Below are 126694 nucleotides of genomic sequence, written 5' to 3'. Positions count from 1 at the left end.
GACCTCAGACTGGGGCGAAGGTTCACCTTCCAACATGACAACGACCCTAAGCACACAGCCAAGACAATGCAGGAGTGGCTACGGGACAAGTCTCTGAATGTCCTTGAGGGACTCGAATCCAATCCAACATCTCTGGAGAGACCTGAAAATAGCTATGCGGTGACACTCCCCATCCAACCTGACAGAGCTTGAGAGGATCTGCAGAGAAGAATGGGAGAAACTCCCCAAATACAGGTGTGCCAAGCTTGTAGCATCATACCCAAGAAGACTCAAGGCTGTAATTGCTGCCAAAGGTGCTTCAACAAAGTAAAGGGTCTGAATTCTTATGTAAATTTAATACACATTTTTTATGGGGTATTGTGTGTAGATTGGTGAGGGGAAAAAAACAAGTTAATCCATTTTAGAACAAGGCTAACATAACAAAATGTGGAAAAAGTGAAGGGGTCTGAATACTGCCTGTGTACTATGCTTGTGCATCAACATCTATTTGATAAGGAGGAGAGACTGAGGAGAGTAGGGTGAGTATCCACACAGACATGTAATACCCAGATATTATTCAAAAATCTCAAACAATTTCAAATGCAAATTCTCTCTCTCCTCTCTCTCTCTCTCTCGAGTTTTCTGCTTTTTAGTTCCACTTGAAATGGCAAATGACAAGCAATCCAAATCAATGAGGCGGTAGTTTACCAGCTCACAGAACCAGGAAGACAAAACAAACAAGATATTCAGTGAAAACTACACAATGCAGGCTCCCAGTGATCATGCTATACACCAAATGCACTTCTTGTTCAATATATCCTCCAAACACTTTCTTCGAGGGCATTATCACTTTTATACAACGGGTTACCAACATATTCAAATAATGATTGACATATTTTCATAAAAAAATATATTTTGATTGATTTGCATAAGCTGTTTTCTCGTGACATTTATTTGGATGCATCCATAACAATGAGCTATTGAGGCGTGATTTCGCCTGGCATAGAAAATGTGCTCTTTCGTCAGGACCAGTGGTGTAAAGTATTTAACCCTTGTATGGTGCTCATGTTTTTGTTATTCACCCAATGTTCGCGGGTCTGATGGACCCACAACATTAATGGGGTTTTAAAACAATTCAGGCATAACGATTTACGTAAAAATACTTAATACCTGATACTTAGATGTTGACTTATATTAATTACAAGCAATATATACAGCATACATGGTTAATATTTGCCATTTACCTCTGCTAGAGGTAAATGGCATATTTACCTCATATTTATCAATAAAAGCGCAATTCGTTTTTTGGGGATTTTTTATTTATTTTTGTAAACAAAATTATTTTTGTAAACAATTATAATCAAGACATGAGCGGAATAAATCATGTTTATCTTGAAAAAATATAAATGAAACAAGGTTTTCATCACTATTGATGTTTATTGCTTTGAACTGAACAAATTGGAAGGACAAATTTATATTATATGGAAATTATAAATGAGCCCCATTGATCATAAATTAAGGCCACATGAGGGACATAGTTTTACTGTGTTTGTTGCAAATGTATTTCTTGCAGTTGATGCATGTGTACTGTGTCTTCCTGACTTTCTTGGGTCCACACACATCACAGCACTTCTTCTTGTTGCTACCGGCTGCAATCTAGAATGATGAAAACACTTAGTTCAGGAATTTTACTAACATCTCACTCACTCACTCACTCACTCACTCACTCACTCACTCACTCACATATATAGTTACAGCAGGCCAAGGTAGGAGAGTCAGACACACACATGCAACAACATCACTCACTCTTACTTCCGGTATTCGAGTTGTTGGTTCTGTGGGCCGGGCGGATGGGGAACCAGCATCCTCCTCCTGAATCCTCCTCACGATGGCTGCAGAAGCTGTGGACCTTGGGATATGTTGCCTCCTCTGGATTTGAGGTCTTACCCATGCCTTGCCCAGCTCCCTGAGAAAGAGCCGTCTCCTCTGGAGCTTCCCTCTGTTCCAATCTGGGTTCAATTTACATTCACATTTACGTCATTTAGCAGACGCTCTTATCCAGAGCGACTTACAAATTGGTGCATTCACCTTATGATATCCAGTGGAACAACCACTTTACAATAGTACATCTATATCTTTTGGGGGGGGGGGGCAAGAAGGATTACTTTATCCTATCCCAGGTATTCCTTAAAGAGGTGGGGTTTCAGGTGTCTACGGAAGGTGGTGATTGACTCCGCTGTCCTGGCGTCGTGAGGGAGCTTGTTCCACCATTGGGGTGCCAGAGCAGCGAACAGTTTTGACTGGGCTGAGCGGGAACTGTGCTTCCGCAGAGGTAGGGGGGCCAGCAGGCCAGAGGTGGATGAACGCAGTGCCCTTGTTTGGGTGTAGGGCCTGATCAAAGCCTGAAGGTATGGAGGTGCCGTTCCCCTCACAGCTCCGTAGGCAAGCACCATGGTATTGTAGCAGATGCGAGCTTCAACTGGAAGGCAGTGGAGTGTGCGGAGGAGCGGGGTGACGTGAGAGAACTTGGGAAGGTTGAACACCAGACGGGCTGCGGCGTTCTGGATGAGTTGTAGGGGTTTAATGGCACAGGCAGGGAGCCCCGCCAACAGGGAGTTGCAGTAATCCAGACGGGAGATGACAAGTGCCTGGATTAGGACCTGCGCCGCTTCCTGTGTAAGGCAGGGTCATACTCTGCGAATGTTGTATAGCATGAACCTACAGGATCGGGTCACCGCCTTGATGTTAGCGGAGAACGACAGGGTGTTGTCCAGGGTCACGCAGAGGCTCTTAGCACTCTGGGAGGAGGACACAATGGAGTTGTTCACCGTGATGGCGAGATCATGGAAAGGGCAGTCCTTCCCCGGGAGGAAGAGCAGCTCCATCTTGCCGAGGTTCAGCTTGAGGTGGTGATCCGTTAATCCACACTGATATGTCTGCCAGACATGCAGAGATGCGATTCGCCACCTGGTTATCAGAAGGGGGAAAGGAGAAGATGAATTGTGTGTCATCTGCGTAGCAATGATAGGAGAGACCATGTGAGGATATGACAGAGCCAAGTGACTTGGTGTATAGCGAGAATAGGAGAGGGCCTAGAACTAAGCCCTGGGGGACACCAGTGGTGAGAGCACGTGGTGCGGAGACGGATTCTCACCACGCCACCTGGTAGGAGCGACCTGTCAGGTAGGACGCAATCCAAGAGTGAGCCGCGCCGGAGAAACCCAACTCGGAGAGGGTGGAGAGGAGGATCTGAAGGTTCACAGTATCAAAGGCAGCAGATAGGTCTAGAAGGATGAGAGCAGAGGAGAGAGAGTTAGCTTTAGCAGTGCGGAGAGCCTCAATGCCATCCAGATGACAAACGCGTTGTATGCCGAGATGTCCAAGATGTTGAAGAATATCACAAGTGGCCAGCGTAGCGTTCTTCTTTTGCAGCTGTAGCCAGTCACCAGCTTGTCTAAATTGTCCACCCCTCCTTTTGTAGCATTGTAATCCATTAGGATTTCTGTTTTTTGATGTTCCTGGCCACAGATTCTCCCATCCCTATGCAGTGTACTCATGAGTATCACATTTTTGCCTTTCTTTGGCACGTAGGACACTAGGGACATGTCGGCTGTGAACACAAACTTAGTGGAATTGATAAGCCTGTTCCGTGTATTCAACAGCTGAGGTGGGAGCTCTAGCTTGTTTTTTCATGCTGTTCCTACCATCGTCAGCTTCCTCTTGAGGAGCTTCTGTCCCAGCTTGTGCGAATTAAAAAAGTTATCGCATGTGATGTTGTGGCCACGGTGTCCCTGTGTCACATCCAGGACAACCCGCATCCCTTGGTTCTTTTCAGGGGTTCCTCCACCTGGCTTCCCTGTATACACTTGCAAGTTCCACGCATATGGTGAAGCAGCATCACAGGCAGCCCAGATCTTGATTCCATATTTTGTGGGTTTAGACGGTATGTACTGCCTGAAGGGGCAGCGGCCCCTAAATGGCATAAGCTGCTCATCAACAGTAACATTGGGCCCAGGGTTGTAAAACGGGGGAAGCCGGTCCACCCACTTGTCCCACACTGACCTGATTGAAGCTAGCTGCCGAGCTGGTCTGGTGTCTCGGTTATCGAAGCGGATAATCCTGGAAATAATGTAGAAGTTTTCCAGAGACATTATTGCACCCCATTGGATCTGAAAACACCAGCAAGGATAAGAACCCCAAAGTATGCATGTAAATGACTTTAGTCCATCTCCTTCCATCTCTCTCCAAAAACACGCCTTCCCTCCAAATGAGCGCAGTCCAGAATGATTTTCTGGATGGTGTCTGGGATGAACAGTTCAAAAGAAGACTGTGTCCTGCACATGAGTAACCGTCATCCGTGTCGGCCCTGGTTGCATCACATTGGCAGCCATGCGGGGTGACTCATTCCTTGGCCAAGAAGACCATTCAATTTAAAAAAAAGAATTACATCCATATATCTGCTGATGAGCTAGTTGCTGATGGGTTGGTCCTGGAGCAGTCTGAGGGTCAATATCATCCTCTTCTTCCAACTCACTGTCAGACTCTGAATTGACAGACATGATCCTCATATTCAGAAAATTCTTCATCTTCCAAAGTGGAAGACGCTCCTTCCACACATAGCTTCTCACTCTGCAAAAATGATTTCTAAGGCCCTCTGAGCAGAGATTATTTTGACCATACTGATTGATTGTGGTAAGGAGCAACACATGCAAAGCTATTTATTTGTTGTGTCCCTCCCCCAATTTACACCTGGCTAGGGTAGAGTGTGGGAAAATATTGCATTTTTTACAATGTATCAAAATAATGTATTGTAATAACATTGTGCAGGTTCCTGCCAGACATTATGTAGTGTCCCATACTACAAAGGGTAAAGAGTGCAAGAAAAGCGGGAGACAGGCAGATTACACCAATAACCTGTCTGTCTATGTTGAAACAGCAGACCCAGGGAGGAGGAAGACAGAGTGAAGGCACACAGCAAACCTTTTTGTTTCATTTTTACTTGTTTTCACCTACACACACACTTTTACACAATTTTATTACCCTCCGGTCCAGGGTACCCGAACACCACATATGTAATATAAATGTGTAGGCGGTGTAGTGTGCACTCAATGAAAATGTTTTCTTTTACATGTTCTTCACAGAAAATTAGCAAAGGCCAATGAGTCTCAAGTTGAAAAATTATTAACTGTAGAATTTTTATTTTAGTAGACATTGAAAATTGGTCCCACAGACCCGAACACCACACAAGGGTTAAGTAAAAATACTTTAAAGTACTACTTAAGTAGTTTTTTTAGGATATCTGTACTTTACCTTACTATTTATATTTTTGACTACTTTTACTTTTACTTCACTACATTCCTAAAGAAAATAATACATTTTCATACAATCCATACATTTTCTCTGACACCCAAAAGTACTCATTACATTTTTAATGCTTAGCAGGCCAGGAAAATGATCCAATTCACACACTTATCAAGAGAACATCATTGGTCATCCCTACTGCCTCTGATCTGGTGGACTCACTAAACACAAATGCTTTGTATGTAAATAATGTCTGAGTGTTGGAGTGTGCCCCTGACTATCCATAAAATAAAAAACAAGAAAATTGGGCCATTTGGTTTGCCTAATATAAAGAATTTGAAATTATTTATACTTTTACTTTTGATACTTAAGTCTATTTTTTAAATTACATTTACTTTTGATACTTAAGTATATTTAAAATCAAATACTTTTAGACTTCCTCAAGTAGCATTTTACTGGGTCACTTTTACTTGAGTCATTTTCTATTAAGGTATCTTTACTTTTACTCAAGTATTCCCAGAATGGTTATAATCTGGGACAACACTTCAGGACTGAATGAAACTGCATTATTACAAGCTGATTTAGGAATGTTATATGGGTTTGAGTGTACCCCAGCATTTGCTCTGGTACTTCTGCGCGAAGTAGGAACAGGCACTTCAATCTCTGGTTCATTCACAAAATCATCTGCATGAACTGGCTCAGAAACATCTTGTTCCTCAGCAACATCTTCATGTTCCTCTCTACCGGAAGAATAACTGTCACTATCAGCGTTACCCACAGGTTCTGTGTTTTCCTCTCGAGTTACCTTTGGATAGGAGACTTCCTCAAACACTACAAACTCAGGAGTAGAAGGCTCTGGCAAAGACTTAACAGGAGGGGTGATGGGGGTTACTGGCGCACTGTTCTTCACTAGCCTATGAGCAGGGACAGGATGGTCTCTCACACATGGCCTTAGATTAATTCTAGGAAGCGTTTTTACAGGCCCACCTTCTAAATGGCTCGAATGCATGTGTAGTACCCTGTACCTCGATCACTCTGTACACAGTAGGACCCCAAGCATCCTGAATCTTGTTTCTACCCTTAGGTCTCTGGCGTTAGTAAACCAGCTGGCCGACATCAACGGGTGGACAGTACACTGTCTTTGTGAAGTTCAACACTCTCTGCTGCTTTTTGTTCTGTGTACTCTCAGGCTCTTTCACTTGCCTCGTTCAAACACTCCTGGTGAACAAGCAACCAGTCATGTTTCTTGTCGAGCACCTGCTCTTGACTTAACAAAGCATCAACAGGAAGGTGTGGATGGACCCCGAAAAGCAGGTAGTACAGCAAGTACCCAGTGGTGAGTTGGGCATCACATTGCAGGCATACACCAACTCTGGTAACTGCTCGGGGCAATGGCGCTTCTTTTATGGAGGCAGTGTGAGCAGGAGATCATGAGCGTTCTACTAAACATGTCGCACTGAGCGGTCCCCTCAGGGTGATGGTGGGTCGTGCAGGTTTTCTTGACTCCATAAAGCTTACACAACTTACACAAGACTTCACACTCAAAATGTATCCCTCGGTCTGAGTGCAATCTCTCAGGCACCCAATACTTCATGAACCACTCCATGAGAAGGACCTTAGCTGTAGTCTCCGCTTTCTGATCACGAATAGGGAACCCCTGAGTGAACTCAGTGAAAACGTCCGTTACTACTAACACAATTTCACAACCATCAGACGCAGATTCAAGGATGGTGAAATAAATCCACTACAACAACCTCAAGGGGCCGTGAAGCTTCAAGGGGCCGTGAAGCTAGGAAGGGTTTCATTGATGCCTGTATAATGGGCTGTGGCATCTTTGTCAGAATACATCTCTGGCATTACTTCACCCACTGCTCAACATCTTCATACATCCCAACCCAGAAACATCTCTGTCTAAGTAGGTTCTGTGTGCGTTCTATCCCCTGGTGTCCCATGCAATCATGTACACTTTCAAGTACTGGTTCTTTCAAGCAAGCTGGCAATAGGAGCAGGTGACATTCACCTACATGGGTGTCCTCAATCACACAGTACAACAACCCACTTTGCTCTTTTACTCGATGCCACTGCTTCAGCGTGGACATATCTGGCTTAGTTAATCGTTACCTCTCCTTGTGAGTAGATTTTTTCTGTTTGTCCCAAAACTTCCTCAGCCCGCTGAGTGTAGGGTCATGAAACTTCGGTAACTCATCTTTTGAGTAACCAGGAAGTGTTGGTGAGTTACCCTGAGACTCACTACTATCAGCAGCCACCCTGGATTCTGAGGCACAAATCTGTCTGATTTTACAGCACTTGGCTCCTGCTGTCACTAAGTCTGGTTCTAGAGCTGTCCCCTTTCGAATTACATTGCAAATTGGCACACAATCTCCATACTTGGCATGATCATTACCAGGCTCAAGCTCCCGTGCAAACGGCTGCTTAGAGGGCATCTGCAGCTGCACTGTAGCATCCCGGGCGGTACTTGACCTCGAAGTCAAACACTTCTAACTGAGCCACCCATCTTTGCTCGATGGCACCTAACTTGACTGTGGCGAGGTGACACAGGGGGTTGTTGTCTGTTATCACAGTGAACTTAGAGCCCAAAAGATAACCTCAAAATTTCTCTGAAACAGCCCACTTGAGGGCGAGGAGCTCAAGTTTCATACTACTGTAGTATGCATTACGGAGCCTCCTGCTGGCATACGCTATTACTCTCTTCCCATCTCCTTGCTGCTGGTAGAGAACAGCACCTAATCCTAGGCCACTTGCATCTGTCTCTACATTGAAAGTATGAGCAAAATCAGGATAACTTAACACAGGAGCAGTGGTAAGTTTCTCTTTCAACAGCTCAAAAGCAGCCTGGCACTCAGATGTCCATGAACCATCAAACAAGCATTTAGCTTTTGCAGGGCTTGACTAGGTCATGGAGAGGGCCAGCCAGTTTGGAAAACCCCTTAATGAACCTCCTGTATTAACTACAGAAGCCAAGAAACAACCTCAAATCTTTAAGTGTACTGGAGACTAGCCACTGTTTTACAGAGGTGATCTTCTCTGGGTCTGCCCCAATACCCTCTGCTGAGGAAAGATACTTCTTGCTGAATGAAATGGCACTTCTCAAGCTTCACTTTCAACCCTGTCTCTTTCAGTCTCTTCAGAACTGTCTCAAGTCTCGCCAAGTGGTCCTGGAACGTCTGAGAGAACACGAGTATGTCATGCAAGTATACTAACAGTATCTAAAAGACTAGGTCACTCAAAGTAACTTGCATGAGTCGTTAAAACATCGCAGGCCCATTACAAACCCCAAATGGCATCCTAAGATACTCCCATAGGCCAAAAGGAGTTGTAAACGCAGTCTTGCGTCTGTCACGTTCTTGCAATGCAACCTGATGGTAACCACTAGCAAGATCAATAGTCAAAAATAACTTTGCAACGTGAAGGGCATCAAAACTTTTGTCGATGGGAGGCAAAGGAAAAGCGTCACGTCTGGTTTTTGCATTCAGTCACCTACAGACAACACATAGACAGAGACTCCCATCACTCTTACGGACTAGGACCACAGTAGAAGCGTATGAGGTCACCTGGATGACACCCTTCTCCAGAAGCTTGATGATGTGCTCCCTAAACTCTTTGTACTGTGTAGGAGGAATGCGGCAGTAGGGCTGTGTTTCTGGTGTGTCATCGACCAAATTAATCTTGTGCTTGACTTTATCAGTTTAACCCAGGTCCTCATCCCGGAAAGCAAACACGTCTGAGTAACTGGCCAAAAGAGCAGCTAGCGGGGCTTGTTCTTCTTGTGTCCCACCGATGTGTAGGCTGTCCAATATCAACTGAATGTCACTGTCAGATGTTTGACCTTCTTTTCTATATCCATACAAATTATGCCAGCTGATTCATGATTTCGACTGGCTGAGAAAAGCTTCCTGCCTGCCTGCCTGCATCTCGTCCCGACTCCCATTACTATGGGACTGTTGGAGATCGAATTTGAATATCGAAACAATGTCGCAAATGTCGGAGACAGACAGCAAGGTTTATACAAATCTCTGCTGTTGTTAACTAAATGTTAGTCTAAAAGAAATGTGAGATAATGTCTAGATGCTTTTTATAGTGGAGATAAAGTTTGGAACTTGCCTGGCTGGGCTGATGAGACAGCGGATTGCGCAGTCAGATGGAACAGAGTAAATTGGCATTTTAACATCATAGATTTAGTCGGTAGTAACTTGTGGAATAGACACCGGCTGGAATGTGTTGGAGATTTTCCATTCATCTGATGATTCTCAGTACCTATACTGTTCTCTTTTAAGTAGAAAGAATAATCAATATAAGCTTAAATATTAGACATGTGTAAGCAGAATGAAGTCTAAGCCCATGTGAGTGTACAAAGCTAGATCAACCTCGAATTGACCATTGGACATGTAAAAAACAGAACGTAAGCAGAATCTGTGTAGATGAGGCGAGGCAAGGTAAACTAACAAGACGTGACTGGTCTGGGCCATATCTGATATTGTGAAGGATACTGGGACACGCACATAGGTTAATCATAAATAAGACAACATCAGTCTGAACTTGTGAAGACCTTTGGACAGGAACATTAGCTAAGGGGTATGCATGTCATGCCACCAATAGAATCTATGCCCCAATGTCTGAGCCAATAAGAGGATGGTAAGACAACAAGATTTGGAAAATGGGGTGATGACGTTATGTAAGGATAAGACTGTATAAAAACCAAGCACTAAGAATGAAGATTCAGTTGTTTCATGAACTAACTCGGCTTTGTTGCTCTCTGTGATAAGTCTAATTGAATTCACAAGCTCTGGTATCTGAGAAGTATTTGATTCAATATTTTTCCACAACAAATGAGCTTTTAACCAATCAGCATTCAGGATTAGACCCACCCCTTGAATAAAATGATATAGACATGTTCGTGACCGAACACACAGACACCAAATTATATACAAATCAAATTGTATTAGTCACATGCGCCGAATCAACAGGTGTAGACCTTACAGTGAAATGCTTACTTACAAGCCCCGAACCAACAATGCAGTTACAAAATAATACAAAATAAATAAAACATTTAAGAATAAGAAATAAAAGTAACAAGTCATTAAAGAGCAGCAAATTAATGCAAAAAAAGTGTTTAGTTGAAAATCTAATTTATATTACAGGCACACTGAGATTGTCAAGTTTAAGTTCAGTTCTAATGCCTCACCACACACACGGGCGCACGTACACACACACACATTGCTCAACACACTTCCTTATTAAACATTGGCTGCCGGCAGTGTTTTATTGTTGTCACAGTACATAGATATGTCTCTCCTGGTGAGTGACCGCTTGGTTCCACGCATATCACTATCAGGAACATTGGAGGGAGGGAGGGGGTTGTGGGGTATGAGAGGGAAGGAGAAACACATCACTTTGAAAATGTGCCTCCAGAGCTAAACTTGACCAACACACTAGACTACACACAGCAGTAGAAATTAGCTGCAGTACCAACAGCCACACAAAGGAACAATGACACATGATAGCACCTGGCTGAATTAGGCCCGTCTGCCACTGATCAGCAGTGCCCAGACACAAATCCATAAAGATCTTTCACAAATGAGAGACACACACACACATGAAAAAACATGACAGCACACTGTGTGTGTGTGTATATATATATATACACACACACACACACTGCTCAAAAAAATAAAGGGAACACTTAAACAACACAATGTAACTCCAAGTCAATCACACTTCTGTGAAATCAAACTGTCCACTTAGGAAGCAACACTGATTGACAATAAATGTCACATGCTGTTGTGCAAATGGAATAGACAACAGGTGGAAATTATAGGCAATTAGCAAGACACCCCCAATAAAGGAGTGGTTCTGCAGGTGGTGACCACAGACCACTTCTCAGTTTCTATGCTTCCTGGCTGATGTTTTGGTCACTTTTGAATGCTGGCGGTGCTTTCACTCTAGTGGTAGCATGAGACGGAGTCTACAACCCACACAAGAGGCTCAGGTAGTGCAGTTCATCCAGGATGGCACATCAATGCGAGCTGTGGCAAGAAGGTTTGCTGTGTCTGTCAGTGTAGTGTCCAGAGCATGGAGGCGCTACCAGGAGACAGGCCAGTACATCAGGAGACGTGGAGGAGGCCGTAGGAGGGCAACAACCCAGCAACAGGACCGCTACCTCCGCCTTTGTGCAAGGAGGAACAGGAGGAGCACTGCCAGAGCCCTGCAAAATGACCTCCAGCAGGCCACAAATGTGCATGTGTCTGCTCAAACGGTCAGAAACAGACTCCATGAGGGTGGTATGAGGGCCCGACGTCCACAGGTGGGGGTTGTGCTTACAGCCCAACACCGTGCAGGACGTTTGGCATTTGCCAGAGAACACCAAGATTGGCAAATTCGCCACTGGCGCCCTGTGCTCTTCACAGATGAAAGCAGGTTCACACTGAGCACAAGAGGAAGGTATTGATGCTATGGACTGGCCCGCCCGTTCCCCAGACCTGAATCCAATTGAGCACATCTGGGACATCATGTCTCGCTCCATCCACCAACGCCACGTTGCACCACAGACTGTCCAGGAGTTGGCGGATGCTTTAGTCCAGGTCTGGGAGGAGATCCCTCAGGAGACCATCTGCCACCTCATCAGGAGTATGCCCAGGCGTTGTAGGGAGGTCATACAGGCACGTGGAGGCCACACACACTACTGAGCCTCATTTTGACTTGTTTTAAGGACATTACATCAAAGCTGGATCAGCCTGTAATGTGGTTTTCCACTTTTATTTTGAGTGTGACTCCAAATCCAGACCTCCATGGGTTGATAAATTGGATTTCCATTGATTATTTTTGTGTGATTTTGTTGTCAGCACATTCAACTATGTAAAGAAAAAAGTATTTAATAATATTATTTCATTCATTCAGATCTAGGATGTGTTATTTTAGCAATATACATACATACATACATACATACATACATACATACATACATACATACATACAAATTGAATCTAGTACTCTAAAGAAAACTTTATGCCACCTATGTACAGAGCATACATAGGTGGCATAAAAACTCTAAAGTTTTCTTTTCGAGACCAATTCCCAAACACGTAAATAAAATGCTGATACATATGCTGATAAATGCTTCCGACATCAGTCTTAAAAATACACGAACAAAGTCCTGAGTAAGAAAGGCCTTGAACGCCTTCAACACCAGCTTCAAACAGCTGAAAATACAACATTTTTGGTTATTGAAAAGATATTTCACAGCGGTTTAGATGGTAAAATGACTATCTAGACATGACTTGTTTTGTCACAAACTGAAATGAGGCAAACTATATTAGAATTTTAGCAACCAGGAAATGGCAGAGTGATTTCTGCACATTGCACCTTTAAAAGTTTGTTTCAAAGTCTTGGAGACTTGTTGGGAGTTGTGTAACGGCTGAGCAGAGCTGAGGAGATGCAGGGTGACAGGGAACAGATTGACTCTGCCCGGGGCACACCCTCAGGTTAGACTGGGAAAAGAGATCACTCCCTCCCCCTGATGTTTAGGTGAAAGAGGCGGGGACACAGCTGTGTGTGTGTGTGTGTGTGTGTGTGCATGCGTGTGAGCGACGCCAAGGCCCTACGGCTCTGAATCTGCTGTCGCTATGCAGCTGACATGTCTTAGCAAAAGAGTGACAGTCTCCGTGACTAATTTGACTCTGAATACTACGGGAGAAGATATTCTGGAAAGTTCGCCTCTACTTCAAAATGTACCTGCCAGCTTTTAAAACTAAGAAAGACATACAGCTGGAAATTACCCAAAGGCAGCAGCATAAAATAGCAGAAGCCAACTCAGTTTTAAATGCTTTTTCTATTGAGAAGACATTACATTTCTTCACCAACACAGTTGCCATGAATTTCACAGTAGTAAAACATACTTTCAATGGGCACAGTCCCCTGTGGCTCCCTGCTACTGCCATGTACATGTCTCCTAACCAAGGCCAATGTGACAGGAAGCAGTTGTGCTTGCAGTGCTGTAACAATTTACAGAACTAAATCATATAGTTTGTTTTGCATAGACAAACACAATGCGTGATACAGCGCCCTGTAACCACTAAATGGCCCTGTGCTGTTGTGAGTACTGTGGGTGTGTTCCTTTGTCGCACACGTCAACACTTTATATTGCAGTCAATTACCACAGCCTTTCATGGTAAGACACACACACACACACACACAGGATGGTGCAGAGAGAAGGGAGAGAACCCTCAAACCAGCACAAAGTGGAAAACACATTAATCTACTGTATATCCACCTCAGCATTAAGTCCTGAAAACATGGTCAATAAAAATTGACCTTGATGTAAATCTCATTAGCCTGAAGCAAGAGCTCTTATCTGGAAGTCTAGATACAGTAATTCACTTTGTTTCATAGAGATACTTCAGATAAAGCCGTCTACGGGGAACAGTCAAAGAGAAGGAAACAGGAAACTCTCCCCTCTTCTCCAAATTTCCATCTCACCTTCCTTTGGCATAGGGAAATGAACAAGCTGCTCCAAAGAGCATGATCAAAAATCCATAAAAGCCATCTGAGGGTGTAATGCAGTGCACCACTTCAAAGACATGGCCAAAATACTCCACCGAAGCAATTCGCTATTCACGGTTCACCCACCACCCCCACTGCGTTGTTTTGTACCCAGTCAGCGCCTGCTATCACACCGAAACTCACAGAGCAAGCAGGTTGAGGGGATGTTTACAACCCGCTTTTTTCAGCCTCAAACGAACGGCTCTAATTACCAACGGTCTGTGGCGTGGCGCTGCACACACACAGACCCCGGACCCAAGAATTAAAAATGGATGTTACTGAGAGAGAGAAGACCTTGATGTGCAGGTGTAGTTGGTGTGACGGGGAGTTGCTCGCAGCAATAAGTAAACACTCTTTTAATGGCAGACAGACACAGCAGCCCCAGTGACACCTGGCTACATCACACTACAAAGCAGAACCACACCAAACCCTGTCAAGCAAGCCTAACCCCATGGTCCAATCCAGCCTCATACTCTACAAAATACTACACAACCTCATACTCCCTCCCCTCATGTACCTCCATTACATGCCATAGGCCTACAGATGAGTTACCAACACAACACCACTGCAGGGAAGAAAAAAAAACTTTGTGTACAATCCAGAAAGACTGGCCGTTTGAGGATGTGGTCAATTCGTGTGTACTGAGAAGTTCACAAGGTCCTATTGAGAGCGTGGTCATTACGATGACACATACGTAGGCCTACATACAGCGGGCCAGGCTGACATCTTGTGAGAGAAAGGTGTAGTTGCATCCCTCTCCGTAAGGGAACCAAAGTCATCCTTTGAAACGTGTAGTTGTTTCGTTGAAATGTTTCATTCGGCTCAGGAATAGCGAAGGATGCACCTGTTGAAAATGCACCTGTCGAAACCCGGCGCAGTTCAAATACTTTGAGGCTTCTTCTCTAAATGACTTTCAACATTTACTGCTTCAAATGGCCTTTCCATCACCATGGTCTTCAAACGTGACTGATTTAACCACCTTTGCACACGCCCCCAACCTCCTCAGTGATCCAATCGATTTTTCCCTAAGGTCACGGGATTTCACCGTGGTACCACTAATGACTAGAAATCAGATTCGGTAATTGTTGCTACTTTTTCGAGACCTAGGATAATGGAGGAGCGTTCAAGCCAGGTAAACTGAAATAGCATAACACCGTTTTTGTTTTAAAGCGTTGTTTATGAACATGACACCGATAACTTGCCATGGACGTGTCTCTAAAGCATTTCACTAGTTGCTGGCCTTCATGTAATATGATTCACACACTGGACAATGGTGTGCAATTAATGCCGTTTTGCAAGTGAAGTTCTCGAAATGTTGCTTGTTTCAGAGAAAACATTTGCTCATACAATTCAACACCCTTAGCCTACTTATTTGTCAGTATCACCCGAAGTGTTTCTAGTTGTAAATAAGAGCCGTTCTCGGGTATTATAAAGGTCGCAAAATGTTAACTTTGATTCAGTAGGTTTGTTTGCAAAAGCAGTTAATTGGTTAGTATTGATCTACAAGACCCACATGTCAAGTGCAGAGGCCTCTCCGTTGGGTAACAAGAAAGCACATTTTCAAAATTGGACTATATATTGACAGATTAATAATACTCTCACGACATGTCTTCATAAAGTAGATTGAAAAGATAAACGTCTCAATCTTTCTGTTCTAGCAGGTGTTGAACCCGGAGCGACTGAAGGCGCTGGAGATGTGGCTGCAGGAGACTGACGTCAAACTGACCCAGGTCAATGGCCAGAGGAAATATGGAGGTCCACCTGATGGTATGTATGATTGGAACCAAATGGCCTATGGTGCTGTAAATGCTCATGTTTTCAGTGGTAGGTATCAGACAGTTTGTTGAGGTATCCAGTGGCGTAAAGTATTACTTAAGTCGTTTTTGGGTGTATCTGTACTTTAGTATATATATTTTTGACAACTTTTACTTAAATACATTCCTAAAGAAAATAATGTACTTCTTACTCCATACATTTTCCCTGACACCCAAAAGTACTCGTTACATTTTTAATGCTTAGCAGGAAAGGAACATTGTCCAATTCATGCACTTATTAATTGAACATCCCTGGTAATCTCTACTGCCTCTGATCTGGTGGACTCACTAAACACAAATGCTTTGTATGTAAATAATGTTTGTGTGCCCCTGGCTATCCCAAAAAATATGAAAATTGTGCCCCTCGTTTGCTTAATATAAGGAATTTGACATTTATACATACATTTGATACTTAAGTATATTTTAGCAATTACATTTACTTTTGATACTTTAGTATATTTAAATCAAATACTTTTAGACTTTCTCAGGTATTTTACTGGGTTACCTTAATAGAAAATGACCCATGTAAAAGTATCTTTACTTTTAATCAAGTATGACAATTGGATACTTTTTCCACCACTGGAAGTATCTATTCTTCAATGTAAGAAGAACTGTAGAGTTGTAGATACTATTGGCAAAATCTCTAAGATGATATGCCTACTCCATGTCCTGCATGGCAATAGCCATTTTACCTAATCACTCCCTAACGACACACCTGTTGAAGTGATCAGCTCACACATGGAGAACTTACTCATCTACAGTGAACAGACTGGCAAGCCAATTGGAATTAAGGCAAATTCATCAGGGGTGTATTCATTACGTAACCGTTTCAGAAGCAAACTAAAGCAAACAGTTTCTATTGAACATTCCGTTAGGTCCCTCACCGTTCCATTTGCCTCCACTTAAGAAACGTTTTGCAACAGAATCCGCGTAATGAGTAAGTCCCTGGGCACCTCTGATGTTTGCAGATCTGTAAAGTGGAAAAAGTTCCACCATTACACTGCTTATACTTATCCATACCCTTCAGATCTGTAAACATCAAAAAGTTAGGGGAAAGGCTAGGGAGAGAAACTTGCAAGTCAAAGCCAATCTAGTGAAGCCACTCCTGACTCCACTGCTCCCTCTGGTGGTTAGACTGGCTTGGCGCCCCCCCTGGGCCGGGCTGTGAGGTGTTCATCAGCCAGATCCCGCGGGATGTCTTTGAGGACCAGCTGATTCCGCTGTTCCGTGCCGTGGGCCCCCTCTGGGAGTTCCGCCTCATGATGAACTTCAGCGGACAGAACCGTGGCTTTGCCTACGCCAAGTATGACAGCCCTGCCTCGGCCGCTGCCGCCATCCGCTCGTTGCATGGCCGTGCCCTCGAGTCAGGGGCACGCCTCGGTGTACGGCGCAGCACGGAGAAACGTCAGCTCTGTCTTGGGGAGCTGCCCACCAGCACAAGGAGGGAGCAACTGCTGCAGGTCAGGAGGGTGGGGTGGGTGGTTCAGGTGGAGGGACTTGTGGGGTGGGAATGATGCATGTAGAAACAGAACATTACAAAAAGCTGAATTTAGTTTTCTAGACGTTTGGTCTGTGTGTGTAATTCTTGTGTCCCACCTGCAGGTGCTGCTGGACTTCTCTGAGGGGGTAGAGGGCGTGTCCCTGAGAGCAGGGCCTGGGGAACAGGGGATGTCTGCAGTGGTGGTCTATGCCTCCCACCATGCAGCTTCCATGGCCAAGAAGGTGCTGATTGAAGGTAGGCCAGGGTTCTCATGGAGATTCAGTGTACTGATCAGCGCACACAAAGCTTTCTGTTAGCAACTCTTACATTTGAAATGCTCCCATCTGACCTTCAATGTTTTCCGTCTGCCTTTCCTCCTCTCTCTCTACAGCCTTTAAGAAACGCTTCGGGCTGGCCATCACTTTGAGGTGGCAGTCCTCTTCTAGGCCCAAGCACGAAGAGCCTCCCAGACCCTCCAAAACCCCTCCTTCCTCTCCTCCCAAACCTCCTCGCTGCTCCCTCCTGGACAGCCCCCGGCCTCCCCTTCGCCTCGCCCAGCGTCAGCTCCCTGCCTTCTCCCAGGCTGTGAGGGCGCCCTCTCCCATGGTGCACGCTGCTCCTGAATCCCCCAGGGGGGCGACCATGGTGCCTCCTGTGGATGCAGCAGCCCTGCTCCAGGGAGTGTGTGAGGTGTACGGGCAGGGGAAGCCCCTCTATGACCTGCAGTACCGCCACATGGGGCCTGACGGGTTCCTGTGCTTCAGCTACCGGGTGTACGTGCCGGGGCTGGCCACTCCCTTCTCTGGGATGGTGCAGACTCTGCCCGGCCCCACCCCTGGAGCCATACAGGAAGAGGCTCGCAGAGCTACAGCCCAGCAGGTCCTCAGCGCTCTGTACAGGGCCTGATAGTGTTGAAGCACAGATCTCCTACTTTGTTTTAATTATGAAAATACTTAATGTTTTGCACTCTTTTATATTTAGTAAGTAGATGCATGATTTTACTTTTTTTTGAACCACTTTTGCATGTTTCTGCACCATTGAATTGTTTCTCATAATAAAATGAGATGTCAAATGTCTAGCAGGTGTGTGGTATACATCTGAAATATGCTCAACTGAACTAAGTTAATCAAGCAAATATCAGATGAATCACTTTATCGGTGGGTCAAAAGAACAGGCATTTTTCTCCTTAGTGCTCAGACTGAAGCTGTAATGCAGTGACTTGCAACAGTGCCTCTGTCATACTATTGTCTTATGTTCATTGTCCTTGAGGCTATGCAGGTGTCTGGGTAGTTGGCATGAAACCACTGCCTTTTTATTAAGTCCATTAATGAGAGAGGCCTGGATGAGTGGAACAAATTGCACAGTTGAAGGTTGGCATGTGGAGGGCTTTGGGTGGTCAGATCTGTGGTTAACTTTCTGGGCCTATCAGGTGATGAGCCGTGGTGCTGTCGTCAGGCATGACTTAGACGTCTGAGGTCCTTTTCTTGATTTGCTCTCAATACGTCAACCTGAGAACCAGACCAGAGAAACATGTTTGAGGGGTGGTGTTTTATTCAACCAGGAAAAGCCCATTTGAGACCTGGCCAAGGCAGCAACAATCAATACATTACATGATCTAGCCTAAAAAAAAAAAAGCATTTACACTCCCATCACTATTTTACATTCATTCCGTGGCACTAACATATGGATTGTAGACTATTCCATGCATCTGGTGCACAAGAAGAGAAGGCAGTCTTGCCTAATACTGTGAATGTCCTGGGGACTTTAAGTAGCATAACAGGTATGGTAACTGCTAATGGTGAAGGAGACCAGACAGAGGGAGTTTGGTGTGTGACTCTCACCTCTCGGCTGTGGAACGTTCAGAGTTTCACCACCCCGTCCTTGAGCTCCTGCGCCGCTAGGGGGATCCCAGAGTCCTCACAGTGCTGCAGCTGGCTCAGCAGCTTGGGGTTCTTCTTATACATCACCTCTGCCTGAACACACACGGTCATATCAGTACTATTAAAAGGTTCCTCTTACGAATAACCCCTACCCACACACAGCCTTTTCAGCAGTGGAAATTAACTACACACACATCTCTCACTCACTGTAATCAATCTTAGATCGAACACACATCTTGATCCCAGCGTTCAGTCTGAGTGTCTCATTTAGGAGGTTCTTCTGTGCCGAGGCCACCATGAACTGAGTCTCTGTGGTGCGCACCTTCTGCGCCGATGCCTGGGGGGCCAGACCCCAACACACCGGCTCTCTCAGGCACTTATATCAGACCGTTTGATAATGCCTCGTCCCCCTTCCTTACCTCAGCCTTCTGCTCCATGATGGAGAAGACCCTCTCGATGCCGATGCTGACACCTTCCTGCCCTTGGGGTCAAACATGCCCACCAGGTTGTCGTAGCGCCGGCCACGCTGCCCACGCCCTCCTCTGCCTTCTCACCCGCCCCATTCTGGGTCACCGCCACATTGACCGGGCCGGTCTGAGTCAGAATGGCCTCAGATCACTCCTGTGTAGTAGTCCAACCCACGGGCCAGACTTAGGTCAAACACCACCTGGGGGAGGAGAGAGAGGACAGATTGGGAGGAGGCGGGAGGAAGGAACACGAGATTAATGATATGGCAAAAGGACTGCAACATTTCCGGCTAATTTCAGCTGATCATATCTGTATAACCCCCAAAACTGTGTATGTTAAACTAAATGCCTCTACAGAGTAAGCTGTTGATGGACAGATTACCTCAGTCATATATCACCTTGGTCACCAGACAACCTCTCACCTTGTCTGTGACCTGGAAGAGCTGTAGGTAGCTGAAGAGCTGCTTCATGTCTGTGAGGCCAGCACACGCCTGCTTGCTCTGCGACATCTTAGCGTCCTGCAGCAGGCGCTCAGCTAGGTCCATTCCCCCTGGAACACACACACCAACCAGACAAGTTCAGACAGGAGAAAGGTCAAAGGTCAGTCTGCGTGTGTGATCTGTCCTCACCCTGCATACTGACATATTGTCCGATCTGATCAGCTGCCTCCTCAGACAGACCCTTCTCATTCACCATCTCACTCTTTACATCCTCCCACGACATCTTTAGAGAGAGAGAATAAAGAAACATTTTATCCTTATCAACTTGTTTTGCATATTAAAATATTGCTCAGGTTTATTGTTTAAGCATTCCATTTCCTTAACCACATAAGAGTTGGGTTGAGTGCAGTGGGTTTACCTTGTCCAGTTTGTCAACTGTGGAGCAGATGGTACGGAACTTGTCATCTGGAACACCACACACTGCAAACATCCCATCTAGAATACGTCTGCCGTTCACCTGCACAGAGAGGATATTATGGTGGGGAGGAGAGTTAGGAAGAGTATGTCCACAAATACACACCTTTCATGAGTTCCTTGCTTCAGATTGCACCTCAAGATGTTTGACCGGGGGTGCTGTATGTGTGGATGCGTTTCTGACCTACCTTGATGCGGAAGTCTCCCAGCTCCAGCTCACTCAGGATCTCGTGGACAATCTTCAGGCACTCAGCGTCTGGGATCATGGGGTCGTACTGGCCTGCAGTGTCAAAATCCTGGGAGGGGGAGAGACGCACACAGAGAGCTAGAAAATGGGTCATGTGTTTCCACAAACACCTGGATGTAGCAGAAACCAAGAACTATTCCAATGTTAAAGTTGAAAGTCTAACACCAGGGTTTGCGTTTCACCCAAAAACTCGATCGCTCAGATGCTTACACACGGATAGAACTCCCTGTAGCGGCCGCGGGTCATGGCAGGGTTGTCACGGCGATAGACCTTGGCGACGTGGTAGCGCTTGATGTTGGTGATCTTGTTCATGGCCAGGTAACGGACGAAGGGCACCTGGGAGGGGGCGGGGTCAAGGACTAGTAGACACCTGATTGGCTCACAATGTGGATAAAACCCATAAGGGGATATACAGCTGGTTTGCTTTAGAGGCATGACTATGAAACATTTTGGGAATTAATTTACCAATCTGCAAGCTATCCCACTTAACAATGTATGCATCAGGACTAATACAAGGATACAGTGAGATCATATCTAAGGGACAGCAGCTCTCCTCCTTGGTCCTTCAGGTCGTAGATGAGCTTAGAGTCCTCCCCGTACTTTCCCGTCAACGTTTCCTACAAAATCACAGATGGGAGAAAATGGTCAACCTAAGTACATTATGTATTACAAATCGAGGGGCTAGTTCATCTCTTTCTATTCTTCGTCGATGGTGTGTTTTGTGTGTGTATTTGCCACGCACACACACACCTTCAGCTCAAAGACGGGCGTGTCGATGGTCTCGGCTCCGTGGCGTTTCAAACAGCGAATGATGGTGTTGAAGACTCTCTGATGGCCATCTGCTTAGGGTTATAGTCCCTGGTGCCCTGAGAGAGAGAAGGAGATGAAGAGATGGGAGGGCGAGAGAGAAAAAGAGTGCATAAGCAATACATCACCTAGTGATTTGGACTTTCAATAAAGACAAGTCGTAAACATATTACACAACAAGTTCTCTTAATGATCATCCACTGCCTGTGAGGTGCACTCTCCATGGTGGCAGTCTATACCTTAGCAGTCTTGAGCGTGAATTGGTGTTTGCCTTCATCTCCTCCAATCTGAGCCTTCAGCTTTAACAATTTGGCCACTTCCTCATCGATCTAGGAAAGAAACAAACAAACAAACAAGGTTAAAAAAATCAGTGTTCACCAGGACCTTGAACCGATTCTCCCCATTCCACCCTCCAGAATATGGGTCTTACCTGAGACCCAGTCATCCCAGAAAGGGTGCGTAGAGAGCGGACACGCAATCGAGACCGACGGCCCGCCAACCCCGCACACACACGCAGGGATGCCATACCCAGGCTATTCATCGCAGCAGGAAAAAGCAACCAAAAAACAACAACCAAAAATGGCCGTTCAGGAGTGCGGCATCACATCAGCAGTACAGTCCAATAGAAAAAAAGGTCCACCAAGCCAGGTGAGGGGTTATCCAATTCAAAAGCAGGGTTATCCAGGAATATCCAGTGGAAGTGTTTGGATCCCAAGCAGTGACATGTGGAGGAGGTAGATGATGGGCGTAGATTTGGCCCCAGCAGGGTGGTTGGCATCGAGCAGGAAGAACAGGAGAAAAGTGGTGAGCAACCCTATCACTAGGGAGGAGGGCAGGCATGACGCATCATCACAACATGCGAGGACAAAACATGAGAGGCAGGGGTCAATCAAACCAACAAGCCTAATCACAGCCCAGAATCAAACCAACTAACTGGCCTAGCACAGCCCAGAGACATGGGTGGGCGCAGGACTTAACTGACCCCTGGAATCAGAACTAGGCCTATCTCTGGACCGGACAAGCACTGGGCCGTGTTCACCAGGAACAAATCAGGATATAAAAACGAAATAATTAAACTGTGTGACCTACTGAACACGACCTGACCCTGGCCTGGTGATGTAGGAAGGTCTGAAAAGTCAGTGAGCTCCAGCCCCTTGGCATTCAGACACAGGTAAATTAAAAACATATAGAAACACAGAGAAAGAGAAGCAGAGAGAAACGGTTAGGGAGAGGTAGAGAGAACTATACAGTTGAGGATAGAGAGACTAAAGGTGAAGACAGACTCAGTGCAAGAATCTCAACATTCTGCCATTGAAAGGAACTATGTATTCACACAGGCTGGAAAACAAATGTACAACGATTGACCAGCCCACTAACAATTGCGCATGTTATGACAGCTATCTTGCTAATTATGCCAAATAACAGGGAGGTTGCATCATCAGCTGTGATGCCTGACAGCTATTTTTTGCTGAATAATTTGGGTCACTATTATTAGCTACCTTAGCCACGTGCATCAGAATATAATTCATTATTTACTTCGCAATGGCCATGACATGAATGCCACTTCTGATTGAGCTAACGCTAGCTAGCTATTTTGCGATTCATTCATCTGATAGAGAACCGTCGAGGCCGGTGTTGTGGCACTGCTACCGCTAGCTTATCGCATATGGCACGAGAGTCTATGTTTCCACCAATTGTCAATAAAACTGAACGTCGTGAATACTGACCTGCTCTTTGCTTGCTTTCTCTGTCTTTAGGTTCCGCACGACTTCTCCCTGTGTTTTAATTGCATCTTGTATCTACGCTTTATCGGCCATGGTGTTTCATCTAATGTCAACGAAACTAGAAGGGATATATATGTGCTACTGCTGCTAACTCTTCCTCGAAGACCGGAAACTGAGATCCGATGATATACCTACACGTACCACACAGTCGCAGTATATTCAAGACTGCGTTTGTCAGAGCGTGATGAAACAATGTAGTAATTTAGCGCTAGTAAGTAGTACATACCAGATACATTATAACAACCATGTTTTAGCAGAAAGACATGGAATGGAAGGCACGCGCAATAAAAAGGTGCAAGGAGTTTCATACTTCCTACACTGACTATTAACTTTATCTTGTACTGAACTATAAATCTCAGATATTATATAGTATAACTAGTGTGCTTTTCACTAACAGTATATGTAGGGGATGTAGCTCAGTGGTAGAGCGCATGCTTTGCATGTATGAGGCCCCGGGTTCAATCCCCGGCATCTCCACACCTTTTGACAAAGATCTGTTTTCTGGTGTTAAAATTGTATTTAGCGGATGAAGTTGACTATAATGCACCATATACCCGGATATATGAAGAAATTCACCAATCAACAAAAATAGGTTAAATAGGAGATTTAATTTTATGGATTTCTTTGGGAAATTTCTTCCCCTTCCAGTAGGCTATTATTTGTTATCTACGTTCTCAGTAACCCAAGTTAATTCAAGAACTCAGATATACATGGCATTGGTTTAGCCTAATAGCCTAACTTAGCATATAGTACATTATATATTCATAGTATATTCTGTAGCCCTATTTTTCTTTAATATATCACGTTCTGTTACTTTTTACTACTTTATTTATATAGTATTTGTATTCACTTGTAGTTTGCTTACTGTTGGTTTTTTACATTAAGCTGTTGAATTTAATTGCACCGTTTACACTGTATCCTGTGCATATGACCAATCAACTTTAATTGGATTTTATTTTGTAACATTGTCACGACCATTTTATTATGTGATAGTCGAGGATTTGTGCTGCACTTATTCTTATGAACAAATGCCAACAGACAGTCTGATGTTGAGTTGTCTAGTCTCAGCTTTCTGCATGTGCTCACTGAGAATGTTTTGTAAATAAACATCAGTGTTTTGGTGTGAAACTTGATATATTTTATTGTTTAGAATGTCTCTCTGAAGGCATGAACAAGTCTGCTTAGGTTACACTTGTAATGTGTAGATTGTCAGCAATATAATACCCTATTTTAGCCACACACACACTTCTCAGCTCTGGCAGTGGTGTCTGTGCAACATCCAATGTTTATGCTCCCTTTAGACATTGAGTTAACAGAGGAATGTTGGAGGCACAGTAGTCACATTGTGACCTGCAGTACCCAGCTAACAGCAGGACCTGCATAGTCACTGTATTGTCCTCCAAGTTAACATTTACATTTTAGTCATTTAGCAGACACTCTTATCCAGACACTCTTTTTTTTTTCTTTTTTTTTCTCTGTGCTGGCCCCCCATGGGAATCGACCCCACAACCCTGGTGTTGCAAACACCATGCTCTACCAACTGAGCTACAGGGAAGGCTTAAATATGTTAAATATGGAGTTGGCCTCACTTGATGCCAGTTACTGTAAGTCTAATGCCAGTTTTCCTAGACATGATATCAGTCTTTTTCAGCACTGAGTTTCCAGCCTGTTTGCCAGTGTACCATACTAGTTTTACTTTAATTTAATTAAAGAGCCTCTACAGTGAAAAATGAAATCAATCAGTTTGTGTCAGTTGATGATCTGGTGATTTCAACAACCTTCCCAACCCTGTTCTTGTCATTTGAGCATACTGGCATCATGCAATGAACACCTTTCCTTGTAGAACTATAGGTATGTGACAGGATGTTACAATTAGCGCAGTGAATTCTTAATTTTTTTTAATTAAGATTATTATTATTAAAAAATGTTTTGTCATAATGGCGCCGAAGGAGATGGCCGCCGTTTTTTTACGATCCCATAACCAATTGTGCTATTGTTCACGTTATTTGTAAGTTATTTTGTACATAATGTTTCTTCCACCGTGTCTTATGACCGAAAACAGCTTCTTGATTTCAGGGCAGCGATTACTCACCCCGTACTGGAGGAATTCTTCTTCTTCAACGAGTCGGACGGGAGGGATTTTCTCAAGACACCCGACAAGGCCCACATCCCCGTTATTCGTAGGAGGAAAAGATGGAGATATCGTGGACGACGGTCCGGGTGCCTTGCAAGGATTCGTTGCCGAGAGGGTAATCTACCTTTACCATCGGTCCAATTAGCCAACATACAATCAATCAATAAAAAATAGACGAACTACGAGCACGTTTATCCTACCAACGGGACATTAAAAACTGTAATATCTTATGTTTCACTGAGTCGTGGCTGAACGACGACATGATTAAGATACAGCTGGCGGGTTTAAGCTTTTTTAGCAGGATAGAACAGTGATCTCTGGTAAGACAAGGGGCGGAGGGCCTATGTATATTTGTAAACAACAGCTGTTGCACGAAATCTAAGGAAGTCTCCAGGTTTTGCTCACCTGAGGTAGAGTATCTCATGATAAGCTGTAGAACACAGTATTTACCAAGAGAGTTTACATCTATATTTTTCATAGCTGTCTATATACCACCACAGTCCAATGCTGGCATTAAGACTGCACTCAATGAGCTGTATACCAGGACGTGTACTCTGAGCATGCCCTGACCAACTGGCCATTAGCAAACAGAAAAAACGCTCCATTACTTCTATGCTTGCTTCGAGGCAAGTAACACTGAAACATGCATGAGAGGACCAGCTGTTCCGGACGACTGTGTGATCACGCTCTCCGTAGCCGATGTGAGTAAGACCTTTAAGCAGGTCAACATTCACAAGGCCGCAGGGCCAGACGGATTACCAGGACGTGTACTCTGAGCATGCCCTGACCAACTGGCAAGTGTCTTCACTGACATTTTCAACCTGTCCCTGGCTGAGTCTGTAATACCAACATGAAGTGCTTTGAAAGGCTGGTCATGGCTCACATCAACAGAAACCCTAGACTCACTCCAATTTGCATACAGCCCCAACAGATCCACAGATGATGCAATCTCTATTGCACTCAACACTGCCCTTTCCCACCTGGACAAAAGGAACACCTATGTGAGAATGATATTCATTGACTACAGCTCAGCGTTCAACACCATAGTGCCCTCAAAGCTAATCACTAAGTTAAGGACCCTGAGAATAAACACCTCCCTCTGCAAGTGGATCCTGGACTTCCTGATGGGCCACCCCCAGGTGGTAAGGGTAGGGAACAACACATCCGCCACGCTGATCCTCAACACAGGGGCCCCTCAGGGGTGCGTGCTCAGTCCCCTCCTGTACTCCCTGTTCACTCATGACTGCATGGCTAGGCATGACTCCAACACCATCATCAAGTTTGCCGATGATACAACAGTGGTAGGTCTGATCACCGACAACGATGAAACAGCCTTTAGGGAGGAGGTCAGAGACCTGGTCATGTGGTGCCAGGACAACAACCTCTCCCTCAACGTGATCAAGACAAAGGAGATGATTGTGGACTACAGGAAAAGGAGGACCGAGCACGCCCCCATTCTCATCGACGGGGCTGTAGTGGAACAGGTTGAGAGCTTCAAGTTCCTTGGTGTCCACATCACCAACAAAATATCATGGTCCAAACACACTAAGACAGTTGTGAAGAGGGCACGACAAAGCCTATTCCCCCTCACGTGACTGAAAAGATTTGGCATGGGTCCTCAGATCCTCAAAAGGTTCTACAGCTGCACCATTGAGAGCATCCTGACGGGTTGCATCATGGTATGGCAACTGCTCATCCTCTGACCGCAAGGCACTACAGAGGGTAGTGCGTATGGCCCAGTACATCACTGGGGCCAAGCTTCCTGCCATCCAGGACCTCTATATCAGGCGGTGTCAGAGGAAGGCCCTAGAAATTGTCAAAGACTCCAGCCACCCTAGTCATAGACTGTTCTCTCTGGTACCGCACGGCAAGCGGTACCGGAGCGCTAAGTCGAGGTCCAAAAGGCTTCTTAATAGCTTCTACCCCCAAGCCATAAGACTCCTGAACAACTAATCAAAGGGCTACCCAGACCCCTCTTTTACGCTGCTGCTACTCTCTGTTTATAATCTATACATAGTCACTTTAACTCTACCTACATGTACATATTACCTCAATTACCTCGACTAACCGGTGCCCCCACACCTTGGCTCTGTACTAGTACCGCATGTATATAGCTTCGCTTGTTATTTTTCTGCTGTTGTTAATTATTTGTTACTTTCATTTTCTATTTTCTACTCATCTATTTTTTACTTAACACTTATTTTTATTTTTGTAAAGCATTGTTGGTTAAGGGCTTGCAAATAAGCATTTCACTGTAAGGTCTACACCTGTTGTATTCGGCGCATGTGACAAATACAATTTGATCTGAACTCATATATCCTCCATGTTCGATAGTGTAAAAAAACAGGACATCTGAAAGATGTCAGTTGTGAGGTATGCTACATGTTGAGTGAAAAACAAAGACTACATGCAATGCTGAGTGCCCAAAAAGTATCTCAGTTGCCTAGGGAACCACAAGTTCAGCCCCACAATTGGGGCATTCGCAGATTCCCAGACACACAACCCCATTCACACATTAAACCTTATACCCTCTTGCCTGTTTCAGGGGTCCAAAAATACAGCCTCCATGAATTGACCATCTCCCCCTCCAGCACATCACATTTGACCCCGCCCAACCACCACATACACTTATGGTCGGCCCCGTCGTCAAGACAGCAGGGTGAACTATTTTACTATATTTTTTTAGTTTGGCAGCCAACTCTATAGATTAAAGGAATTTGAATATTGTCAGTGGAGTTAAACCACAGACTAATGGGGTGGCGTTGGGGATGTTGTGTTGAGTGGTTGAGGTTCAGAATGAGGGGTTTTAACGAAGAGTGGTGGTGATAATTTTGCTGTTCGATCTGCATTTTATCCCTTTTAGTCTCTGCTTTGACAGGTTATGGTAAAAAATCAGGGGGATCAAGTTTCCTTGTAAAAAAAAATCAAGTCCTATCTATGCATGTTTTTTCCATCATACCTTTTCCCATGAGATAGAGAGAATGAATGAGAAAGAGAGAGACGGTGCATCTCTACTGGTGCATCTGGAAAAGTACTCTGTTCTCTAGCCGCCCTCTCCTGCATTGTCACTCAGATTTGCTTACTATCGTCTACTTTGTAGCTCAGTTGGTAGAGCTTGGTGCTTGTAATGCCATGGTAGTGGGTTTGATTCCTGGAACACCCATATGAGTGCATGCATGACTGTAAGTCGCTTTGGATAAAAGCGTCTGGTATATATTATTTCTCTCTTACTGTTTGGTGATTGTCTTTGGAATTGTCTGTCTTAATCAGTATTATTTCCAGAAGGAGGTCAGTTGGCTTCAATAATACCCCTGTAGAGGGCAAGAGAGAGTGAGTGAGAGAGAAATAGAGAGACAGAGAGCCAACGAGCGAAATAGAGAGCTAGATCTGTTCAAATCTTTGTCTTTAATTTTTTTAATCCTGTCGTTAAGAGGATTTCATCAAAATGTTACTAACCCCCCCCCCCCCCCCACACACACACACACAGTCAAACATGTGGACACACACACACACACACACACACACACACACACACACACACACACAATCTACGCTGTCTCATTCTCACTAATCCAACAGGGAGAGGCTTTAGTTACACATACAATACATTTTTATACGCAGTGCCAAACATGTTTCTGAGCCTAATTGTTTTATTTTAAAAACATGGATTCATTCAGAATGTGGTTTTCATATTGAACTTGCTATAGGCTACGTAGGAACTTCTCACCATTGATTAGGAACTGAACAGTTGGAAAGCACTGGCAGCCATATGGTGTGAGTGAGTGATAGAGAGAGCAAGGGAAACTGTCAATCTTCTTACGGGATGGAAAGAGGCTTTATCTCCATTGATACACACCACACGTACAAACACACGCACGCAGATTTTGATGTAGGGGTGGTGGGGGCTGTATGGAGGAAACTACTGTGAGAGCTCAGAAACATGAAGGGGGGGGTCGGGTTAGCATGAGGGATGAGAGAGGGACACATCTGCTCAGATTGAGTGCGAGTGAGAGAACAGAGAGTGCGAGAGATCAGCGAAAGAAGGACATAAGTCAGGGAAGAAGAGCTGGTAAGCATAGGATAAACTGCATTTTATCTTGTTTTGTCTAATGCTGCTCTGTCAATCATTAACTGTCATATGTGTGTACACACTTTGTTTCTGTGTATGCACTAGTTTGATATGTTTCCAGTATCGGTGTACAGATGTATTTAGCTTTAACTGGTATTATATGTTTCGCACCCTCTCTTCATTGGTAGATTAGCAGTATGTATATTAGCACGTACAGTATATTCTTTTAGCTAATGTGTTTCTCTGCCATATTGTCTGACAGTGGGTGTTAGAACCATTTGTGCGTGATGCACATGCACTGAACCAGATGCTGGGTCCAGGTCCAGAGTGCGTGTTTAGAACCCAACATAATTAAAAAATCCATTCATTATCAACCATTGACCCTCACTGCACTTTCATGACTCAACCATCACATGCCACCCTCCTTACTGTACCCCTCCCTTATTTTCTTATTTTCTTTCTTTCTTTCTGTGTAGCCTACCTTCTCTCTGTCTCTCTCTCTCTCATCCCTTTATTATCTCCCTTCATCCTTGAAACAAAGGCAGAGACACCACAGCTTTTATTTCCTCCCTTTCTCCTTCTATCTGTCCCTTGAGAAAAGGACTGAACCCCCATTCCACTTTGTCTCATTACTTTACAACTGTCCTCCACCATCCCTATATCCCTCCATCCATCCCTCCCTCTTTGCCCCCCTTCTTTAACTAAATGACGACAGCTAATTTAATTAAAGCACCACATTCTTCTCAGCCCCCCTTACACCCACCCCCATCCCATCCACTTTCCCTCTGCATTTAAATCCAGTGTCTTCTTGTACACACTAACACAACCCTCCCCTACTTATTTTATGTTAAATGTTCTTCCATCTCCTGATTAGCTATTTCTTGATTCATCTGCCTATTGAACATGTACAGTTAAAGTCGGAAGTTTACATACACTTAGGTTGGAGTCATTATAACTAGTTTTTCAACCACTCCACAAATTTCTTGTTAACAAACTATAGTTTTGGCAAGTCGGTTAGGACATCTACTTTGTTCATGACACAAGTAATTTTTCCAACAATTGTTTACAGACAGATTATTTCACTTATAATTCACTGTATCACAATTCCAGCGGGTCAGAAGTTTACATACACTAAGTTGACTGTGCCTTTAAACAGCTTGGAAAATTCCAGAAAATTCTGTCATGGCTTTAGAAGCTTCTGATAGGCTAATTGACATAATTTGAGTCAATTGGAGGTGTACCTGTGGATATATTTCAAGGCCTACCTTCAAACTCAATGCTTCTTTGCTTGACATCATGGGAAAATCAAAAGAAATCAGCCAAGACCTCAGAAAAACAATTGTAGACCTCCACAAGTCTGGTTCATCCTTGGGAGCAATTTCCAAACGCCTGAAGGTACCACGTTCCTCTGTACAAACAATAGTATGCAAGTATAAACACCATGGGACCACGCAGCCGTCATACCGCTCAGGAAGGAGATGCCTTCTGTCTCCTAGAGATGAACGTACTTTGGTGCGAAAGTGCAAATCAATCCCAGAACAACAACAAAGGACCTTTTTGAATATGCTGGAGGAAACAGGTACAAAGTATCTATATCCACAGTAAAACGAGTCCTATATCGACATAACCTGAAAGGCCGCTCAGCAAGGAAGAAGCCACTGCTCCAAAACCGCCATAAAAAACAGACTACTGTTTGCAACTGCACATGGGGACAAAGATCATACTTTTTTGGAGAAATGTCCTCTGTTCTGATGAAACAAAAATAGAACTGTTTGACCATAATGACCATTGTTATGTTTTGAGGAAAAAGGGGGAGGCTGCAAGCCGAAGAACACCATCCCAACCGTGAAGCATGGTGGTGGCAGCATCATGTTGTGGGGGTGCTTTGCTGCAAGAGGGACTGGTGCACTTCACAAAATGATGGCATCATGAGGTAGGACAATTATGTGGATATATTGAAGCAACATCTCAAGACATCAGTCAGGAAGTTAAAGCTTGGTCGCAAATGGGTCTTCCAAATGGACAATGACCCCAAGCATACTTCCAAAGTTGTGGCAAAATGGCTTAAGGACAACAAAGTCAAGGTATTGGAGTGGCCATCACAAAGCCCTGACCTCAATCCAATAGGAAATTGTTGGCAGAACTGAAAATGTGTGTGTGTGTGTGTGTGTGTGTGTGTGTGTGTGTGAGGAAGGAGGCCTACAAACCTGACTCAGTTACACCAGCTCTGTCCGGAGGAATGGGCCAAAATTCACCCAACTTATTGTGGGAAGCTTGTGGAAGGCTACCCAAAACATTTGACCCAAGTTAAACAATTTAAAGGCAATGCTACCAAATACTAATTGAGTGTATGTAAACTTCTGACCCACTGGGAATGTGATGAAATAAATAAAAGCTAAAATAAATCATTCTCTCCACTGTTATTCTGACATTTCACATTCTTAAAATAAAGTGGTGATCCTAACTGACCTAAGACAGGGAATTTTTAGGATTAAAGGTCAGGAATTGTGAAAAACTGAGTTTAAATGTATTTGGCTAAGGTGTATGTAAACTTCTGACTTCAACTGTATGTAGCCTCCATCTCCTGACTATCTTCATTGACATTTTCATTCATCATTATTTTCAGTATAGTATTGTATCTGTGCGTTATTTAGGCTACATATTTCAATTTTCTCAATGATAATGGAGATTTACTCACTTTTATGCTGAGTAAAAAACTAGGCTATACAGGTTTGTTGCGATACAGTGCTGGGCTATTATGATAATGTATATACCTCTGCATGTTTAAAGGATTTGCGACATATAGTGCAAAGGCCAAGCTTTGTAAAGCCATTTAAAGACTTTAACATGAAGTGTGTAATGTAATGACAGCATGATCAGAGATAGGATGAAAGTTTTCTTTGGCAACAACAGCAGAAAACTAACATGTAAACCGGTGCTCTCCCATCTCCAGAGCGTTTTACCAGCAGTGTCAAAACGTCCCGAGAAGCACTGGTCCTGTCACAGCTTATCTTCACTCCTCACGTCAACTCGACCATGAAGGACGGATGACACTTCGGAGACCCGGACCCCTCGTCTGGATGAACTGACCTAAGGCGATAAATGTTCACTCCAATTTTGTTTTGCGAGTTTCATTGGAATATGCGAGCGTCAGCGGGATGAAGGCAGCAGCGTGGAGTTTTCTCCTGCTGTGCGCGTGCACGCAAACCGTGTCCGTGGCCGGGGTCCAACGCTCGACAGTTGCCCCAACGGATACAACAGCATCCACCTCCTCTGCTCCTGTTACCCCCACTGACGACCAAAGCACTGGACTGGTGGTGAGGAAAAATGCGGAGGCGTATAATACCCTACGGCTATTTTATTATTCATCCAGCATGGATTATTTATTTCAGCAAGTTGCTATCATTTATGATGGCCTTTGAAGTGAAAATAGTTTTTTTTTTAAAAGAGTGAAATAGTGAATAGAAAAAAATATGAATACAAATTCACTACCAAAGTGATAAATCATATGCCCTTATCTGATTTTGTATCATACATTCTTTTCACTTGACATCGTTGCCTGCAAGGCCAGAGTGTTGAGCAAGCCTATATGTTTTATTGTGAAACTGGGCTCACATGGACATGGAGATGTACCTTCACAGGATTAGTCTAGATACTGTACATAGACACACTTTGAGGAGCAGTCAAACTCTGATTTTCACTTATCTAATCTTCACTTAGCTTAGTGATCTCTTTACCCTCTCAAAACGTCCACTTCAGCTACTCTACATATGTCTCTAAGCAGCACAAATAACGTTTTAGGACTGACCTACTATAATGCCTCTCAATGCAATGCCTCTGTTTCCTGTCCCAGGATTGGCTGACCAGGTATGGCTACCTCCCGCCCCCAGACCCCTCTACTGGACAGCTACAGGCCTGGACAGCTGTCACTCATGCTGTTAGAGCCATGCAGAGGTTCGCAGGCCTCGAGGATACAGGAGTTGCAGGTGAGAAAATAGACATAGGGTTGGGAAAATTAGGTTGATTATATACATCCTCTCTGTGTTGCTCTCTCTCTCACACCTCCGTCTGTCTCTTCTTCTCTCCCGATCTCGCTTTCTCTCTCTCCCTCTCTCTCTCTCTCCCCCTCTCCCTCTCTCCTTCACTCCTGTGTTACTGACCTATTGTTGACCTCCTCTCTCTCTGTCCTCTCTCAGATGAGGAGACACTTGCTCTGATGCGAGCCCCACGATGTTCACTGCCAGATGAAGGGGAGGAGCCAAAACCACTGGCCAATCAGCTCCAGGAGGGGCAGAACCTGAGGAGAAAGAGGGCTGTGACCACATGGACACGAAGGAACATCAACTGGAGGTTCATTAGACTACTGCTCACTATTCCTCCTTCATCTCTGTATCTCACTAATCAACCCATTGTCACTTTCACTCTCAATACCTCTCTAATTCTCCTTAGGTTGCATTCATACCCCACCTCCTCCTCCCTCTCCCGTGAGACGATTCGCTCCCTGGTGTTTTACGCCCTGAGGGTGTGGGCTGACCCAACCCCACTGGAGTTCCACGAGGTCAGTCTCTTTCCCTGGATGTGTTAGTTGAATACAAAGATGACCCCCTCTTTCTCTCTCTCTCTCTCTCTCTCTGACCTCACTTCCTGTTTATCCTGTTACCAGGTGGGAGGCTCAGAAGGGGCAGACATGCAGGTGGACTTCCTCCACGGTTTCCATGGTGACGGATACCCCTTCGATGGGGCAGGGGGAGCTGTTGGCCACGCCTTTTTCCCCTCTGACCCTGCTAGAGCGGGCGGAGTACACCTGGATGCTGAGGAGGAGTGGGCGTTCCGCCAGCCAGGTGAGTGACAACAAAAAGACCCAGAGACAGCAGAGAGAGGTACTGGGGGATTCAAGGGCCCGATTCCAAATCAAACAGTAGATCTGAAAGTTAAGGATAGGTATTCGTATTACACTGACAGCCCTCTGGTAAGGTAGGTGGAATTTAAGTTTGAGTCTCCACTGAGGTTCACAATAGAAATGGGTTTGGATGTAAGTTTTCAATTTGGAGAATGTTATGGACGCAGTCAACACACTACTAACAATCGCCCTAACCTGAACCAACCCCCCTCCCCCGCATCACCCCAGCCTCTGAGGGTACTGACCTGTTCACGGTCCTGGTGCATGAGTTTGGCCATGCCCTGGGTTTGTCCCACTCGTCTGCCAGGCGCTCTGTGATGAGACCCTACTACCAGAGCCCCGTAGGAGATCCTCTACACTACCGCCTGGGCCCCCACGACCTGGAGCACATCACCAGGCTCTACGGTCAGTCACTGTGTGTGTGTGTGTGTGTGTGTGTGTGTCTGTTTGTGTGTACATGTGTGTGTGTGTGATTGGTTCTGAAACGACGATGTTGTGTTTGCAGGTAATAGAAATCATCTCATGGTCACAGACGTTCCCCGGTTGGCCCCTGAACCTCAGCTGCGGCATCGCGACAGGCACGGACACCGACACAGATACAGGTACTGACACACTTCAGACACAAGGACACAGACAGGGAAACAAAAGAGGAGAAGGGTTAGCCACTCAACAAATAATACTCTCTCGGCCTTCCCTCCTTCCCTCCCTCCATTTCACTCCTGCCCTCTCTGCTGCTCGCTCCTTCTCTTTCAGACATTCTGTAGACCGCTGTAACACTAGCTTTGATGCAGTGGCCAACATTAGGGGAGAGACGTTCTTCTTTAAAGGTGAGTGTGGTGTAGGTAGGCTGCCTGTTGGTTGGGTTCTTGCTGTGACTATTGTCCCCAGGTTCCCTCATTATTCTACTGGCATCATCGCCCCCCGGTGGATATATCCACGATTACAGGGCTGTGTGCTGAACTCCTCTCTGTCTCACCTCTTTTCATCTTTCCTTCACCCCATCGTCCTTTCTCTCGTTCCACCTTTCCTACTGTGCCTTCCTCCTCTCTGTTCCTCACCTCGCTCCCGCCCTCCTTCACCTTGTACATTTTTTTTCTTCCCTTTCTCATCTGTCACCTCCTGACCAACCTCCCTCTCTGGCAGGGCTGAGTATGTGGCGGGTCAGTACTGGGGGGCTGGTGTCGGGCCGGGGGGCCTCGGTGAGGAGGCTGTGGGGGGGTCTGCCCCCTAACCTGCCCCATCTGCAGGCTGTGTTGGAGAGACACTCGGACCACGCCATCATCTTCATCACTGGTAGGTAACCTCTGACCCCAGCCACCCCACACACTAGACCTCCACACAGATAGCTCTGGGTAGAAGTTGTCCTAAGCCACAGATCTAGGATCAGTATTCCATCCCCGACTCCTAACCTTAACCATTTAGAAGGGAAATTATAAACTGACCTTAGATTAGTCTGATTATTCTACTCCACATAGCATCACAATGCATCAGTGACACATTATGAACAGAGGAGAATTTGTGCTACTCAACTGACTAAACTGTTCAAGTTTCTCGATTTGCTTGAAAACATTAAATACATTACACAAAATCAACTACCTCCATCAAAACATACAGCCTTTTATGTCATGAAAAGTTATTCATTGAAAAGTCTACACCTGCATTGCTTGCTGTTTGGGGTTTTAGGCTGGGTTTCTGTACAGCACTTTGTGACATCAGCTGATGTAAGAAGGGCTTTATAAATACTTTTGATTGATTATTTCAATCAATCATTACACAATGGCCCAATAAATACTGACTACAACACATCCTAACATGTTTTTTTTACCCTTACTTTACATGGAAAATGACTTGGGGAATAGTTACAGGGGAGAGGAGTAATGAATGAGCCAATTGTAAACTGGGGATGATTAAGTGAACATGATTTTGAGGGCCAGATTGGGAATTTATCCAGGACACCAGGGTTAACACCCCTACTCTTATGATAAGTGCCATGGGATCTTTAGTGACCACAGAGAGTCAGGACACCCGTTTGACGTCCCATCCGAAAGATGGCACCCTACACAGGGCAATGTCCCCAATCGATGCCCTGGGGGATTGGGATATTTTCTTAATCCAGAGGAAACAGTGCCTCCTACTGGCCCTCCAACACCACTTCCAGCAGCATCTGATATCCCATTCAGGGACTGACCAGGACCAACCCTGCTTAGCTTCAGATGCAAGCCAGCAGTGGGTCACAGGGTGGTATGCTGCTGGCCAATGGTTAACCCTCTTTTGTAGGTCTGTGACATTGGTTGATACTATAATTATAGTATGGACCATAAAAGGTAAGTGAACATATTATCACAGCATGGGCTGTATTCTTTTTTCCTAAAAATGATTTGACCAAAGATGACCAATTGTAAAGTAGATGCAGGGAGCCAGGAAACAAGTGCAGTTAGTGAATTTAATTACGAAGAACATGGAACGATACAAAACAAAGGAAGCGTCAAACATGGAAACATAAACAATACTGCCTGAGGGGTGAATACGATGGAGTGCTTGATAAAGGGTGAGTAATCAGGGAAGTGATGAAGTCCAGGTGTGTCTGATGATAAAGCACAGAAAGGTGTAATGATGGGTTGCCAGGACCGGTGGTTAGTAGACCGGCGACGTCGAGTGTTGGAGAGGGGGAGCAGACGTGACACCAAAGCAGAAACAATGTCACTCAAGAGCATGAATATCCAGAAACAAACAGCTTTATTTGACCTTTTTCCATTTTAACTGAGAGCTGAACTATCTTGCTTTATGGGCCCCTTTACCGCTCCTTTGTCCTTGCCCCCAGCCTCTTACTTGGTCCATGCTTGCATTCAGCTACTCAGAGGTAACCTCTTTAATACATGAATAAGGACTGATTGCAGATTGAACAATTGTGCAAAGAAGGTTTGCACCCGTGCAGAAGAGGTGGACATTCATGGGAGTAATTTGTATCAGCTGTGACCAAATGTTTTAATTTTGTTTGTCATTATTTCCTCAGCTGAGTTTTGTGTCTTTTGTAGAGAGTTGTGTTTGTGTTTACTGTTTTGCAAAAATGTGCTGAGCTTTTGCAATGTGAAAGCAATGAGAAATGACTTACTGAAGAATACTGTTGTGCTCATTAGGTTATGATGGAGATCAAATCAAATGTTTCTTTATTTTATTTTTTGATTTAACCTTTATTTAACCAGGTAGGCTAGTTGAGAACAAGTTTTCATTTACAACTGCGACCTGGCCAAGATAAAGCAAAGCAGTGTGTCACAAACAACAACACAGAGTTACACATGGAATAAACAAACATACAGTCAATAATACAATAGAAAAAGTCTATATACAGTGTGTGCAAATGAGGTAGGATAAGGGAGGTAAGGCAATAAATAGGCCATGGTGGTGAAGTAATTACAATATAGCAATTAAACACTGGAGTGATAGATGTGCAGAAGATGAGTGTGCAAGTAGAGATACTCGGGTGCAAAGGAGCAAAATAAATAACAGTATGGGAATGAGGTAGTTGGATGGGCTATTTACAGATGGGCTATTTACAGATGGGCTATGTACAGGTGGAGTGATCTGTGAGCTGCTCTGACAGCTGGTGCTTAAAGTTAGGGAAAGAGATATGAGTCTCCAGCTTCAGTGATTTTTGCAGTTCGTTCCAGTCATTGGCAGCAGAGAACGGGAAGGAAAGGCGGCCAAAGGAGGAATTGGCCTTGGGGGTGACCAGTGAAATATACCTGCTGGAGCGCGTGCTACGGGTGGGTGCTGCTATGGTGACCAGTGAGCTAAGATAAGGCGGAGCTTTACCTAGCAAAGTCTTGCAGATGACCTGGAGCCAGTGGGTTTGGCGACGAATATGAAGCGAGGGCCAGCCAACTAGAGCATACAGGTCGCAGCGGTGGGAAGTATATGGGTCTTTGGTGACAAAACGGATGGCACTGTGATAGACTGCATCCAATTTGCTGAGTAGAGTGTTGGAGGCTATTTTGTAAATGACATCACTGAAGTCAAGGATCGGTAGGATAGTCAGTTTTACGAGGGTATGTTTGGCAGCATGAGTGAAGGCTGCTTTGTTGCGAAATAGGAAGCGATTCTAGATTTGATTTTGGATTGGAGATGCTTAATGTGAGTCTGGAAGGAGAGTTTACAGTCTAGCCAGACACCTAGGTATTTGTAGTTGTCCACATATTCTAAGTCAGAACCGTCCAGAGTAGTGATGCTGGACGGGCGGGCAGGTGCGGGCAGCAATCGGTTAAAGAGCATGCATTTAGTTTTACTTGCATTTAAGAGCAGTTGGAGGCCACTGAATGAATGGAGGTTAGTTAACACAGTGTCCAAAGAAGGAAGTATACAGAATGGTGTCATCTGCGTAGAGGTGGCTCAGAGAATCACCAGCAGCAAGAGCGACATCATTGATGTATACAGAGAAGAGAGTCGGCCCGAGAATTGAACCCTGTGGCACCCCATAGAGACTGCCAGAGGTCCGGACAACAGGCCCTCCGATTTGACACACTGAACTCTATCTGAGAAGTAGTTGGTGAACCAGGCGAGGCAGTCATTTGAAAAACCAAGGCTGTTGAGTCTGGGCCGAATACAATAGGTGTAGACCTTAGTCACATGCGCCAAATACAACAGTGAAATGCTTACTTATGAGCCCCTAACCAACAATGCAGTTAAAAAATATATATATGAGTAAGAATAAGAAATAGAAGTAACAAAAGAGAGCAGCATTAAAATAACTATAGCGAGACTATACTCAGGGCCGTACCGGTACAGAGTCAATGTGTGGGGGCACTGGTTAGTTGAGGTAATATGTACATGTAGGTAGAGTTATTAAAGTGACTATGCATAGATGATAACAACAGAGAGTAGCAGCGGTGTAAAAGAGGGTAGGGGGGGGGGTCAATGCAAATAGTCTGGGTAGCCATTTGATTAGATATTCAGGAGTCTTATGGCTTGGGGGTAGAAGCTGTTCAGAAGCCTCTTGGATCTAGACTTGGCGCTCCGGTACCGCTTGCCGTGTGGTAGCAAAGAGAACAGTCTATGACTAGGGTGGCTGGAGTCTTTGACATTTTTTAGGGCCTTTGACACCGCCTGGTGTAGAGGTCCTGGATGGTCAGGTCTCTGACCTTTTCCCTATAGGCTGTCTCGTTGTTGTCGGTGATCAGGCCTACCACTGTTGTGTCATCGGCAAACTTAATGATCGTGTTGGAGTCATGCCTGGCCGTGCAGTCATGAGTGAACAGGGAGTACAGGAGGGGACTGAGCACGACACCCCTGAGGGGCCCCTGTGTTGAGGTTCAGCGTGGGGGATGTGTTGTCATTAAAAGTGTCTTAGCAATCTAGAAAAACAAACATGATTCTAGTTTCTCTCTCCGCCCATATTCATATAACCTTATGAATTGTAAACCAAACCTGAACCTTGAGAAGACTCTTTAATGCCTCTTTCTGTTTTGTGTTTTAGAATCCCAGTTTTGGCTGTTCAATGACCTCTCTCTCCAGGAGGGCTACCCCCGCCCCCTCTCAGCGCTGAGGAAAGGGGGAGAGACAGAGGGAAAGGGAGGAGAGGAAGGAGAGGAGGAGCAGGGCCTGATGTGGGACCCAGAGGAAGGACCAATGTGGGGGGACATTGGAAAAGGGGAAGCAGGAGGAGAGGAAGAAGAGAGTGAGACCTGGACCGAGCTCATCAGAGGAGGAGTGAACGGGATTACGACAGAGAGAGACGGTGAGTGTGAGAGAGAGAGAGATGAATGAGGAAAACAGAGACTGTGAGATTCTATGAGACTGACTGTGAAAGATTATGTGAGACACCTCACATAATGTACAATACTGTACATGTGTGAATGTATGTAAAGAAAAATTAGGCCCCATGCTATATCACTTCCAGACATGGGTTCAAATACATGTGTATTTGAGTATTTATTTTCTGTGTATTTTAGTCTTTTCAAATGCACAGCCCAAACCAGTACTTTTATTTTAATATTTTAATGGTTATTTGTAAAAACCAAATAGTATACCAAAATCTATTTCAAAATACTTATTTCAAATACTATTTTGAAATACCTGGTTTAAATGTATAGGAGTGTATTTGAGTCAGTGTATTAATAAAGGTTATCAGAATACTTGTTTTGAAATGTATTGAAAAGTAATTGAAATACCAGGTCTGATCACTTCCTCAGGCTCCATCTACCTCTTCAAAGGAGATTCATATTGGAAGTTCCCCTACCCAGCCTCTGTCCCAGAGGTAGGATACCCTCGATCCCTGGCCACCGATTGGTTGGACTGCCCTCACCCCTCCGCACCAGTCCTGGACAACTTCTCTCGCTCTCTGTCTCCCCCTACTGGACGACAGGAGCTCCGTGAGAGGGGGAAGGAGGAGAGGGGGAGAGAAGAGAGGGGAGGCCAGAGCGGCCATGGCCTCGACACAGACAGAGAGGGACTGCAGCACTGGCCCTGCACTTGCCTGAATGGAGCAAAAGTTAGCAGCGTGAGCATGACTTCGTTCATATGTGCCCTGCTGTTGACTCTCCTCTCCCTGATAACTGTGTGATGTTAGGCTACGTCCCAATACTCTCGACGGAGTCCTCATCTCACCCCCTTCTATCCCATGGCTACGTCCCAATACTCAACAATGGCCTCCCCCTTTCTCTCTCCCCCCCATTCCCTCCAGGTTGTGGCTGCTGTTGTCAATGGTGCTAGGCCCTTTCTCACCTTCCACTATGACACAGTTTGCCATGCACCCTTACAATCTATTCCACATACCTACCCTTAGGGCTGTGATATAGGGGTTGGGCTAGGAGAAGGTGTGAATTTGGGACACAACCAAGAAGTCCCTACACCCCAAAGGAGGAATGTGTGTCCTGGACATTTCAGATGAATTATGAACAGTTATCTGCTGCTGGTCTACCTCTTTGTCTGTCTGTGAAATGTATCCCTTAGCACCTTGTTGTACAGCCTACACTTGATGATTTCAGAACATTTTATCTGACCAAATAAAATAAAACAACTCTGTTGCCTTCAGTTTTCATTGTTAAACCATAAACGCAGATGACTCATTTATATTTTGATACCATTAGCAATAAACGTCACCATTAGGTTCATAGTCACCGTCAAAATGTGCCTCTTGGGGTGCTGCCCTATAAGTCCTTGACCAAACCAAACAAACTATAAATAATTAATAGTTGTAGAGGTCCAGTGGTTTAATCTTGCTGTCACTGGGGCAGTTTTGGAATTTCCCTGCACCCTAGCATTCAACCACATGCCGATTTGGGTAACTTCAGTATTACTTAACTTGGGGAGAAACATTATTTTAAAACACTCTTACCTCTGTATAAATTGGTGTTTCAGCTCATTGACAACCAAGGCTTCATTCTTGCTAAGAACTTACTTCTCTGAAGGCTCAGTTTACCTTGATCTACACGATGTGTGTCCTATACTTGGCCCCTCTCCTTGCTCTGTTGTCAGTGGGAACAGCAGTACCGGCACCAAAGGATTGTGGACATCTGGTGAAACTGCTCGCACCGGAAGACCAACATAATGTGAGTACATCGCCTATCTATAGAGTGGACCTCAATAGAGGCCCACAGTGGTATTGGGGTATGTTAGAAATAGTGATGATTTCCAATATGTGAACTGTGTTCTATTGACTCTAATGGAATTTAAAAGGCGTTTGACTCCAACTTATAGGCAGAATAGAGCCTCTGCCCTCAAGCACTATGCTTCACAGACAAATAGTGCTATAAAACGGAAATGTGTGAAATGAAATAACAGACAAATACATTTTCCCACAGGTCTTTGGGGAGTGGATCTTCATCGAGGGTTTCTCGGACCATGAGATGTTCAACGCAATATTGAGAAAGACCAACAGCTCATGGATTGAAATCCTTCCCACTTCACACACCGAGACGGTCCTTTTGAACCAGGGAAACTTGATGTAAGTGATAGTAACTCTCCACAGCCTTGTCTCTAACCACTTGTGTCGTTAGACACAGTCGCTATGCTATGTGTATAGACATTCTACAGCTCTAAGAAAAATATCTTTCTAATGATTATCTCATTTCCTCTGCCAGTGATGGAAAATGTCTTGGCTCCTCTGTCAACATGACCTTTTCCAAAAACATTTTGCAAATCTCACGTAAGTCAAACATTATTGACTGGCAGGCCATCCATGATCTGATAGAAAATATGCTGTTAAATTACTGTGAGTTACTGTGTTTTTTTTCATACATAGAGAATAATGTAACTTCCACTGGACGCTTCCTACTATCCTGCCCTGACTGTCTCGTCATGGACTTCAATAGCACCATGGACGAAGTGCACATCCGATCTCTCTATATCTTTGGTAGGTGTGTGTGTGTGTGTGTGTGTGTGTGTGTGTGTGTGTGTGTGTGTGTGTGTGTGTGTGTGTGTGTGTGTGTGTGTGTTTTTGAGATCCCTCCAATGGCCAGAACCAACATTTACCCAACAAAAATGTGGAAACCTTGGTCAATCAAGTCATGGAATCAACCAGTTTCTTTCTTCTTCTATTTCCAGGGAAGACCAGGACACTGCTGGAGGCAGAGCTGAAACAGTTCCGGAAGCAAGCAGAATGCCTCCAGTATCCTCAGCCTGCACAGTATTCCTATGATGGAGTTACAGGTCATTATTAACCCTAACCTACTCATCAAAAGAACACCAGGCAACATTTAGTATTATGGTGGTAGGGTTGAAGAAAAATATATTAAAAATATATACTGTATATTTAAAATAATATATATATTTACCAAAAAATATATATAGGGGATTGGAAATTATGCAGACAATTACATTGATAGAAGCCACATTCTATCTGCAATATTAAAGCTTAAAAAAAGGTTAGTATTAATTTATGTTGTCATTCATCAGTTTAGAATAGATCCCTGTTGGCTGAGTCCTGTGTTAATTTAAACCTTGTCCAAGTTCTCATTAACGTCTCCTCTCTCCTCTCTGCAGAGTTTTGCGCTGAGAAAAAGGAGAGCTCACACATTGTTGCGTCACAAGATGAAAAGGATGGTTCACAGTGATATGGCTACTGAGGATGGAATGGTTGCATTAATAAAATGGTGTACTCTCATACTGACTGCTTGTTTTGAAATGCATCGTCATCCATAAACACACTAAAGCACGCACGCAAACAGGCAGACACACACTCCCTGTTCTACCTCCTTAAATATGTAATATATCATCAGGGACCAGAGTGAACAACACCGGACTCATCACACTTTCCTGAGGAGTACCATTGTCAACTTCAAACCACATTGACAATTCTGACCCCACCCTCACCCATATGACTCGATCAAACAGGAAGTCCATGATCCAGTTATACAGACGTCCCCCAATGAACGCCAGGGTTGGTAATTTACCTGTCTTATATCAGCTCACTTGTGCTGAGGTGGTAGGGCTGGAAGTATTCAAGGTGTGTCCTTAAAAACCAATGTGCCAATTTCAATCAGCACTACTGGTGATATTAAAGACGCACCAAAAGCTGGTCTCAGTGTCACGCTCTGACCATAGAGGGCCCTCTGGGTTCTCTATGGTGTAATAGGTCAGAGCATGACTAGGGGGGGTTTCTAGTTATTATAGTTCTATGTTGGTGTGTGAGTATGGTTCCCAATTGGAGGCAGCTGAATATCGTTGCCTCTAATTGGGGATCATACTTAGTGTGTCCCTTTTTCCCACCTGCGTGGTGGGATATTGTTTGTATGATTGCCTATGTGCACTACGTATTGCACGTTCGTTAATTCTTCGTTTTTTGAAGTTTCAAGTAATAAATATGTGGAACTCTACTCACGCTGCGCCTTGGTCCGATTATTTATATAACGATCGTGACACTCAGTGGTAACGCAATAGGTTATGGCATCGACTTTGCCAGCAGAGGCGCACAGTATCCTAATCAGTAGCCTATAACCAATACTTGATTAAAATATCACACGCAGCAACAAAAAAAAAGCCAACAGACAGTTTTTTTCTTTATATTGAACATTATTTTTCTCCATGCAGCTTGTGTGGACTCATTGGGCCTACGTGTTTGTTATAACTAGGCCTATTGTAGGACTGTATACTATTCAGTACATGAATAGGACAAACACCCATGCGCATCTCCAAGGCATTCTTAACTCAAATACTTCTGCTAAGTATCAGAACTCAGGATAAGACCCAGATGCAGACAGCTAGAATCACAGATGTTTATTGACTGAAACGGGGGGCAGGCAAAAGACAGGTGGAGGGTAGGCCGAGGTCCGTAATCCTTGGCAGAGTCAGTAAGGCACAGAATGGCAGGCAGGCTCGGGGGCAGGCCGAGGTTCGTAATCGGGTCAGAGTCAGGCAGGTACAGAACGGCAGGCACGCTCATGATCAGGGCAGCCAGAATGGTCAGAACCGGGGAAACTAGGAAACAGAAACTTGAGAAAATAGGAAGACTGGAAAGCACACTGGTAAGACAAGACGAACTGGCAAGAGACAAACAGCGAACACAGGTATAAATGCACAGGGGATAATGGGGAAGATGGGCGACACCTGGAGGGGGGTGGAGACAAGCACAAAGACAGATGAAACCGATCAGGGTGTGACACTAAGTTGAACTCAAATTCAAATCGAGAGACTGAAAAATAGCTTCTATCTCAAGGCCATCAGACTGTTAAACAGCCATCACTAACACAGAGAGGCTGCTGCCTACAAGCAGACTTGAAATCATTGGCCACTTTAATAAATTGATCACTAGTCACTTTAATAATGCCACTTTAATAATGTTTACATATCTTGCATTACTCATCCCATATGTATATACTCTATTTCATACCATCTATTGCATCTTGCCTATGCTGCTCGTTCATTGCTCGTCCATATATTTATATGTATATATCCTTATTCCATCCCTTTACTTAGATGTGTGTGTATTAGGTAGTTGTTGTGGAATTGATAGACTACTTGTTAGATATTGCTGCACTGTCGGAACTACATGTCCAAGCATTTCGCTACACTCGCAATAACATCTGCTAACCATGTGTATGTGACCAATCGAATTTGATTTGATTTTGAAATCACGCAGTTCAACAATTGCCCAGTAGGTGGGGATGAGACCGCGCTGAGACAGGCGCACCTCAACTGTCGCATCACCTTTTCAAGGAAATGTTGTAGGCTAACCAGGGGTTGTCATGTATGTCAATCTATTTTATGAAGAGATAAGGAAGTGACTTTCAGGCTTTTCATCATAGGATGTCCTTGGCGCTGTCATGGAGTAAACGCGAGAAGAACCTGAGTGGACTATCACCTGTGGATTCATTTGAACGGCAGCACTGTTTTCAGCATAAACCGAAGTCAGACGGAAGTTTTCTATTGACAGTTTGAGAGATGAGATGAGGCTCACCCATATAAAACTTGGATGTATTCTGGCTTGTGCTTTTCTTTCTCTAACCTGGTTTACCGCTCATAATGGAAATGGTAAGGTGTCGCACGTCACACTGTTCTGTTTACATTATGATGTATTAGGCTACAAACTTTTTTCAAAAGGTAAAACCTTGTACATTACTGAACTCACTTTTCTATTGTTTTCAAATGGTAATACTGGAAGCTAAATACGTGATAAATTGAAAATGATAAACTGGGTGGTTCGAGCCCTGAATGCTGAATATTTGACAGCCGTGGTAGGACAAAACATGTATTTTTACTGCTCCAATTACGTTGGTTACCAGTTGTGTTATATGGCCAATATACCACGGCTAAGGGCTGTGTCCAGGCACTCCGCGATGCATTGTGCATAAGAACAGTCCTTAGGCGTGGTATTTTGGCCATATACCACACCCCCTCATGTCTTATTTCTTAATTATACAATGGGTGGGTCTAATCCTGAATGCTGATTGGTTAAAACTGCATTCCAGCCGGTGTCTATTCCACAAGTTACCACAGGCTAAATCTATGATGTTAAAATGCCTATTTACTCTGTTCCATCTGACTGCGCAATCCGCTGTCTCATCAGCCCAGCCAGGCAATATAAAGAGCATCTAGACATTATCTCACATTTCTTTTAGACTAACATTTAGTTAACAACAGCAGAGATTTGTATAAACCTTGCTGTCAGTCTCTCCGACATTTGCAACATTGTTTCAATATTCAAATTCGATCTCCAGGATGAGACAGATAGGCAGGCAGCGTTTCTTAGCCAATCGAAATCATAAATTGTCTGGCATCATTTTTATGGATATATACAAATTGAAAAAAGGTCAAACGAAAGAAGTGCAGCTAGTTTGCAGTCTTTTCAGCTTCAGTTTGAAGTGATTGTGTTAGCTGTGTTGTTGGCTAGCTCCTCTGAACAACAGTGTCCTGACAAGTGAGCACATTTTCTATGCCAAGAAAAATTGCCCCTCATCAAATCAAATTTTATCGGTCCCATACACGTGTTTAGCAGATGTTATTGCGGGTGTAGCGAAATGCTAGTGCTTCTAGTTCCGACAGTGCAGCAATTTCTAATAAGTAATATCTAACAATTTCACAAAAAATATCTAATACACACAAATCTAAGTAAAGGAATGTAATTAAGAATATATAAATACATGGATGAGCAATGTCAGAGTGGCATAGACTAAGATACAGTAGAATAGTATAGAATACAGTATATACATATTAGAAGAGTAATGCAGGATATATAAACATTATTAAAGTGAATAGTGTTCTATTATTAAAGTGGCCAGTGATTTCAAGTCTGTGTATGTAGGCAGAAGCCTCTCTGTGCTAGTGATGGCTATTTAACAGTCTGATGGCCTTGAGATAGAAGCTGCTTTTCTCTCGGTCCCAGCTTTGATGCAGCTGTACTGACCTCGCCTTCTGGATGATAGTGGGGTGAACAGGCAGTGGCTCGGGTGATTGTTGTCCCTTGATGATCTTTTTGGCCTTCCTGTGACATCGGGTGCTGTAGGTGTCCTGGAGGGCAGGTAGTTTGCCCCCGGTGATGTGTTGTGCAGACCACACCACCCTCTGGAGAGTCCTGCGGTTGTGGGCAGTGCAGTTGCCATACCAGGCGGGGATACAGCCCGACAGGATGCTCTCAATTGTGCATCTGTAAAAGTTTGTGAGGGTTTTAGGTGACAAGCCAAATTTCTTCAGCCTCCTGAGGTTGAAGAGGTGATGTTGTGCTTTCTTCACCTCACTGTCTGTGTGTGTGGACCATTTGGTAGTCAGTGATTTGTACGCCGATGAATTTAAAACTTTCCACCTTCTCCACTGCTGTCCCGTCGATGTGGATGGGGGGGGGGTGCTCCCTCTGCTGTTTCCTGAAGTCAATGATCATCTCCTTTGTTTTGTTTACGTTGAGTGAGAGGTTATTTTCCTGACATCACACTCCCAGAGCCCTAACTCATTGTTATGGATGTATCCAAATAAATGTCACTAGAAAACAGCTAAAACTAATGCAAAATCAGCTACTTTGCTGTTATTCTCGCTGGACTTTTTGACGTGACTGTAAGTTAGCCGTAGTTGGCTTGTTAACAAGCAAGGGATAAGAACGTTGCCAGCCAGTATGAGACTGAATGACTGGGTCGCGTCTCTGGCAACCAAACCGATAGAACGAACGACCAACTGGCTTGAGTAGCAACCCTAGATTTTTGTCGGGACCATATCTTGTGGAAGGATGAAATAGTATGAATAAATAACATTTTTATGAAAATATGTAAATCATTATTTGAATGTTGGTAAGCCATTGTATGAAAGTGATTATGCCCTCGAAGCCTTTGTTTGGAGGATATATTGGCACGGTTTGCCAATATAACAACAGCCGTGCCATTATATCCACCAAACACCGGCTTCTCGGGCATTATCACTTAATTGTAAATTGGGTCGTTCAAGTCCTGAATGCTGATTGGCTGACAGCCATGGTATATCAGAACGTATACCACGGGTATGACAAAACATTTATTTTTACCGCTCTAATTACGTTGGTATCCAGTTTATAATAGCAATAAGGCACCTTGGGTAGTTTGTGGTATATGGCCAATATACCGCGGCTAAGTGCTGTGTCCCGGCACTCCTTATTGCGTTGTGCATAAGAACAGCCCTTAGCCGTGGTATATTAGCCATATACCACACCTCCTCGGGCCTTATTGCTTAGTTAATCATATAGGTCTACCTAGAATTTGAATGGTTCTCATCTAGATGTATTGCCATGATTCTGCAACACCAGGCGCCGCGTTTATAAACATTGTATAAGTACAAAATATACCCCAAAATGTGCGTGCGCAAGTTTTAATGCAAAAGTTGGCATTTATTAAAAAAACTATTTTAATGTGAGAAGGTGTTCACCTCCCTGCAAACCGTAGACCATGTGTAAACACAGCTGTTAGTGATTGAAATCATTTTTGTATTGCAAGCTGGCAAGTAAATAAAAAAAAATAAAAAAACGAAAAACATATATTAACAATGCAGCCATTAGTGAGAAAAGCGACAATCTGTTTTTTATTTTTGGAATATAAAATAATTAGACATAGGAATCTTTTTTTCTATTTTATTTTCATAACCAATGCAGAATATATTCTCACCTTTTCTGGCCATGATGTTCCCCAAGCACCCATACAACAAATAACCATGCGCATCTCTCATTGGACCTAGTAGCCTGGTAAATAGATAGGCTATATGTATTTCAAGTTTTGCAATATCATAGGCAGCATGGTTTATAATACCGGTATAACAGTCTAATTTAAGAGCTGATATTTTATATTGAAGTATGCCTATGTATCAAGCATACTATTTACCAAGAGAGTTTTCATCTAGATTTTTCCTAGTTGTCTATTTACCACCACAAACCGATGCTGGCACTAAGACCGCATTCAACAAGCTGTAAAGGCCATAAGCAAACAAGAAAATGCACATCCAGAGGCGGCGCGTCTCTTGGCCGGTGATTTTAATGCAGGGAAACTGAAATCCGTTACCAGTATTTCACATGTGCAACTAGAGGCATCAAAATTATAGATCACCTTTACTCCACACACAGAAATGCATACAAGGCTCTCCCTTTGGCAAATCTGACCATAGCTTTATCCTCCTGATTCCAGTTTACAAGCAACAACTCAAAAAGGAAGTACCAGTGACGGAAGTGGTCCGATGATGCTAAGCTACAGGACTGTTTTGTTCCGGGATTCATCCGATAACATTGAGGCGTTTGCCACATCATTCACCGGCTTCTTTCATAAGTGCTTTGACGACGTCTTTCCCACAGTGACCGTACGTTTATATCCCAACAAGAAGCCATGGATTACAGGCAATATCCACACTGAGCTATTGGCTAAAACTGCCGCTTTCAAGGAGTGGACACTTATGCGGAAGCTTAGAAGAAATCCCTCTACGACCTCCGACAAGCCATCAAACAGGCAAAGTGGCAATACAGGACAAAGGTGGACTCCTACTACACCGGCTCTGACACTCGGTGGATGTGCGCAAGCGAAATGCCTTGTATGCTCGCTTCAAGGCAAGCAACACTGAACCATTGTTTACGGGGACGCATACTTGGAGCATGCGCTGACCAGCTGGAAAGTGTCTTCACTGACCTTTTCAACCTCCCACTGACCCAGTCTGTAATACCTACGTGTTTCAAGCAGACCACCATAGTCCCTGTGCCCAAGATAACCTGTCTAAATGACTATTGCCCAATAGCACTCACATCTGTAGCCATAAAATGCTTTGAAAGGCTGGTCACAACTCACATCAACACCATCATCCCAGACACCCTGAACCCACTCCAATTTGCATAACACCCCAACAGATCCACAGATGACACAATCTCCATTGCTCGCCACACTGCCCTCTCCCACTTGGACAAGAGGAACACTTATGTGAGAATGCTGTTCATCGACTACAGCTCTGCGTTCAACACCATAGTGCCCTCCAAGCTCATCACTAGGCTCAGGACTGTGGGACTGAACACCTCCCTCGACAGCTGGATCCTGGACTTCTTTAAGTTTAGTGGTGTGGCAGTGTGGTGCCAGGACAACAAGCGCTGCCTCAACGTCAGCAAGACAAAGGAGCTGATTATGGACTACAGGAAATGGAGGTCTGAGCACATCCCCATCCACATCGACGGGGCTGTAGTGGAGCGGGTAGAGAGCTTCAAGTTCCTCCGTGTCCACATCACTTAGAAATGAACATGGTCCATACACAACACAGTCATGAAGAAGGCACGACAAATTCTTCTTCCCCCTCTGGGCTGAAATAAATTGGCATGGGCCCTCAGATCCTCTTGACTGACTGCATCACCGCTTGTTATGGCAACTGCAAGGCACCCGACCGTAAGGCGCTACAGAGGGTAGTGCGTACGGCCCAGTACATCACTGGTGCCCGAGCTCCCTGCCATCCAGGACATCTATACCAGGTGGTGTCAAAGGAAGGCACTAAAAATTGTCAAAGACTCCAGCCACCCAAGTCAGACTTTTCTCGCTGCCACCACATGGCAAGTGGTACTGATGCACCAAGTCTGGAACCAACAGGACCCTGAACAGCTTCTACCCCCAAGCCATCAGACTGCTAAATAGTTAACCAAATAGCTGCCCGAATTTGCACTAACTCTTTTGACTCATCACATATGCTGCTGCTACTGTTTATTATCAACCCTGTTGCCTAGTCACTTTACTCCTACCTATATGTAAACATCTACCTCAATTACCTCTTACCCCATACACATCGACCCGGTCCTTGAACCATGTGTACTGTATAGCCAAGTTATCGTTACTCATTGTGTATTTATTCCTTGAGTTATTATTTCTCCATTATTTTTCTATTTCTCTCTGCATTGTTGGGAAGGATCTGTAAGTTAGCATTTGACTGTTAGTCTACACCGGTTGTTTTACGAAGCATGTGACATCCAATTTCACAGATTTTGATTCAATGACTTAAAAACCACTAGCGTGTGAGTTCCTTGTTGTCTGGGGGAACACCATTCCTTTTCTGCTTCAGACAAGTAACCCAGTAACTAAAACACAGGGTTTGTTCTTTGAGGAACTATGTGGTATGAATGGGGTTGTCATGGAAATCACAGCAGTGGAACGGGACTATGGGAAGATTAGCCTATACCTTTTGCTGTCCTGCACCCAACTACTCAATATATTTGCAAATTTAATGTCAATGGAGCTTTTTCAAATACATACTTTCAAAGATTGACTTGTAACTGTTATACTCTCTCTATCTCTTCTTATCTCTTTCTGTCACTCAACTGTATGGGTGCGTGTGTGTGTGTGTGTGTGTGTGCCTGTCGGTATGTGTACACGCGTGCGTGTATGTGTAGATGAGGATGAACCCTCCCACCACCCAGATATGATCCAGCTGTATGAACGTCTGCTGGCTGCAGAGTTCAGGGGGGAGCTGCTGTCCAGGGAGCTCAGCAGTGTTCTGACCAGCCTGAGGAACCTCACCACGCCTAACAACAAGTCCTCCACTAATACCCCAGGTGAGGGGACAGAGTTATCATGTTATCATCAGCGTACAGTCGCATCGCAGGTGATAGTACAGCCATCCCACTGGGCACGCACAGGTTGAAACAACGTTGTTTCCACGTCATTTTAATTAAATGACGATGAACCAACAAAATTTACAGTACCAGGCAAAAGTTTGGACACATCTACTCATTCCAAGGTTTTTCTTTATATTTACCATCTTCTACATTGTGGAATAATAGTGAAGACATCAAAACTATGAAATAACACATATGAAATCATGTAGTAACCAAAAAAGTGTTAAAGAAATCAAAATATATATATATTTTTTTAGATTCTTCTTGCCATTTTCTCAACCAGCTTTTTTATGTATTTATAAAAAAAATTATTGAACCTTTTATTTAATTACGGAAGTCAGTTAAGAACAAATTCTTATTTACAATGACGGCCTACCAAAAGGCAAAAGGCCTCCTGCGGGGACGTGGGCCTGGGATTAAAAAAATAAATACAACAATTTAACAAGGCAGCAACACATGACAACACAGCATGGTAGCAACACAACATGACAACAACATGGTAGCAACACAACATGGTAGCAGCACAAAAACATGGTACAAACATTATTGGGCAAAGTCAACAGAACAAAGGTCAAGAAGGTAGAGACAACAATACATCATACAAAGCAGCCACCACTGTCAGTAAGAGTGTCCATGATTGAGTCTTTGAATGAAGAGATTGAGATAAAACTGTCCAGTCTGAGTGCTTGTTGCAGCTCGTTCCAGTCGTTAGCTGCAGCGAACTGAAAAGACGAGCGACCCAGAGATGTGTGTGCTTTGGGGAACTTTAACAGAATGTGACTGGCAGAACGGGTGTTGTATGTGGAGAATGAGGGCTGCATTAGATATCTCAGATAGGCGGGAGTGAGGCCTAAGAGGGCTTTATAAATAAGCATCATCCAGTGGGTCTTGCGACGGGTATACAGAGATGACCAGTTTACAGAGGAGTATAGAGTGCAGTGATGTGTCCTATAAGGAGCATTGGTGGCAAATCTGATGGCCGAATGGTAAAGAATATCTAGCCTCTCGAGAGCACCCTTACCTGCCAATCTATAAATTATATCTCCGTAATCTAGCATGGGTAGGATGGTTATCTGAATCAGGGTTAGTTTGGCAGCTGGGGTGAAAGAGGAGCGATTACGATAGAGGAAACCAAGTCTAGATTTAATATGTGCTGAGAGAAGGACAGTGCATCCTCTAGCCATCCCAAGTACTTGTATGTGGTGACTACCTGAAGCGCTAAACCCTCAGAGGTAGTAATCATACTGGTGGGGAGAGGGGGCATTCCTCTTACCAAACCACATGACCTTTGTTTTGGAGGTGTTCAGAACAAGGTTAAGGGCAGAGAAAGCTTGTTGGACACTAAGAAAGCTTTGTTGTAGAGCATTTAACACAAAATCAGGGGAGGGGCCAGCTGAGTATAAGACTGTATCATCTGCATATAAATGGATGAGAGAGCTTCCTACTGCCTGAGCTATGTTGTTGATGTAAATTGAGAAGAGCGCGGGGCCTAGGATTGAGCCTTGGGGTACTCCCTTGGTGACAGGCAGTAGGGCACTCTTTGAGAGGGGTAGTTAGCAAACCAGGCCAAAGACCCCTCAGACACCAATACTCCTTACTCACAAGAATTGAATGGTTCATGCGGTAGTCACCTGGAATGCATTTCAATTAGCAGGTGTGCCTTGTTAAAAGTTAAATTGTGGAATTTATTTTCTTCTTGAGCCAGTCAGTTGTGTTGTGACAAAGTAGGGTTGGTATACAGAACATAGGGCCATCTATTTTGTAAAAGGCCATATTATGGTAAGAACAGCTCAAATAAGCTAAGAGAAACAACAGTCCCTCATTACTTTTAGACATGAAGGTCAGTCAATCCGGAAAATGTCAAGAACTTTGAAGGTTTCTTCAAGTGCAGTCACATAAAGCAAGAAGCGCTATGATGAAGCTGGCTCTCATGAGGACCGCCACAGGAAAGGAAGACCGGGTTATCAAATTTGACCACAATGTCTGACCCAATGCCTCTCACGTTTGGGGGTCTTTTAAAGACCATACATGGGGGATATTTAGGTCAGTGTCAATAATATACCAGTGCTTTCTGATAATGTTCTTAAATATATTCCCCAATGGTGAATTCCAAGAGCTCTTCCTGAGTCCCTGTATAGATCAGGAAAATATCATCCAAATATATCCGAATGAGGAGAATATTGGGGAGAAATGGGTTACGGTCTGGATTCAGCACCACCTGTACCACAAACATTTCTAGATACAGGTTAGCATAATTAGGAGCCATAGTGCTCCCCATCGCTGTCCCTTTGGTCTGGAAGAAAAAGTCTCCTCTGAAGAGAAAATAGTTGGAGGTTAGTACCAGTTCAGTCCACAATACAACTGGTGCTGGGGAGAGCATTAAGGGGACGTTCATTAAGGTAGAACTTGAGGGCCTTAGATCTTAATGGATACATGCTTTTGATCAATGATGGTATCTTCCCGATTTCTCGTTGTCTCTCTCTCTCTCTCACCCCCTCTCTCACCCCCTCTCGCTGAACTTTTGAGAAGTCAAGATAAAACTGTAAGCAGTGTCAACAAAGCTAAATGAATTACCTCTCTCCACACTAAGTACTGCTGTAATATAAAGGATTGATTGTTTTATGTCTGACCGTTACTTGTGTGTTTGGTTTGGTTTCTGGTGGCGTGGAGTGTAGAAGGACGGATAAAGAGAAATCTCAGTCTGCTGTCCTCCAGACTGCCCAACGCCTACCTCTACCTGCCCCACCTACGGGACCACCCAGACAGCCTGATTCCTAACGTGGTCCTGGGACAAGGCCGAACTGGAGGTGAGCGACGAGTCATGTAAAAATGTCTCTGGGTAAACGTGTCCTCTTTGACAAACCAGAGGGGTGTTAAAGTGAGAGGCTACAAAGCTTGGTGTGGTTTGCTAGTGTCAGTCTGTACTGTAGCCCGCAGCCTGTAACCCCTATCCTGCCACCTCACCCACCCTGCTCAGTGTTGACTTTATTCCAGTGAATGATTTACTTTAGCGTGTGTGTGTGTGTGTGTGTGTGTGTGTGTGTGTGTGTGTGTGTGTGTGTGTGTGTGTGTGTGTGTGTGTGTGTGTGTGTGTGTGTGTGTGTGTGTGTGTGTGTGTGTGTGTGTGTGTGTGTGTGTGTGTCAGTGTCCCTGGTATTGGGGATCCCTACAGTGAAACGTCAGAAGCAGAGCTACCTGGTAAACACCCTGAACTCCCTCCTCTACGACCTTTCACCTTCTGAACGGAACGACACCGTCATCATCGTCTTTGTTGCCGAGGTAACTTGCTCAGATACCCTGATAGGGGCGTATAGAAACACATGGGATGGTCTTAGCCAATCAAACTGCTTTTAAAACAAAACACTTGACAGTAACAGTAGGCCCACATCATGTCACTTAAAGTGTCTTTTTTAGATGGTTATCATAAAAATAATTAACTTTTTAGATGGGGTAATGTAGCTTGAGGTGGTAAGACTACGGTCTGGTCTCTGCCTCGGGTCAAATCGACCTATTGTTATTAACGCAGAGTATCGACTGATTATGATGAAAAAAATGTAGTGATTCATTTTCAAGGAAAGACCTGCTAAACCTGTTGTGTGACCGTGCCTTTCAGAAGCCTAGGTACAGTATGTATGTTATAACACTACACACCTAAACTACAGGAATGGACGAGCACATTACGAGAAATGCCTGTTCTAGATTTCCAGTTAAGTAACTCATTCTAAAGACCTCAGATCAAACTATATAGCCCAAACCAGATGTCTATCTAAGCACATGGCTCTTCTTTAGCCCTCATATTCAAATTTGTACTTTGAAGCCCGTTGCAGTGCTTTTTTTCCATTATTTTTCTAATCAGGGACTGATTTAGACCTGGCACACCAATTCATTACCAGGTTGAACAGGAGCAGTAGTCTGGAACTCGTAGGGTAGGATTTGAATACAGGGCAAGTCAGTTAAAAACAAATTCTTATTTTCAATGACAGCCTTGGAACAGTGGGTTAACTGCCTTGTTCAAGGGCAGAACAACAGATTTGTACCTTGTCAGCTCGGGGATTTGAACTTGCAACCTTCCGGTTACTAGCCCAACGCTCTTACCACTAGGCTGCCCTGCTACCCCTTTTGAGCTAAGTCCTGTGATGGACAGGCGTGTATGATAAAATCAACAGTACCAAACCAAAGATATGAATCTGTTTTAATGCAATCAATTTACTGTGCCTTTAGAAAGTATTTTCACACCCATTGAATTTTTAACATTTTGTTGTGTTACATCCTGAATTTAAAATGGATTAATTTCAGATTCTGTGTCACTGGCCTAGACACAATTTGATTAAAAATGAAAAGCTGAAATGTCTTGAGTCAATAAGTATTCAACCGTTTTGTTATGGCAAGTCTAAATACGGTCAGGAGTACAAATTGCTTAACAAGTCACATATTAAGTTGCATGGCCTCACTCTGTGGATTAATAGTGTTTAACATTAAGTTTTAAATGACTACCTCATCTCTGTACCGCACACATACAATTATCTTTAAGGTCCCTCAGTCGTGCAGTGAATTTCAAACATGGATTCAACCACAAAGACCAGGGAGGTTTTCCAATGCCTTGCAAAGTAGAGCACCAATTGGTAGATGGGTGATTAAAATTTTTAAAAAGCAGACATTGAGTTTCCCTTTGAGCATGGTGAAGTTATTAATAACACTTTGGATGATGTGTCAATACACCCAGTCACTACAAAGATACAGGCGTCCTTCCTAACACAGTTGCCAGCGAGGAAGAAAACCGCTCATGGATTTCACCATAAGGCCAATGGTGACTGTGATAGGAGAAAACTGAGGATGGATAACCAACATTGTAGTTACTCCACAATACTAACCTAAATGACAGAGTGAAAAGGAGGCAGCCTGTACAGAATCAAAATATTCCAAAGCATGCATCCTGTTTGCAATAAGGCACTAAAGTAAAACTGCAAACCATTGATTCTACTGCACACACACACCCCTCTAGTAACATTACCTCATGTTTCATCTACATTGATTCTACTGCACACACACACCCCTCTAGTAACATTACCTCATGTTTCATCTACATTGATTCTACTGCACACACACACCCCTCTAGTAACATTACCTCATGTTTCATCTATATTGATTCTACTGCACACACACACCCCTCTAGTAACATTACCTCATGTTTCATCTACATTGATTCTACTGCACACACACACCCCTCTAGTAACATTACCTCATGTTTCATCTACATTGATTCTACTGCACACACACACCCCTCTAGTAACATTACCTCATGTTTCATCTACATTGATTCTACTGCACACACACACCCCTCTAGTAACATTACCTCATGTTTCATCTACATTGATTCTACTGCACACACACACCCCTCTAGTAACATTACCTCATGTTTCATCTACATTGATTCTACTGCACACACACACCCCTCTAGTAACATTACCTCATGTTTCATCTACATTGATTCTACTGCACACACACACCCCTCTAGTAACATTACCTCATGTTTCATCTACATTGATTCTACTGCACACACACACCCCTCTAGTAACATTACCTCATGTTTCATCTACATTGATTCTACTGCACACACACACCCCTCTAGTAACATTACCTCATGTTTCATCTACATTGATTCTACTGCACACACACACCCCTCTAGTAACATTACCTCATGTTTCATCTACATTGATTCTACTGCACACACACACCCCTCTAGTAACATTACCTCATGTTTCATCTACATTGATTCTACTGCACACACACACCCCTCTAGTAACATTACCTCATGTTTCATCTACATTGATTCTACTGCACACACACACCCCTCTAGTAACATTACCTCATGTTTCATCTACATTGATTCTACTGCACACACACACCCCTATAGTAACATTACCTCATGTTTCAGGTTTGCTTTCACTGGATTTCCCCTTCTCTCATTTATTTCCCCTTCTCTCTGTATCTTTATTTCAGACGGATGCAGAATACGTCAACAGTGTAGCAGAACTCCTAGAGAAGAAGTGAGAAGTTTTGGTAGTTTGTGATTGAAATTTGACTGTTGTTGGCTATGTTTTGTCATTTGACTGTTGTTGGCTATGTTTTGTCATTTGACTGTTGTTGGCTATGTTTTGTAGTTTAAAAATGTTTTGCTGTGTTTTTTGTAGTTTGACTGTGTTTTGTAGTTGGTGTGTTTCTTCACGGTGTTTTGTAGTTTACCTGTGGTTGTGTGTGGCTGTAGTTTTCCTAAGGATGTGCACTCAGGCCTGTTGGAGGTAGTGTCCCCTTCTCAGTACTTCTACCCCAACTTCAGCAGACTCAGGGAAACCTTCGGAGACTCCAAGGAGAGAGTCAAGTGAGAAACGGACTCATGCACAACCCAACACAGTCCAACACATACAGACACGTGGTCTTACAATCATGGAAACAAAAACAAAAAAATGAAATCGAAGTCTAACACGTCACATCATGTGCACCTGCAGTAAGTGGTTTGGGTTGTGGTTGTGGTTGTTTTCAGATGGCGCACAAAGCAGAACTTGGATTATAGCTTCCTGATGCTCTACGCCCAGGAGAAGGGAACCTATTATGTACAGGTGGGGTCAGAGTTCCACCTCTCTGATTGGCCAGTCAGTCTGAAATCATATTCATATATTAACACATCCTCATAAAAAAATGTGTGTTGTCAGTTGGAGGATGACATCGTGGCTAATCCTGGTTACTCTCAGACCATGAAAACATACGTCAGAAAGCTGGCCACCGATGACTGGATGTTCCTGGAGTTCTCTCAGCTCGGCTTCATCGGTGAGTCTATGCTCTTCTCTGAAAGTGTCTGTTCTCAGGGCTTCTGGAAAAGGAGGGCGTAGTTAGTAGTAAGGCAACTGTGGGAACTAAAGCAGATGAACACACCATTTATTTATTACCTTTATTTCATGAGGGAAGTTACTGAGAAAAACACACACTCACAGATGGGAGTATGTACACGTGTATGTGGATAAAATACACTCATGACTCTCCTTTCCGGGACAGATACAAGGCCCTCTCTTCGGCAAATCAGGTCACACACACCACCTGCTCCTCCCCACTTATAGGCAGAAACTTAATCAGGAAACACCCATGGTAAGGACTGTTCATCGTTGGTCTGACCAATCGGAATCTATGCTTCAAGACCGTTTTGATCACGCGGACTGGGAAGTGTACTGGGTCACCTCTGGGAATAGTATCGACGTATACACTGACTTAGTGACCGGGTTCATCAGGAAGTGCATAGAGGATGTTGTTCCTACTGTGACCATTATAACTTGGATAGATGGCAGCATGTTCCTACTGTGACCATTATAACTTGGATAGATGGCAGCATGTTCCTACTGTGACCATTATAACTTGGATAGATGGCAGCATGTTCCTACTGTGACCATTATAACTTGGATAGATGGCAGCATGTTCCTACTGTGACGATTAGAACAAAAACAGTGGATAGATGGCAGCATTCACACAAAGCATTAAAAAACGCGAATCACCACTTTTAACCACTTCAAGGTGACTGGGAACATGGACTTGTACAAACAGACCGGCTATGACCTCACTTTGGTTATTCTCCTCACAATGTCTTAAGTCATTTTACTTTATTTATTGTGTGTGTGTGTTTTATATCTTTATCAGGCAAGATGTTCCGAGCCCGTGATCTACCAATGATAGCAGAATTCTTTCTGATGTTCTACAAAGACAAGCCCATTGATTGGCTGTTGGACCACATCCTGTGGGTGAAGGCTTGTAACCCAGAAAAAGATGCTGTGAGTTGTGCACAACAAAAGAAAGTATTTTGCTCAAGAGAATAAAATGAAAGAGATTATAAAATGTAGAGTCCAAACTCGTCAAACTTGAGTTTGTGAGTGAACTATTCCTTTATTCAATTGAGAGTTGATGGGTTTTTCATATTTTGTCCCGTCCAGAAAGACTGCAACCTGCAGAAGGGCCTGCTCAAGCTGAGATATAAACCCTCTCTGTTTCAACATGTAGGCCTTCACTCCTCTCTGCCTGGGAAGCTACAGAAACTGAAAGTAAGCACTTTCTCCCTCTCTCTCTCTCTTAACCCTTCTCTCTCTCTCTCTCCCCCTCCCTCCCTCTTGTTCTACCCCCTCTCTGGTGTGTGTTTGTGCAGGATAAAGACATATAGTGGAAGTTATAATTAAAGTGTCTGTTTTGTCCAGGATAAGGACTTTGGAAAGGTGCCACTGTTCGCTGCCCACACTAACCCTCCTGCAGAGCTGAGCAGTAGTCTGAAGCACTACCAGCAGCACACCCTGGAGAGGGCCTACAAGGGCGAGGACTTCTTCTGGGGCTTGACCCCTACCGCCAAGGACTTCATACTGCTCAGCTTCCCACAGCCACGCACTGTCACCAGGTCAGTAGACACCACAGGTCCACAGGTTGCCGGTGACACCTCAATTGGGGAGGACGGGCTCATAGTAATGGCTGGAATGGTATCGAACAAATCAAACATGTTTTCCATGTGGTTGATACCACTCCGTTCCAGCCATTATTATGAGCTATCCTCCCCTCCGCAGCCTCCTGTGTTGGACACACACACACACACACACACACACAGGAATTAGAACTCCAACCACAGGTCACATTTGAAATATTGCCTACTTGACGCTGACTCCAGTTCCATCTGTGTACCTGCTTGTATAAAGGTTGTTGAACAGACTTTGTGGGTTGTCACTGTGGTTTCCCACTTGTCACAGTCATTATCAAGATGGAATCCAGATGGTCATGTTTGCCCTGCCCTAATACCACAGAGCAATGTTGTTTCCTAACCCTCTAGACCATGGGTGTCAAATTTGGCCCGCGGGGTAATTATATATGGCCCGCGAGACAATACCAAATTACTACTAGAGCTGACCCGCCGGTATTATACAGCGCATTCACCGCTAATACTACGAATCCCATAATGCTCTGCTGTTGTTTTCGCGCGCCAATCAGGACAGGACCCAGAAACGCCCTCTCCTCTGTGACAGTAGTCATAGCAACATAGACGCTACAACTGTCAGCGCGCTATCCCTTCCCAAAAATGGCGAAAAGAAAGGCAGAAAACAGGAGCTTATCTGTTTACATATGTAAAAGACAAACCTGTTTGTCTTGTTTGTGGAGTCAACGTGGCTGTAAGTAAGGAGTACAACATTAGACGACACTATGAAACGAAACACCATGACAAATACAAGGACCTGGACATGACTCAAAGGAGCCAGAAAGTAGAGGAGATGAAAAGAAGTTTGGTTTCACAACAGAATATGTTCAAAAAAGCCACATCACAAAGTGAGGCTGCTGTAAAGGCTAGTTATATAGTGGCAGCAGAGATCGCAAAATCAGCCCGGCCCTTTAATGAGGGAGAGTTCGTGAAAAAGTGCATGATGAAAGTTTGTGACCTCGTATGCCCAGAGAAAAAGCAAGCATTTTCAAACGTGAGCCTAAGCAGGAACACAGTAGCTGATCGCACATGTGATCTTGCCACCAATCTGTATGACCAGCTGATGGAAAAGGGAAAAGATTTCGTTGCGTTCTCCCTCGCTGTGGATGAGAGCTGCGACGCATCTGATACTGCTCAGCTGTCAGTCTTCATCCGTGGAGTGGACTCAAATCTGTGTGTTACGGAGGAGCTATTGGGATTCAAATCAATGCATGGCACAACCACAGGAAAGGAAATCTTTGAGGAGGTTTCCAAATGTGTAACTGAAATAAAGCTGCCGTGGGATAAACTCGTTGGATTAACGACAGATGGTGCGCCAGCGATGTGCGGTAAAAAGAGTGGACTGGTGGGCATGGTTCGGGAGAAGATGCGGGAAGAGAACTGTGCAGGTGAGCTAACTGTTTACCACTGCATCATACATCAGGAATCACTGTGTGCCAAAGCCCTAAAGATGGAACATGGTATGACCACAGTAACACAGGTAGTTAACTTTATAAGAGCCAAAGGTCTGAATCACCGCCAGTTTAAATTTTTTCTAGAGGAGTGTGGTTCGGAATACGCAGACGTGCCGTATCACACAGAGGTGAGATGGCTAAGCAGAGGAAAAGTACTGAACAGATGTTTCGAGCTGCGTGAGGAAATATGTCAATTCCTGGAAACCAAAGGGAAGGATACAGCAGAGCTCCGGGAGCAAAAGTTTCTGTGTGAGCTGGCCTTTCTCTGTGACATCTCGATGCGCTGAACCTGCAGCTTCAGGGGCGGGGGCGCATCATCATAGACATGTACGCTGCAGTGAGGGCCTTTAAAACTAAACTGTGCCTGTGGGAGAATCAGATGCTGCAAGGAAACCCTTGCCATTTTCCCTGCTGCCAAACCATAAAAGCGCAGATCTCTACCGCCGTGTTCCCATGCGCACAGTTTGCTGAAAAACTCAGTGTTCTCGCCGCTGAGTTTAGCCGGCGATTTGCCGACTTCGATGTCCAGAAATGTAGGTTTGAACTGCTGAGTAATCCCTTCGCAGTTGATGTGGAAAATGCACCAACCAACATCCAAATGGAGCTGATTGAACTCCAGTGCAACGACACGCTGAAGTCAAAGTATGATGCTGTGGGCGCCGCACAGTTTCCACGGTTCATCCCTGACACAATGCCTCAGCTCCGCACCCAAGCTGCTCAGATGCTCTCCATGTTCGGCAGCACTTATCTATGCGAGCAACTTTTCTCCTCGATGAAGATGACCAAAACAACTCACAGGAGACGTCTGACTGATGAACACCTTCGCTCGATACTGAGGATTTCTTCAGCTCAGAGCCTGAGCCCAGACATTGATGAACTAGCATCCAAGAAGAGATGCCAGGTATCTGGCTTGGGCACATCAGATTAGATCAGTGTGCAATAATTAATGTTTTCTTTGTGCACTTTTTCTTGCTACAAGGTTGATTGGTTGATTGATTTATTATCATATTATTTGCCAGTGGAAAAAGTTTATTTTGGTATTTAAATCAGAAGGCTGCAAATAGAAAAGAGGCATACGATTTTTATTTACATTTTATTTATTTAATAAATGAATGCCATTGATGTGTTTTTTCATTTGAAATTCGATTTTGCATGTCTCCACTATTAAATTATATATTGTCTGGTAATAAGCGATGCTTGTTCCATATTCAATGTTAAAGCAAAACTTGTTTGGGTCCATATTAAAAGGTTCATTTGTTCAATGTTGGCCCGCGACTTTGTTCAGGTTTTACATTTTGGCCCACTGGGTATTTGAGTTTGACACCCCTGCTCTAGACTAACACGTTTGGCCGTGTGTGATCGTCATCAACATACTGTGATTAGACACACAGTGAGTCTCTTCATGAGCATGTTCAAAGGCAGCAGCATACCACCCTGTATCCCACCGCTGGCTTGCTTCTGAAGCTAAGCAGGGTTGGTCCTGGTCAGTCCCTGGATGGGAGACCTGATGCTGCTGGAAGTGGTGTTGGAAGGCCAGTAAGAGGCACCCTTTCCTCTGGTCTAACAAAAAAAAGAAATCCCAGGGCAGTGATGGGAGACATTGCCCTGTGTAGGGTGCTATCTTTCGGATGGGACGTTAAACAGGTGTCCTGACTCTCTGTGGACACTAAAGATCCCATGGCACTTATCATAAGAGTAGGGGTGTTAACCCTGGTGTCCTGGCTAAATTCCTAATCTGGCCCTCAAAATCATGTTCACTTAATCATCCCCAGTTTACAATTGGCTCATTCATCTCCCCTGTAACTATTCCCCAGGTTGTTGCCGTAAATGAGAATGTGTTCTCAGTTAATTTACCTGGTAAAATAAGGGATAAATAAAACAATAGAGATTAAGGTAATGACTTGACATTTAAAAGGGGCGACTTAGCGTAAAGCTCTCCACTTCATTGTGATGATTTAAAGCACGAGAGGGATATTCTCTGTTGGCCAAACCAACTGGTAATAAATAGGTGATTCTGTCTCTCCAGGTACCTGTTTCGCAGTGGAAACATCGAGAACAACGGAGACCAGTTTTATAACACCAGTGTGGCGGTGCTCCCTAGTGATGTGAGTGCCACGGAGGTCACACTAACTGCCAACAGTGTTTGTGTGTGTGTGTGTGCGAGTGTGTGTCATGGAGCTGGTCTAAGAGACTCTGGCTCCCAGGTGTTAGGTCCTGGAGACTAAGTAACAAGGTGAGAGGAAACGCCAACCACGACATGCTATCTGCTAACACGCTGAAGGCCTGTGTGTGTAACCGGAATTTCCAGGTGAACAAAAAGGAGAGCAGTCATTGATTAAATTCAGTACGACACTCCCAGAACAGAAGCATAGAAAATGTCTAACAGCCTCTTGGAGACAGGCCCTTTATATCCTAATCAGACTGTACCAGAATGTTCTGTAAACATCAGCCCGGGAGGCTGCTACGGAATCACACAGTGTTCATAGTGTCATCAATAGAATAATAATCAGTGTGTCCTTAGTACCTTCAGTAGCTCTGATGTCAATCACTATCAACAGATATGAGAACAAACCATAACGCTCAGTAACTAGTCTAGGCACCGTCAACCCACACACAAATTAGTGTCACAAATAGAGCATGGGAAATCATGTATAAAAGTGCTAAGCACTGTGTTAATTACTCTTAACTGAATGTGAACTTTATTCATCTTAAATATTCCCATTAGTAATCTTAATGTAAACCTATGCAATCGCCGTATGCCTTTGGAGGACAATATACAGTAATGCTAGTAGATACAGGTCGTGTCACAAAGTGCTAGGGTTATATTGGATGTGTTCCATAGACCTCTGTTCACATTGTGGTTGTGTGGCTATTTCAATGGAAAGTATGCTAATTCAATGACTGTACTCCCTAGAACTTTGTCTTTCTTAATGGTTGTTTTCCATAGAACTATGCAATTGTTGCAGATCTAGTCCATATTTCAGTGATTATGGACATTGATTTTGCATTCTCAAGCTCTGCTGAATGTGATCTGAGATAGTGAAGAAAATACACTGTAACCAATGTTCCCTCTAATCTTTTTCAGCACCGAGCAAATTTCAGGTCTGCTCAGCGCAAATGTGAAAATGGTGAAAATTCAGTGCAACATCCAGCGCGCGTTTACTCTGAACACTGAGGCTCTACCCGCTTTAAGTTAGTTTTAACAGTTGTCAAGTAGGCTACTGTGACTATTTGATCATAATGTAGGCCTATCAGAGTGGCCTACCATCAAAAACAATTTGTTCTACAATTTTAACATGGAAATAGCTGTTCTATCATTCAGCCTACAGTAGCGGCTAATGTGTGGTGTTCAATGTTGGCCTACATTCCATGAGACTTAAAACAAAAACATGCAGGTCTTGACATCCTTCAGACAAGGTGACTGAACATGTTGTTGTGTTGTTTGATGCAAGAAACCACTTTACTAAATAAAATGCATTATTATTCCCATAGCATTATTAAAGAGAATCAGATAAATTATGCTACCCTCTGCCTATTGGCTTATTCAAGCCTGTCTGAAAATACAACACTGCCCCTTTAAGACCAAAAAAAATGCTCTTTATCTGACTCGCTTTTCAGATGTCGCTTTTCAGATGTCTAGATGTCTAGAAATGTACATGTTTTGGGCACTAGTAGAAAGCAGTCACTCCCCTATTGCTGACTACAAATTATCTATAACTGGGCTAATAACTCACTAACTATCAAAGGATATGAACAAAATGTGCAACGTGGCTACGTGCAGCTCTAGCTTTGATCCCAAAACAAGCGCATCTATTCACGACCGCTCATGCTGTAAACACAGTCCAGTTCAAAGTAAATGGCACAGATCCATTTATGGCAATGGTCTAATTGCATATAGGCCTACTGCAACTCTGATTTGTTTATTCCACACCGGTCTGTGTAGAGTACAGGCTGAGTAGTGCGTGTCAATGCAATAGAATCCTACGCCGATGTGTTCTGCCTATAACAAAATCTTTTGAATAGGTAGTTTTGTTTCGGTATGTTGCATTGAAAGTGGCTAATATTGCGTTGATTCGATCACAATTGCCACAGTAAAAGGAAACATTAATAGTGTTAACAGGGAAAACTCTAGAACATTGGTCACCAACCTTTTCTGAGTCAAGATCACTTTGAATAAAAATGCAAGCTGTGATCTACCGCTCTTTTTTTTAACATTACTTAAAAAAATAGAAGCCTATGCAGCATTATCCGTACAGTAGCAATGAGGTTTGTGCAGTAAGCTTTAGGCACAATACATTATCACCGCATATTGGCTTTGCTTGAATTGTCCTGCCAATGCATTGTTGTTCGGGACATTTAAAAAAAATTATATTTCAAAACTTGAGGTAGGCTACAGTATATGATCACACTGGTAATAGATTCGTTGTTGTATTACTTGTGAAGCACAGCTGAGTGAGCATACATTTAAATAATTTGCTTTTTATTTTAATGTGCTGATGGTGCCTGGATCTGATGGTCAGTCTCAGCGGAGGTAGAGAGCAGCAGACTGAGGGTTCGGCTCTCAACAGCCCTCTGCTCTCCCTTTCCTCCACTGACACTGACCAAAAAGGGACACTGTCTTCCAGCTGATGGCAAAACTCGAGTCACACCGCATTATTTCTGCCTCATGCACAAATTCATGTTGTTACTAATAATAACAACGCTAATAATAACTAATAATAACAACAACGCAAGCCTATAGATACACTTTCCTATTCATTTATTACGGCTGCAGTGCTTGTTGTAGCGCTGAGTGGAAATAGCAAGAACACTCATTTTATGGCTTATAAAAGTGTTAACTACAAATTGTTGACAGTGCTCAGTAAGAACTTAAACATGAACTCAGTCATAAAAACAGCATCTCTTAGCTGTGTTCGTTGACAGTCTCTCTCTAGTCAGGGTTTAAAACGTTTTGAAATCTCACTGTATCAACTTTACTGTAGCTTTCTTTTATGCCTGCTACGTTACTGCAGACAGACATAGTCATCTGAGCCATCCGATTGGCCAGAGGTACAGTGCCTTGCAAAAGTATTCATCCCCCTTGCCGTTTTTCCTATTTTGTTGCATTCAACCAGTAATTTAAATGGATTTTTATTTGGATTTCATATGATGGACATACACAAAATAGTCCAAATTGGTGAAGTGAAATTAAAAAAAGAACTTGTTTCAAAAAATTCAAAAAGGAAAAGTGGTGCGTGCATATGTATTCACCCCCTTTGCTATGAAGCCCCTAAATAAGATCTGGTGCGACCAATTACCTTCAGAAGTCACATAATTAGTTAGATTGCACACAGGTGGACTTTATTTAAGTGTCATATGATCTGTCACATGATCTCAGTACATATACACCTGTTCTGAAAGGCCCCAGAGTCTGCAACACCACTAAGCAAGCGGCACCATGAAGACCAAGGAGCTCTCCAAGTCAGGGACAAAGTTGTGGAGAAGTACAGATCAGGGTTGGGTTATAAAAAAATATCAGAAACTTTGAACATCCCACAGAGCACCATTAAATCCATTATTAAAAAATGGAAAGAATATGGCACCACAACAAACCTGCCAAGAGAGGACCGCCCACCAAAACCGGGTAAGGAGGGCATTAATCAGAGAGAAAACAAAGAGACCAAAGATAACCCTGAAAGAGCTGCAAAGCTCCACAGCGGAGATTGGAGTATCTGTCCATAAGACCACTTTAAGCCGTACACTCCACCGAGCTGGGCTTTATGGAAGAGTGGCCAGAGAAAAGCCATTGCTTAAAGAAAAAAATAAGCAAACACGTTTGGTGTTCGCCAAATATATGGAAGAAGGTACTCTGGTCAGATAATACTAAAATTGAGCTCTTTGGCCATCAAGGAAAATGCTATGTCTGGCGCAAACCCAACACCTCTCATCACCCCGAGAACCTTATCCCTATGGGGATGTTGTTCATCAGCAGGGACTGGGAAACTGGTCAGAATTGAAGGAATGATGGATGGCGCTAAATACAGGGAAATTCTTGAGGAAAACCTGCTTCAGTCTTCCAAAGACTTGAGACTGGGACGGAGGTTCACCTTCCATCAGGACAATGACCCTAAGCATACTGCTAAAGCAACACTCAAGTGGTTTAAGGGGAAACATTTAAATGTCTTGGAATGGCCTAGTCAAAGCCCAGACCTCAGTCCAATTGAGAATCTGTGGTATGACTTAAAGATTGCTGTACACCAGCGGAACCTTCCAACTTGAAGGAGCTGGAGCAGTTTTGCTTGAAGAATGGGCAAAAACCCCAGTGGCTGGATTTGCCAAGCTAATAAAGACATACCCCAAGAGACTTGCAGCTGTAATTGCTGCAAAAGGTGTCTCTACAAAGTATTGACTTTTGGGGGGGTGAATAGTTATGCACGCTCAAGTTTTCAGTTTTTTTGTCTTATTTCTTGTTTGTTTCACAATAAAAAATATTTGTAATCTTCAAAGTGGTAGGCATGTTGTGTAAATCAAATGATACAACCCCCCCCAAAATTATTTTAATTCCAGGTTGTAAGGCAACAAAATATGAAAAATGCCAAGGGGGTGAATACTTTCGCAAGCCACTAACTCAATAGTGCACTTGATTTGCTCTCAGGGCCCACCGGGAAGGCAGAGTTCAGACACATGAAATAGTTCAAAATGGAAACAGGTAGTGGTGCGCAGGGCAGCTGAATCGGGTGCACCTATCACCAACAGCCCGAGACGAAAAAAACAAAATAAGAACATAAGGCTTTATTGTTGAGTTTTTTACAGAATTGTTTGGCGATCGACCGGTTGGTGACCACTGCTCTTGAAAGTTGAGTGAAGTTCAATCTCGTGCTTCTCTCTGTGGGCTGATATTCTCGAGGGAACTGAGCAGCAATCTCTGGGCTACTGCAAGCGTGTGCAGTTTAGAGGGAACATTTATTATAACATGGTGTAACGTGTGTTTTTCCTCTCCAGAGCTCAGTGAGAGACAGACTGGTGGGTGGCCAGTCTCCTCAATACAAAGGATCTTATGGAGGCTTCATAGTGATTGGTACATGAGTTTCAATATTCTATATCATTACAAGAACAGGAGTTTTTACTGAACATATGACGTGACCAGGAAAAACTATTTAGGGCCCAGAATAAGGGGAAAAACTCCCATCTCATATTATTACCCAAACACTTGTCAGAGGCAGACACAGCTCCATCAAAGTGTTGTTCTGTGTATCAGGATGATTCTGAATCATAGAAATACAATGACTAGAATGATCACTCCCCTTCAAGTCAAGGTACCATGATGTGTGGATCAGCAGCCATAATGAGTGTACCAACGGGCTATGTCCCACTGTGGGCTGTTTTGTACATGACTGGTTATACTGTTATAATATACTGTATATTCTGCCAGGTTGTTCAGAATAATGCTACATTCAGGTAACTGATATGTTTTAAATGTTTGAGTCATGTTTGTAGGTTGTTTTGTGGATGGAGTGGCTGAGGGACAGATAGACGCACAGATGCAGCCCATCTCTGCATTACGTCTACTGGTACATAGCGACTCTGACATGTGGGTCCTGCTCAGCGAGGTGAGCTGTGTGTGTGTGTGTGTGTGTGTGTGTGTGTGTGTGTGTGTGTGTGTGTGTGTGTGTGTGTGTGTGTGTGTGTGTGTGTGTGTGTGTGTGTGTGTGTGTGTGTGTGTGTGTGTGTGTGGAAGTGACAGGAAATAGTTTTAGTTTTATTAGTCAGTCTCAATGATTGAATAGATTTAAAGGTGTTTTGAAACCGCTTCTAGGTGCTCCACTGAAAGAGGAAGAGGACTTGTTCCACTAGAAAAACATGTCACATTCCTACCTAGTTCCCTCTCTAAACTTAGAGGCGACTCTGTGAACTTATTCACAATAACAATAAGTGTCCTTGGTACCTTCAGTAGCTCTGACGTCAACCGCTATCAACAGATATGAGAACAAACCATTACATTCAGTAACTAGTCTAGTGACCACCCGTACACAAATGAGTGTCACCAGTAGAGCATGGGAAATCACGTTATTACAGAATGGGAAAACATAAATATGTTAAGCATTCATTATGTTCATTAGTAATAACTTGGGGGGGATTAGGGATGCGTACAAGAGTGTGTCTGTACTTATGTAATGAGTGATGACAGTTTGAATTGAACACACTGCAGGATTACATCAGCTAAGGTTTGCTTAACGCTCATGCTTCCCTCTCTGTCTGTCAGATATTTATTCAACTTTAAGGGGAAGAGATAGGAGAAACCTTGGAGGGCATGCGCTGCTCGCCTGTAACTCCACACCTGGATGAACAGTGACCTCTATTGGACATAGACAGTCAATGCAGTTCCTCCAATCACCTCATCTGCTACTGTATGGAAGCACACACACACTGTGGATGTTCTCTTTATGCACAACGGAGAATTGTTCAACCTTAGACTATAATGTGAATCTGGAGGAGAAAGTGTGTTTTTCTGTTGCTAAATGAGTTTGTCAATCAACTTGAGCACTTCTACATTTGTGGAAGACTTTATACTGGGCACCAGCTTTCAGCTGTGGCTTTAGTCTCAGTTCTCTAGAGGGAAAACATGATTAACATGTACAGGGCTATGATAGTGTAAGAACGATAGGTTCAGTGAGAGGTGAATGGATTGATACCCTCGGTGAGTAATGGATGCAATGTACTGTGTTGTGTGTAAGAAAAAATATGAACCGATGCAATTGTTTGTATTAGTGTATTATTGACACTGTTTGAGCAAGTGTGCGTGAGTTCATGTCTCTGGCCAAAATGCTGTAGATCAGGTTCATTCCTCAAGTAGCTTTTTTGCCATAGGTGGATTTCTATGTAAATCTTCTGTTGTGTTTCTGGTACTGAACTGCTAGTTTCAATGGGGATCACTGGAGAGCAGCCACTCCACGTGTATATACAGTACATGTGTGTTACTATGTGCTGTAAATAAAGAACAAACATGAAAGCATTCTTGAATGTGTATAACAATTGAACTGCTTGGCAAATTCTAATTTTTTCCCAACCCTTACAGTAGATAGAAAACACAGGTTACCTCTACTCTCTACAAACAAGAACATTGTCTGACATTACAGTACTTACTTATATTCACAGATGTGACCAAGTTGATGAGTAGCATTTGCTCAGTCAGGTCACAGCTAATGTTCCCAGCAGGGGGCACTACTACTGCACAAGTCTAGCAGCTGGGTCAACTCAACAATCACTTCTGTGGAGAATATATGGGGAGATTCTTAATTGGTTTTCCTCTCCTCCGGATTTGAAAATACTTCCTAGTTAGCCGGTGGGAGAATATATCCGTGTATCATCGGCTGGAGGAGGCAATCAAGGAGAAGGGCAAACTCCTCCTTTCGCCTTAAAACGAAGACACTCCTACATACAGCGACCACTAATCAGTTTCCATCTCACGGAGGACTGAGGATTCAAGGACAGACTTTTTCCAAATTGAGAATCTCCCAGAGAAATTCCTCTTATCCAATTCAATGGATTGACCTTAAAAAGGGAATGACCTTCAATCTAAGGATTTGTATGTCAACTGAATATCAGGCTACAACAGGCCCCAGCAGTGTGACAGAATTTGAAATATAATGTTAACTATGAGAACATGTTCCAGATTGTTGTGAGATACTGAGCCTTGTTAGCTGCTGACATACAATACCTTTACATTTCAACAGATACATTTACAGCATGACCTCACAATGAGATGCAGAATGTCAAAACTCAAAAGGTGGCTGTGCCTCATTTGTCCATCCGGGCATCCTTAGAGCCCCTGTGGAAGGGTGGAAGATGGAGATATAGTTTAGTGAGAGAGGACTATGAAGAGACTACACCAGGGGAGAGGAATACCACCACAGACACTCAATCAAAAAGGCAAATAAAACCGTTTTATTATAACAAATGTATTTGTAAAGAGTAACATGACGGTCAAATGTACACACCGGCGACGTAATGCATACACGGCAGGTTTAGGGTGACTTCCACTGGATCACAAATGCAATGAATTAACTTTATCCACCAGTGACGCATATTAGCAAGCACCAAATGATTAATTCAATGACAATATATATGACATAATACAAGGGCTGAGTTCTGCTTTAAGAAATTGTTTGAGGAAAACTTTGGCATTGGAGAGAAGTAATCATCATTGCAATTGAGCCTAGATCTAAAACCATAGTCTAATAATATTGATGACTAACCATATTAAAACATGACAATCTAAATTAAATGATTTAGCCTTAGGGTTGCAAAATTTCAGTAACTTTCCCCAAATTCCCTGGTTTTCCAGAAAAAGATTAAGCAGGAAATCTGGGAATACTCCAACCGGAATTAATGGAAAACCTGAGAATTTGGGGAAAGTTAACAGAATTTTGCAACCCAAACTACAAGGCAATCTGAAATGATACAGTTCCCTTGTCTCTTCCTCCAGGTGAGGTTATGTGTAGTAACAGATAATAAACGTATACACCACAAAATAACATCATTTCGGATACAACAACTGTGCAACAATGACAGCAATACTGTAACAAATACAAAAGGGAAAAAGTAACCCAACATAAAAATGGAAAATTGAGCTTCATTGAAAAAATCTTAAAGGTGGCGAAGTGAGGGAAGGGTCTAGGGTTGTCATGATGACAAAGGCATAAACTGTACCAGCTGTAGTTCGGGGGCAGTCATGGAGTGGTATATGGGTTATGAGGGATTTGGTTGAAGGTAGAGGGGGCCAGGGGGCCAGGGGAGGTGGGTTGGTTAAGGGGGGGGGTTCCTGGTTGGTCGCTTACTTTCGTTTGCTCTTGGTGTCAGTGGTCTGGAACACGCTGGAGGCAGACATGAGGTTCTCGATATACTGACCCAGAACCTGGTTCTCAGACTTCAACTTCAGGTTCTCCTCCTTCACTGCGTCCACACGCGACGACAGGTCTGACAATGACAACAATGATTTTCAAGGAACTGCAATAACTAACATTATTTACTGCTGCTTTCACCTGTCTGTCTGCACACATCCAGCTGTCTCACCTTCTAGAGTGTGCTGAAGCTCCAACACCTGGTTTATAAGCCTTGTCTTTTCTTCCAGCTCAGCCTGATTCTCCATGTCACCTACAAACACACACACACACACAGTGAATTTATTTGCAAACACGTCCACAGGAATCACATGCTGCTGGCATTGCACATTTCCCAGAAGTCTCTTACTGTCCCCATCGGAGCTCATGGCGAAGTACTCGTCTTCCTTTTTGGAATGCAGGGCTGCGACTTACAAGGACACTGGAAGTGGACAACAAAAAATGTGAAGGAATGGGACACAAGGCAAGGGTCAATGACCCCATGACTGACCTCTTCAACTCTATTATGTAGTTCAGAAAAGTAGAGGTTTGTGACAACATGGCGCCTGCATGTGTGGATTGATTAATAACAGTTTTAGGATTGATTGACTTGCTGTAAATGATTCAATACAATCAATTCAACGGTCTCTACTGGTAGGCCTGCATTTGATGGCACTGTTCCCCCACTGCTCTGTTCAATTTGCCAGCCAAGTGGTACACTTCCACTTGTGATTAAGTTAGTTGTAGGCAACATTTCAACATTTCCCTTCAGTGGCTTTAAAGGGGCAATCTTGGGATTGCTACATCAATTTGGGGATTTTAAAATGTAACGATATAGCTATAACCTTTAACTATTGGACGGTCAGTCCTTGCATTACATTTACATTTTAGTAATTTAGCAGATGCTCTTATCCAGAGTGAGTGCAAACATTGATGCTTCTTTCGTACTGGTCCCCATGAGAATCGAACCCTCAACCCCGGTGTTGCAAGAGCCATGCTCTACCAACTGTGCCAAGGATATCATGGATGGTCAGTCCTTGCATAGCTCCGTCTCTGAATATGAGAGTGGTTACATTTAACCAGCCTCATCCCTCAGCTGTTTACCAAAACAGTGGCGGGGACACGATTTGTTGTTGTTTGAACTGCAGATGTCTCCTTTAATTTCTTTACAATAATATACACTTGCTGCCTACAAGACTATTAACGTTACCCTATTATTACCCTAGCTTTGAACAGAGATAACGAGATATCTAGGTAACGTTAACTTAGCAAGTATAGTAGCTAGCTAGCTAGCGTTAGCTAAAGAATGGTCTTTCGTCTACACGCAATCACAAAAAGCTAATTTAGAAACACTTGTCCACCCAAATGTGTTATGCTACCGGTAATGTTATAAATCATGTTCCTCTACCAGCGTCCAGGCTAAGCACCAAAGTTAGCCACGTTAGTAGGCTAGCTAGCCGGTTAGATAATCTTATTAGCTACGCCGACAGAGGCCAGCTGGCGAAACAATAACAAACCCTGACAGACCTCTCTTATTTGCTACCCAGAACAATACTTTCTACAAAACCATTAAAACAGCACAAGTCGACATTGACAGAAAATATGTTACTTACTTACCCTCAAAGACCAAGAAAATTATTGAATGTTGTTCTGAAATGGAAAATGACAGCTAAAATACAACAATCCTGTTCAATGCGTCTAGCGCCTCATTCGTGTGATGACGTGCCACGTGTGTCCGCTGGGGGATGACGTAGGACTGATTATTAAAACCAGAGCATAATTGAGCTACAGTAGATACAAATGTCTTTGCATTTTGTTGTTGCAAAGTTACGCATCGAACACACCAAGAGTTTTGCGCACAATAAATAGTATGCAGCATCATCTGGATATGTATGCAACAAAAGTTCAACATTCACCTTCTGCTACCATTTCTGTCAAGCGGTCTTCACATACAGTTTGAGCATACTTCGATAAATCCAATGTATGCACCACACCGAATGCACTGAAACTGCCTCTGCAATGCAATGCTGCAAGGCAAACTCAGCGTTTCATTGGAAATGAATGTGATTATGGTGTACCAAAATGCCATAACACTGTCGGTGTGTTCGAAGCGTTACAATATTTGCTATTGCTCTGCTTTGACTAGACAGTTTGACACAGACTGGAAAAAGCATGGTCAAACACATTTTATTTAGGAGTTTCACAATTATATAGCACAAAACAGAAATGTCACCACCATGGCATTTTCCCCATCCATTTGTTAATATTCATTGCTAATGTGTTACCATCATAGAAACTATTTTGTAAAAGTATTCAAGGAGAATGCCATGAAGAATACCGATGGTGCTGAGCACAGACAAGCAGAATAAGGCACCCAAAGTCAGGTAAAACCCAGGCAACCTAGAAATACAAAGAAAGCCGCATTAGAGTCCAGTTCACATATTCATTAACAGGTATGGTACAGATTAAGCCATGTTCACTTTTTCAAGCAATCCTACCTTTTTTTAGTGGACATGATGTATCCATTGAAATACATGTGTCGAGCCACCATATACACAACACCTCCGAGAACAGCAAGCACTAGGAAGACACAAATGTACAGTATGTAAGGGTATTTTATGGTGCAAAATGTTAGGAATGCTCTAAAACATTCTCGGACATACAGAATTACCTTCACTGAAGAGCAGTCCAGAAGTCCACAGCACCACTAGGAAGACTGGGTACAACTCAACATTGTTCTGACTAGGGATGCAATAGGACACACACACATCAGCATTGAGATGCAGACACAACATTTAATCTAAAATTTATGAAGTTTACAAATCTTACTGTGCCCGGAATGTTCTCTCAAACTCCGGTGGTCCAGTGACAGTGGGTGGTATGACCTTGTGTGTCATTCTCGCCAGCCCCACCCGTCTCGCCAGGTACCCTGAAGAAGATGCCCCAACAACACTTCAATCTTACAAACTCAAAATTATATTTACACAGTGTCGGCCTTCATGGTTCTGTTCCCATAAGCAGGGTCATAGATATCCGTATAGTCAACCATATTACAGTGTAAGGCCTGAAAGTTTAGTTTGCTTACCAATTTGAAGGGCAGAAAACAGAGACACGGCAGCCAGCAGAACGGGTATTTCTGTAGTCATGATTTTAGTATAGTTTTAGCCTAAGAGAGATACGGTTTGCCCACTGTTATAACTCCAGGTTGGTTTGCGTAACTTCCTTAGGTAAAGTCAAGTCACACCCATTGTCAACAAGTATGTTGTTTTAGGAATGCCCCAGAGCTACATTTTTATAACCCGCCCATAATATTGAGGAGAGGTTGTTTTAGGAAGCTGGGTGAAAACAGGTGGATGTCCACTTCTGATAGAAAAAAAATATATATAGTAGACCTATATACAGTACCAGTCAAATGTTTGGACACACCTACTTATTCAAGGGTTTTTCTTTATTTTTACTATTTTCTACATTGCAGAATAATAGTGAAGACATCAAAACTACGAAATAACATGAAATCATGTAGTGACCAAAAGAAAGCGTTAAACAAATCAAAATATATGTTATATTTGAGATTCTTCAAAGTAGCCACCCTTTGCCTTGATGACAGCTTTGCACAGTCTCACTGGTTCTGTACATTATGTATAATATTCAGTATTATATACAGTATGCAATGCTATAGTCATTCAGTGTAGTAGGCTATATTGTCAGAAGAACTTGGATAATGTTGGAGGTGACATGATGACCTCACTGTGATTTGATGTCCTTTAGATCTTTGCCCAGTGACCCCACTGCATGCTTTGGTTGTATAGGGATCGACAGGCACTATGCAGCTCAATATCGGTGATGTCAGAGCATCTTAAATCCAACGTCTGCATTGCCGTGCAGAATTTGCAGTGATACAGCCCTGCAGAAGACAGGGCATTCATACTTCCTGCGCTTTGCAGAGCAGTACAGAGCTGTGTGATGGAAGTTGTCAAGGAAGTGAGTTTGTGTTTATACAGGACCTCCCGCCCCCACCTACCATCAACCAATCATGTCAATGCCGCACTATAAAGCGGACCTCCGCATTGTTACAAAATTTGAGAGGCGCACGGCGGTGCGGTACAGAACTTCATTGGACTCTATGTAACTGGAAACCAGATATCCTGAGGCTGAATTTATTGTAGCTGGGGATTTTAACAAAGCTAATCTGGAAACAAGGCTCCCTAAATGTTATCAGCATATTGAATGCGCGACCCGGGCAGGAAGAATTCTGGATCAATCCTTGCTACTCTAACTTCCGCGACGTATACAAAGCCCTCCTTCGCCCTCCTTCGGCAAATCTGACCACGACTCCATTTTGTTGCTCCCAGCCTATAGACAGAAACTTAAACAGGAAACGCCCGTGCTCAGGTCTGTTCAACGCTGGTCCGACCAATCTGATTCCACGCTTCAAGATTGCTTTGATCACTTGGACTGGGATATGTTCCGGATAGCCTCAGACAACAATATTAATTTATACGCTGATTCGGTGAGCGAGTTTATTAGCAAGTGCATCAGTGATGTTGTACCCACGGTGACTATTAAAACCTTCCCCAACCAGAAACTGTGGATTGATGGCAGCATTCGCGCAAAACTGAAAGCGTGAACCACTGCTTTTAATCATGGCAAGGCAACCGGAAACATTACCAAATACAAACAGTGTAGCTATTCTCTCCGCAAGGCAATCAAACAAGCTAAGCGTCAGTATAGAGACAAAGTAGAGTCGCAATTCAACTGACCTCAGACACGAGACGTATGTGGCAGGGTCTACAGTCAATCACGGATTACAAAAAGAAAATCAGCCCCGTCGCGGACACCGACGTCTTTCTCCCAGACAAACTAAACAACTTATTTTCTCGCTTTGAGGACAATAAAGTGCCACTGACATGGCCCGCTACCAAAACCTGCGGGCTCTCCTTCACCGCAGCCAATGTGAGTAAAACATTTAAACGTGTTAACCCTCGCAAGGCTGCCGGCCCAGACAGCATCCCTAGGCACGTCCTCAGAGCATGCACAGACCAGCTGGCTGAAGTGTTTACGGACATATTCAATCTCTCTCTATCCCAGTCTACTGTCCCCACATGCTTCAAGATGTCCACCATTGTTCCTGCACCCAAGAAAGCAAAGGTATCTGAACTAAATGACTATCGCCCCATAGCACTCACTTCTGTCATCATGAAGTGCTTTGAGAGACTAGTCAAGGATCATATCACCTCTACCATACCTGACACCCTAGACCCACTTCAATTTTATTTCTGCCCCAATAGATTCACAGACGATGCAATTGCCATCGCACTGCAAACTGTCCTATCCCATCTGGACAAGAGGAATACCTATGTAAGAAAGCTGTTCATTGACTATAGCTCAGCATTAAACTCCATAGTACCTTCCAAGCTCATCATTAAGCTTGAGGCCCTGGGTCTGAACATCGCCCTGTGCAACTGGGTCCTGGACTTCCTGACGGGCCACCCCCAGGTGATGAAGGTAGGAAAAAACACCTCCACTTCGCTGATACTCAACAATGGGGATGCATGCTCAGCCCTTCCTGTACTCCATGTTAAGCCATGACTGCGTGGCCTCGAAAGCCTCCAACTCAATCATTAAGTTTGCAGATGACACAACAGTAGTAGGCCTGATTACCAGCAATGACGAGACAGCCTACAGGGAGGAGGTGAGGGCCCTGGGAGTGTGGTGCCAGGAAAATAACCTCTCACTCAACGTCAACAAAACAAAGGAGTTTATCATGGACTTCAGGAAACAGTAGTGGGAGCACCCCCCTATCCACATCAACAGGACTGTAGTGGAGAAGGTGGAAAGTTCCTCGACGTACATATCACTGACAAACTGAACTGATCCACCCACACAGATTGTGAGGTGAAGAAGGCGCAACAGCGCCTCTTCAATCTCAGGAGGCTGAAGAAATTTGGCTTGGCACCTAAAACCCTCACAAACTTTTACAGATGTACAATTGAGAGCATCCTGTCGGGCTGTATCACTGCCTGATATGGAAACTCCACAACCGCAGGGCTCTCCAGGGGGTGGTGTGGTCTGCCCAACGCATCACCGGTGGCAAACTACCTGCCCTCCAGGACACCTACAGCACCCGATGTCACAGGAAGGCCAAAAATAACATCAAGGACAACAACCACCCGAGCCACTGCCTGTTCACCCCGTTATCATCCAGAAGGCGAGGTCAGTACAGGTGCATCAAAGCTGGGACTGAGAGACTGAAAAACAGCTTCTATCTCAAGGCCATCAGTCTGTTAAATTCTGTTAAATAGCCATCACTAGCAGATTAGAGGCTGCTGCCCTATATACATAGACTTGGAATCACTGGCCACTTTAATAATGGAACACTAGTCACTTTAATAATGTTTACATGTTTTGCATTACGCATCTCCTATGTATACACTGTCTTCTATCCTATTCTACGGTATCTAAGTCTATGCTCCTCTGACATTGCTCGCCCAATATTTATATATTCTTAATTCCATTCCTTTACTTTAGATTTTTGTGTATTGTTCTATATTTCTGTTAGATATTACTGCACTGTTAGAGCTAGAAACACAAGCATTTCGATACACCAGCAATAACTACTAAACGCGTGTTTGTGACAAATATAATTTGATTTGGGTTTGATTTGATTTGAGAGTCTGAATACTAATGTAAATGTAATATTTAAAAAATATATATTTTTAAAAAAATGTCTAAATCTGTTTTTTCTTTGTCATTATGGGGTTTTGTGTGTGTATATTGAGGGGGGGAAACAATGTAATCTATTTTAGAATAAGGTTGTAACAAAATGTAGAAAAAGTCAAGGGGTCAGAGTACAGTCGTGGCCAAAAGTTTTGAGAATGACACAAATATTCATTTTCAAAGTCTGCTGCTTCAGTTTGTATGATGGCAATATGCCTATACTCCAGAATGTTATGAAGAGTGATCAGATGAATTGCAATTAATTGCAAAGTCCCTCTTTGCCATGCAAATGAACTAAATCCCCCAAAAACATTTCCACTGCATTTCAGCCCTGCCACAAAAGGACCAGCTGACATCATGTCAGTGATTCTCTCGTTAATACAGGTGTGAGTGTTGACGAGGACAAGGCTGGAGATCACTCTGTCATGCAGATTGAGTTCGAATAACAGACTGGAAGCTTCAAAAGGAGGGTGGTGCTTGGAATCATTGTTCTTCCTCTGTCAACCATGGTTACCTGCAAGGAAACATGTGCCGTCATCATTGCTTTGCACAAAAATGGCTTCACAGGCAAGGATATTGCTGCCAGTAAGATTGCACCTAAATCAACCATTTATCGGATCATCAAGAACTTCAAGGAGAGCGGTTCAATTGATGTGAAGAAGGCTTCAGGGCGCCCAAGAACGTCCAGCATGTGCCAGGACCGTCTCCTAAAGTTGATTCAACTGCGGGATCGGGGCACCACCAGTACAGAGCTTGGTCAGGAATGGCAGCAGGCAGGTGTGAGTGCATCTGCATGCACAGTGAGGCGAAGACTTTTGGAGGATGGCCTGATGTCAAGAAGGGCAGCAAAGAAGCCACTTCTCTCCAGGAAAAACATCAGGGGCAGACTGATATTCTGCAAAAGGTACAGGGATTGGACTGCTGAGGACTGGGGTAAAGTAATTTTCTCTGATGAATCCCCTTTCCAATTGTTTGGGGCATCTGGAAAAAAGCTTGTCTGGAGAAGACAAGGTGAGCGCTACCATCAGTCCTGTGTCATGCCAACAGTAAAGCATCCTGAGACCATTCATGTGTGGGGTTGCTTCTCAGCCAAGGGAGTGTGCTTACTCACAATTTTGCCTAAAAACACAGTCATGAATAAAGAATGGTACCAACACATCCTCCGAGAGCAACTTCTCCCAACCATCCAGGAACAGTTTGGTGATGAACAATGCCTTTTCCAGCATGATGGAGCACCTTGCTATAAGGCAAAAGTGATAACTAAGTGACTCGGGGAACAAAACATAGAGGTTTTGGGTCCATGGCCAGGAAACTCCCCAGACCTTAATCCCATTGAGAACTTGTGGTCAATCCTCAAAAGGCGGGTGGACAAACAAAAACCCACAAATTCTGACAAACTCCAAGCATTGATTATGCAAGAATAGGCTGCCATCAGTCAGGATGTGGCCCAGAAGTTAATTGACAGCATGCCAGGGCGGATTGCAGAGGACTTGAAAAAGAAGGGTCAACACTGCAAATATTGACTCCTTGCATCAACTTCATGTAATTGTCAATAATAGCCTTTGACACTTATGAAATGCTTGTAATTATACTTCAGTATTCCATAGTAACATCTGACAAAAATATCTAAAGACACTGAAGCAGCAAACTTTGTGAAAATTAATATTTGTGTCATTCTCAAAACGTTTGGCCATGACTGTACTTTACGAATGCACTGGATGTAGACAGGAGGAGTATTTATATATCAGCTGAGACAAAATACTGCAATTGTGCTGGTGAACATCCACCCAAATTTCTGAAGTGTGCTGTTAGGGAGAAGGAGATGGAGGTGGCAAGAATTAGGGCTGTCTAGAATGTCTCCCATACGTAGGCATTGAGAAGAGTGGAAGAAAGGCATGAAGTTGAAGATGTAATGGTAGTAGGAGTAGAGACACAAGATATGTTCCTTGTCAACAGAGGGATCCTAACATGTTCCATGTTAAGAAGGTGAACTTTGTAGCGTTTACTTTGGTTATCAACTGCACAGAGCAAACGAGAGACAATCGGAGAAAATTGGCATGATTGTGAGTGCAATTGAGCGTTTTGGGGGACTTGGGAACTTTTCTGAAGAGGCATTACAAGGAATCTTGTTGATGAATGCTCCGTCCCCCGCAATGTAATATATTATTTTTGTTTTCTTTCAATACCCGGTACAGTAGGTGGCGGCAATACACCTATAGGTGTATTCTGCTTAACACTTTAAAGAAGAAGAAGAAAAGAGCTGAGTGAAGCAGTGTAGTGATAGATGAAGTGCAGAATATTACAAAACCGACCGCCACACGTCAATTCTCTGCGCGTGCCATCCACGGCAAGGGCCACTATGGACAGCGATGATGATATGGAAGAAGTCGTTGAAGGTACGGAAAAGGCTGGCAAACGCATATGCGTCGTTTTTTGTGTATTTGTTACATATTTTCCGTTAAACTCTCCGCATAATATATGGTGAACAAATTGATATTATGGTTTTTGACAGGGGTTGTGGGCCCGTCGCACCCGGGACTTTATTTCCGATGGAAGCCCACAATTCGGGCGAGCGAGGCAGCAGTAGCGACACAAAAATGGGCTGATGTGCTTTGACACTCTTGAGTTAAAATGCAGTTTGAAAAATGATTACATTGTATTGTAAACGATTTGCGTGCGCTCTGGACACGTAGGCTAGGTCGATACGTGTGCCAAAATTGTAGACTTGACCTAAAGTTTGTCATATTAGGTGCTGTGCTAAATCCGTGGCACTTTATTAACCGTAGGCCTACTTTATTTTACATCACACAATTGTTACTTTTAGAACTTATTTTTGTTATTCACAGCCAACATGTGTTGACGCAGTAACATTGTTTTTAGGGAATATCAGGGGTAATTCGATATGCATAGGGTCGGACGACCGTGTGTGTGCGAGCGAGTTCTTGTACATGTTGACAATTCCATATGTAGCTGCTGGCACCTGGTTACTTACATTTTGTTTAGGGTTGAGTTAAACTAAAATAATTAAATACAGCTGACAACCATTAGATTCGGCTGCAACACCCTCAGAACCAACTAGTCTTAAAGCTCCCACTCCATGGCCCAAATAGTAATTAATATCAGTTAATGTGGTCCTGATAGCTCGCAAAAAAAGGTGTTCGGGGGGCATAGGCTACTCATTCAGTTAAAATGATCACAAGAGCAGAGAAAGGCCAGTGCATTTCGCAACCCACACATTATTTACTGCACACACTCTATGTAATTGTTTGAAACCTGGACGTTTTACCAAATGAATAAGGCATGTCTTACCTTGCTTCATGGTAGCCTAGCCAAAATCCGACCATAGTAACGTTGAGGGAATTATTACTCGTATGCCATTGAAACCAGCATTTCTCTTGGTTTACAAATCAACATTTCTTTCACCAGCCAGAAGCACAAACCTAGTCATATTATATGACTAGGATTGTGCCTTTGGTTGATGAAAGAAAATGTTGCTTTGGAAACCAAGAGAAGCAAGGTATAGTATTACCAACCCTGAAGTGGTGCTGCCATGGCACACAAGTGGTCAAGTTGCCTGAATATTATCAGACCTTGATCTGGATCAGTACAGCAAGCACAGTAAAGGGTGCATTTATCATCTGGACTCAGTTTTTCAAAAGTTATCTGGTCATTTTTGCCTATTGGATAGGATTAAATGCATAGGAGTAGAACAGGTGTCCCCATTCAAGTCGATGAGTCGTCTATTCATTCTATGCATTTAATCCTATCCGATAACTTTTGAAAAACTGGGCCCAAATACAGGGAATTGGCAATAATGCAGACTCCTAAATGTGTGGTTCTATTTCTGAAATGATTTGTAGCAATGGAGACTGTTGAACTCCAGTGTAAACTGTCTTGTGCCTCTGTACAATCCTGATGTGTGTGCGTATCCAGGCCCTCTGGATGAGGATGACCAGCCTCACGGGTTCTGTACAGTCACCTTCTCCTCCAGTGATCGCTTTGAAGGACATTTTACACATGGAGAAAAGAATGGGAAGGGCAAGTTCTTCTTTTTCGATGGCAGGTATGACAGAGAAGCATACACAGTCCACGTGTGACTGATCTCACTCGCTCGATCAGGCTCTTATCAAGCTACGCTGCCTTGCCTTAATTAACCCTCTCCCTTCCTCCCCTCCACAGTACCTTGGAGGGGTTCTATGTGGACGATGCGTTACAGGGTCAGGGGGTGTACTCGTACGAGGATGGAGGGGTCCTCCGTGGGACCTATATGGATGGGGACCTCAACGGCCCTGCACAGGAGTTTGACTCTGAGGGTCGGCTGATGTTTGAAGGCCAGTACAAAGACAACAGCCGCTGTGGGGAGTGTTGGATCTACTACCCTGTGAGTCATCATACTCACCTGTAACTTGTTATGTTACGCTACACAAGTTACATTGATGTTATAGGGAGTAGAACCTACCACTAAAGTTGGTTGCTCTTCCATATTCGATAATGAAGAATGAATTGATTGAACACTCAACTAATTGCTGTCTGTGTGTGTGTGTCCAGGACCGTGGCAGTGTATTTGGGCAGGTGAACGAGGATGGCGAGATGACCGGTAAAGCGGTGGCGTATGTTTACCCTGATGGCCAAACGGCTCTCTACGGGAGCTTCGTGGAGGGGGAGCTGATCGAGGCTCGACTCGCCGCCCTGGTTTCCATGGAGACCGCCAGACCACACTTTGATGTTTCATCTGACAGTAAGTGACATGACACACAGCACAAGTAAACTGGTAATCAAATATAATGCTATATGGTTTCTAAAATTTCAGCATTTCCTGTTCTTTCTTAGGCCCTGTGTACTCCTATGATAAATCCACTTCCACCTGTATCGCTACCCACACTCTTCTTCCAGACCCCTATGAAAGCAAAAGGTAAGTACAGTGCATTCAGAAAGTATTCAAACGCCTTGACTTTTTCCACATTTTGTTACGTTAGTCTTATTCTAAAATGTATTAAATAAATAAAAAGTCCTCATCAATCTACACAATACCCCACAATGAGTGAAAACAGTTTAAAAAAAAAAAACATTTTTGCAAATCTATATGAAAAAAAAAAAAAAACATACCTTATTTACATAGGTATTCAGACCCTTTGCTATGAGATTTGAAATTGCACTCGGGTGCATCCATTGATCATCCTTGATGTTTCTACAACTTGATTGGAGTCCACCTGTGGTAAATTCAATTAATTTGATATGATTTGGAAAGGCACACACCTGTCTATATAAGCTCCCACAGTTGACAGTGCATGTCAGTACAAAAACCAAGCCATGAGGTCGAAGGAATTGTTCATAAAGCTCCGAGACCGGATCGTGTCGAGGCACAGATCTGGGGAAGGGAAGCAAAAATTGTCTGCAGCATTGAAGGTCCCCAAGAACACATTGGCCTCCATCATTCTTAAATGGAAGAAGTTTGGAGCCACCGAGACTCTTCCTAGAGCTGGCCGCCTGGCCAAACTGAACAATCGAGGGAGAAGAGCCTTGGTCAGGGAGGTGACCAAGAACTCGAAGGTCACTCTGACAGAGCTCCAGAGTTCCTCTTTGGAGATGGGAGAACCTTCCAGAAGGACAACCATCTCTGCAGCACTCCACCAATCAGGCCTTTTATGGTAGAGTGGCCAGACGGAAGCCACTCCTCAGTAAAAGGAACATGACAGCCCGCTTGGAGTTTGCCAAAAGGCACCTAAAGGACTCTCAGACCATGAGAAACAAGATTCTCTGGTCTGATGAAACCTAAATTGAAATCCTTGGCCTGAATGCCAAGCGTTACGTCTGGAGGAAACCTGGCACCATCCCTACGGTGAAGCGTAGCGGTGACAACATCATGCTGTGGGGATGTTTTTCAACGCCAGGGACTGGGAGACTAGTCAGGCTCGAGGGAAAGATGAACAGAGAAAAGTACAGAGAGATCCTTGATGAAAACCTGCTCCAGAGCTTTCAGGACCTCAGACTGGGGTGAAGGTTCACCTTCCAACAGGACAACAACCTTAAGCAAAAAGCCAAGACAACGCAGGAGTGGCTCCAGGACAAGTCTCTGAATGTCCTTGAGGGGCCCAGCCAGAACCTGGACTTTCTCTCATTCTTCTTTGGAGAGACCTGAAAATAGCTGTGATGCTCCTCATCCAACCTGACAGAGATTGAGAGGATCTTCAGAGAAGAATGGGAGAAACTCCCCAAATACCGGTGTGCCAAGCTTGTAGCGTCATATCCAGGGAGGCTCTAGGCTGTAATCAATGCCAAAGGTGCTTCAACAAAGTACTGAGTAAAGGGTCTGTATACTTATGTAAATGTGGTATTTCCGTTTTCCATTTTTAACACATTTGTTTTTGCATAGACATATCCTATGGGTTTACCTTCGACTATCGCATAAAAGGGAGAAGCTGATCTGAATTCAGTTTTTCTGTTTCATTCCCTGTTGTGTCACAGGGTATTTGTGGCAGACTCACTGATCTCAGGAGCAGGAGAAGGCCTGTTTGCCAAGATGGATGTTGAGGCCAATGTTGTAATGGCCTTTTACAATGGAGTACGCATCACACACTCAGAGGTAAGAGGGAGACAGAGCTGTGTTTGTGTGTCAAATCAAATGTTACTTGTCACGTGCTTTGTAAACAACAGGTGTAGACCAACAGTGAAATGCTTACTTACGGGACCTTCCCAACAATGTAGATGGGGGGGGGGGTGGATGGAGAGAAATAATAACACAAGGAAATAATAGACAATGAGTAATGAAAACTTGGCTATATACATGGGGTACCAGTACCAAGTCAATGTGCAGGGGTACAAGGTCATTGAGATAGATATGTAGAGTGGTTCCTCCTTTAAAAGTTGCGAGCGTACACCGTGGGACTTAGGTAATTTTTGGTTTAGTACGGTACCCTGCGTCACCACTTCATTGCTCCAGACAAGGGGGAGTTGGAGCACTGATTATGCTTTTCGGTCCTACGGTGTCTCTGACAATGAATGGGTGACACAAACCTAAATAGAAACTGATAATTGTGCACGACTTCAGTATTACTTACTAAAACTGTTGTTACACTAAGGTTTATATTCTTTTATTTTGTTAGAATTAGAATTATTTTGCTCTTACTGTAGGCCACTCCCGACCGGTGATGTTGTACAGCGCCTGAGTGGCGCAGCGGTCTAATGCAAGCTGTGTTGCTACAGATGCTGGTTCAATACCCGTGCCGGCCTCGACTGGGAGACCCATGAGATGACTGTAGGTTTTTGGTTTCTCTCCCTCTAAAAACAGAAATAAATAATTCTAAATAACAAACTGGCTTTATTTACGAATTAGTAACAATGTCTCACCCCATGCCCAAGAATGGCCTTTTTCTCGCTCATTTTAGGTTATTTGAAAATGAAATAATCTCCAAAATATTTAAGGGGCATTGCACTAATAATGGCACTGACTAGGGAAAGGTTCCCGCTGTTCTGTTCTTAGTGCCAGTCTGCACGTTCAAACTAAAACAATGTAACTAATAAGGGCATCTTTATGCTTTCATTAATAAAATAATGATAAAAATACTCTGGCATTTTGAAAATGTTTATTTAGTTATGTATCCATAACAATTTACTATGGGAATAAATATCACTGAATTACAGAAATATCCTCATCCTCTATATGTAATTGTTGGCGGAGAGTCACGTCATATATTTCGATATACTGGAGGCCTACCGTAGAAGACATGAGTCTCACTAGTGTTGAGTAATGTGCTGTTAAAAGTGGCGTAGGTCTTATTTATTTAAAGAGCATATTGACGTTAGAAGCAATAGCCTACAACTATTTTAGTACCGTTTTGCGCTGCTCTGAGACAAGCATGGGGACTGAGAATTATTTTTCACTGAATCTCCGTTTGGGTGTTGGTTAGACTAGAATTAGAAAATTAGGGTGTAGAAATGTTATGCTCTTAGTGTAACATTTATTTAACTAGGCAAGTCAGTTAAGAAGAAAATCATATTTACACGGACAGCCTACTCATTCCTCCCCATCGGAGAATTGAACCCCGGTCTCCCACGCGCGTGCCCTGCCCGCACGACACGGATTCTTTAGCTAAATAGCCCAGTAATGTACTCCTGACCGTCACATTGTACAGCGCCATATTTTCCGTTCCATCCTAGAGGGTTTTTCTTGGAATAGAAACACCGTAATATTAATTAAGCAAGTACTGCGTTCATCCACCTCTGGCCTGCTCGCCTCCCTACCTCCTGAGGAAGCACAGTTCCCGCTCAGCCCAGTCAAAACTGTTCGCTGCTCTGGCACCCCAATGGTGGAACAAGCTCCCTCACGACGCCAGGACAGTGGAGTCAATCACCACCTTCCGGAGACACCTGAAACCCCACCTCTTTAAGGAATACCTGGGATAGGATAAAGTAATCCTTCTAACCCCCCCCCTCCCTTTAAAAGATTTAGATGCACTATTGTAAAGTGGTTGTTCCACTGGATATCATAAGGTGAATGCACCAATTTGTAAGTCGCTCTGGATAAGAGCATCTGCTAAATGACTTAAATGTAAATGTACCAGTCAAACGTTTGGACACACCTACTCGTTCCAGGGTTTTTCTTTATTTTTACTATTTTCGACATTGTAGAATAATAGTGAAGACATCACAACTATGAAATAACACATATGGAATCAGTTAAGAACAAATGATTATTTACAAGGACAGCCTATTCCTTCCTCCCCGTCGGGGAATTGAACCCCGGTCTCCCGCGTGTCCGCATTCTCTACTCAAAGATGCCTTCTGGTGGTCAAACTAGCATAAATGGTACCAGTGGTTCACACTTAAATAATGTGCCATAGAATCCTGTGGCACCATGCAAGTTGCACCGCGGCACGCTGCAACTTTTAAAGGAGGAACCACTGTTGGTAGGGGTAAAGTGACTAGGCAACAGAATAGAAAATAAACAATAGCAGCAGTGTATGTAATGAGTCAAAATAGTTCATGCAAATATGGTCAATGCAGATAGTCTGGCTAGGTATTTGGTTAACTATTTACGTGTGTGTGTGTGTGTGTGTGTGTGTGTGTGTGTGTGTTCATGCAAAACCAGCTTAAGCTCTAGGCGATGTGTTATGTATAATTTTCACAAGGTATGAGCAATAATCATTCACATGGCAAACCAAATACTGTGTATATAGATGTCTATGCTAAACAAAACTTAATTTTCAAATTAAATACTTGTTTTTTTTTTGTTGTTGTTTGTGGCGTTGCCAACGATGCTTCCCAGGTAGACACTAGGGATTGGTCCCTGAACGGGAATACCATCTCCCTGGATGAGGACACGGTGATCGATGTTCCCCAGCCCTTCCACCAGATGGACAGATACTGTGCCTCGCTGGGACACAAGGCCAACCACTCCTTCACCCCAAACTGCAAATACGACCCGTGAGAATAATCCAAGCATAGCAGGAACAAATATGACCCAACTTGAGAGTAACATGATGTTCAGGAGGGTACAATGTTCTGAAGAGTAAAGATGGAAATGTAATGTATTCTAGGGTTGGACGGTATGCAGATTTTCATACCATTTCTGTACCAGACCGGGGTATACAGTGTTACTGATAGTGCACACAAGGTGTGCTATTAATAATAAAAAAATAATAATTAAACGCAACAAACAATTTAGGCAACAGGGATCTTGAGATTGAATGTCTGCTGTAACCATGAAGCTTGATCTTTACATCTAACCACTTAGCTAGTAAGGTAGCAAACCAAATTCATAGCTGGAGCCCTGTGCTGGATATATTTTATTTCTTAGTTATACTTAACTTATAATTAAGAACAGTGGCGTAGCATGCAGCCCCCGCGAGGTGTGGGTGCCCCAAACCCCCCCCCCCCCCATTTTTTATTTTTTGTAAAAAAATTTTTTAAACAGTATTGAAAATCATACCGTTGGTATAAACGATATATATCGTCCGAGCCTAATGTGTTCTATTCCAGCATATGTTCCATTATTAAAAACACGTCTGTCTGTTGTTCATTTGTTTTCTCAGATTCGTCCACCCTCGTTTTGGACCCATCAAGTGCGTCCGCACCCTGCGGGCGGTGCAGAGGGATGAGGAGCTGACTGTTGCTTATGGTTACGACCACGAGCCATCGGGGAAGAGCGGTCCGGAAGCACCAGACTGGTACAAACAGGAACTGCAGGCCTTCCAGCAAAGACAGGCTACCAACGGGCAGTAAAACAAAACGCATTACTACTCCACTCAATCTACCCAAACAACTACTACAATTAAGCATCTACTACTCCAGTCGTATAACTGCTACCCACCGCCCTGCCCTTTGCACAGGAGCAATAAGTCCCAAAATGTAAAAAATAAAATGTATTCAAAATACTGACCCGGTTGGGGGAACTTTCCCGACCTACACTAATGTTACCCAAACACCCACTACCTTAACAGTTCCCTCAATGAAGCCCTGCTTCAACCTCCACCTACTCATTTAATAACTGCCCTCCTCTAGACTGAACCCCTCTGCCTGAGCCCCCAGTCTTGCTACGGCTGCTCCTTGAGGACAAATGGCACACTCTTTCCAAACATTGAAGGATTGTTCCAGAGCTTGGCATCACAGGTGGAAGGTGTGATATGTCGCTTTGTACGGAATAGGAATGGGACACTGCTGTACGTGGGTGAGGATGTTATGGTGCTATGGAGATCAGCACTAACCCGGCCACACTTGCACTTAAACACAGGAACCTATGGTTCACGTCAAGAGACCAATCAGATGTAATGTACAAGGTTTACTGCTGTATTTGCTGCTTTGTGAGTCTTGTTCTCCCCAGCCTGTCTTTTATACAACCAATGGACATGAACTGGTATGCGGAGTGTCCTTGATATTAATTTGGTAATTGTGTTGAAGTTAGACCCCTATTCCTTTTACTCTGCTGTGACAGGGTGTGTACTGTCTGTTTAAACCTTGTTCCTGTGTGAATCTGAATAGGTTTCAAGACATTGGCATTGCCAAATAATTTCCCCAACATCATCTGAATATAGTATAAATCAGGATCTAAATGGCCATTTACAGTAAATTGACATGGTTGACCTTCTAACCTTTTTTTTGACATGCATTAAATACTAACCAATGATGTCTATAGTTTATTAGTTACATTTATTTATCAACACTTTTCTCACCTTTTGGTTTGTGTTATTGTCAACTCTGCACATGATTCAGACCAATAAGTGAGCTCAACTTTGGAGACTGCTTCTCTTTTGGATAAAAAGGTAAACTGTGATGGAAATAGCAACGGTAAACTCGTAAGTAGCCCAGACTAAACACAAATAAAGACAACATGAACCATCCCACTGTGCCTTGCAAAGATTTCTTTATTCTAACGTGCTAGTTTAAACAAAGATTGTGTAAATGATTCATTTATTGATAAATCTCTATTGGCAATAGTTTAGTATTCAAAACCAGATTTGTGTTAGCTCATGAAACGCAACATCACGAGAAGGAACTATCTCCTACCTACCAGAATGATGGCAGAGAAGGGGTTAAATATTTGCATTGTATTTCTTTGCTGTGCACCTGCGCGTGGGCGGGTTAATGGTTAACGCGCTGAAGTTCACCTGTCGTGCGTGAGTCAACAGAAACCAACACAACAGCCCGGAAGAAAGTCAATGAGCGGCAGGGTGAATGGACAGTTGACCTATTTAACAAAAGTATAATAAATTATAAAAATGTTGCAGTGAGAGAACTTATTGTCGAAGTCGGACTGGGTGTTTTTCTGTCAACTCGATAAGGATAAAGGACTTTGGAAGCGCCAAAGTGTAAGTGTGTTGTGAGATGGACCGCTACCGGTATTTCATCTTTAACCAGCGCGGTGTCGTCGTTCTGGGCATTCTGCAGGTAGCATGTGCGGCGCTGTGCTTGGTGTGCGGATTCATTGATGCGTTTTTTCGGAAAAACACCACACTCAGTGAAACTAGGGCACCTGTGTGGGCGGGTTTGGTGAGTATGAGTGTATTTTCATATAAACCGATTTAATGATTCATCAAAATATAGAGGATGACACTGGACTATGTTGATTTTGTGGTGACACGTTGGACTGTGCCTGTTTGTCGTCATTCATAATTACTTCCTCCAATAGATTATGGCCTGCCCAGGTGCGCTGGCGCTCTTGGCTTCCCAAAGGAAAAACCCAGTATTGGTAAGTGTGATAAAGATAGCCTTGGCTTGATGCTACGTTCCTCCTATTGAATTATAATTAAAGCACACCAAACATGACTGTTAATTTTGTCTGACTGAATGCCACAAAGGTGACAAATAATGTTAAATCCTCTAATAGCGTGGTTTGACCCTGTTCAGGTGAATGTAATGATCGTGGTCTCAGTGTGCTCCTGTGTTTCCGTGGTGATGGTGTCAGGTTACGCATGCCTAACTTTGACCTATGGCGAGAATGACAACGAGGTGTTCCACCATCACAACAACCTTGAAGTGGTAATACCCGACCCCACCACAAACGATCAACACAACGATCTCTTTCACACACAGCCCCAAGTCTGGTCTGTGTGTCAGTTAGTTTCTGTCACAAAGGATTTAGTCTGGTATATCCAACCTGGTCTCACAGCATTTTGTATAATTCTGTACGTAAATCCGAGGCAATCTATTTTAGCCAAACTCAACTGCAGAAAGAAACAAAGATTCGACTGCCGGTTCAACTGTAAATATCACAGATAGGAGCTTAGTTATCAGTGTCTTTGTTAATATGTCTTGTTCAAAAAAAGAAAAGTTGACCCTGAAAACCGTATTTTCAAAGACGAGTGGACGGAACAGTATTTATTCATTTTCCCCGCAACTAGCACAAAGCCAATGTGCCTGATATGCAGTGAGTCCGTAGCTCTCGTGAAAAGTGCCAATGTTAAGCGCCATTATGACACCAGACATAGTAAATTCGATCAGACGTATCCCCTGAACACAGAGGTGAGAACAAAACAAGATTAACCAACTCAAATCCCAATATGAGAGGTCCACCAAAGTCCTTGTCAATTCACTGACAGCCCAACAATGTGCAATGGAGTGTTCACCGAGGAAAGCTTGAGTTTTGGGAAAAAACTATTTTCAGATGCTGAGATGGTAGAAGAATGCATGTGTGAAGTTGCTGACACCTTGCTTGAAGGTCAACAAAAAGATGAGCTCAGGGAAAAGATCAAACAGATCCCACTGTCAGATTCCACAGCAATGAGGAGAACTGGAATACTAGCTGAAGATTTAACTTCACAAATTGATGAGGCCATTCAGAATGCACCATGCATTTCATTAGCTGTGGATGAATCAACAGATAACCATGATAATACCCAGCTTCTGGTGTTTGTCAGATTTTATAACGAAACAAAGAAGGAATTCTGTGAGAAACTGTTGGGCTTAACAAATCTAGATGCACACACACACACACACACACACACACACACACACAGTGAGAGGATATCCATGAGGTCATCAAAGGGATGCTGACAAAAATGGGGAAAGATCTGAAGTCTGTGGTCTCCATCACCACAGATGGAGCTCCAGCCATGATAGGAAGAGGGAGGGGACTGGTTGCACGTTTTGAAAGAGGACCACCCTGACCTGAAATATCACCACATCATTCATCAATCTGTCCTGTGTGCCAGTCTGGGAAAAGAGTATTCTGAGGTCATGACAACGATGATGAAACTGATAAACCTTTTTGAGAGCAACATCATTCCTACAACGCCACTTTCTACGAGGCATTCTGACAGAGGCCGATGCCAGTTTTGATGATTACTACTGCACAACAATGTCAGATGGTTCAGCAAAGGCAGGGGTTTGGAAAGCTTTTGGGCCATTCAGGAGGAAATCAAAGCTTTCTTATCAGAGCAAAAGAGTGACATGGCAACTCAGTTTTTGGAAGATGAGAAGATTGAAACAGTTGGATTTTTGACAGACATCAAATTTATTTGTCACATGCACATGGTTAGCAGGTGTTAATGCAAGTGTAGCGAAATGCTTGTGCTTCTAGTTCCGACCATGCAGTAATATCTAACAAGTAATCTACCAATTCCACAACAACTACCTTGTACACACAAGTGTAAAGGAATGAATACGAATATGTACATAAAAATATATAAATGAGTGATGGCCGAACGGCATAGGCAAGATGCAGTAGATGGTATAGAGTACAATATATACATATGAGATGAGTAATGTAGGTTATGTAAACATATATAAGTGGCATTGTTTTAAAGTGGCTAGTGAAACATTTAATTACATCAAGATGGCAAGATGCAGTAGATGGTATAGCATACAGTATATACATATGAGATGAGTAATGTAGGGTATGTAAACATATATAAGTGGCATTGTTTAAAGTGGCTAGTGATAAATTGATTACATTAATTTTCCCATTATTAAAGTGGCTGGAGTTGAGTCAGTATGTTGGCAGCAGCCACTCAATGTTAGTGATGGCTGTTTAACAGTCTGATGGCCTTGAGATCGAAGCTGTTTTTCAGTCTCTCGGTCCCAGCTTTGATGCACCTGTACTGACCTCACCTTCTGGATGATGGCAGGGTGAACAGGCAGTGGCTCGGGTGGTTGTTGTCCTTGATCTTTTTGGCCTTCCTGTGACATCGGGTGGTGTAGGTGTCCTGGAGGGCACATTACATCACACCTTAATTAACTGAATGTTAAGCTGCAGGGACAGGACAACACAGTGTGTGCTATGATAACAGCAGTCTGGGCTTTCCAGAAGAAATTGGAGCTTTTCAAGAATGACCTCCAGGGAGAACTTGTCCACTTTCCCAATCTTCTGGTGCAAACGCAGGGAGACAAAGATGTTCCCAACCTTGTTGATCGCATCCAGAAGCTGATGTATAACTTCAAGGCTTGCTTTGATAACTTTACTGTTGGAAGAGTACTGCTGCTGCTCATTCAGAACCCCTTCTCAGTCACAAATGTGACAAAGTTGTCAGAAGAAGCAAAACAGATCTTTAAATGGGTAGATGTTGCATCACTGCAAATGGAGTCGATTGAGCTGCAAGAAAATGTGGCTTTGAAGGAACAGACTGGTGATTGTGACCCTGTCACATTCTGGGGAAAGATGGTGCCAGCAGCTGATGTCCCTGTTCTCAAGAAACTGGCACTATACATCCTGACCATGTTTGGCTCCACATACAGCTGTGACTCAGCCTTCTCCACAATTAAGTTTATTAAAAACAAATACTGCACCAGGCTCCCCAATGAACACTTGCACCAGTGTCTGAGTTTCTCTCATATCATTTGCACCAAAGTTCAAAGCAGATTATTTTTGTTAAAATCTCCTTTGTTCTCCAGAAAACATGCACTTTATTTTATTTAAAAAAACATTTAATTCAAGGCCCTTGTACAATGGTTCAAATAGTAGTTGAGTAACCCTGCTCTATTTAGTATGATATGTTACGTTTTGTCTGGTGTTTATTAATTTGTGGATGTCCATCACCCATTTCATATGATATGTTACGAATTTGCCAAAAGTATTATGTTACGAATTTCAGCTAGGTGGCTAACGTTAGCTAGCTCGCTAGGTTAGGGTTAAGTTTATGTAACCAGTGTGAAATGGCTAGCTAGTTAGCGGGGTGTGTGCTAATGGCGTTTCAATCGGTGACGTCACTCACTCTGAGACCTTGAAGTAGTTGTTTCCCTTGCTCTGCAAGGGTCGCGGCTTTTGTGGAGCGATGGGTAACGGTGCTTCGAGGGTGACTGTTGTCGATGTGTGCAGATTGTCCCTGGTTCGAGGAGAGGGACGGAAGCAATACTGTTACATTTAGAAGTTAGGTTAAAGGGTTAGAGGAAGGGTTAGCTAACATGCTAGGTAGTTGCAAAGTAACAAAGTAGTAAGTAGTTGCTAAAATGCTGAAGTTGGATTGCTAGACGTTCGCGTTGTACATTTGCCTTAAGTAACCATCTAAAAATCGAGAATGTCAGATTTACGTACGTAATAATACAAAATGCTCTGAGACCAGGTTGGTATATCTGACACTTCCTCCCTGGTAGCCTGGGGATGAGGTTACAAAGGATTTGACTAAAGCAGAAAGTACTCTCTCTAAATCCTGAGGTACCTAAATACCCTTCTTACACCCCAAACACATCTTGGATGGTTCATCAATAATGTGTGTTTCTCTGACTGCTTTACAGAGGTTTATGCTGAGCCGGATGGTGAAAGGGGCCAATGCCACCATACTGTTGGTCTGTATCGTCAGCCTGGTCCTCTCCTCTCTCATCGCCTTTGTAGGCTGTCGCAGTCTGCCCCTCTGTGGCTGCTACGATGGCCTCACTGGCCTGGTAAGAACATGTAGTAGTGCTAAACTCCACTAAACCATTTCACAGCACTAGATAATCATACCTGCTAATCATGTAGTTAGTTGTCTGCCTAATCCTCCCATGTTTTCAGACTGTGTATGTGTGTGTTTCAGGAGATACTGGTCCCTCAGTATGACCCCAGCCCACAGACCGAGCTTGTGTGTACATGGCAAGGTAAGTTATCTAGGTGAGTGAGGAAGAGGGAAAGCTAGGTGGTCGAGCTCTGGCCAGTCTTAGGCTGAGAGTTTGCTACTGTATGTTGAGACACTTGTTTGGTATTGACTGTAAGTGATACAGTTGCTCTCTCCCCCAGCAGGTAGCGAAGACAGTGTGTTAAACTTTCCAGTGAACTTCAGCGACAGATGTCCTGAGGAAGAGGAGGCGCCCTCCAAACTCCCCCCCTACAGCAGACTCACCTGAGAGGAATCCTCTAGACCAGTGGTTACCTAACCTAACCTTGTGAAAGGGGACTTCACAAGGTTAGGATGAAAACCAGCAGACCCAGCTATAGAGGATTGTTATGTTGTAGTAAGTAGCTAGCTATATTATTGTCCACTAGCATTTCACCATTGAACCAAGAGGCAGAATAACAGATGCAATATACCAAACATTTCAACCTGCCATTTCCAAATAGATTTTTTTTTTTACCACTTATTACCCATCTACTTGTATGTGTAGATCCCAGTGTAAATATGCCTTTTTTAATGAATTTGCCAAAGTATCAGCTTGGAAGTGCCTTGTGGTATCCTGTGACAGTTGACATGTACATGGTCCTTCTGTGAGGCTGCTCACGTTTGGATTGTTGCCCTGTTTTATAGGTGATTTTATATGCCATGTTATATTCAACTAAATAAATCTTCTGTAATGTTTTATTTGGTGATCTTTCTTTAACCACCCCGTACCACAGACATGTTTTCCTGAAATAACAATGCCTTGAAATGTACAGAATGCTTTATTGTAAGGCTACACATAACATTTGTAATGTAATCCATAAATCATTGCAAGGCTTCACTCCCTTTTTTTTGTTCCCAAAAGTTCAGACCTGATGTGTTCAGTCTCTCGACGCAATAAATGGCGCCTTTCTCAAACATACTTATCGGGGCACTTGAAAAGAGCTGTCACGCAGTACACATACCTCTGTATCAAAAAGCCCAAATAAAATGAACTTAAATGTATGAACTGCAGAGAGCACCAACACATTACAAAACAAAACAACACTAAAGACCATATGAAAGTAAAACAAGAGTGCAAGGCAATTGATAAAGCCTACCATTTTCTGTGTCTAGTGTTGTAGACCAATCTAAGCGCAACAGGTCAGAGTGAATATTAATCTTGTAATTAATTTCTAACTGTATCCTGAGAAAAGGCCATCTATCTGAGCCCACAGTACGTTAGAGCAGCTGATTAATGTGATGTGGCATCTGTGTTCTACTGGCTAGTCATTTTATGACAAGACTTACTGGTAATCTGACATACAGTACATAAACACAGTCACAAGTCTTAATTAGAGGGTCATTTCACTGGTGGGTTTTCATTGCAACTGTCCCATGTTTAAACAAGCAGAGGGGTATATTAAAAAGCAGGATCAAGGAGTTAGCTAGCTAACTTGCCTAGATATTCTGAAATAATGTTAGAAAGATAATCTTGAAATGTGCCTGGTCTAAATGGCTCAACAACCAAAACTATCTTAGTTTAGCTTTCTTAATTAACAAAAAGCATTTTTTTATTTTTTATTTTTAATCATAGTTAGCTGGCTAATTCATTGATCCTGATTTGTAGTATACCCCTCAGGTGCGTTAGCTAAGCTTAATAGGCAATATACTTTTTTTTTGTTCTTTATACTCTTTTTGACACATTTTACAGACTTTTGGAAAGATAAAGATGCATTGATAGCAGTCATCCAATTAGTATGACGTTACATCCTGCAACAACAAAAAATGTCTACACATTTTGGGGGGTCCAATTCGTACAGATTTGTTGTGCTTAAGATCCCAGACTGCATCTTTAACCAAAGCAGATTATGAAGAGGTAATGATGACAAGTTCTGCCCCACATCAACAATGATATCATCAGGAGGAGCGGTAAAGTGCAGCATCATGTTGTGTTTCACTCACAGTACTTTACTGCACATTTCTCTGATGTTATGCCACACGTCTTTCTCACAGTCACACACGTAAAGCTGAAACTCACACACTTGCGATGGACCACAGGACCGGCTGTGATCCAAACACACACAAAGCAATGATGACGATAGTAAAGGCATTTGGGATGACAACACACTAGGGTAGAGTGGATTGAATACGTGTGTGGTTCAAAATTTATTTGTTGTATTTTGTAATAGTTGTTTTATAGATGTGACATATGTAAGACATGCTGCATAATATAACTTTGCTTAGGAAACCGTTTTATAGCTGTCTGCTTTATGCAGGGGCACAATTATAAACCCTATGGATGGGAATTTTGGTACAGAAACACCTGAGTGATGTGCACTGATATGGCCTGCTGTAAACTATGAGGTATGTGTGCATTATTCCTACATGTAAATTGAGTATGTTGTACATCAATCAGGCAAACTCACAGTATTCTAGCTCAAACACAGTTCAGTGGAACCAGTCAACAGGTTTAATTTCAAACAAGTTCCCTTTTGATCTTTTTCTTTCCCATATCACAGATGTTTACGTTATATGATAATAGTCCTTCCTTTATCTCCCCTAACCTCCCTCTCTTGCTTCCCCCAATGCTATCTCTCACCCCTCCTCTCTCAGCAGCTGCAGGTCCAGCTCACCTTCTCCTCGCCCTCGTCCCTCCCCCTTATCAGGGTTACCGTGTCCCCCCCTAACAGTCCCCCCCTAACCCTGGGCAGCTGGCTAAGTATCAGAGGCTTCTGGGACTTCAGCTTGTGGGCCACCGTCATGAAGATGGCCTCCACGTGATCGCTGCTCCCCCGGATACTGTCACCGCTGGGGTTCTTGGCGGACGTCTCGAACAGGGGCATAGAGTGGGCGTCGGCAAACTGCTGGGCCAAGTCCGTGCCCACCTGGACAGAGTTCTGCAGGTCACACTTGTTGCCCACCAGGATCCGCGGGACCTCCTGGCCCAGGGCGTGCTGCTTACACTCCTCGATCCAGGTCGGGAGGCTGCGGAAGCTGGCGGCGCTGGTCACGTCGTACACGAACACCACAGCGTGCACATTGCGGTAGTAGTGCTGCACCATGCTCTTACGGAAACGCTCCTGGCCCGCCGTGTCCCATAGCTGGACCTGGAGAGGGAAAGAGAGAGAGGGAGGAGAAAGAGAGTAAAAAATATAATGACACTTAACAGCTTCTTGGATGTATTGAAAGTCCTCAAAAACTGAAACACAGTAGCTAAACCTAATGTCCAATGTGAAGGTGCTAGAGGATAAACTCAACTGTAATATGTGTATGATTCTACAGAGAGCAGTCGGTGCACCAGACAGATAACTAGTTCTCTCTGCTGCCACTTGAGATCAAAGCTATAGACGTATGAAATTGATGCCACAACAACCCCCCCCCCCCCCCATCCCCCATGTGTATGAGGTAACCTGCCTGCATTCATGCCCATGGTGTTAATATTGTGCGGTTTTAGAATAATCCAAACAAAAATGTTGCATGTTTTATGTCAACTATCAATTCACCTTGATTGTCTCGCCGTCAATCTCGATAAGTTTCTCCCGAAAGTCCACCCCGATCGTGGCCTCGGTTTTCTCCGGAAACTTGCCCGCACAGAATCGGTAGGTGAGGCAGGTCTTGCCCACCCCGGAGTCCCCAATCACTATGATCTTGAAAATCCGTGTCCGTGGTGGCGGAAGATGAGACGAGACAGTCAGCGAACTGGTGAATTCCATCGACGACTCCACACTTGCCATATTGATTAGTTATTAATTATCGAGGGTATACTAGCTAGCTAACTGCCTAGCTAACCAACAGAGCTGTTGTGGCTTGCAAAACTGCCCCTCCAAATGCTAGCTGGATGGGCTGTTAAAATTAGACAAGGAATCTCGGCCAATACAAATGCAACTGGACATTCGTGACAAATCTGTGAGCTCCAAATATAAATGTATGACCATGCATTAGTTTTGTACTGACAATTTCACGTTGCTAGCTAACGCAATCTTCTAACTCCCTCCCTGCCCTATGTTAGATATAAAGTCACGTACAATGTTGACAGAAAACAAGACTCTCGCGAGAGGGAACCAAGAAAGTGAAAGCCTTTCTTGATTGGATCATATTCGACACAATGGGCGTTGCTTACAACACCATCCCGCCTCCCTACCAAGCCCAGTCAAACACTAAAATAAGCATTACATGAGTGAGAATAAATAAATGAACTACAGTACTAAATATTTATTCAATTAACATGAAATAATAATAGTTATTCAGATGTTTGAAAATATATAAAAGTGTGAAATCCTGTTCATGTTTCAGAAAGTGTCATTTAAGCTCAATTTCAAACAAACAATGTGTCTGGCCAAACAGTGGTCAGTGCTCCTTACCAAAGTCATCTCCTGTAGTGAAAAAGGCATCAACATGTCCATGAGTAATCATTCCCTCCTATTACAGTTAGAAAAAATGTTATAAATGACAACATTATCTTTATTGTCATGACTGGTGAAAGTTCACTAATTTCCACTCTGTCCTTGTTTTGATTGATGTTGAGTTGCAGTGGCTTTTTGATCCATGTAAACTTGTGTTTGTAACATTATTATCTACAGACAGTAACCAACTAGACATATTCAAGCAGAGAGTACAGTACTTCGTATACACACTATCATATCCCAGTTGAGTGATTTCTTTGCATAGACCCATGAGTTGAAGCATGTTATTACACAAGTAATAACTCTAGAAGCATTGGGCTGGTGCTGGAGCCCCCCAAGGTTGAAGGCTGAGTATCTCCCTACAGTAACTGGTCTCAAGATTTTATGAAGAGGTCAACAAGGCAGGACACAAAGCATTAATACATATTCCAAAGTAATATTTGTATTCACTATATTTGTATTCACTTGTCGACCAACTAAGTGATCACAAAAAATATACAGTATGTCAACATAATCTGATACGGTGTCTTTCTGTCATGTCTTCAGAAAGTATTCATCCCCTTTGACTTATTCCACATTTTGTTGTGTTACAGCCTGAATTCAAAATGTAATGAATAAAACAATTTCTCACCCATCTACACACAATACCCCATAATGACAACGTGAAAACATGTTTTTAGAAATGTTTGCAAATGAATTAAAAGTTAAATACAGAAATATCTCATTAACATAAGTATAAGCAACTGCAGTGTATATTTGGCCTTGTGTTTTAGGTTATTGTCCTGCTGAAAGGTGAATTCATCTCCTAGTGTCTGGTGGAAAGCAGACTGAACCAGGCTTTCCTCTAGGATTTTGCCTTTGCTTTGCTCCATTCCGTTTATTTAGTATCCTGAAATACTCCCCAGTCCTTAACGATTACAAGCATGATAACATGATACAGCCACGACTAAGTTTGATGTATTGGATTTGCCCCAAACATAACACACAAGAAAAAAAAAGTTAATTGCTTTGCCGCATTTTTTTTGCAGTATTACTTTAAGTGGCTTGTTGCAAACAGGATGCATGTTTTGGAATATTTTTATTCTGTACAGGCTTCCTTTTCACTCTGTCAATTAGGTTAGTATTGTGGAGTAACTACAATGTTGTTTATCTATCCTCAGTTTCCTCCTATCACTAAAATTAAACTTTGTAACTGTTTTAAAGTCACCATTGGCCTCATGGTGAAATCCCTAAGCGGTTTCCTTCCTCTCCGGCAACTGAGTTAGGAAGGACGCCTGTAGCTTTGTAGTGACTGGGTGTATTGATACACCATCTAAAGTGTAATTAATAACTTCACCATGCTCAAAGGGATATTCATTGCCTGCTTCTTTTTTTGTCATCTACCAATAGGTGCCCTTCTTTGCTAGGCATTGGAAAACCTCCCTGGTCTTTGTGGTTGAATTTGTGTTTGAAATTCACTGCTCGACTGAGGGTCCTTACAGATAATTACATGTGTGGGGTACAGAAATGAGGTAGTCATTAAAAAATCATGTTAAACACAATTATTGCACACAGAGTGAGTCAATGCAATGTATAATGTGACTTGTTAAGCACATTTTTACTTCTAACCTTATTTAGCCTTGCCATAACAAAGGAGTTGAATACTTATTGACTCAAATATGTCAACTTTGACATTATGGGGTTTTGTGTGTAGGTCAATGACAAAATATCTCAATTAAATCCATTTTAAATTCAGGCTGTAACAAAACAAAATGTGGAAAAAGTCAAGGGGTGAAATTACTTTCTGAAGGCACTGTATGAGATCATGGATCACTCGCTGGACTCAACTGTGGGATCTGGGATTACACAGCCTCCTTTGTCAACAAGTTCGGTAAGTAACTTTGATCACTCAGTCAGATCAAACAGACTGAGTGTACAAAACATTAGGAACACCTTCCTAATATTGAGTTGTACCTCCTTTTGCCCTCTGAACAGCCTCAATTCTTCAGGGCATGGACTCTACAAGTTGTCGAAAGCGTTCCACAGCCCATGTTGACTCCAATTCTTCCCACAATTGTGTAAAATTGGCTGGATGTCCTTTGGGTGGTCAACCATTCTTGATACACACAGGAAACTGTTGAGCGTGAAAAACCCAGCAGTGTTGCAGTTCTTGACACACTGAAACCGGTGCCCCTGGCACCTTCTACCATACCCCTTTCAAAGGCACTTAAATCTTTTGTCTTGCCCATTCACTCTCTGAATGGCACATATACACAATCCATGTCTCAGTTGTCTCAAGGCTTAAAAATCCTTCTTTAACCTGTCTCCTCCCCTTCATCTACCCTGATTGAAGTGGATTTAACAAGTGCCATGAATAAGGGATCATAGCTTCACCTGGATGCAACTGGTCAGTCTATGTCATGGAAAGAGCAGGTGTTCCTAATGTTTTGTACACTCAGTGTACACTATATATACAAAAGTATGTGGACGCCACTTCAAATTAGTGGATTCGGCTATTTCAGTCACAGCCGTTGCTGACGGGTGCATAAAATCAAGCACACAGCCATGCAATCTCCATTGACAAACAGTAGAATGGCCTTACTGAAGAGCTCAGTGGCTTTCAACATGGCACCGTCATAGGATGCCATCTTTCCAACAAGTCAGTTTGTCAAATTTCTGCCCTGGTCAACTGTAAGTGATGTTCTTGTGAAGTGGGAAAATCGTCTGTCTTCGGTTGCAACACTCACTACTGAGTTCCAAACTGCCTCTGTAGGCAACGTCAGCACAATAACTGTTCGTCGGGAGCTTCATGAAATGGGTTTCCATGGCCAAGCAGCCCCACACAAGCCTAAGATCACCATGCGCAAAACCAAGCGTCGGCTGGTGTGGTGTAAAGCTCACCACCACTGGACTCTAGAGCAAGTGGAAACGCGTTCTCTGGAGTGATGTATCACGCTTCACCATCTGGCAGTCCGACGGACGAATCTGGGTTTGTCAGATGCCAGGAGAACGCTACCTGCCCAAATGCATAGTGACAACTGTAAAGTTTGGTGGAGGATGAATAATGGTCTGGGGCTGTTTTTCATGGTTCAGGCTAGGCCCTTTAGTTCCAGTGAAGGGAAATCTTAACTCTACTGCGTACAATGACATTCTAGACCATTCTGTGCTTCCAACTTTGTGGCAACAGTTTGGGGAAAACCCTTTCCTGTTTCAGTATAACAATGCCCCCGTGCACAAAGCGAGGTCCACACAGAATTGGTTTGTCGAGATCGGTGTGGAAGAACTTGACTGGCTTCCACAGAGCCCTGACCTCAACTCCATTGAACACCTTTGGAATGAATTGAAACGCCAACTGCGAGCCAGGCCTAATCGCCCAACATCAATGCCTGACCTCACCAATGCTCTTGAATGGAAGCAAGTCCCCGCAGCAATGTTCAAACATCTAGTGGAAAGCCTTCCCAGAAGAGTGGAGGCTGTTGTAACAGCAAAGGGGGGACCAACTCCATATTAATGCCCATGTTTTTGGAATGAGAGGTTTGACGAGCAGGTGTCCACATACTTTTTGTCATGTAGTGTATTTTCCATGGAAACTAAGGGTTTGCATGGGACTACAAAATGTATCTATTCTGGCAATGTTAGAGCAGACAACTTTCAGATTTCAATCTTTCAACCAAAAGTGTTGTTTTTTAGATTGTGACCATTCTGTCCCAAACCACTCAGTTTAGCCTTCTTATTATAAAACTGAATGCACCAATTGTCTTAACATGGGTAATCTCTTTGGGTATATCGTGCTCCATCACTAAACTACTAGTTTACAAAAAGCCGTATGATTCTCTCCTAGATGACCACAGTTAGTACGTCAACACGGAGAAGCTATTCCAGACGTGTCATCGTAGAGGAGCCCTGGCTACTGGGGGAATGTCAGCCCTGCTGCTGCCACAGGACAAGGACCTCTATAGAGCAGCCTTGGTAAACATAACCAGGACCTATTCTACACACTCATTTCAGACTGAAGTTACTAGAGATCAAAGCTGGTGTCGATGGCTTCATGGTGCATGACCTAGGCTTGATAGAGCCCATGCAGAAAGTAAGTCCTTGATGTTGGACTTATTGAGCTGTTGTGCACAAGCTATACCTTTCAAGGAACTGTTGTCCTTCTCACTTGTCAGTCTCATACTCTATCACTCCCCACTCTTTCTCGCCCACTTCCTCCTCAGCTCTTCCAGCTACATACTCAGGGTGACAACCAGATGCACCTGCTTAGAGATGACCTCCTGGTTACCGCTGACGAGCTGCTCTGTATTCCAGCGGTTAGTTACTCAATAACATTGTGCTACTGTATATTTGTACAACACAATGCTATACATTTCTTTGGAATACAATTCCACATCTCATGTACTGTACTGCTCAAAACATTCTTCTAGGGTAGAGTAACCCTGACCGGCTTGAAGTATATCGCTGTAGGAATCCTGTTCATAGACGCTTGGCTCACAGGTGAGAATTCAAGGGTATGCATCATCCTGAAGAACCATCATACTTATTTGGAACGGATATGTGATTGAGTAATGTTGATGTAATGTTCCATGGGTCTCCCCTAGGCAGAGGTCACTTTTTCTACAGGGGACAGGTGGAGGATTCTGCCATTGCAGAGTCCATGATCCATTTCATCAAAGATATGTGTAGTGTTTTGTGTCCAGGTGTGGCAGTGGATCTGCCATCAAACACAGCTGGAGGATGATGGGAGGGTGGTGACCTGGGATCTGGTGACAAAGCTGACCCAGGAGGTCATGGGGAAGCTGAGGGGTGTCACACACTAAGACAAGCGCTTGAGGTTTCCAAAATAACTTCGAACTCCTTTAACGTTCCACCATCCTAGAAATGTCTTCTGCCGTTCTCTCGACTCTTCCCCCTCCTCTAGGGAGGGACAGCTGTTGTTGACGGGTGCAGCCATGTTCCTAGAGGTGATCGGGAAGAGAGGTTTCCCAGAGTTCCTCACCACCGACCTCAACTCGGACAACACCATCCTCACAAGCCAAAAGGTAGCAGGGTGGGGCAGTAGGGGACGTGCTCACCACTCTCCCATCATCCTCCAGCTGGGTTTGTAGGCAGTTATTGTAAATAAGAATTGTTCTTAACTGACTTACCTAGCTAAACAAAGGTTCAATTAAAATACACCCCTCATAGTTCGTACACCTACATGCATATACGAAAAAGTGTTCCTCTTGAAGATCACTCAAATTATTTTGTCTTTCTTGGCAATTGGAATGCTGATCCTGAATCCTACAATAAAATACAAACTTCTGCAGGAAAAACAATCAGGAAATATATTTTTATTTAACTTTAGTTTTATTGAGAACTCCTTGGTGTTAGATTGGCGTGGTCTATGTGCAGAATTCAGTATGATTGAGAAAAAGGCTCCCCCCCAAAAAAATCTTTTAAAAAAAAGGGGATAACTTGGATTAAGCCTTTTTTCAACATTTGACCAACAAACAAATAAAAACCCAAAACAAACATTTGTTTTATCATCATGAAGTGGTTTTACGGGACTTTCACATGGGTAAAACTAGAAAGGAAAATACTGAGCGGAAAAGAAAATGAAAACCGATAAATCTGCACTTCAGTCATACAGCAGTCCAGGTGAGCTTTGAGTTCTGTGTCCCTGCATTCAGATCAGCTGTGTCCTGTCCCCTCCTGGAGGCCACGCCGGGAACTACAGCTGCGCCCCCTTGTGGCCGAGCAGAGGACTGCTTGAGCTCAGTAACTGAGTGCATCGCTCCTACGCCTCCCCCGGAAAATAAGTGATGTCTCCTTTTAAAAGTTCCGCCTTTCTTTATTGGCACACGCCAGCCCACAAGTACAACCACAATCCTCCATCACCACCACTACAATTGATATCTTTCAACTTTTGCAAACTTTTTTATTCTTTGTCATTTTTAATATATAAATTACCTTTAAAAACGTGAGAAGCAGATGCACATACAGGAGAAATACAGGCGTGAAAACACAGGAGTAAAAACCTGACTTTAACGGCAGCCACCCTAACCACTTTCCACTCTTCTCATACTGTTTAATTTGTTTCAGTTAAAGAATAGAGTTGTCAACAGGGTTTAAAAAAAGTAAAATAGGCATTTGTTTTTTTCCTCCTCTTCCCTCTGCGGCTCTCAGTCCAGGTCAGTGCACTGCAGGGGGCATTCACGAACAAACAACCGTAGCTGGGGTGTTGTCAGACTGCCGATCGGCAGCGGGTGTGCTCCTCTACTCCCTCCTCTCACATGTCATTTGCCATGTCGTCGTGCTCGCCGGCTGACAGGTCTCCGTTGGCGTTGATGGTGGAGGCGTTGTCCTCGTAACCAGGGGGCATGAAGGCCAAGGTGTGGGGGTACAGCTTGTTACATGCAGCGCGGTACACCTCTGCTGCCTTTTGCTGCCCGTCGCCCAGATTTCCATCACGCAGTGCCTCCAGCACCTCTGTGCAGATCTGACAGGAAAGACAAGACAGGGTGTCTGCTTAGACTCGGGTCACACCACATTCACAATTGTTCCTTGCCTTCGTTTTTCCGAATGCTGTTTCAGGCATAGATGTGGTAGAGGTCAATGGAACTCGACCAAAACAATGGAAAATGCCATGGAAACTTTTGGGGGTAAAAATGCCGTGGGGGAAAGAGCCCAAATCTCCATTTCTCCCCAGCAAAATTAGCCTATGTTGAGGTAAAAATCTGAGTAAAATGCTTGTATGGATTTCAACTGCAATACATGTTCATGTCATCGTAACCAATCAACTGCATTACAGTTAAAAACAACAACTGACTACCACCACTGACTTCTGTATGCTAGCTATTCAACCAGTTTATACGAACGGGAGCTAGCATTTAGCAGTCACTTCTTGTAAACCTGAAAAGGGACAACTTCTAAATATCCACTATGTTAGATCAGATTTGTTGAACGTGCACCAATCCGGCATCCTATCCCCCCCGGTCTACGGTCCATTGACCTCTTTACCTCATCTATGGGACTACCATGCCAAAGGTACTTGTTAAAATAAAAGTGCAGTGAGTAAGCGCTCACCGTGATGCCTCTCCCATTGAGGGATTCATCCAGCGCTGTAGCCAGCTCAGAGGCCATCTTGTCCGAGGACGGGTCCAGATAGAACATCATCTTAGCAGCTGCAGGGGGACAACATGGTACTGATCAGTCAAGAGTTCACACTGCGTGTCTGAGCGGTAATGGTACAGTCTCATGTGGGCAGAGTTGGGAGTGTTGGCTCAGGTAGTGTGTGTACGTACCAGCCACACGGTGTGGTATAGAGTTGGGAGTGTTGGCTCAGGTAGTGTGTGTACGTACCAGCCACACGGTGTGGTATAGAGTTGGGAGTGTTGGCTCAGGTAGTGTGTGTACGTACCAGCCACACGGTGTGGTATAGAGTTGGGAGTGTTGGCTCAGGTAGTGTGTGTACGTACCAGCCACACGGTGTGGTATAGAGTTGGGAGTGTTGGCTCAGGTAGTGTGTGTACGTACCAGCCACACGGTGTGGTATAGAGTTGGGAGTGTTGGCTCAGGTAGTGTGTGTACATACCAGCCACACGGTGTGGTATAGAGTTGGAGTGTTGGCTCAGGTAGTGTGTGTACGTACCAGCCACACGGTGTGGTATAGAGTTGGAGTGTTGGCTCAGGTAGTGTGTGTACGTACCAGCCACACGGTGTGGTATAGAGTTGGAGTGTTGGCTCAGGTAGTGTGTGTACGTACCAGCCACACGGTGTGGTATAGAGTTGGAGTGTTGGCTCAGGTAGTGTGTGTACGTACCAGCCACACGGTGTGGTATAGAGTTGGAGTGTTGGCTCAGGTAGTTCTTGTTGAAGCTCTGTGGGTTGCTCTCCCCAAACAGCCGTGATATCTCCTGCTTCAAAACAGTCCGCACAGCCTCTGGTAGGTCCTTACTGTCTGACACTGAGGAACACACCCGTTACAGTGGTCACCAATCGGAGTCAAGATCACTTTCGCAGTCAAAAAGCAAGCTGAGATCTACCACTCAGATACATTTTTTTATATTTTTTAAAATGACTTACATTTTTTTAACATTAACCTAATAAAAAGAGTTCTTTAACAATGAGGTTTGTACAGTAGGCCTAATACATTATCACAGCATATTTGCTATATGCCTGGTCTATTGTTGTTCTCAGACCAGATTATATTTCAAAACAAGCTTTGATAAGAAAATAGATTAATTTAACCTTTATTTAACTAGGCAAGTCAGTTAAGAACAAATTCTTATTTAGAATGACGGCCTACACAGGCCAAACCCAGACAACACTGGGCCAATTGTGCGCCACCCTATGGGACTCCCAATCACGGCCAGATACAGCCTGGAATCGAACCAGGGTGTCTGTAGTGACGCCTCAAGCACTGAGATGCAGTGCCTTAGACCGCTGCGCCACTTGGGAGATCAGTTGGTATAGCACTTGCGAGGCACAGCTGAGCATAAATTGAAATTAGCTTTTTTATTTTACTGTACTGATGGTACCTGCATCTAAGGGTCATGCTGCTGTCAAGACAACAGGGAAAAAATATATATATATATTTTTTAAAAGAGGTCAAATTATGACGTCAAGTCTTCAGGTCGTAGGTCTAGAAAGATGTCAGTTTCCGAGTTGGATAACCGTTCAAAACAATTTTTCCCCAGTCGGATCTCATTTTCCCCGAGTTCCCAGTTGTCTTGAATGCACTGAAGTCAGAGATTTCAGATGTCCCGGTTTGTTTTGAACAGTCTCAGCAGAGGGAGGGAAAGAGCAGCAGAGGGTCCGCCTCTCACGGTTCCTGCTTTCTCCTTCCTTTCCTCCGGTGAGACTGACCAGAGAGAGGGGACACTGTCTTCCACCTGATGGCAAAATTCGAGTCGCACCACATCCGCCTCATGCACAAATTCATGTTGTTACGATGACCAGAGAAAGTGAAATATTCCTTGATATTAAAAATACCCTTGACGAGCTGCTAATAATAATAAAAACGCACGGCTATCGATACATTTGGCTACTCATTCATCGCAGTGTGAGTGAAAGCAGGGATAAGCGCGTTGTTTTGTAATAGTGTTGAATAAAAACAGTGCTGATATGAAAGTCAACATGAACTTTTAAAAGTCATCTTTAAAAGTAATCTTATGGTTGGCTTGTATCAAACTTTCATGGCAGCGGTCGTGGAAGCTCTGTGGGCACGGTGATTTGAGCTGTCCGATTGGCCAGCGCAGTAGGCACACTCGATTTGGCCACAGATCTTCCAGTCCGCCAGGTAGTTGAGGAGTTTGTCTTTTCAGAAAAATGAAATGGTTTAAAATGGGAACCCTTTGTTTACCTGGTGCGCAGGGCTCCTGAATCAATTACACCTACCTCCAACAGCACAACACAAATACATGCCTCGGTCACACGGACAGCGTTGTTGCGCAAATTGCTACGCAGCATCATCTGGATGTGTGCAACAAAAGTTCAACATTCACCTTCTGCTACCATTTCTGTCAAGCCATGTACGCATACAGTTTAGGGCATACGTTCAATAAATCCAACGTATGCACCACACAGAACGCACTGCAACTAGCTCTTCTAGCAACGCTGCAAGGCAAACGCAGCGTTCCATTGGAAATTAATGTACCTCTGGTGAACAAGGAGTAAAAAAATAAATACATAAGGAGCGCAAGCCGTTATCGTTGGCTTTTCTACAGAAATGTTTTGTGATCCACTAGGAATGCTCGATCGACCGGTTGGTGACCACTGCATTACAGCATAGAATCAGAACGTGGTAGAGATCTTTGTAGCAGAACAGAGAACTATTCCAGTAACAATTCAACAAAAGGGTTCAGAGACAGATGGAGTTGTGGGTAATGACAAGGCCCCTCAGCCTGGCCGTGTGACAGGTGGCAGAAGCCCTACTCTACTGTACCTCCTTTGAAGAAGCGCACTAGACACTGGTGCAGCCAAGGGTGGGAGGGCTCCATGGAGAACGCTCTCTTCACTGACTGCAACATCAGCAGGTACTTCTCTACGAGAGGGAAAGAGACTTTTTGTTTTTCACTGACAAAAGGTACCGGATTCTTTGTGTGTCAGAATGTCAATCAGCGTCTTGTTCCTTTACCTTTCCTGAAGTAGATCTCGAAGGCCAGGAGGTGTGTCTCAATCTTGTTCTTCACCAGGTTTTTCAGGGGGGTTAAAAACTTTACTGCCTCCTCGAGTGGGTTCTCCACCTACAGGGGGAAGAAAACAAATGGGTCTTATTCCAAACAAACCACTCAGTCTCCTAATTGGTGTAATTTCACCATGTTCTGCAGTGATATCCCACAAGGCTAATGGTAGTAGCCATGAGGGTAAAGCGTTAAACCACAGGTTTGTTCTTTGAGACATTTCCAACGACTAGGGCTCACTGTGAGGAGTCTGCCGGGATAGGCCTCAGTCATTCCTTCATCTTCTACAGGCTACACACACGCACCTTGGCTAGTTTATCTGGTATGAGCTCCTCCTTGGGTCCTCCGATCTCCTCGTCGTCGTCCTCTTTCTTCTTCTTCTGGTTCTTCAGCTGTTTCTCCTTCTCGGCGTTCTTCTTCTCCTCCTCTAGTTGGGCTTTCTTCTGGGCTCGTCTCTGCTTGTTCCTCAGCTTCTTCAGCTCTTTGTCATTCAGGTTCTCTGTGGGACACACGGGGGGTCACTCAGAGATCACGACTACACCAAACCAAAAAAACAAAACATTGAAGGAAACATCAAATTAGTGATAATCAAACAAGCGGCGGTTTGGGGTCTCGCAGACAGACTCCCTCTCTCTCGCACAGACTGGCGCACACACACACGTACCGGCGTCGGCCTGGTGTTCCTTGTTGTCGTCGGTGAGTGGGTTGTCGTGCAGGCCGAGGTAGATCTGGATGGCGGTGCGGGCAGCTTTGTAGTAGAAGGGGTGCATGCGCAGCACGTCCTCCAGCTTGAGCAGGTCCACGTAGGATCGCAGCGTCATCTTCCTCATGCAGTACGTGTGGAAGTCAAACTGGTCGTCCGTGATCTCCACAAAATGCTGATGGGACACAGAACAGAGATGGTTTATGATGAAATCCAAACAGAGCAGACCTGCACTGCCACTGAGCCATCTATACAGGTTTAACCCTCAGTGAATCTGCATGACCATCTCTAAAAACAGGGACCACATTGCTCTTTTTAATTTCTGACTTTTCATTTAAGCACATTTTAAGGGGGAGGAAATCTAACTTACTAATCACCTTCATGATAAAATAATAATAATAATAATAATAATAATAAGTGCCTTCTCCGCCCCAGGTTAGAAAACGTACCCTCTCGATCTCATGGCACTTCTTGAGAGCGTCTCCAAACTTGTTCATGGACTTGTAGGCCAGAGCACATTCTGTCTGGTACCACATACACTGCATCTCATTGAGATTCTCTACTGCCGACGCACCCTCCTGAAACACAGACCAATAGCACCACACACAAAGGGTTTTAAGGCAACACGCATCATGTACAGTCTACACAGACAGCTTAACACACACTGACTGACCCGTGTGAACTTTGAGCACATCTCCTCAGCCTCTTTGACCAGGCCGGCCTTCAACATGTACTTGGCACATTTTGAGTTGATGAAGCGGTCAGCAGTGTCCAGAGCCTGGGCCTCATCCATCCACCTGGCTGCTTCCTTTATGTTACCTGCATGCTAGAGACACGAAGATGGAGAGTAATAGTATAAAATCAGAGAAGAAGAGCGCTATAATCACGTAGAGTCACACTAAATGCTGACCATGATGGCAGCTCTAGAAAGTGTGTTACCTTGTATATCTTGGCCTTGATGAGGAACAGTTCTATGAGCGTGGGTGTGCTCTCGATGGCTGTGTTGATGTAGTCCAGGGCTAGCGTCTGCTGGCCCACGTGGTCAAAGTGCTGCGCCAGGAAATACTGGACCCACAGTAGAGTGGTGGGGGGCTCCTCCTTACCACCATCTACACACAGACACAATGACATTCTATTACTACCCCGATTAGATTCCATAACACATGAAAACCTGATGGCACTCACCGTTTTGATTGAACATTCGACAGCTTTTCAAACACGTCTCGTATCCAACCACTAATTCTTCAACGATTGACACCTACACGGATGGGAACAAGGATACGCAGGATTACCCAGACTTCTCAGCCCAGGGCAGGCATGTTATTTCTGTGACTTGCTGGAGCCTATGGAATGGCGGTGGTTCTCCCTCACCTTTTCCTTGTCGTGATACAGGGACTTCAGAGTGGTGAAGACAGGCGGACAGCCTTTACTGAAGTTGGTCCTCAGATAGCAGTCCAGACATTCACGGAACTTCTCACCTGAAAAGAAAAGTGAATGGAGCTCATCGACACCCCATTCTCTAGCGTTCCACGAACCACACGTTTCAACACGCTTGTGTCTACCCACCGTCGTCTTGAAAGGTCCTCATTCCAGGGATAATTACACAGTAATGATAATGGCAGGCTTATGTACCTGTGAGGAAGGTGAGAGGCAGCCTCCGGGGAACCAGTCCTTTGGGATACTTCACCCACGCCTCCTCATAGAGCTTCTGCCGCTCCTCTATACTAACTGGGGACACACAACAAGCCAACAGTCAGAGCATGGCATTTATACGCAAATTCAATTCTGGTCACAAAATCTACCAAATACATTAGTCAATGTAGAGAGATGACTCATGCTACAGAGGGGACTGGTGAGAGGGTCCAGTGGGAATGGGGTGGGAAGCAGTGGGGGTTCAAAGGTGACCTGGTTTCAGTGCTTTCTCCAGACCCTGGTAGTAGGCCCAGTTCTCAGGGTTCCTCTCCTGGAGTTGTCGGTAGACTTCTGTGGCCTCCTCCGAGCGGTCTAGCTGCAGCAGCAGCTCTCCTGCAGGGATAGACAGGATCACATGAATCATGTTAGATCTATACACATCTCTTCCCCCCCAGATGCAAACACACACGCATATTTTCCCCCTCCCCCTCCCTCTCTCACACACACACCTCTGGTCTCCTCCACAGCAAGCTTGTCACAGATCTGTTTCTCATAGGTTGTGAGGTGCTCCAGTGCTTCCTTGAACAGCCCCGCCTCCCTGAGCACCTGGTTCTGGTACAGCAGCAGCTCACTGTACTCGTAGTCCACTTTGTCCGGCGATGTCTGAAACACAGCACCACCACATTTACTGAAACAGGCAGAGTGACCAATCAGATTTGCTGATACAGGTAGGGAGACGAATGAGATTCACTAATACCTAGCCAACAAATAAATTACTGATAGACAAGTTAATCAGGTGTACTGATCCAGGTAGGGTGACCAATCAGAATAATTGACAGACCGGTGATACAGGAACACCACAGAGTAATCAATGAGACTTCTTAGACTCAAAAAGAGAGGTCAAGCCAAGCTCACCTGTTGTGTTTTGCGGAACTCTTCGACGATCTTGGCGGCCATCTCAAAGTCCTCCAGCAGGTGGTAGGCCACGGCGTAGCCGATCCAGGAGGCTCTCTGCGCTGGACGCAGCTGCAGGAGCTGATAGCGGGTCTCCTGCAGAGAGAGAGAGACAGAATTACACCCAAAGCAAGAGAGAACACGAGAGGAGACTCTCTCCCGGTCCTCACCCTGTAGCCCTCCAGATCTCTCATCTGGATTTGGAGCAGTGAAAGGTCCCTGAGGATCTGCAGGTTGTCTTTGTCCCACTTCAGAGCGTTGCGGTAGCACTTGATGGCCTCGTCGTACTTCTTATCCGACCGCTGCAGCAGACCGTACACATGCCAGCCTGGGAGAGGAAGGGTTAAGGAGGCAAAACAGACATACCCCTAGAGAAACAAAATCTCTTGTGAAAAAAACAATTTGGAGGACTGAAAGAGCATGGGAACAGAGAGAACATAATACTCATGGTGACAAATCAAAACAGTGGACCCTGTATTAATGCAACCAGGCCTAGACTATTAGCCTTAACAGTAACAATCAGAGCCAATCTAGCCCTCTTCCATTCCCTGTCTGGATTACGTGGGGTAGACATGGCACAGTAAGGGCTTGCGGGATGGAGTAGAAAGTTTGGGCTTATTATGATGTGGAGCCTTTGGTGAATGTCCTCACGCCTCCGAGTAGGAACTTCATACGAAACCTCACCTCATTAGCCCTAGTATAGAAGGATACAGACATGGCTCTTGAGGTCGTTGCGCAGGCCTCGTCTCACCAGCTCATACGCATCCTCCTTCTTCCCCAGGCAGTTCAGGGTCAGGCCTTTCATCGCCAGTGTCTCTGAGGGACAGATGATTGAGAGAGGAATTAGTGTTAGTCACAGCCTAAACACTACACCAGAAGAGGATTTACCATCACTCATGTTCTAAACTGAGTAAAGGATAAGAAAAATGTCCATGGTCACCCAGTTCGGATATCAAACCTGGACCAGACGGTTGTTGAGTCATTTTGTTCTTTCCGACTACTGAAAGACAAGTGAGAGTAGCAGCTGTTGAAGCGGGCCTCACCTCCATGCTCTGTGAACTTTGGGTTGGAGAGGATCTGTTTGCAGAACTTGAGTCCATTTCTGTACTGCTTGTGCTCGTAGCATCTCTGCAACAGGGGAGAGGTGTTGTCATCAAGGTTTTTGTAAAGCTTGTTCTTAGAGTTCTGATCTGAGGAACCCCCCAAATATATGGTTACAAAAATGTACGCAAATATTCTAGAGGGGTTGACAGTACTTTTACTTTACCTTCTATAACGGTATTTGAATGTTTGGTTTGTTAAATGTGATACGCCGTGTGTAATGTCCATTTTTATAGTTTACTCCGCTACCCGAGTCATCTCTCTCTCTCTCTCCCCCCACAGACATAGGCCCACCCACTGTCACTCAAGGAGCACATTTGTTGTTGCTCGACCACGAGACACTTTTGTTCAGTTTGCATGGTCAATGCAGCACATGCAACAATGTTGATGACAACGATGTTGTTTCCACTTTGATCTTAATATAAATCCACAAGCGTTCTATAATTACAGTATTAGTTTGTGTTTCTTACATCTGCAAACAGCTAGTTTGTATTTTCTTAGCAAGTTAAGCTAAATCGTGTTAGCCATTACAGCTAATCGCTAGTTAGCTAGCTAATAATAGCTTAATAAAAGAGTCAGAGCAAACATAGCTAGCTAATACAGCCTGATACCAGTACTGGTGGAGGCATAAATCAGCATGTTGTTTGTGCAACAGTATCTTCTAAATCAAAGAGGAATAGGCAAAGCATAAATATGTTGGCTATATGAATAAAGATTTAATGTAGGCAAAGATTATAGGGTCCCCTAGGAAACACAATAACTCATCCATGGCATTTTTCACTCGTCGTCATGTCAAACACTGTATTCAAAGTGCCCACAATTATTTATATTCTAACTATAGAATTATAAACATTCTATTGCCATGATTCCAAAAGTTCACCCAAGTGTTTTGATCTAAATCGCAACATTTGATTAAAAATAAGGCCTCGTATTTTTGCCCATATTGTGGCAGTGTGGAAATGATCTTAAATGAGTGCAGGAAATGATTTTAGGTTGAAGTTGAATTGAACAGTATAAAACAACCTGAATGGAGAAAGACCCATTGAAATCATTTAGAATATATGCGTTGCCACCCTAGGTTCACACAACACTCAAAGAAAATTTACAACTTTCATTCATCAAAAACAAAATACTGTCCATTTTGAAAAATACCATATAAGATATGATATTTCGGCCATATCGCCCAGCCCTAGTTGACTGTCTATATAGGGTTGTGCATGAACACTTGCAGGTAGGTTGTCTGGTGATAATATCCAGCAAGCAAGCACAGTAGCACATCACAACCCCAATACAGTAAGACATCTCTTGATTGAGTCTGAAACAAAAATCAGCTAGCCTTTGTGGGAATGTATGGTCAGATGGGTGTTGATATGCAGTGATTAGAGAATCTGTCAGAGATTCCTATCTGCCTGGGTCAGCGGTGGCCTATCACCCCTGTAACCAGCCTGCCAGCTCCCCACACAAAGCTAATGCCCGGGAATCCCCACTGGCATAGGGAGAGGGCAGTGGCTCCGATAGAACTGGGGAGTGCTCAACACAGCAACTAAAACAAACGTTTTCATAATGTTAAACAGAAAGAGTGGGAACAGAATTCACATCTACGCAAAACATTACACTCATGGTGAGCATTTAACAGGGAAACTAGTCCCGCCCACCATCACCTTAAGAGCTTCCTCAAACAGCAGTGGATTTTCTCATATGCAGAGTAAAATTATGCAAGGATCTAGCCAACTAAACATAACTATTTACAATGGAGTAGAGGCGACTAGTGTGGGCGGACTCTAACACCGACTCGATTTTTGGCTGAAATAGCCAAATCCACGAATTTGAAGGGGTGTCCACATACTTAAGTGTATATATAGATCTACTGAAGATATTTCTTCAGTGTTTGCTCTGTTAAAAAAAAGACTACTGATGCAAATCAAACGTCTCTTTACCATATGATCTTTGCTAGACGATTAAACTCAACCCGCGATTTATGATGGAGTTGAGCGGCGACTAACGTGGGCGGACTCGAACGTCGAGTTCACATTTTGCTAATTATTATTATTTTTTTAAAAAGACTGATTTCAGCACCCCAAGAATAGCCCGCAATTACACAGAACAATGTAGTTTGTAATTGCGGGCTATTCTTGGGGTGCTGAAACCAGTTGTTTTTAACAAAAATGGGATTTTATGCGAAGTTCAAGATCGAGTCCGCCCACACTAGTCGCCGCTCAACTCCACCATAAATCGCGGGTTGAGTTTAATCGTCTAGCAAAGATCATATGGTAAAGAGACGTTTGATTTGCAGTGGTCTTTTTTTAACAGAGCAAACACTGAAAAAATATCTTCAGTAGGTCTATACACACACACACAGTAGTATGTGGACACCCCTCCATTTCAACCAAAAATTGCGCAACCAGCCATGCAATCGCTATACAGAGAAACAATTTGCAGTAGAATGGTCTTACTGAAAAGCTCAGTGACTTTCAACATGGCACCGTCATAGGATGCCACTTTTCCAACAAGTCAGTTAGTCAAATGTCTGCCCTGGTCAACTGTAAGTGCTGTTATTGTGAAGTGGAAACATCTAGGAGCAACAACAGCTCAGCGGCGAACGGGACCGCTGAGTGCTTAAGAGCGTAAAAATGGACTGTCCTCGGTTGCAACACTCACTACCAAGTTCCAAACTGCCTCTGGAAGCAACGTCAGCACAAGAACTGTTCGTCGGGAGCTTCATGAAATGGGTTTCCATGGCCAAGCAGCCGCACACAAGCCTAAGAACACCATGCACAATGCCAAGTGTGCCTGGAGTGGTGTAAAGCTCGCCATCATTGGACTCTGGAGCAATGGAAACGCATTCTCTAGAGTGAAGAATCACACTTCCCCATCTGGCAGTCCGACAGACGAATCTGGGTTTGGCGGCTGCCAGGAGAACGCTACCTGCCGAATGCATAGTGAAAACTGTAAAGTTTGGTGAAGGAGGAATAATGATCTGGGGTTGCTTTTCATGGTTTGGGCTATGCCCCTTAGTCCAAGGGAAATATTAATGCTACAGCATACAATTACATTATTTTACCCCTTTTTCCTCCCTAAATTTGGTGATATCCAATAACAATCATCTCTGCAACTCCCCAACTGGCTCGGGAGAGGCGAAGGTCGAGTCATGCGTCCTCCGAAACATGACCTGCCAAACAGCGCTTCTTAACACCCGCCTGCTTAACGCGGATGCCAGCTGCACCAATGTGTCGGCGGAAACACTGTTCAACTGACAACAGAGATCAGCCTGCAGGGGCCTGGCCCGCGACAAGGAGTCGCTAGAGCGCAATAAGCCAAGCAAAGCCCGCCCCCCCCGGGCCAAACCACCTCATAACCCGGACAACGCTGGGCCAATTGTGCGCCGCCCTATGGGACTCCCAGTCACAGCCAGTTGTGGGATGGAACCCGGGTCTGTAGTGATGCCTCAAGCACTGCGATTCAGTGCCTTAGACCTCTGTGCCACTCGGGAGGCATACAATGACATTCTAGATGATTATGTGCTTCCTACTTTTTGGCAATTTGGGGAAGGCCCTTTCCTGTTTCAGCATGACAATGCCCCCGTGCACCAAACGAGGTCCATAAAGAACTGGTTTGTCGAGATCGGTGTGGAAGAACTTGACGGGCCTGCACAGAGCCCCGACTTCAACCCCATCGAACACATTTGGGATGAATTGAGACGGCAACTGCAAGCCAGGCTTAAATTGCCCAACATCAGTGCCCGACCTCACCAATGCTCTTGAATGGAAGCAAGTCCCCACAGCAATGTTCCAACATCTAGTGGAAAGCCTTCCTAGAAAAGTGTGGAGGCTATTGTAACAGCAAAGGGGGGACCAACTCCATTAATATTAATGCCCATGATTTTGGAATGAGATGTTCGACATGCAGGTGTCCACATACTTTATTAATGTAGTGTACTGAAATAAATATTATAGTAGTCGTATGAAAAAAATATGTTTGTAACCAACAGGTTCACACTGTAGGCGTGGGTTATTTGAATTTGCAGGCCCTAAGAGATGGCGAGCTAATTACACCACCTAACTGGATAATAATAACTACAACAATTGATCAACACCATGCCCAGAAATAGGACAAACGTGTGAATGGTACTCAATATTCAGCAGAGAAAGTCGACTAAATGTGTGCAGTTCGTTGGCATCATAGGACGCAAACTGTTTAATTAGTCCCCATCTGATCTGTGGTTCAGCAAAGCGTGAGTGACAGCTAGTTGGCTGGCTAGCTAGCAAGGTTTTGTTAGCTGGCTAACTCTAGTAGCTGTACAATCAGTGGCAAATGATTGCATTAGCTAACACACCCAGGTTTGCAGTAATATAATTGGGGACATCATGCAAATACGTTGTGCATGTGAAATGTAACGCGTACATGGTTACAGATAATCGTGTTGCTAAAATGCTGAGTAATGACGAAACACCTGTGCTTTTGGACGTAGAATGAGTTTGCAGATAGCTAGTTCGCGTACCTAGCTAACTTATCTAGCCGTAGCTAGCAAGCTAGCTAAGTATTTGCCAGCCGTGTTTTTGAGTCATGCATTTATTTTAAACTATCACCCAACAACAAACTGGGACTACACATAAGCCAAAGTTACCTAGCTATAAGCCATGTTGCATGTTACCGGTTGCAAACAAACTGCTAACTAGCAGGCCATTTCGAGTGCCTCGAAATATGTTAGCCCACGAGTTAGCTAAAGTTAACGTTCGTTGAGCAGGCGATGGAAGGAACAGCAGATGTCAGCTAACAAGACGACATGATTGCATGCTGTTTTATTACAAGCAACGCTACTCGAATCAAACCTTTAACGTTATAGTTACTTGAAATGGATTTAGCTAGCGACAGCTAGGCACTTAACGTTACCAATATTCTCTTGAAGAGAGCATTCTCCTTCGGCGGTAGAGTAATTGAGGGCATTCTGTAAACTGGCTACTCTTCTGTAGCTTCAAGCATGAACCGACGTTTCCTCTCTCTCCCCTCTCGGTCTTTTTGAGGCAAAGTTCCCGGAGTTGTCTTGCTCTATTTCGGGCTCTTCTTCCTCACGTGGTGACAGCCAAGGCCCCCTTTAGACCAAAATGGCCGAATACCTTCTCCCCCGGGTCAAGCTGTTCTCCGCGTCTGCGTGCGTGCTGTGCAAAATGATCGAAATGAAAAGTTGCAAATGTAACCAATCAATCAAAGACAGTTACAGAAGGGGAACGTGTTATAAAGTATAGTGCATCGCTTCGGCAATAGACGTGATGTAAAATGGATTCTTTACTGATAAGGCTGCATTGCACTTTCAGCCCTTTTCTTAACTCCAGCCTTGGATTCTGGAAAGGTACCTTCATATATAGTCACTCAATGAGAGGTATATTGCACTTAGCCAAAAGAAACCGACTCTCCTTAATGTATCTATCCAGAGTCGGATCGGTGCTATGCCGGGTAAGGTGGTCAGCCAGAGCCCAGCGCGATATATGGCTGGGAAAACGTACCTCAATCCAGGGATAGAATACATAGTTATACTCATAATCATCCCGAAATGATTAAAGGTAAATCTAGAAGATTGAAATACTGCTGTTTTTATTTTATTAAACTGACGATTTCGCTAGCATAGCCGCGGGAGGTAGGGGTGGTGAAGGTGCAGCAGCACCCCCTGAAAAATCTTAATAGAAAATATATATATACTAAACAAAAGTAGTGCATTAGGCCTTTACTAGTATTAGTAGACTGATATAGATGTATGTATTGTGGGAAACAGACCAAAAAAAATCAGCATCTCTGCTTTGTCTAACAGGGTAGTTGTATAATTAAGAACAGTATCTTGCCAGATTCAATAGTTGGAATTGTAAGAGTTGTTGCCCTGTCCCTTTCTCTGGGATTGTCATTCTAATGGAATCCAGAAATAACAAAACCCTGTCCTTAAACAGGTGCAAAGTTATGAGCAAAAAGCATCCACAAAACATAGAATTTTACAGTTTTTCTTGATCAAATAACATGGAAAACAACCACTTTTTGTGCAGTATTAATTTACCACCCTTACAAACCACTTCATATAAAATATACATGACTGTATTGTACACAACATAACCAAAAGTATATGGACACCTGCTCGTCGACATCTCATTCCAAAATCATGGGCATTAATGTGGAGTTGGTCCCCCCCGCTGCTGCTATAACAGCCTCCAATCTTCTGGGAAGGCTTTCCACTAGATGTTGGGACATTGCTGCGGGGACATGCTTCTATTCAACCACAAGAGAATTAGTGAGGTCAGGCACTGATGTTGGGCGATTAGGCCTGGCTCGCAGTCGCCATTCCAATTCATCCCAAAGGTGTTCGATGGGGTTGAGGTCAGGGCACTGTGCAGGCTAGTCAAGTTCTTCCACACCGATCTCGACAAACCATTCCTGTATGGACCTCGCTTTGTGGACGGGGGCATTGGCATGCTGAAACAGGAAAGGGCCTTCCACTGCTCCAGAGTCCAATGGCGGTGAGCTTTACAGCACTTCAGCCGACACTTGGCATTGCGCATGGTGATCTTAGACGGTGCCTAAACCGGATGCGTCGCAAAATAAATGTACACATACATGTTATTCAATCATTGCACCTACACTGCTCACGCACGCCAACGATCGTCTGCGTTGCCAGGCGCTAAAATAGAAGTTGCTTCTATTTGTGACTTAGAACATGATGCAAGTCCTGCCACTCCCATCTCCTCATTGGCTTTTAGAAGCATATACCCACGTGCCATCTCCTCATTGGTTATACCTACGTGGGTGATTGAAAGATGAACTGAGGTTGTTTGTGGTAATACACCTTATTATGAAAGTTAGTTGCCAATCACCATATAAAGTCCAAAGAAGAAAAAGCCTGGAAGGAGGACAGATGACTAGAAACGATTTGGTTTACCATTTTATGTGTGGATTAATTGTCGGAGTAGAGGACCTTGTGCATTTCAGATAAAATAACAACTCAATGTTTATATCCCAGGACAAATTAGCTAGAAACTGCAAGCTAGCTAGCTAAATTGCCATAATTGTTTAATGCTTTTCGACCTGTCCCCAAATTAATATAATTGGTGCAGAGTTTGTTTTGATATATCAATCTACGTGTCGTGATCGTGTTTGGTGTGGGGGGGACAAAATCAATTTGAGGACGCACGCGCATGTAAACCAATTTTATGAGGCTCACAACGAACAGTTCTTGTACGGACATTGCTTCCAGAGGCAGTTTGGAACTCGTGAGTGTGTTGCAACTGAGGACAAACGATTTTGACGCGCTTCAGCAGTCCCATTCTGTGAGCTTGTGTGGCCTACCACTTTGAGGCTGAGCCTTTGTTGTTCCTAGACCTTTCCATTTCACAATAACAGCATTTACAGTTCACCGGAGCAGCTCTAGCATTGCAGAAATTTGACTGACTGACTTCTTGGGAAGGTGGCATCCTATGACGGTGTCACGTTGAAAGTCACTGAGCTCATCAGTAAGGCCATTCTACTGCCAATGTTTGTCTATGGAGATTGCATAGCTGTGTGCTCAATTTTATACGTCTGCAGCAACAGGTGTGGCTGAAATAGCCGAATCCACTACACTGAACAAAAATAAACGCCACATGCAATCATTTCAAAGATTTTCATGAGTTACATTTCATGTAAGGAAATCAGTCAATTCAAATAAATAAATTAGGTCCTAATCTATGACTGGGAAGATATGCATCTGTTGGTCACAGATACCTTAAAAAAAGTGGTAGGGTTGTGGATCAGAAAACCAGTCAGTATCTCATGCCTCATGCAGCACGACACATCTCCTTCGCATAGAGTTGTTCTGTGGAATGTTGTCCCACTCCTCTTCAATAGCTGTGCGAAGTTGCTGGATATTGGCAGGAATTGGAACAAAACTGCCGTACACGTCGATCCAGAGCATCCCAAACAGGTTCAATGGGTGACATGTCTGGTGTGTATACAGGCCATGGAAGAACTGAAACATTTTCAGCTTCCAGGAATTGTGTACAGATCCTTGCGACATGGGGCCATGCATTATCATGCTGAAACATGAGGTGATGGTAGCGGAGGAATGGCATGATAATGGGCCTCAGGATCTCATCACGGTATCTCTTTGCATTCAAATTGCCATCGATAAAATGCAATTGTATTTGTTGTCCGTAGCTTATGCCTGCCCATACCATAACCCCACCGCCACCATGGGGCACTCTGTTCACAACATTGACATCAGCAAACCGCTCACCCACATGACGCCATACATGTGGTCTGTGGTTGTGAGGCCGGTTGGACGTACTGCCAAATTCTCTAAAACGACATTGGTGGCAGCTTATGGTAGAGAAATTAACATTCAATTCTCTGACAACAGCTCTGGTGGACATTCCTACAGTCAGCTTGCCAATTGCATGCTCCCACAAAACTTGAGACATCTGTGGCATTGTGTTATGTGACAAAACTGCACATTTGAGAATGGCCTTTTTACTGTCCCCAGCACAAGGTGCACCTGTGTAATGATCATGCAGTTTAATCAGCTTCTTGATATGACACACTTGTCAGGTGGATGTATTATATTGGCAAATGAGAAATGCTCACTAACAGGGATGTAAACAAATTTGTGCACAAAAATTGAGAAAAATACGCTTTTTGAGCATATGGAAAATGTCTGGGATCTTTTATTTCAACTCATGAAACATGGACCAACATGTTGCATTTATATTTTTGTTCAGTATAATTTGAAGGGGTGTCCACATACTTTTGTATAAATAGTGTACATAGGCTGATCATCTAGGTTTGCACCTGTAGACTTTCCATCACCATGAAAAAAAACAATGCACAACACAGTAATTGAGTAAATTGAGACATCAAGTGGTTTGTGACGAAGTGGCTCAGTTGGTAGAGCATGGTGCTTGTAATGCTAGGGTTGTGGTTTCGATTCACACCAGACCAGTATGAAAATGTATGCAATCACTACTGAGTAAGTTACTCTGGATAAGAGTGTCTACTAAAATGGAAAAGGAATGCATAGACCATTTAAGTTCACACATAAGTTGCATTTGCAAAGTATTTCAAGAAACTAGAAAATATATCAATCAAGTATTTTTATATTCAAGTATTATAAGATTAACTGTTTCCCCTTTACATCTGTAAGAACATTTCACGGCCCCTTGACCATTGGCTCTCAAAGTTTTCCGTTGCTCCATGCGACGCAACTTGGGTCAAAATCTGTTTCTTGCTTTGCTCTTAGGAACAGGACACCATTGAAAGGAGTGATTTCTGGGGTAGTGATAAGTGTGGAGGTGGAGCAATTGAAGTTGAAAATTCCTGGTGTTTGTGATGCCCGCGTTTTGGTTCGATGGTGAGCATGGTGAAACAGAGGAGTCACTGTCAGTCCTTTTGAGTTTTGAGTCAGTCTTTACCCAACATGTTCATGTTAGGATATATCATTTATCCTTTGAGCGTTTGTGGCGAATCCACTGTGCTGTTTCAGGTGCAATGTTTATGGTCATGTTACAGCAGTGTGTAGGACGAAGATTCCAAGATGTGGGAAGAGTGCAGGAGGGCATGGGATAGAGGATTGTGTAGCTTTGGTGGATAAAGTTGTGTCAACTGTAGGGGTGCACATGTTGCTTGGGAGAATTCATCGGCAGGTAGGTAACCCACCTCTACCATCCGTTCTATTTGCCAACGTGCAATCACTGGAGAAGAAACTGGATGAGCTCCGTTTGAGACTATCCTACCAGCGAGACATTAAAAACTGTAATATCTTATGTTTCACTAAGTCGGGGCTAACTACGACATGGATAATATACAGTTGTCTGGATTTTCTGTGCATTGGCAGGACAGAACAGCTACGTTCGGCAAAATAAGGGGTGGTGGTGTATATCTATTTGTCAATAACAGCTGGTGTGCGATGTCCAATATTAAGGAAGTCTTGAGGTATTGCTTGCCTGAGGTTCAATACCTCATGATAAGCTGCAGACCACACTATCTACCAAGAGAGTTTATCTATATTTTTCTTAGCCGTCTATTTACCACCACAAACCGATGCTGGCACTAAGGCCGCATACCTGATTTCTACCAGCATGTCATGTGCAACCAGAGGGAAAAAACTCTAAACCTCCTTTACTCCACACACGGAGATGCATACAAATCTCTCCCTCAGCCTCCATTTGGCAAATCTGACCATAATTCTATCCTCCTGATTCCTGCTTATAAGCAAAAACTAAAGCAGGAAGTACCAGTGACTTGCTTAATACGGAAGTGGTCAGGTGACGTGGATGCTATGCTACAGGACTGTTTTGCTAGCACAGAATGGAATATGTTCCGGGATTCATCCAATGGCATTGAGGAATATACCACCTCAGTCACCGGCTTCATCAATAAGTGCAACAACAAAGTTGTCCCCACAGTGACCGTACGTACATATCCCAACCAGAAGTCATGGATTACAGGCAACATCCGCACAGAGCTAAATGCTAGAGCTGCCGCTTTCAAGGAGCAGGACACTAATCCGGACGCTTATAAGAAATCCCGCTATGCCCTCAGACAAAACAAAAACAGGCAAAACATCAATACAGGACTAAGATTGAATCCTACTACACCGGCTCTGACGCTCGTCGGATGTGGAAGGGCTTGCAAACTATTACGGGACTACAAAGAGAAACCCAGTCACGAGCTGACCAGTGACGCAAGCCTACCTGACGGACTAAATGCCTTTTATGCTCGCTTCAAGGCAAGCAACACTGAAGCATGCATGAGAGCACCAGCTGTTCCGGACAACTATGTGATCACACTCTCCGTAGCCGATGTGAGCAAGACCTTTAAACATGTCAACATTCACAAGGCTGCGGGGCCAGACGGATTACCAGGACGTGTACTCAGAACATGCGCGGACCAACTGGTAAGTGTCTTCACTGACATTTTCAACCTCTCCCTGACCGAGTCTGTAATACCTACATGTTTCAAGCAGACCACCATAGTCCCTGTGCCCAAGAAAGCGAAGATAACCTGCCTAAATGACTACCGCTCCATAGCACTCACGTCGGTAGCCATGAAGTGCTTTGAAAGGCTGGTCATGGCTCACATCAACTCCAACAACACGGAAACCCTAGATCCACTCCAATTTGCATACCGCCCCAACAGATCCACAGATGATGCAATCGCACTCCACACTGCCCTTTCTCACCTGGACAAAAGGAACACCTATGGGAGAATGCTGTTCATTGACTACAGCTCAACACCATAGTGCCCACAAAGCTCATCACTAAGCTAAGGACCCTGGGACTGGGACAACACATCTGCCACACTGATCCTCAACACTGGGGCCGCCCAGGGGTGCGTGTATAGTGTCCTCCTGTACTTCCTGTTCAACCACGACTGCGTGGCCAAGCACAACTCTAACACCATCATTAAGTTTGCTGACGACAAAGGTGGTACAGTAGGCCTGATCACTGACAATGATGAGGCAGCCTATAGGGAGGAGGTCAGAGATCTGGCAGTTTGGTGCCAGGACAACAACCTCTCCCTCAACATGAGCAAGAAAAAGGAGATGATCGTGGACTACAGGAAAAGGAGGGCCGAACACACCCCCATTCACATCGACAGGGCTGTAGTGGAGCGGGTCGAGAGTTTCAAGTTCCTTGGTGTCCACATTACCAACAAACTTTCATGCTCCAAACACACCAAGAATGTCGTGAAGAGGGCACGACAATGCCTTTTCCCCCTCAGGAGGCTGAAAAGATTTGGCATGGGTCCCCAGATCCTCAAAAAGTTTTACAGTTGCACCATCGAGAGCATCCTGACCGGTTGCATCACCATCTGGTATGGCAACTGCTCGGCATCCGACCATAAGGCGCTACAAAGGGTAGTGTGTACGGCCCAGTACATCACTTGGGCCAAGCGTCCTGCCATCCA

General features: G+C 43.8%; 10 protein-coding genes, 1 long non-coding RNA gene, 2 other non-coding genes and 1 pseudogene across 18 annotated transcripts; 7 read left to right on the top strand and 7 right to left on the bottom strand.

The window, feature by feature from the left end:
* Positions 1–14870: 14870 nt before the first annotated feature.
* Positions 14871–18206, top strand: dnd1 (DND microRNA-mediated repression inhibitor 1). 2 transcript variants are annotated; one of them, XM_029729689.1, is made up of 5 exons: positions 14871–14968; positions 15498–15603; positions 16785–17110; positions 17253–17385; positions 17522–18206. In XM_029729689.1, the coding sequence occupies exons 1-5, from the start codon at positions 14948–14950 to the stop codon at positions 18034–18036; spliced, it is 1101 nt and encodes a 366-aa protein (XP_029585549.1). In that variant the 5' UTR covers positions 14871–14947; the 3' UTR covers positions 18037–18206. The 2 variants fall into 2 exon arrangements, with proteins under 2 accessions (XP_029585549.1, XP_029585540.1); XM_029729680.1 differs by having other exon boundaries at positions 14906–14968; positions 15495–15603.
* A 7-nt stretch (positions 18207–18213) lies between these two features.
* Positions 18214–19423, bottom strand: LOC115172335 (uncharacterized). Its single transcript, XR_003871424.1, has 3 exons — positions 19218–19423; positions 18972–19103; positions 18214–18638 (listed from the first exon to the last, which is right to left on the bottom strand). It is a non-coding gene; the product is annotated as an uncharacterized LOC115172335 (long non-coding RNA).
* Positions 19424–19429: 6 nt separating this feature from the next.
* On the bottom strand, positions 19430–21986 carry LOC115165251 (histidine--tRNA ligase, cytoplasmic-like; annotated as a pseudogene).
* A 1648-nt stretch (positions 21987–23634) lies between these two features.
* trnaa-ugc (transfer RNA alanine (anticodon UGC)) lies at positions 23635–23706 on the top strand. The gene has a single exon. It is a non-coding gene; the product is annotated as a tRNA-Ala (tRNA).
* Positions 23707–29321: 5615 nt separating this feature from the next.
* LOC115172308 (matrix metalloproteinase-17-like) lies at positions 29322–41348 on the top strand. The gene is made up of 12 exons (XM_029729654.1): positions 29322–29432; positions 32386–32749; positions 33286–33418; positions 33629–33782; positions 33882–33990; positions 34096–34273; positions 34561–34737; positions 34838–34934; positions 35086–35159; positions 35476–35625; positions 39803–40063; positions 40518–41348. Exons 2-12 carry the CDS (start codon positions 32591–32593, stop codon positions 40886–40888), a joined length of 1863 nt encoding a protein of 620 aa, XP_029585514.1. The 5' UTR covers positions 29322–29432; positions 32386–32590; the 3' UTR covers positions 40889–41348.
* A 231-nt stretch (positions 41349–41579) lies between these two features.
* Positions 41580–43429, top strand: LOC115172315 (saxitoxin and tetrodotoxin-binding protein 2). The gene is made up of 6 exons (XM_029729669.1): positions 41580–41876; positions 42129–42271; positions 42408–42472; positions 42569–42679; positions 42871–42975; positions 43309–43429. Exons 1-6 carry the CDS (start codon positions 41760–41762, stop codon positions 43377–43379), a joined length of 612 nt encoding a protein of 203 aa, XP_029585529.1. The 5' UTR covers positions 41580–41759; the 3' UTR covers positions 43380–43429.
* A 2051-nt stretch (positions 43430–45480) lies between these two features.
* LOC115172262 (alpha-1,3-mannosyl-glycoprotein 4-beta-N-acetylglucosaminyltransferase B) lies at positions 45481–70799 on the top strand. The gene is made up of 15 exons (XM_029729539.1): positions 45481–45795; positions 51617–51778; positions 54517–54648; positions 54987–55120; positions 57842–57888; positions 58107–58220; positions 58383–58458; positions 58552–58666; positions 59525–59655; positions 59815–59922; positions 60073–60266; positions 63813–63891; positions 68768–68843; positions 69263–69375; positions 70029–70799. Exons 1-15 carry the CDS (start codon positions 45711–45713, stop codon positions 70044–70046), a joined length of 1584 nt encoding a protein of 527 aa, XP_029585399.1. The 5' UTR covers positions 45481–45710; the 3' UTR covers positions 70047–70799.
* An 888-nt stretch (positions 70800–71687) lies between these two features.
* Positions 71688–74399, bottom strand: LOC115172302 (short coiled-coil protein B). The gene is made up of 4 exons (XM_029729642.1): positions 74263–74399; positions 73016–73087; positions 72839–72919; positions 71688–72742 (listed from the first exon to the last, which is right to left on the bottom strand). Exons 2-4 carry the CDS (start codon positions 73032–73034, stop codon positions 72600–72602), a joined length of 243 nt encoding a protein of 80 aa, XP_029585502.1. The 5' UTR covers positions 73035–73087; positions 74263–74399; the 3' UTR covers positions 71688–72599.
* A 417-nt stretch (positions 74400–74816) lies between these two features.
* On the bottom strand, positions 74817–82762 carry mgst2 (microsomal glutathione S-transferase 2). 2 transcript variants are annotated; one of them, XM_029729628.1, is made up of 5 exons: positions 82672–82762; positions 75475–75574; positions 75317–75387; positions 75144–75225; positions 74817–75045 (listed from the first exon to the last, which is right to left on the bottom strand). In XM_029729628.1, the coding sequence occupies exons 1-5, from the start codon at positions 82679–82681 to the stop codon at positions 74919–74921; spliced, it is 390 nt and encodes a 129-aa protein (XP_029585488.1). In that variant the 5' UTR covers positions 82682–82762; the 3' UTR covers positions 74817–74918. The 2 variants fall into 2 exon arrangements, with proteins under 2 accessions (XP_029585488.1, XP_029585477.1); XM_029729617.1 differs by lacking the exon at positions 82672–82762 and adding an exon at positions 75731–75945.
* On the top strand, positions 81478–90698 carry setd7 (SET domain containing 7, histone lysine methyltransferase). Of its 2 annotated transcripts, XM_029729554.1 has the most exons (8): positions 81484–81758; positions 83296–83425; positions 83542–83743; positions 83911–84100; positions 84193–84274; positions 85828–85945; positions 88628–88785; positions 89394–90698. In XM_029729554.1, exons 1-8 carry the CDS (start codon positions 81647–81649, stop codon positions 89581–89583), a joined length of 1182 nt encoding a protein of 393 aa, XP_029585414.1. In that variant the 5' UTR covers positions 81484–81646; the 3' UTR covers positions 89584–90698. The 2 variants fall into 2 exon arrangements, with proteins under 2 accessions (XP_029585425.1, XP_029585414.1); XM_029729565.1 differs by lacking the exon at positions 89394–90698 and having other exon boundaries at positions 81478–81758; positions 88599–88724.
* Positions 90699–90882: 184 nt separating this feature from the next.
* zgc:113425 (CD20-like domain-containing protein) lies at positions 90883–96561 on the top strand. Of its 2 annotated transcripts, none has more exons than XM_029729604.1 (6): positions 90883–91347; positions 91487–91546; positions 91705–91836; positions 95527–95673; positions 95805–95865; positions 96008–96561. In XM_029729604.1, the coding sequence occupies exons 1-6, from the start codon at positions 91183–91185 to the stop codon at positions 96109–96111; spliced, it is 669 nt and encodes a 222-aa protein (XP_029585464.1). In that variant the 5' UTR covers positions 90883–91182; the 3' UTR covers positions 96112–96561. The 2 variants fall into 2 exon arrangements, with proteins under 2 accessions (XP_029585464.1, XP_029585456.1); XM_029729596.1 differs by having other exon boundaries at positions 90887–91347; positions 96005–96561.
* A 69-nt stretch (positions 96562–96630) lies between these two features.
* LOC115172275 (ras-related protein Rab-33B) lies at positions 96631–99859 on the bottom strand. Of its 2 annotated transcripts, XM_029729584.1 has the most exons (3): positions 99347–99859; positions 98448–98950; positions 96631–98397 (listed from the first exon to the last, which is right to left on the bottom strand). In XM_029729584.1, exons 1-2 carry the CDS (start codon positions 99575–99577, stop codon positions 98453–98455), a joined length of 729 nt encoding a protein of 242 aa, XP_029585444.1. In that variant the 5' UTR covers positions 99578–99859; the 3' UTR covers positions 96631–98397; positions 98448–98452. The 2 variants fall into 2 exon arrangements, with proteins under 2 accessions (XP_029585444.1, XP_029585435.1); XM_029729575.1 differs by having other exon boundaries at positions 96631–98950.
* A 5693-nt stretch (positions 99860–105552) lies between these two features.
* On the bottom strand, positions 105553–120094 carry LOC115172256 (N-alpha-acetyltransferase 15, NatA auxiliary subunit). Its single transcript, XM_029729526.1, has 20 exons — positions 119669–120094; positions 114721–114805; positions 114389–114493; positions 113848–114005; positions 113639–113773; positions 113233–113386; positions 112997–113116; positions 112724–112819; positions 112463–112569; positions 112277–112349; positions 112031–112200; positions 111765–111917; positions 111541–111669; positions 111053–111266; positions 110694–110887; positions 110343–110451; positions 110151–110249; positions 108027–108170; positions 107291–107388; positions 105553–106703 (listed from the first exon to the last, which is right to left on the bottom strand). Exons 1-20 carry the CDS (start codon positions 119720–119722, stop codon positions 106494–106496), a joined length of 2607 nt encoding a protein of 868 aa, XP_029585386.1. The 5' UTR covers positions 119723–120094; the 3' UTR covers positions 105553–106493.
* Positions 110523–110658, bottom strand: LOC115189606 (small nucleolar RNA SNORA18). Its single transcript, XR_003876966.1, has one exon. It is a non-coding gene; the product is annotated as a small nucleolar RNA SNORA18 (small nucleolar RNA).
* Positions 120095–126694: the final 6600 nt, after the last annotated feature.

The sequence above is a fragment of the Salmo trutta genome, chromosome 3 (assembly GCF_901001165.1).
Source record: "Salmo trutta chromosome 3, fSalTru1.1, whole genome shotgun sequence".
Taxonomy (NCBI): domain Eukaryota; kingdom Metazoa; phylum Chordata; class Actinopteri; order Salmoniformes; family Salmonidae; genus Salmo; species Salmo trutta.
The sequence above is the reverse complement of the archived record's forward strand: the minus strand, read 5'-3'. Positions and strand labels throughout refer to the sequence as shown.

Bases quoted from the DNA above. Each gene is read 5' to 3' on its own strand.
- LOC115172315 (XM_029729669.1), top strand. From the start codon at position 41,760: ATGTGTGTCCTATACTTGGCCCCTCTCCTTGCTCTGTTGTCAGTGGGA. The intron at 41,877-42,128 runs GTGAGTACATCG...ATTTTCCCACAG, and splicing joins CACCGGAAGACCAACATAAT to GTCTTTGGGGAGTGGATCTT. The intron at 42,272-42,407 runs GTAAGTGATAGT...TTCCTCTGCCAG, and splicing joins TTGAACCAGGGAAACTTGAT to TGATGGAAAATGTCTTGGCT.
- zgc:113425 (XM_029729596.1), top strand. From the start codon at position 91,183: ATGGACCGCTACCGGTATTTCATCTTTAACCAGCGCGGTGTCGTCGTT. The intron at 91,547-91,704 runs GTAAGTGTGATA...GACCCTGTTCAG, and splicing joins AAAGGAAAAACCCAGTATTG to GTGAATGTAATGATCGTGGT. The intron at 95,866-96,004 runs GTAAGTTATCTA...TCTCTCCCCCAG, and splicing joins GCTTGTGTGTACATGGCAAG to CAGGTAGCGAAGACAGTGTG.
- dnd1 (XM_029729680.1), top strand. From the start codon at position 14,948: ATGGAGGAGCGTTCAAGCCAG. The intron at 15,604-16,784 runs GTATGTATGATT...TCTGGTGGTTAG, and splicing joins ATATGGAGGTCCACCTGATG to ACTGGCTTGGCGCCCCCCCT. The intron at 17,386-17,521 runs GTAGGCCAGGGT...CTCTCTCTACAG, and splicing joins CAAGAAGGTGCTGATTGAAG to CCTTTAAGAAACGCTTCGGG.
- setd7 (XM_029729554.1), top strand. From the start codon at position 81,647: ATGAAGTGCAGAATATTACAAAACCGACCGCCACACGTCAATTCTCTG. The intron at 83,744-83,910 runs GTGAGTCATCAT...GTGTGTGTCCAG, and splicing joins AGTGTTGGATCTACTACCCT to GACCGTGGCAGTGTATTTGG. The intron at 85,946-88,627 runs GTAAGAGGGAGA...GATGCTTCCCAG, and splicing joins TACGCATCACACACTCAGAG to GTAGACACTAGGGATTGGTC.
- LOC115172308 (XM_029729654.1), top strand. From the start codon at position 32,591: ATGAAGGCAGCAGCGTGGAGTTTTCTCCTGCTGTGCGCGTGCACGCAA. The intron at 32,750-33,285 runs GTGAGGAAAAAT...TTCCTGTCCCAG, and splicing joins ACCAAAGCACTGGACTGGTG to GATTGGCTGACCAGGTATGG. The intron at 33,991-34,095 runs GTCAGTCTCTTT...TCCTGTTACCAG, and splicing joins CCCCACTGGAGTTCCACGAG to GTGGGAGGCTCAGAAGGGGC.
- LOC115172275 (XM_029729575.1), bottom strand. From the start codon at position 99,577: ATGGCAAGTGTGGAGTCGTCGATGGAATTCACCAGTTCGCTGACTGTC. The intron at 98,951-99,346 runs GTGAATTGATAG...TTCCCTCTCCAG, and splicing joins TTGACGGCGAGACAATCAAG to GTCCAGCTATGGGACACGGC.
- LOC115172256 (XM_029729526.1), bottom strand. From the start codon at position 119,722: ATGCCCTCAATTACTCTACCGCCGAAGGAGAATGCTCTCTTCAAGAGA. The intron at 110,452-110,693 runs GTGCGTGTGTGT...TTCCCCCTGTAG, and splicing joins TACCAGATAAACTAGCCAAG to GTGGAGAACCCACTCGAGGA. The intron at 108,171-110,150 runs GTACAGTAGAGT...TGTGTTCCTCAG, and splicing joins AGTGCGCTTCTTCAAAGGAG to TGTCAGACAGTAAGGACCTA.
- LOC115172262 (XM_029729539.1), top strand. From the start codon at position 45,711: ATGAGGCTCACCCATATAAAACTTGGATGTATTCTGGCTTGTGCTTTT. The intron at 57,889-58,106 runs GTGAGAAGTTTT...GTGTGGCTGTAG, and splicing joins GCAGAACTCCTAGAGAAGAA to TTTTCCTAAGGATGTGCACT. The intron at 68,844-69,262 runs GTACATGAGTTT...TCATGTTTGTAG, and splicing joins TGGAGGCTTCATAGTGATTG to GTTGTTTTGTGGATGGAGTG.
- LOC115172302 (XM_029729642.1), bottom strand. The intron at 72,743-72,838 runs GTGAGACAGCTG...TGTCATTGTCAG, and splicing joins GCTTCAGCACACTCTAGAAG to ACCTGTCGTCGCGTGTGGAC.
- mgst2 (XM_029729617.1), bottom strand. From the start codon at position 75,791: ATGACTACAGAAATACCCGTTCTGCTGGCTGCCGTGTCTCTGTTTTCT. The intron at 75,575-75,730 runs GTAAGCAAACTA...CATCTTCTTCAG, and splicing joins GTTTTCTGCCCTTCAAATTG to GGTACCTGGCGAGACGGGTG. The intron at 75,226-75,316 runs GTAATTCTGTAT...GTGTCTTCCTAG, and splicing joins TGGACTGCTCTTCAGTGAAG to TGCTTGCTGTTCTCGGAGGT.